Source organism: Cyanistes caeruleus, chromosome 2 (genome assembly GCF_971803275.1).
Source record: "Cyanistes caeruleus chromosome 2, bCyaCae1.hap1.1, whole genome shotgun sequence".
Classification (NCBI taxonomy): Eukaryota; Metazoa; Chordata; class Aves; order Passeriformes; family Paridae; genus Cyanistes; species Cyanistes caeruleus.
In genome coordinates, this window is record NC_141702.1 from 40,215,669 (window position 1) to 40,343,891 (window position 128,223).

General features: G+C 42.7%; 1 protein-coding gene and 2 long non-coding RNA genes across 3 annotated transcripts; 2 read left to right on the plus strand and 1 right to left on the minus strand.

Moving 5' to 3' along the window:
* Positions 1–24,518: 24,518 nt before the first annotated feature.
* On the plus strand, positions 24,519–72,930 carry LOC111926063 (uncharacterized). Its single transcript, XR_015283048.1, has 3 exons — positions 24,519–24,724; positions 33,085–33,185; positions 70,461–72,930. It is a non-coding gene; the product is annotated as an uncharacterized LOC111926063 (long non-coding RNA).
* Positions 65,703–67,448, minus strand: LOC147654742 (uncharacterized). Its single transcript, XR_015283047.1, has 2 exons — positions 67,286–67,448; positions 65,703–66,753 (listed from the first exon to the last, which is right to left on the minus strand). It is a non-coding gene; the product is annotated as an uncharacterized LOC147654742 (long non-coding RNA).
* A 50,177-nt stretch (positions 72,931–123,107) lies between the features above and the next one.
* POU3F2 (POU class 3 homeobox 2) lies at positions 123,108–127,877 on the plus strand. Its single transcript, XM_086876607.1, has one exon. The coding sequence runs from the start codon at positions 123,206–123,208 to the stop codon at positions 124,511–124,513; it is 1,308 nt and encodes a 435-aa protein (XP_086732733.1). The 5' UTR covers positions 123,108–123,205; the 3' UTR covers positions 124,514–127,877.
* The last annotated feature ends 346 nt before the right edge of the window (positions 127,878–128,223 follow it).

Below are 128,223 nucleotides of genomic sequence, written 5' to 3' on the forward strand. Positions count from 1 at the left end.
TCAGGATGCTAGAAGAAAAAAAAGCCAAGCCACCTTCCTGAACACCATGATATGAAGGAGCAGAATATGTGGTGGCCTTTCTTTGACTATAGGTAGGGTACAGGTTTACATTCACGTCAGATTATACAGAGACACCTGCTCAGGTCCAGTAGCTTCATGCATGTACACGTTCCTATTGGCTCCCTCAGCCCTCCCATCTTTTCCTTCAGGGTGATTTCTTTGGGAAAGCCACAAACCTACCCAGTAGAGAAGGTTGAGGGAAAATCCTGGGTGTGCAAAGGATACTTCACTTATTGATTTTCTACCAGCAAAGGGCAGGACAAGACTGTATTTGATCCCTATTTAACTTGACCAATCCTGTTGCAGAGGAATATTCTGGGTTAGTGAACAGGTAACATCACAAGAAAGTATTCCAAGACTTCATGCTTTAATAGTTGTCTTTTGTTAAAACAATTAGAAAGGGGCTTCATTTTAAAGAAAAATAGAGTCACTTTCTAACTGGCTAAACAAAAAGGGAAAGACTAAGTTCTACCAGTCATGGGCAATTATGCTTTATATCTCACTTTGTGGCTTTCTCTGAAAGCTACACCTAAGTTATGACTAAGCAAAGGGATACCATTTTGATAGATCTCAATCAGGAAATACCAGAACAAATTGGGATGGATTCTTCCATTGTGTCAGTATCTTGTTCTTTCTCAAACAAGGAATATGATGCCTCCCATTTCACCAATTACTAGTTTCAGTGTCAGCCTTATCAAAGCAATGATAAGCTCAATACAAATGTCCTCCTAATGTTTTTTCCTGACAAAAGTTGTACCTGACCTGTGCTTTTATAGACAGTGTAGAAGAATAGATCATATTTTTCTCTTGGCTCTACCTGGTTTTTAACTAGCTGCTTAATTTAATGTCACTGAGACCCCTCATCCAAGGAGCACGCAAGACTAATACTGAGCATTTCACTATGCTTCTGTTTTTTTTAGCTTGTGTCAGGATCAGAATTCACTTGTGTTTAACTTACTCAGTTCTTTATGTCAGCAAAGCTGATCCTAGATTGAACATTAAACTTTCTGAAGATATGGTTGTCCACTTAAGGACAGAACAAAAATATTTTGCCTGACTGTGTCTGGCAAAGCTCAACTGGCCTTTTTATGCCCTCCAGTAGCAAGGTTGGATTCTTACAAATGTGCAGCCACTGTCAGAGCTGTATAATTGAAGGACTGACAGCTCTCAAGACTTCATTATTATTTTTTATTAGGGAATCTGTTGGCACTGACAGTTTTTTCTCATACTTTTCAAATACGCTGGATACTGGCAGCTGAGGATTCTGCATGACAGCTTGCATTGAAGTATCAGGGTATTTTTCATGTTGGTACAGAGAGAGAAAAACTGTCAACACGAACAAAAAACAGAGCTCAGAGATGGTTTTATATATCTAAGTTTATTTAAAACTTAGTGCTATTTTGATTTTTCATTCGCAAATTTTAATTATATGTGAGCAAAGGTTATTGTTACAAATGTAAGCACGAAGAAGAATTTAATGCCTCTAAACAAATACATAGTAAGAGCACAGTCAGCAAGGGAAGAAGTTTCCTGATTCAGAGCTAGTTTCTTTTATTTAGGTCACTACTAGAATGCCTTCATCCAAGCTGATTTTTTCTAATGGTTCAGTACTGATGCCAGGTCATGAATGGCCTTCTATATCCCTTCTTCATGAACAAGGAAGCGGAGCCTATACGGATAAGTTTTAATGTTGATCTAAAGCAAAGTCTTTAAGAATATATAGAGAAACTGCTAAGGTTGTTTAAAGAGTGCATTTTAAATGCAGGAAAGATTTTCCTTGACTTTGCTGTCATGAAGGATTGCGTTGAACATGACTAGCAACAAAACACTTGGCATACCGAGAGCAGGACTTTCAGATCCCAAACACCCAGCAAGGAGCAAATTGTGTTGAACACAGAAGCAGGAGATGTGGTTCCTTGGCAGACCTCATGAGCAGTGATGCCAAACTCTGAGCTGAATTAGCAATGGGGTGTCAGTAAGTGTGAATAGCCCTAGATAGGGTTAGAGGTCTTCTTTTTTGAATGAGCACCGAGAGAAAATAAGCAGTGTCTCTACAGTACTGCAGAGCTTTTATAAAATTGACTCTTCAGAGACACAGGTTGATTAATTAAACTCACTAAAGTGGATGCGATTAAAAAACACACTGTCAAAGCAAGACAAGAAAGATGATGAAGAAAAAAGATTTTTATGTAAGAAATCATTATTTGCATGAAATCATTTTGAGTTCATACAAAGGGTTTATTGAATGTACATCGGCCAAACTTATTGATGATTATGGATTTTCTGGATATGCCTCAAAAACAGCATTTTCACCCCTACATAATTGCTTTTTTTTTTTTTTCCCAACCAGTTTTATAATTTTATTAGCTCTATGGCTCCAACAGTATAAGCTATTTATTGAGAAATTCTATAGTCACATCAATAAAAAAGTATTATAAATAAAGCAAAAATCATCTGATAGTTCAATTTGTATTTAAATTTGCTGGAGTTTTGGAGTTCTGTTTCTTTCTCATTACTAAGATTATAAAATACAAAGAGATCTTAAGAAGTTTAACTGGTGCATTAGTCTGTTAATGGTATTGGGGCATCAGTCGACCCAAATAATATTTGTTTGCCGAGATGATGACTGCTCACTGCACGTCATAACTGTCCCCTTGGTCTCCATGATGAAAACCACAGAACTGGGTTCCAGGGAAATTTCCAGGTAAATATGGCCTTGCTTTCAGACCCACTGGAATCTCTCACCCTTCATGTCTATTAACTATGAAAATAACTCTCTGCACAATAATTGCCTGTGTTCATTTCCAGTTCTTGGAACAAGTCCATGGACAGAAGGTGGCAGTGGGTTTGTATTTAAAAATCATTACAGCCTTTCAGAATTTTAGCTATCTTTTTGATGAGATGCTTGTTCTATTGAATGGGGCAACGAATTGGCAGAGAGGAAATCTGCTCATCCCATCTATTCTGCTCTGTTCTGCAACAAGTTGTGAATCACCTCACATCCCTGTTCCCATCTATTCTCCACTCTTCATCAGTTTTGTATGTGTTTGCTTTAAGATGTTGAGAGAAGTAAATATTTTTCTGCTTGCTTGTAGGCTGCGTGGAGCAGTTATCTTTTTCAGTTTTTCTAAGTGCTAATGAAACTGAAAATGGATTTATTTTTAAAGCTTGTAAAAATAATTGAGAAGGTAATTTAAAACTTTCCTTTGTTCTTAGGTATTAAAATATTCTTGTAAATTCACATCCAGTGATATAAAGACTCCACTGTGAACATGTTACCTGAGCTCCAGTCCTGAAAACTGGATTCACTGTGAAACCAACAGGAGTGGCCAAGGAAAGACAAGCTAAGCATACATGTATGTATATGGGATAAGGTCTTTTGTTAAAGACTGTTGAACTGGTGTTGCTGCACTTGTTCTCTGTTTCATAGAAGGATTTCCCATTTCCAGAAGCAATAACAAGAAAAAGGGCATTTTTAATGAAGCAAGAACACTTTATAATTCCACAAGCCTTTCCAAGTTCTTCTAAAACTTTATACAAAATTTTGCTGTACCTCATTTTGATATTTTTGACAGAAAAATGAGACAGTTTTTGAAAAAAAATAACAGGAGACAACTAAATTGTATACTTTAATATTGTAGAAGCCAATTCTTCTACAGAACCTTAAAATATATGCTGTACATGTACTTTAAGAAGTGCTCAGCTGTATGGCCAACACTCAGTGTGCAGATAATTGTTCTTCGGTGTACAGGGTCCCTCAGAGCATGAGTTATGACCTACATATTCATTTTCAGCTCTGACACTCAGGAACTTCCTCTCGGGAGAGAGGTACCAGCATAATGGGATCCTGCATCTTGTCACATGCAAGCCCCTGCAGTCGCCAGAGTGATGGGGTGGGTGGAATTTGAGGAGAGCATGATGGAGAATGAGCTTGCAAGGGGAAGAGCCAAGCCAATGCATGCATAGAGAAGGTGCATTAAGGGAGAGCAAACTCACAGGAGCCATGCAGGATGGCATTGGCTGCAGTTTACAGACCATAGAAGGGGACATTGATTGAACCTATTTGGCACATTAAAGTTAGAGATTAGCTTCTCATATGAATATGAACTGAATGGCATATTCCCTTTTGCAAGTTCACTCTGGTTTTATTCACAATTCCCTTACATGTATGTAGAGACGCATAGACAAGATAAAGGTAAAGATTATAACAAGAAAAGTGATAAAGATTGATTATGAAGCGACTGTATGTATATATGATGGCTTTGTAATGTATTTATACATATATATGCATAAAACAAAGTGATTGAAAATTATAGCATTCCTGTATTATGTGCAGATTAAAATGCATCCTTTTGCCAACAGGTCTCTCCAGAATAGTTGTGCAAACAGCGTATATCTCTCTGTCATGCAACTGTGGGTAATTAACATATGCAAAACACCACAGTCCTGCTAGAAGCTACCCAGCCCTCCCCTGAAATTTAGGCTCTATTTATTTACAACAAAATAAAGTGGACCCTTCTGGAAAGAAACATGGCTTTGTGGCTGCACCAATGCTGTCGCACAGATGCTTTAAATCTTTTATATCTCCCAGACCTCCAGGGGCTGGTGTTGGATGGTATTGAGCCAGGGCCAATAAATAATTTATGCTAAGTAGCAATTTAGTTGTTTGGCTTGGGGTAAAGAAATCCAAGAAATTCATAAATAAAGTTCCCATTTTTGCTGTGTTCCAAAAGTTAATTTATGTTACTCTGCAATTAACTAACATAAAGGTGAAAAAATATGACAGGCCTTAGGTAGAAAATAAAGCTCATAAATCTGCCGTATCTTAACTAGTGGTGCTTTAGTGATAGTTGATGCTTGCACTTGGTTGCCTGTTCATCTCATTCACCTGACCCAGAAAAATGTAGTAATTAATTTCTAATATTTTCCCCTTGAAATAAACAAGCAAACACAACATTTTTTGCTTTGCTCTTTGAACTAGAAAGTAGGTACTGGATTTTGGCAGGTGCTTTGGCAAAACAGACAGAAGTGGAAATGTATAATATGTGGATAAAGTCTGGTTAGCAGGTAGTTCCTGCATTCAGTTGACTATATTTAAAACCAGATACACATATTCATTAATGTTCTTTATGTATACACAAATGTATATACAGTGTATAGGATTTAAAGTAATACCTGAATTCTTCCCCTTAATATAAAGCAGATTTTTCCTGACAAAGACATGACTTTTTTTTCAGCATCATTCATCATTATCCTGTTTACACTGTGTGTACTGTTGAAAAGGATATTTTTTCATATATGTAAGTGTGTGATGGTTATATTCATTGCTTTTGTCGAGAAGAATAAAATTATATAAATATATGCTGTATCTAATGTAAAAAAAAAGGAAGTTGGGTAGATTGGAGGAATGAAGGGCAAAAGATTGGATTCAGGTTGATCCAGGATGAGAAGACTATGCATGTGTTTTCTGCTTGGATGTTAGCTGCAAGCTCTTAACCAGAATATTTAGTGAAATTTTACAGGTTTTATTCTGTGTTTGGAACTTTTGAACTGTCCCTCTTTCTAGTGAGGGGGGGGTTAAGAGTGAAATAGAGCATCCCATTGATTTCACAGGTTTTGTTACTCACAAGAGGAATTCTGATCATGGGCACAAGGAGCTTATTTCAGGGAGGTTGTCTGTTACCTATTTCCACAGAAATAGATTTATCCATAAATAGAGAAAAAAATTGAAACATTATTATGCAAGAGAGAAGGACCAAGTCCTCTGCTTCTCTGCAGCACTGTGCAACTACTGGTTTCTGTGAAACTACAGTGATTCTAAGCGGTAAAATGTCTCATATTTTCAATTTTAAGACTCATCTTTGCCGTTATCAGTAGTCTGAATAACTGCATTCAATATCCTTCCTTTCAGGATGCAAAGAAAAGGAGGCTCCTTCCTCCCCTCAGCTTCACTCCTGCAGAGTACAGTGTTGCAAACATCCCTCACCATAATCAATGTCTAACTTCAAGGGCCCTGTAAGCTTCAAACCTGTTCAGAGGTCAAGTGGCATAGAGGAGTTCAGCCACAGATACTCAGTTACTTTCCTGTTGTAAAACAAATATCTCTGACCATTTTCCAAAAGAAAAATGGTTTTGAAAGAGATTGTATTTGCTGTGATAATGGGTCTAGAATATGCTTCACTATTCACAAATATCTGGTTTTTTTTTTTCTGGAAGTTTCTGCATGGTGAAGATGAATTTATTACCTGAGATAAAAAGAAAATTAGAAAAAGAAAATTAGATGATTGATTTCTCTTTTAATTGCAATCCAGAGTATCTTGCTTTCTGACTCTCACTTTTAATCATGTTCCAGGCAGTGCTCTCTGTGTCAATGGCAGAGAGGATCTCTGGGGTGTTGCCGCATGAATGAGCATGACCTCTTCTTCCTCTTTGGCTGGCTATGGACCACAGGTCCTGGGCCCAGGATGAACAATCCTAAATTCTTCTTGAGTCTACTTTTTAGAAACAAATTTCAAATTTGCCAGATAAGAGTTTGGAAAAGACCATGTAATTTATTTAATGAAAGACAAGGTGTGAATCTACTCATTAAAATTCATAATGAGATGCATGTGGCATCTTAACACTTCTTACTATTCTGCAGATAGACTTTGTTAAAGGCCATTTTGCTCTTTCTAGCAGGACTACATGGCACAGATAAAGGGTTTTGAATTACAGAAATGAGAATACGTTTTCAAGTCTATTACCTCCAATTTCCAGTCATTAAATGATTCAGTGGTAGAGTTTCTGTTTTAACTTTAGTGACCTCTAGCAGGGACATCAAGCTAAAGTGACTCATGAAGAAGACTTGTAAGTTCCACATTTTCACATACATTTAGAAACAAATAGAGGGATGGCTAAAAAGCAGTTCAGCCTGTTCCTCTCAGCCTCAGATCAGATTTCAACCAAAATAATGTTTCCCCTAAATATGTAGTGGGAATATATAAGTAGCATCATTCCTTTCTTTTCTGAACAGGTGTCCTGGGTACAGAGAGAAGGGGTGGAGCTATCAGGTCTGTTTAGTCAAATACCATTTTACATCATGGCCAGGGCATGGTTTCACCAGGGCAAATGCTGTGGCCAGAACCAGAAGGGAGCTCATTTTGTCTGGCTCACTCAGGCCAAGGGACTGACGGACCCCAGCACCTCCCTCATTTATTGTCCCTCCCCTGCTGGCAGGGAGAAGTGGGGTGGCTTTTTTGGAGTTTAGTTCCCCATTAGTTGTCAAAAGCAACACAGCAGGCCTCCCTACACCTGGGAGATGTTCATTGCATTGGAGACTCAGCAAAGGAGCCAAGGGGAAGCACAGAGCTTTCTAATTTCTGGAGTGAACTATCTCTTTTACTCCATCAAGGTTAAAGGATTTGAGTGAAGCAAGGCACATTTTCCCTTCACAAATCCATTTCTCACTTCTGCCTCTGGATCTACCAGAGACTGATTCTCTACATTGTCCTCCTTTCACCACTGCTCTACATTTTCTCTTTTAAAAAAGTCAGAAGGAAGTTCAGAGGCAGTTTCAGCCCTGAACAAAAGAGCAAAATGCTTTCACACTTCCACCCCTCCTTACCACAGTGGCAGTGGGGTAAAGGAGGTCTCCTGCCAGCAGGTTATGATAGGGGTCTCCTCCATCAGCTTGGGCAGATAGGACAGGAGTGTCACATGTCTCTTCCCCTGCTCTCCTATTATTCTCTGAAAAAGTCTGTTTTCTGAGTGATTCTTAACAGAGCCTAAGTGCTTGCTTACTTGTACTTTTAACATTTGCACTAATGATGGAGGGTAAAATAATATACAACCAGAAATGTGAAGCAAAAAGGAAGGTATTTCTCCAGACACAGAAAGCTCAGCAGCATTAGTTGATCAGGAGCATGCGTAACTAAAGCTGTATATGCACGGAATTACATACAGATACATAATTGCAAGAGCTTGATCTTGTAGAACCTGCATTTTGTATTTTAAATGCATGCCATGTGGGATATGTTTGCTTACAGTCTTAGAGATAAACTACATCTCTAGCACATCTTTCTTAATTTAAGCATTATCTGAGTAAATTAGAGGATTTATTCCATAGAGTGTGCTATTGGGTAGCTCATGCATAAATTGGTTCAAAGTTACATATATGCTATGTGTACCTCCAGCTGATTTTAGTGAGGCTGCCTTGTAGGAAACATGCCACCCATGGTCAACCTACATGTATAGTCCCACGTTAGGTTTACACAGCAGAAAACAATTTCTTTATGCAAAACACAAGTTACTGTGCTGACTTCTCAGAGTGGTATGATGTAATTCACATAGCAGATTCATGCATCAAGTATCCTCATGAACGTGGGTAAGTGAGCAACTGTGTGGAGCTGCATTGCCAGCTGGAGTTAAAGCACAACACTGCCATGACATGAAATTTTTAAAAATTATTAGTCTCTGTGTTGATTCTCAGGTCTTATGTTTCACATCTGCATACAGTAGGTAATAACAATGTATTTGTAATTTTGCTGTACTGAGCAACAAGAAAGCTAATGCAGCCAGTTCAGGACAGGGAGAGGTTTGCACAACATGCCCTAACCAGCTACCCAGTTACTGAAGGGGGAAGTGTACACATAAATACCAGCTGGTACTAGTAAAGGAAAATTAATTAGTAATATTAAAGAGTGTTCATCATAGTAAATGTTTAGAAGTGTTTATGGTGCTTTCATAGCATCTGCTCAGGACTCCATTAGTAAATATTTTTTTAAAGAGGCTCTTTCTCCACTTTTCAACCTTCTTATGTGATATTACTAAAATAATCCCTTCTCAATGTGTACTCAACTTCTGCTTTCAGCTTTTAAATAAATACTACATATCTGCATACTCTCTTTGGTTACAGCTCACCCCTGATCTGCTGTAGAGCTCTGGGGCAGATCAGGACTGTGCATCTGCAATTTAAGCAGGGCATTTTCTTGTATGGAGACAACACATTTCTTGTGTTATGTTGAACAGTGGTGTTTCAGGAGCAGGACATGTGTTTTTGAAGGATAATACAGGTGCACATCACTCATAGTTAGTCTTGCTGCTTTCACAGTGATGCCAGTGCCAGTGTTACAGATTAGAAGAAGGGTAAAAAAGAAAATAAGCCTCAACTGCATGGACAGAATGAATTAAGAAGATTCTTCCTTATAAGTTCACATAAATGTGTTCAATTCTTATCATGTTGTTAGGAAAACAGAAATACTTTCTTCCATGTAAGCTTCTGCATCCTCTGGACCCTTCTTAACCCACCTGAAACTAGTGGGAAAAAATCCATTGAATTAAGGAAAAATTACATTTGTAATTTCATACATGGGAAATAAAAGCCCTGTGTTACCATATTTTATTGATGAAACCTGGCATTTCAGACAGTTTTGCTTGAAAACACAACAGTAACACCCCTGGTATTTCTAGTGAAAAACACAGTCTCAGATACAGATTTTTGCTCTGTATTAACCATAGACCTGCATTTCTTATGTTTGCATATTCTAAAGGAAATAATTTTTAAAGAACTTAAAGTACGTTAGCTAGTAAATTCTAGTAGTTTTGGTTTTTCTCTTCTGGGAAAACAAAGGAAAGGCCATGCAATATATTCAGTGATACAGAATATGACAGGTGTGCAGGTAAATATTAATAAAATACATAGTGTAAATTAGGCATCCCTCACAACTACAATTTTCCATAAATTCATTGATACTAAAGTTGTATGAGATCCCCAAGTCAACTCATCCACTTGATTCATTATGTAAAATCATACATATTGAAGTTATAATCTTTATCTGTATCACTTCCTTTTCCATTTTTTCTAAATTACTTAAAATCTAAAAAGAGATGAACAGAAGTTATGAAACCATATGGAAAATATTTACAAAACAAGAATTTTCTCTAGCCCAACTTTGAACATCTGAGTTGGTCTTATACTCTGGGACAGTTAGTTTATTATAGTGAAAAAGTGATGACAGGTCTCTTTAGGCAATCATGCACACAATTCTTAAGTGGGTGTCTAATACCAGTGAGAGGACCCACCTTCTCGAAGTCCTTTTCCATCTTCATTGATCAGAAAGAGAGCTTAGATAACTATGCTAGATCAGGTACCAACTCTCAGATGCCAAAATGTAGGTAATGACTATCCCATTGAGTGATTTTATTTTCTGTTCAGGCCTTTTGGAAGTGGCAAATTAAAAATAAGAACAATTGTCATAGTCCTTTCTTAATTTTTCAGCTGTTTCTTCCCATGTGTGTTTCAGAATCACCCAGAAATATCTTCAACAGTTTTCTCTTTGCTTTCCATCTGTGTAAGGCTGTATAAGTCTCACACTGTTGTTTCACTTTTCATCTCTGTAATTTTAATTTAAGCCATCTCTCAAGACCATGGAGCCTTCTCTCTGCACTGTGTGCTGGAGACTCTTGCTAGATCTGTTTCAGCATGGGAATATGGTTGGCTTTTTTGTGACTGTATGTTGCCAAGGCACTTTAATTTGCAAAAGAGAAGCCTAAACATTTCTGCTCATACAGTGAGTTGGTTACTTAAGGAAGGACAGTGGGATTAAGAGATCCCAAAACAGCACTGTTCACCCAAGCTGTTTAGCTGTCTAAACATTAGACTGTGTCAGTGGTCAGAGGAAAAAGAACAAAATCTCCAGGCGGTGGTTTATGCCTCACAAAGGTTGCCATCAGAGCAGTCCATGAACCTCACTCAGCAAATCAGACTCTCTCTTTTGGTGCCTAACTCAAAACAAATTCTTGATTTTTAAAGGGCTGTAGCCAAGCAAGATTCATTCCAGTGCCCAATGCAGCTTGAGTTTCCAGGGTATGGAGAGAAATGAAGTGAATCTCACTGCTCCTAAACACTAAATACCAAACTAAATGAATCCCAGCTTTACTACTGAGACCTATTTATCTGCTATATTTGATGTTTTATTAGCACCTAATATAAGTGTGGTTCTGACTGAAAGAAGGGTTTTAATTCTGTTAAAACAGAATCCACCCTGAGATTTTTCCTATAAATTTATGGCCTACAATCTTTTTTTAAAAAAAAAATTAAGGAGCCCCTATAACTTCTAATAGAGCTATAATACCAAGATAGCAAAATACAAATGAATTTCCAATATTTTTCTTACTTCAGCTGCAGACACACACAACAGCTCATGACACAACCAGTATTTTAAGTACTTCATGAAGACCTTCAGTATAAAATTCTATCTATTGATAGAGAAAAGCCCAGCATTATTATTGTTATTGTTGATGCTATAATTATCTTTACTCTTAGGTTAGCATCAGTCCCAAAAATTAATTTCTTTTCCCTCAGTTCATGCTGTACATGCTCAACACGTTGTTGATATTTGACACAACTTTTTGTAAATGGAAAGAGCCATGCCTTTCAACACACTTACCCCATCAAAATTTCCTGACAGCAGACAGCAAAATAATTCCTAATTTCCAAAGATTTCCAAATTCATGCTAATTCTGAGTCTTTCAGCAGTCAGATGTATTTCCTATCATTTCCCCACCTTTCTCATAGAAAATTGTCTCTTTTTAAATATATTTTTTAGTTATGGCACATTCCAAAATTTGGGCCTTTCATCTGTCTGGCTTTTCCCTCCCATTTATCATCATTTTCTGCTATGTATCTGTCCAGTTATCTTTGTCTTTCCTTTAATTTCTGTTTCTTGGTCCCCAGATAGAGAATGAAATATTAGGTTTGTCAAGCGTATATCATTGTTTAAATGCCTGGAGATGATGGGTTAAACAGCACAATCAATGAAACAAACCTCCAGTGCATTGCAGCTACTGCAAATGATGTTCCCTCTGGCTGTTTAAGACCTACCAAGTCAATAACCTATTAATATCATACTCTGCTAGGGTCAGCGCCAAACAAGTCACACGTCTTTTCAAGGCATTCAGCTTATGAGGGATTAAATGAAAGGCTGTTGGTCCTTTGGTGGCCTTGAAAAAATTGTGATTTTTTTAATCTTCTTGCAAGATTAAACCTTGTTGACTGAAATAAATTAAAAATTTAAAATGGATCAGATAGTAGTTACTGTAGCTACATAAAATCATAGAGCAACATCAACTGCACCACCGGTAATTCACGTGGAACCATCACTCCTCTCTAGAATCTGATAATATGTTGCTGATATAGACTGCAAAATAAGTCAGCCAACATGGCTTTGCTCTCTGTATATACAGTGAAAAAAATGTTTAGTCTTATCCACAAAAATAGCAAAGACTACTGGTTTTATTTCCAAAATAGTACCACAGAGTACAATAGGTTATTTTGCCACTTAAGGTACCATCTAATATGAACACCATTTACAGACAGTTAATTTTCATAAACTGAGGGCTGAATTCTACTTAAGGTGCAGTTTTTAGGTCACATAAGGTCTCTACATCCATCTGGAGAAAACTTTCTACTATATCAAGCTCTAATTCATTGCATGGATCTGCAGACTTCACCATGATTAGTACAAGTAATTAATACATAGTATGGCAATGTGAGAAGGTGTTGTAAAACCTTCTGAGAAAGCAACATTTAGTCTGAACTTTTTGATCACAAGCTGGGACGTTTCCAGCTCTGAAACAAATGTGGCTCAAGAGAATGATTTTTGAAAAATCCAAAACATATGTCAGAGCCCTTTTAATTAAGAAGGACTTTCACACTGAAATGATCTGTTGGATTATGTTGTGCTCAAAGTTGTACCCGTTTATTTGCAATAGGATGTCTACTTCCAAGCTTGTTGTGTCCCATTCTGAACTAGACCTTTAAATTTTTCAAACTTCCACATTGTGAGCCTATCCAAATATGAACAAGAGACTTGAGACAAACATCACAATGCCATTGGGAAGACACTGCCAGGAGGCATCCAAAGAGCTCCCAATGCCCATCCACAAACCAGTAACAAACCACTCAATTCAATGGTTAACAGGAAAATAAATCACCTCCTCATGTGCTCTGGATAAGGTTGCAAAACCAAGAGGCCTGAGTCACTGCACGTGTCCTGTCCATCCCCTGTGGTCTCAGAGAATATTCCCACTGCAACCACACATGCAACCAACATTTAATTGGGACCTGGGAGAGTACTGTATTACTGGATGCAGGTGTAAGTGAAGTATCCCATTCCCATCCTGATCCTGGACAAAAATTGTTTTCAAAACACAAGAACTTGAAGGCCTCTCACTTGGTAAAGTTGCTTTTCATTTAGGAGGCTAGAGGAGAAACTAATGAGAAGGAAGGGAGAAAGAAAGCTGAAAAACAGATAATTCACCACTCAGATCAGGGATGAGCCTGATCATGTGCCCTCAAGAAGAATGAAGGTGAAAGTATCAAAAGGTTGGGGCTCAGTCCTGGAAGGTGGTGACTCATTCAATCCAGTACAGCAAAGCATTATTTTCACAGAATGTTTAATGCCAAAGAATAATTCCACTGACTTTGGGAATGTATGCTGAATGAATGTCAAACCAGTGGTTAAGGTCTCCTTGTAAACATCTTTCGAGGCATAGTTTCTAATTTAAAATAAATAAACAAGAAACCTGATCAACATGAAGAAATGAACAGCACATTCAGTCTTCTTCTCACAGAAGAATTTACACAGGGTTCAAAATACATTGGCCCAAATTAAGCAGAAAAGAAAGAGAAAGTACCTATCTCATCCCTGATTATAAAAAAAAAAGAACTTCAGGGGCTCGCAGTAAAGCCTTCTGGCAGAAAGAAACTTCAAAATCTATCCTTTTTTTTCCCTTAACTGAGAATCCCCCTTTGAAGTACACTGCAAAGGATTCTGCCTGTCCCCAGAAGCCCTGTGCAGTGCCGCTAGCCATCAGCTCCCACCACTTCTGAATTAACATCCCACAGACACTCCGAAGGAGCAGCACACCTACATTTCCTAGCAGATAACTTATTTAGTATACGAGCTCCTGTTACCCACCAGGCCAAAAGAAAAAGCACCATACCCCTTCGGTATTATCCCTGATCCCCAAGAGGAGAGATCAGCTCTTCCATGAAACATCAAATAACACATTGCAGGCACAGTGGATTTGTGTGTGTGTGTGACTAGGTTGTGTAATTTCCACAATGCTCTGTGGTAGAGTTTGGGGCCATGTTACTTCACTGCTGGGGAAGGTTTGCTCTCTGCATCCCTATAAAGCTTAGCATTTATGGAAGTGTTACAATTGGCCAGATTTCTTCCCTTGTCATCAGCTAGACTGGAAGGGTGATCCATGTCTTCACACTTCCCTTTCTGGTTATTAGCTGGACAAGGGCAGCAGCACCCAGTGCTCATGGGGACTTGTGCTCCACTCGAGAGCCAGATGGCTCCCCACATCCACTACAACCCTGATCAAGACCAGCCACAAACATGAGATGTGAAAATTAATAAAGAAAATGGTTAATCTAGCCAAATTTTGTTTTCTGTAACAACCGCCAAAGTAGATTTTAGGAAACAAAGAGAAATACTCAATTGTTTTTACCCTGGATAATGATTAAATACACTTCCCAGATACAAAGTGTCATCTTAAACCTAGAAAATTAGTGATTTTTTTCCTGGTCTGACACTGAAAATAAAAGTTACTATCAGTATAGTTAATTTATACTGACTAATACCAGAATGTATGCATGAACAATAAACCCTTTCTTTGAATTCTCTCTCCTTTCTGGCCTCAGTATCATCTTGAAGTAGAGTCAGTGGAAGTTTACTCCACCAGCACAAGGGGACATGGAAATCCTCTTGCTAATGCTTCTGCCTGCTGCACCAATTAAAGGAGCAGAAAATGTATCCTGGAATTCTTTACTGAACAGTCAAGAAGGTGAACTGAATGATGGCCAGGTCTGTATGACTGAAACTCTGAGTGCTCCTTTTACCCATGCAGGTATTTTCCAGGTTGTCAGAAGGTCCAAATTAGATACCCTATTAGATGATCCCCAGGGTTCAGAACCTTCACTTACCCATACCATCACACCGAGATATGTTAGATGGGAATCTGCACCTAAAATATTTTTACCTCTGTGTCACAGCTGCCTTTACTCCAAGGACTATGAGTGCAGGGACTGGCAATTGACAAAGGTCCTATTGTGAATAAAGGTAGAACTTCAGCAACAAGAAATTCCCAAGTGCTATATCTGTCTTTTAAGCACAAAAGGTTCTGTTACTTCCCACTGCAAGTCAGTGCTAAGTCCCTCATGCCTTTCTCTTACTCCTGTCTCCCAAAGAGCTGGCACCAAAGAGTTCCATTCCCACAGGCTTTTGCAGGGATTTAAGAGTACAAAACCATCCCTTCAATTCTCACTCCATGTTTTCCAAATAATGTCATGTCCTGTTGCTGGGATGGAAGCCAGGTACCTGCAAACAGCTGAGATCTATTGCTATGTCCCTTTTATATGTTATTTGCCAATTCTATTAACTGCAATCCCAATCAGGCAGAACTAAACCTGCCCTGAGCATGCTGGTGTTTTCAGTAAGATGAGGCCAGTGAAGGATATGTTTCTATGTCCTGTTCTTCTTCATTTTAGAGCTTTATTCAATCCATTGGAGCTTCTCCTCCAAGCCCCACTCTTCTTCTTCAGTACCTGCTGCCTTCCCTCATTTTGATGTTGTGATACCCTTTCCATGTTGGTTCATGGACCTTTTACTAAAGCGCTATAAGGAAACACGGATAGCATTCAGAGAAACAGTTAATCCCATCACTAAGAAAGTTCATCTTCTCATTGAAGTTTTTCACATATGAAATATATGTCTTTAGGAAAATAACCAGTATGTAGCAAGGAAGTATGGAAAAGAGAAACCCTTGAAATTAATAATATTTAAATAGTACACATCACTTTGATTTCCACCTCACTTCAGAGTTCTTTTCTTGCTCATTAGTCTTCTCTGAAACCCCCAGTATTGTCAAAATTTTGTAGAGTTTATGTATTTATTTATTTATTTGTTTGGTTTTAATCCATATGTCAGCCACAAAAATATCTTAAAATGAGAGTTTGGGGAAAGGTCCACAAAATGAACATAGACACAAATGTTGAGTTGATCAACAACTGGAGTTGAATACTCTGGAGTTTGATTGACTGAAGATATCTAGAAACATAATATAAATACACATCATCACATTCTGATCCAGAATGGCCAAGTATGAGTTCAACAGATAAGTTCAATTAGTTTTGAATTGTGTTCACCAAAACACACTTAAATGTTGCTGCTATGTTCTGTCTTTTCAGAAATGGCATTTTAAAAAAAATCACACATTTGCATTCCAGTAACTTGTATCTAAAGTTTTCCAGATGCTCCACAAAAGTTTTGTGAGCACAAACCAGGATTTCTAGAAGTGTTCAATCTTTGTCTCTTTGCTGTTAGTGCAAATTTTGCAATGTGTTCATTGCATACCCAGTTCAACAAAACAGTCAGTGGCAAAATCTGCCATTTAATAAAAGATGTAACATTGTTGGGTAAACAACCTCTCCTCTTTCTGTTCTGATCATAGTACATGGCAGGAAGCTAAGTGAAAGTTGGTCCTTACAAGGATGAAACAAACACAGAGAAGATTTTTCTGCTTGACAGTATTTACTTCTTTCTAGAAAGCAAAGTAGTGGCAGATTTCTTTGTAAGAAAAATCAAACTGTTTCGAACAAAATTAATATGTTTGGCCAATGTGTCCTCTCTCCCTCTCTCCCACCATCATCTCCCACAATGACACTGACATTTCTTCACAGTGAAAATGGGAGTTTTATTCTGAGCTCTCCTGAGGAGTTCTGCAGTTAAGGTTCTGCCTATTAGAGACAAAATCAGCTGGTGACGTTTTCACTAAAGGCTTGATTAAAACTCATCTGGGAAAATGCTTCTTGTTCTTCTTGTCCAGAGGCACGAGTCTTGGTTAGAGTCTTAGTTCAGATATTGCTCTTTCAAGGAAGGCCAGGTGATGGTCAGGGCTGGCCCTGGGAGTCTGACACCGAGAAAGGAGGTCTCAGGTGCCTTATCCTGTGTCAACTCAACGTGCAGCTCTGTCATTCAAGTAACACAGGCGTGTCCCTATTTATTTCTCTTGAAAATAGTGAAAAATAGAACTTACTCCCAAGTAAATCTCAGGAATAAAAATTATTTAAGTATTTGTCTAAAACTGGTCTGCTCACTTCTGTATTTGCCTACAAAGAAGAAAAGCTGGAAATAGCTACTTCTGATCAAATATCTCATCAGAGGAATTGTAGCTGGGGGAGACATGGGATTTCAAAAGAAGAAAGGTTCTCAGAGAACAAAAATGGGTCACCTATCACAAGGGCTTAGGCACCCGATGTGCCAAATGGATTCGCTAGTTCCTGCTCTGGACTTCTCATCTTCTCAGGAATGAACAAGAAGGATCCATACTTGTCTGTGTCAATATGACTTTGGCCTCTAGTTCACAGTGGAGTCATGGTGGTACATGCATTGTTTAGGATGTTTTTTGTCATTGTACATGTTACATATAATGTTTTATTGAAAAGTAAAACAGAGCAAAGAAAATGAAACAGGAGTTAGCCTGAATGTCTTTTTTGACAGCTATCACTAATGCATTACTTTAAAAACACATATTTTTATTATGTACAAGTTATGGTAGTATCACTGGGGATAAGCCACAAACTCAGCACTGGCTACAAAGTTCGGTACATCCAGTGTTGTCTGGGATGTTGGGAGTATTTCCTTCCTGTGCTTTATACTCAGCATAATTTGATTATGATGTCCTGCATATATTAAAAAGGAAGCTGTTATTGAGGGTAATGGGCATAATGACACCACTTTATATTGTAATGCAGAATGCATTGCTTCAAGTGCTTGCAACACTTTAGTCAGTTCCTTTAAAATTGAAAACAGACACAGAGCCATTCTGAATGCAACCTGCTATCTTTAGCCACCAATCTTGTGGCTGACATCTCTACAAACAGCTCAGCCTTCACCAAAGTTGAGGAAATTTCTAAGAGCATTCTTCTTTAGTGCCTCAAGTTTTAAAAGTAATGTACAAATGGTGATTTCTTTCATAAATCGCATTAAAGAAAAAGATTGGTTTTCCTAGGGAGAGAAGCATAGTCATTTTTCACAAATGGAAAGTGTCTGGTCCAAACAGAACACTGCATTTAATACATCACTATTTTATTCATGTCATTTGTAAACAGAAAGACATCCTTGCCAATGTCAGTATTTTTTCTCCTCTTTTGCCCTTTAAAAAACGCTTATAAATTAAGCTTCCTTCTGCATCTGTGAGCTCAAACACAAGGGCAGAAGCCTTCTAATGCAATACAAGGTGCACAATTTCCCCACCCAAACCTCACCAGGAACAAGTTGTACAGACAGAGTCCCAGGAGGTTTCCTCTGAATCCTATCCTTCCAGAGGCACAGAGCTTGCCCAGTGAAAGTACAGTTGGGAACTCTTCCAGTCTTCAAATTTGCATTTTCCTCTCCTCCCTCAATAAGAGACTGTCCATGGGGGAGAGAAATCTCCCCTCAGAGGTTGAGAGCCTTGAGTTCCCCCAGCTCAGAGCCAGGGGCAGAATCTCAGCCATGACCAAATGCTGGTGCCTAAAAAGCAGCACTGTGACAAATGTGTGCAACATGTACTGGATGGGCCACTAAAGTAGCCAAATGTTGGGAACATTTTGAACAAAGTCACTTGTCCGCTTGCCAGCTCCTCAGTTTCTAGAGACTCATGTCAGACCCAGGAGAGAAACTAATACAAAGTAATGAAGAGGACAACCTCAGTAAGAAAACTTCAAGAACAGTGTTGTCAGGATCTGTTTTTTGTTTATTGTCACTTGATACCTTAAAAGTGCTCTGGGAAAAAAAAAATGAATAATTTGCAGTAAGGTTAAGTAGTGATTCCAAGTTGGTGCAGTCCTAAATTAACGATAGAGGCAGGTCAGGTGAAAAAAGCAATCTAAAAGCTTGATCAAATAGTCTCCTTTGAACATCAAAAGTTATTGATATTCGAAACATGATGTAATTCATCTCAGAACACCAAAAAAAAAATTAATTAATTTCAGACTCAATTTCAGACTCACAAGATGCAAATCCCTTGGCCCAGGCTTCACTGACCCTAAAAACCTACTTAATGCCCATATTATGTACCACTGCAAATCTCCCAGTCCAGTGCTTTGGCTGTGAGGGGTAGTAAATTTAAAAGCAGAGGAATATCAAACAGAGAAGTGAATTGTGTCTAAACAGCACCACTGAGAACATTAGTGGAATATTGTCCCCATCTTTCAGCCACTTCAAAACATACAAAGGAAAAATGTGGAAATAATCCAGAAAACTATTACTATTCATTAAGAATTATGGAATATTCCACTCTGTGGTAAGAAATTAGATAATTCAGTGTGTTCATTTTCTTCAAGAAAAGGGTAAGAGCAGATTTATACTATATAAAGCTACCTGTTGGAAAGAAGGAAGTTTCCTGACAGCAGTTGGTTCTCTAATGCAGAAGAGGCCTGACAATCATAACCTGAAAAGTACATCTTCACAAATGATAATTAGAAATTAAGGCCATTTATTTAACAGTTCTATTAATTAACTAACTGAATAATTATAAAGGATGTGGTAGCCTTTTGAACACCATGAAGTATTTATGTGTTCACTGCAGAAATTGTTAATTAATATCTCCAGAAAGCCCCACACAGCTCAAAGGTTAGACAATCAGTCCACTTCCATAAATAGATAAACCTCTTGACTCTTCTTGTTGCCAAAATAATCTTTTTTCTTTGTGCCCCTGTGCATACCTAGGCATATTAATCCAGGCTCTAAGAGATACAACATAAATGCATTGTTGTTGGGGTGGCTGGGTTTGTTTTTTTTTACTATTTCGAAGCCATCTTACTCTGAAGACCCTTTAAAAATACAATATTCTTTTTCTTAATATTTTAGGAGAAATTGAAGACAAGGATTTGTTCAGGGCTGTGCTGTTCTGAAAGGAAAATGAATATATGGGATAGAAAACAATCAGCTTCTAGAAGATGAATAGTTGTTTACCTGGTAAGGTGGAGAGGAAGCGGTATCTCCCTAGGCATACAAATCCCCCTGCTCCTGCTCACAGTAGATGTACAGGGAAGGTAATTGCACAGAGAGGAAAAAATGAGGGGGGCTCTGTCACTCATTCACTTGAAAAGCACCAGAGAAAACTTTGTCAGAGCACTGATGACGAAGGTTTCCTAAATTACAGCATTTGAGAAGGCGGGTGCAGATGATGCAGCCCTGTGGTCCATTTAGGCACCTGAACATATAAATAATCTTCGAAGGTGTTAAAAGTTAGCTGTGCAGTAACTGAGAGCTTGTCCTCTCACCCCTCTGCCCTGCTCCCCTCTCCTCCCATTACTAGGAACATGCAAGACAAACTGTTCTAGAAAGGCTATCTTTTAATCAGGATCTGAAATCTCCATATACGGTGTGTTTGCTGGATTTGAGTTTGGGCTGTGTTTTCTCTTCCCTCCATATAATACTCCAGGGATATCAGGTACCCACTCTTCAATGGGTTGGTTGGTACTTGATGTCACTGGTCTCAGAGCTATTCACTGTGAATAATGTTTGGTCCTTTTTTATTTTAATTGCTGGAATGGCTGTGGATATAAGTTGCTCAACACAAAAGGGTGACAAATAATGATGAAAGACACTAGAGTGCTCTCATGTGTAGCTTGGACCAGAAGGAGAAAAGAGATTATTGCAGCTGAACTGGTCACATGGAATTTGCTGGACCTGCCTGCTCCAACCCCCTCCAGCCTCTCTCCGGGAATAGTGCTCTTACAAGCTAAGAAAGACACAGTTGGCACACAAAAAAAAAAAAAAGAAAAAAAAAAAAAAAGAAAAAAAATGATCCCATTAACAATGACCTTTAGAAATTTCAAGGACATAACGCTGCCTTTGTGAAGTGTAAACAGATGCATTGTCAAATAGTTAAAGAACAGAATTGGTCCTGGATCTGTCATTTACCTCCTCACAAACTCAAACTCCAAACTGTAAAGAGTCAGGAGGAAACAGCAGCAGCATGATTATACAGTTAAAGAGACAAATACTTATGTTGGTCTTCTCAGAGACTGATATTTCTATTATATTTTTAATTAACATTTTAATCCTTTAAAATCATTTTAATCCTCGGGAAGCATGTTACAGAGAGAAATCGTTGCTATGAAAAGTGTCAAACAGATAATAGCTAAAATTAATGGTTTTGTGATATATCAAGTTTTCAAATTGTTCTTTTATTAAAAGAGCCTGACATTTTTCATTACAGCAAGCAGGGCTTTCTGAATAAAAAGTAAGCATGTACCCCAGATTACAGAACATTTAACTATTTGCATGATAAAGTCTTCGTCCTGGTTTTCCATCTGTTGAAAGAGTTGCCGGTAGACTAGATAAATACCTTTTGTGGTGGCAGAGAGAAGCCCAAACCAAGGTATCCCAGACTCCTCCTCATGCTCTTTCTTGTTTTAGCTAGGGTTCTTCATAGCCCCCAAAGCCCTTTGCAAGACCAGGGTTCACTGGGGCTTCACCGTGTGCTGGGCTCAGCTGATTGTCATTGCACACCCATGCCAGGGGCTGCTCTCCCTCCTGCTTGGCTCAGAGTGCCATTGGTGGCACAGTGTTTTCTCATTTGAGCGGCTCAAGGCAACCTCTGAAAGGCTGTAATTCATAATAGGATCAATAACTGTGTGCATAATTACAAAAACACTTCAGTAAGTGGATATGAGCTGCTGCAGACCTCATCTTTAGACCTTTGCAAACACACAGTTCCTTGTCTCACAGTCAAGCTCTTCCTTTCTGACATCTCTGAATGTAGCACACACAAAAGTCAGAACACATAAACTGTAAATCCTCTGCTTACTGGGAGCCATAAATAGCTACAGGTAGAGATTATGACCCATAGGAAATGGGATCATTGTCTGAAAAATAAAATATTAAAGCAATTCCACTAAGAACTAGCCTTTTCTTAAAATCACCTTGGTATTTGATCTTAAATATGTCTTCTTGTCAAACAACGTGCTGGTTCAGCAGTGAGCAGAGTCTTCTTTCTGTGGAAGTTTTGCAATGTTTTACTTGGATGTGGTTACTCCAGTGGTTTTCTTCTTTTTATTTTTTTTCTTCTTTAAATGGAAAGCAAAATATTACCTGTGGTAGTAAAAGAATGGTGAAATGAGAGAATGAGTGATCCTGTTAAAAACTGTGGATTGCCATCACATGTGCTCTTAGGTACATGCTGGATAATACAGGGCTGTTTGCAGAGGCCTGCTTTTCGTGCTGGGGAGGCTCTTGTAATAAGCAGTGTAATGAAGCCACAGGTATAATGCACTGCTGCCTGAGGTCACCAATTAAGACAATGTATGAAACCTGAATGAAATGTTTCCCCAGCCCTCCCTACCTCTGTTTGGGTGCACAAAGCTCAATTAGGCACTCAAGAGTTTGGAGATCTCTTTTAGCAGAAACTTGCATAAATACCTTAATGCATCAGGCTGATATTTCCAAAGATTTGGTTTATTAACCCTCTCTGGCACTAACTTGTTCAGAGCCCTGAATACCTCAGTTCCTCCTCTCTCCTTCCCAAAAGAAGGATAAATGGCATTTCAGTCCGGGGGGACACCTCTGCTAGCTGTCACATACAGTCAATGTGAGGCAGGCATGCTCTCTGGCTTGCTTGCCTGCTCCCCTTCACACCCAGGAGATCCAGGCTCTAAAGGGACTGCAGTACAGAAGGGTGAGGGCAGCAAGCTGGACACAAGAATTGCCCTCTTGGTGGGCACACAAGCACAAAATTGGAAGGACAAACAGCCACACTTACATCTGGTACCCGTCTGTCAGCATTTCAAATGAAAGTCAATCATAACCACACCATACCCCTGAGATGTCAGCACTAGATCTTTCTTGGGGAGTTGCAGCATGTCCAAAACCTCCTGTCAAATTTAGCCCATTTTAGCCCTAACAGGGACCCACATGTTACATTTGTCCTTAAATCTTTGTTGCCCAAGCTGTGTCAGCTCCCTAATAGTTTTCTGATGATGTCAAAATTGCTAGGTTTGACCTCAAGATCCATGTCTAGTTTGGGGTGCCATCAGCAGAGATGTCCTCACCGCCAGTGATGCCATGGGAGCCTGGAGAGTGGAAGCACCACCAAGACTGAGCTAAACTGGGGACATGGGGGGATGGAGGCAGCAGGTCTCTTTCCCTGTAGGCTCCTGGAGTCTGGATTTTGGTACCCTCTACCCTTTCAAGGTCAATGCAGTGACCTTGAGGGCAGGCTACAACGTCTGTTTATTTTCCCAGGCTCTCTCTTGCAGTGGGAGTGGGGCAGAAGGGTGAGAATGGCAGGGAGAAGGTAGCATCCTTTGTAGGGGAGAGCAAGGGGGGGCTTGCCTGTGGCTGTACAGAGCTTGCCCCAGTGTACAAATTAATTAAGACACTTCCTGTATTAAAGAATAAACCCACACACATTGAAATCAAACCACAAAACTAATAGCATGGTAAATCCAATATTGCTAAGAGTGAAATTCTTTTTTACCTAGACAGAAATTATTCCAAAATCAAAATGAGGAAATAGTGACATGTTGGCTAGGAAAAAAAAAACAAAAACAAACAAAAAAAAAACCAAAAATAAACAAAAAACAAAACCCAAATCCATTTATTTTCTCACAAAAAGTCCATGTAAGCTGTAAATCCTGACCTGCATTAATCAAATTTCACTTTTAGAAAACAGTGGTGCAAATGCCCCTTAATCCATGAAGTCAGACTTAACTTGGGGGGTGATGGGAGGAGATTTCTTGGTTCCCAGAAAATATCTTTCTTGCATCCACTGCAGAGCCTTAGCCTTTATTCCATCGTACAGTGAAAGAAATGCAAGGGGGCTTGAATACTGGGGGGGGGGGGGGAGAGAAAAGAGAAAAAAAGGCAAAGCAAAAAAAAAAGGAAGGGAAAAAAAAAAAAAAAAAAAAAAAAAAAAGCCGCCTTCTTTGTGTCCTTATCTCTCCCGATGCGTGTTACATGTTGCAGCAAAGAGCAGGGGCGCTGAAGCCGAGCCCAGAAATCCGAGTGGATTTGACGACGCCCCCGGTAAACAGCGTGGCACAAAAGTCCATTGTGCTATGAGATAACTGCGGGGCTGAATGGGGGAGGCTGTCACGGGGGGGATTGTTGGGCCAGTCACCATCGGATCACAGTCGAGGCCTGAATTCCTTTATGGTTCATCAGGGCCTGTTGGTACCACAGAAAGTGTCATGATCCTTTTTTTCACTGGGGCCAGATGGTGTCCTTTTCTGAGGCCTTCCTAATGCCCGGTTTTCCACATGTAAAACTCCTGGGAAAATGACCTAACTCACAGCTGCTTAGTGAGGCTTGAGCAGGTCTTTAGAAAGACTTCTGTCAGGAACAAGGCGGCCGTACCACTCCGGGGGAGCAGGGGGAGGCCACCAACACAAACCTACCCCTCGCCGTCTATATTTAAGCGGAAATAAAATGCCGCCTGGCCAGCGCCGGCCTGCGCGGGCCGGGCCGGGCCGGGGCCGGCGGGAGAGGCACCGTCTCTGGGCAGAGAAGTGCCAGGAGGGGCCATGGGGCCGGCAGCCGCAGCAGCCGCTTTCCCTTCCCCGGCGAGCAGATGGCCTGAATAAAAACATAGAATGTGGTCCAGAAGGGTCGGGAGAGGACAAAAAGTGAGAGGTTCCCCAGGCCGCGGGCAGCCGCCCGGAGAGAGGGGAGGGAGGGAGCCGCCGCTGAAAGGGGTGAGGGAGAGAGGGGACTTTTGATGTCGGGAGGGCCGTGCTTGCCCGCTGCCTCTCCTCTCCCTGAATGATTCCCCGAGGAGCGGCGGGACCGCAGGTGCGGCGCTTAGAAAGCCCAAAGCCCTTTCTATCGATAAAATAATGCCTGGCCAGAGGAGCTCTCCCAAGGCTGCGAGGGATGCGAAGCTGAACAGCTTCCGTGGCGGTGCTTATTTTCCCCAATCAAGGCGTTAGCAGTAATTATCCTGATAACTTTTATCCACGGTGATTGACCTTTTAGCCTTCACTGTACATCGCTGTATCGGGATGTTTTCACTTGCCTGGCTTTGCCAGGGAATTTTTTTGGTTTGGGTTGATGAAAGCATCCATATCCATCCTTTGCACATTTTTTTTTTGGAAGCACTATGTTTCCAGCCGTACATCTGTCAGTGTATCTGCAGATATTTCAGCAACTGCTATACCTATCCTACAACTTTTCCAATGGTATTCTATTTTCAGAAGCCTGCACAGAAATAAGCACAGCTCAGTAAACATACCAACACTTGGTTTTATTTTACTTGTTCTGTGACCCAGAACATGCTTTAATCCCAGTGTTAAATACATTCCCTCTCATATATTTTAAAGTGAATATGGAAAGCTCCAATAGGATTTCTTTCCTGAACATGGCCATCTAAGAAATTAAATAGAGCTGTCTTAAAAGTAGCTATAATTGTTATGGAGAAATTGTGAGATTTTCATAAAAATCTTGTTTTTTTCAATTAAAAACTGAAAGCCAGAACAGAACAACTAGGCTAAAAGTCTTTCAGGGCTGATATGTTAAAAATCAATTTTGGTTTCAAATATTTAATTTATGAAAAAAAAATACAAAAATATGCTTACTCTTACATTTTCCATTTTCAGGCTTGCACAGAACACTTGTGTTCTGTGTTTTTCTTTTTGGCTAAGATCTTTTTTTTTTTTTAACTTTTTTTTTGTTCCAACAGAATCCCAATCCTCATTTTTTTTATTTTGCAGTCAGATCTGAGTGGAAAAAAAATGTACCATTGATCTCAAGTAGGTATTGTTCAAAGGTTTTTTTTCTGTGCTTGTTAAGAATACAAGTTAGCTTTGTTACAGAACATACATCCAGGGCATTAAAAGATGATACAAAAGAAAACAAGTAATTTTTCAATCTCACCTTCTCAGCTAAAAAAATAAAAGATGGAAGAAGTGTATGTAAAGATTCTCCTAGTTGCTCAGAACAGAGTAGTTTTTCAGTGCTTTTTGAGAGTGAAACTTAAATAAAACCAGTCCAAAAGTGTTTGGCCATTCCAAACTGCTCTGTTCTGGAGCATCTGCCTTTGACCCAAAAACTACTGACATCCATGAATTTCGTTTCTCTTTGGTAACTTGCAGATTATTGATTTTATCGTTTGCTTGACATTTCACAGTGCATTGCCTCACTTACAGAAATGTTCAGCATTTACACTCTGATGTGAACTGTCATAAAGTGAGGTAACATTCCATAAAATCCTAAGGGGAAAAACACTTTGATGAGATGCAGTCCAACTTGGAAGGACTGTATTTTTTCTCAAGCTGTTCTAGGCTCACTCACCCTGAAAAAGCACATTTCAGAAGGGACAAGATAATTTTAAATAAGAACTGCTGTTTAAAAGGAAAAACAAAAAGGATGAAATCTTTTATAGTAACAAGAGCAGGAATCACTATTGGTGTGTAACATAAAAGAAGTGAAATGCACATGTACTTGCTATGCTCCGCTTTCAGCAGAGCAACAAAGTTCAAGAGAAACAGCTTGTGCTTTACATTTTTGATCTGCTCATTCCCCTTCTTGCTCTAAAATGTATCGCTGGGCCTGAATACCCCCAAGAAATCAGGCAGAGGCATCCGGCACGTACTTAGGATCTGTGTCTTGCAACAGAAGGAGCCCGAGAAAGAGAGCCAGCCCTTCTCCTGCTGGGTCAGTCACATGCAGTCAGGCTTTTGCATAGAGCTAGCCTTCTGTCTCCTTCCTTTCAGGGGCAGAGTAACATTTTGTAGTGACACAAAGAAATTCTTCCCTCTCTTGGTCATAAAGACCCACACTAGAGCACTAGATCCTCTTTATCAACTGCTCTTTTCTTATAGGATACAATATATTTTATTTACATATTAATTGATCAGTTTGTCTGAAAAACTTGGAAAGCCCAGTGGTTCACAAAAACATAAACCACTCTACTTGTAGTCATTTCTGAAACTTGAAGAAAATTGCAGTACCTCTGCTTTGCCCAACTCTCCATAATCTATATCCTCGCCATTATACATATTACTATTGTGCAGGGCTCATAGTTGGGATGTAATTAGTTAAATTTTATGGGTGACAAAGCAGAGAACCAAACTGCAATGAAATTATTACCACAGATGAAACAAAAGTATTTGGCCACTTTCTTCTTCTTTTTGGGGAAAAAACGATGCCTGTAAAACGCCTGGCTTTTTTCATTGCCTTTGAAAGTGGCTGTGCAGTTTGTGAGACACATTGCAGTAAGCATTCAAAATCTTTTGTCCTGTGTCTTGGACACATACCTACAAGTGTGCATACGACACAAAAAATGTATTTCCTCCCAGACTCTGCTGTCATTTCTTGTACTTTCCATATGCTGCTATTAGCACGATGCAGCTCACCAACAACTGCGTGGCTTGTAAAGCAGGAGAAACCACGACAAAGATAAATGACAGGAAGATTTTCTGCCTTCATGAGTTTTCATCCTAGTCCAATCAGAACCTTGCAATTTCTCTTGGTCTGGTAATTGAGAAACACCAAATGAGATTACTAAGACAAACAAAATTTTAAGACAAACAAAAGCACCACTTCACCTACGGCATGCTTGGGCTCCTTATATAGTGTAACTTCTCCCTAGAAGATTATGTGGAAGGCAAATGGGCTCAAAAAACAACTACACAAAGCCAGAAAATAAAAGTCCAGTGGATAACCACATCTGTGTCAGGAAACTCCTAAATTATAGATGGCTGAAAGCAGACTGCCATGGGAAGGGTCACTCTGTGCTGTTCTCCTCATAGTCTTTCCCTAAGCAGTTATTACTAGACACTGTTAGGGACAGGAGCAAAAGGACCTTTGGTCTCATTCAGTACAGCTGTTCTCTTGTTCCTCTGTTCTTATTTTATTCCAGCAACAAAGTCTATTTTTATTCTTCTCCCTAGAACTGTGGCCAGCACACTGGAAAGGATTTTACTAGGAATCCAGACTGCTGTGAGTGTTCATGGTACACACAGGGACACTATTTTTCTTTCATCTGCACAGGGTAGCTGTGTCAAAGGCATTCTCTGTCTTCTCCAGCTCAGGGTGCTGAAATGCTTTGCAATCAAGACACAGTATACTCACAGGCCTCAGTGATTGTTTAGTATGGCTGAAAACAACATTAATGTCATAACATGGGTAGTTTGACACCTGTGTAAAAGTAAGGATGGCTCCTCTCCAGAATATGTCTGTCACCAGATATTATCTATACTGAGAGCTTTAAAAAAGGCACTTATTTAATTCACAGGAATGATACTAAAATAACCCCGCTGTGTAGGATTCCTTTCCTTTCTGCTGACATGGGTATCACCAGAGGAAAACATGAATCTATAATGTAACAGTTAAAATCTGTCATAGATGTGTGGATCTGTGTGGAAAATACAAAACAACTAACCTTCACACACTGAGTCCCAACTCAACCCAAGCAAAGGACCAGCCTTAAATTCTATTTTGGCCTTGTTTCCCATCTAATGTTTATTAGTTATAGGTCATGGTGCTGACCTCTTCACATGTCAGATGCTCAGGAAGCCTATCAGTCAGTAGTACGCTGCTAGTGTGTCCTAGAGATAGATTGGTCCAGAAGGACTCTCTGAATTTGCTGTTGTCCAGGACTGCACAGGAGGGATTTAGCCTCCATGCTGTGGTCCATTTGTGATCAGGCTGCACCAGAATTCTTGCCTGGCACAGTCAGTGCCATGTCTTGTGCCTGGGCAGAGAAATGGGACAGGGCAGGGAGGTGGCACGGCAAGGGCTGGAAGCAGAAATGGCTGAATCAGATGAGTTGCACGCTAAGCTGATCTCCGTTCAGACCGAGGCGATAGGTGGGCAGCACTTTCCCCACATAGCCCCAGGTGTGACCTGATGCTGAGGCCAGAGCAGCCCTTGCAGCCCCTGACAAAGGGAGGCATGAGTCACATTTCCTTAGTGTCTGCACGAGTGATGCCGTGTACCCATGCCACAGGTCCCTCGCTGCCATCGGCAGGCCTGTTTAGCATAAATGGATCGTGGCAGCACTGCAGCCTTCAGTCTAATGCCAGATGAAATTTATAAGAAGTGTAATGCAAACTTGGAGAACCAATGAAGAGTGGTCCTTAGTCTCTGAACAAAGTAATGCACTTGCCAAACACACTTGCCCTTCAAATCACAGACTTGTTCAAAATGTTCTGGAAATTGTCCTGAACCAAAACCTCAGCATAGATTACCTCCAGGAGCCTGACAGAAAAAACATGGGTTTGATCTCTCTGGTAACTTGACAGGCTGCCATGTCCAAACAACCACATTTAAAAAAGCCTGGATTTCCGTGCGAACACTGCCCTTCTGCTGGATAAATCCAACCCTCTCTACTGGGTAAATTCACGTATGCTAACATAAATTAGCAGCAATGACTATTCGAATAGTCAGATCAGCAAACTGCACTGATGATCAACCAGTACCAGCAGCAAATCAAGCCTATAAATGCCTTTGACTGTGACTCTCAGTCTATTAGAAGTTATGCACCCTAGTAAAAACTCCTGGCATGGTATTCTGCAGCAAATAAATACCCATTTTTTGTTGCTAACCTGTCTTCTTGGTGACTCACCCAGGCAGAGAACTCCCATCTGGGTTTATAAGAATAAGCAGTTTGATATGGAATTTCATAACATACTTCTTACATGTTGCTCACATCCTTCTGTTGAGCTAAATTGATCTTTTTTCTTCTCATTTCCTGGGTAGATTGCATTTGGTCTATGAGTAAACACAGTGTAGCTGCCCCCTTTTCCCAGGCTTTCTAATGAGAATGTGCTGTCTGATCAGGTGCATGCACTCTGCTGTCATTTGCAGCCTGACCTGAAGGTCAGAGGTGATTTGAGCAGGCTCAGGGATGCATACAAATCACATCCTCTTGTCTGTCTGTTTTGTTGACTGGTTCTCCTCAGGGTCATGGCTATCTTAAGTAGCAGCCTGAAGGATAAAGTGCGCCCTGTCTGAGCTGTAAAACTTTGACTTTGGACCAATTGCATCTGACATACAGCAGCATGAGGGTTGGTTTAGCCTTTGGATTCAGAACAAATCACTGGCTATCAATAGCTGATAGTGACATGCAGTTTACTGAATGTCCCCTTTTCTCTGGCAGCTGTATATTCTTTGGAAGAAATGGATGTGTTTTTAAGTTTCTAAGGTCATGTTTTAAATATGATGTTGCACACACTCCATTAGAAAGTAAGTGTAGCAAATAAATAAATAGCTAGAAAATGTTAACGCTGCTTTATGAGTTTGCTCTTGGGCTCCCAGGTGGTGCATAGTATGGGAGGTGGAGGAATAGACACAAAATAGCATAAGAATTACCTACTCTGAAACAAAATTATTAACAAAAGAATTAGCTCACTTACTGAAAACTTTTCAGGAATGATATTGAGGAACAGCCATGCAGGATAAAGCACTGTACTGTCCTCAAGACTGGTGTTCTGCAGGGTGCTTCTTTGCCATCACGGCTGCACCAGCATGGCAGTCGATGCACAGGGTTAGGGGCACAGGAGCAGCATGCTCTACCCATATCCTCCCACTGTGCACAGGACCACCAGGCCCAGCCTCACAGTCCTCATACTGCTCCTGCCACCATGGTAGGGCTTGCCAGTGCAGCAAGAACCTGCTCATGCTAAACGCAAAAAAGGAGAAGTTTTTAAGGCCACCAAGCAGGCATCAAAGAGTTACGGCTCTCAGCTGGCATCAGTCGAGGCCAGATTCAAAGCAGTGACCTGGAAGCAAGTGGCTCTGTATCACCCCCATGGGTTGCCCAGCCCCCTAACACTTCACTTATTAAAAGGCGACTCTAGGACTATGTCAGTGCCCTTGTGCCTCTGCAGCATCATACTAAAAACCCACTCTGTCTCATACGTGTGTAAATCAATTTTATACAAAGGAGCCACTCTTTTATTGGTCAAAATGCTTTGGTAGTATCTATTTATTATTCTATTAAGAGTCACATTACTTTGTCAACAATTATATCTGTTTCATTTTCTCAGCTCTGCTGTCACAGCACTGCTTAAAAATTTTTGCCAAGTTTGTGCTGGAGAATTATACTGAAGGAAACTTTTTCTCATCATATTGTAACTTGGTAGAAAAAGAAAAAGGGATTGTTGTTGTTGTGGTTGTTATTATTATTTCATATATATATATATATATATATATATATATATATATATATATTATTTTTAAAATCAGCCATAACACCAGAAAAGCTGAGGTGCCGCTCTCAGTAAGTACCATGTTACAATTCTCGGTTTATCCACGTATAGAGGCTATCTAGGACTTATAAACTTTTCATAGAGTGCATGTGTAGGTCTCCAATGGTTGTAAAGGAACAGCCTGGGCCAAGAATTTTCTGCAGAAGTGTTCTTTTTTCACTGAACAACCTGATTATTTCATAACTTCTTTTTTTTCTTTCCCACAGAAATTCTTCCCTATCATAATAAAAAAAATTAACAGTCGCATTAAAAAATGAAACATTTTCAGTTTTTATTTGTGTTTTGGGTGGAAAGGATGAACGGCAACTGTTTGCAGAAGATAATCTCATTTTTCAGATTAGTTAAGAACAAACTGTATCTAGTATAGCCTTAAACTACCATTAAGTAAAAAGATATTGATAATACAAAAAACTGGTGAATTCATTTTTTGACAGGTCTCATCATATCTGAAGACTAGTCCCAAGATCTTTCAGGTCTTAGTGAAATAAACAAAGGGTTCAACATATGGTAGAATTGCAGCCTTAATGATATCATATCTGTGAATTGTGAAGTGATGCTACAAGATGAAGAATTGATAGCAGCATAATAGGATATGTTCCTTTCCCAGCAGAATCCAGCAGAGGATTGTAATAGTTCACCAGGGGAAGTAGGGTTAAAAACCTCTGACCCCTGATATCACATAAACATTGCCAAAAAAAATAAAACCCTTGATTGACAGTGAGATGCCTGACTAGCTCAAGTCTGCTCTGAAATCTTTGCTGATAATTACTGGGTTGAATGGTATGAGAAATGGGCAAGAAGGGTATCAGCCACATGAGTGTACATACTCAGAGACCTGAGCATCTCTAATAAGAATTGATGTAGTGTGTCATTTGTAATTTAATCAGCAGCATTACATCTTGATAGCAAAAGGACTATCATGAACGTTTTTGCAGTAAAGTAAGATTAACAGACACACACCCCAGATCTCTGCTGCCTTAAAGTAATGTTCCAGTTGTGACAGTTGCTGATAAATAGAAGAAAATGTGAGTTTATGCTGACATGTGACCCTGATCTGGTCCCACAGTGTGTAGGCATTTTGCTGCACTTGGCACTAGGTGCCAAGCACTGACCTGAGACTTTTTGTGAACACAGGCAGAGCAGTGCAACCCTAATCCAAATTTTTGCCTCATTCTTTTCCAGTGGCTGTTGTATCCCAAAGCCCAGGTCTAGGCCCAGATCTGAGCTTCTCACATCCAGGTCCATTCCAAACATTCCTCACAATTTGTTTGTAAGTTTGGGAGCCGTCTGCTTTACCTTCATGTCCAGGCTTCCCTGCAGGAATTCAGTACCCCAGCATGCACCAACTACATCCTGCCTGACGTGCAAGAAAGCTCCATGGATATTTGGAAGAGATTTACCCTAAAGCTGATGCCAGGGAGTTAGTCATCTCAGCTGAAGCTCCTCATTTTAGACTTTCACTGTAATGGTGGAAAATAGGCCCCTCTAGAGGCAATTTGAGCAGTGTAGCTAAAAAACTTAAGGTGAATGGTTCACTGAAAAGATTTTTTTTTTCTCTGCCCTCACTGAAGAAAAAGCAGTGTTTAGGATACCTATATTTCAGACTTCTGAAGTGAGGTGAGTTAAATCCTTACTCTGCTTACTCTCTCCAGAAAATCCAGTCTGCAGGCTCTCCCAATGTCTGTATCAATGCCTTTTTAATCAAAACTTTAAGATTTCTCATCAACTGTGTCGGAGTAATTTTTATTTTTTTTTTTCTTCTCTGTTTTTAACAGTGCTGAGTTGTGAGAGCTGAAAGAATTAGCAGTAAATTTACTCATGGGAAAAAGCACATTATGACAATGAAGCAAAGGTCTCTAGTGTCTGCAGTCCCACAGTGAGTATGCATGTTCAGATGTGCATATTAATTGTCATTTATATCAGTGGCAAGAGGCAAGGAATAAATGGTGCATGGGCATCTGTTTTCAAATGCTTACCCGAGGTGCTGACTCACGTCCATAGGTCACCTGAAAGTAAAATTAGTCCCTTAGGATACAGGCCAAATGTTCTGGGAAAATATCCCATCTCAACAGTCTGTGAGTCTTTGAAGCAACTGTTAGTGACTGACTTTTTTCCCCAATTTTCCTTCACAAATGTAAAATAACCTCCTGCTAATAGTGTTTTCAGAGCCTTCTGTCTAGTTATACCACAATTCCATTATGTTTTAGCCTCTTTCCTCTCATCTACCAAAACAAGAAAGGTAATTCATATTGCAGTTTTGTCTTCTAGATCCACTGGTATCAATCTCATGGCACAACCAGATTTTTTTTAAGATGTGTTATTGCATTTTTTAATTCTAAATTTCACTCTGTGTTGCTCAGTAGTGATTAAACAAACAAGTTAATGAAGCCAAAACAGCCAAAACAAGATAAAAAAAATTTAGAATTATAACTTACCCAAATAACAAAGATCTGAATCTCTGACAATTGTGTTAAATTGTGATATTAAAGAGCTTAAAGGAAAGCTAATTTTTTCCATTTACTGTAGGCTGTTTTCATGAAGAGATTCTTCTGCACTTACAGGTTTTTTGGCAATATCTATATATAATTCTCAAAGTGATAAATGTTGGTTGTTTTTACACTTCTCTCAGTTAAAACCTCTGCTCTAATCAATGAGATCTTTGATTTCCTCAAACAGGTTTAAAAAATGTCACTTAATATCAGTTTCCATCACAGTGTATTTCAGGACTGGTGGTTTAACAATTGCTCTCCAGGAAAATTACTTATTTCTTGTTTTATTTGTGTGAGGAGCTCTACAGTGTGACAGGTCCATGAGAAAGTGAACCCAGCCGAGGAGCAGGTGGTCTGCTGCTCCTATGTTATTGCCATTACGTTGCCTTTGTTAAATTACTCCATAAACCCAAGTTTCCTCATTGCCATTTGTTAAATTTGCCTACCTCCACTCTGTGAGCACAGATAATCAGTCAAACCCTAATTGGGGTATATTTAGATCAAAGTATGCAGCCAGCGTTTGCTCCCAGTACCTGGGTTGCAAATGATAGTCACATGAGTGGCTTGCTCTATTGGACATGCTTTTTGTTTAACCATGATCATTGCTGGCAGGCAGCTTTTTGTGCAAGTGAAAAGCTCTTTAGAATTCCTCTAATTCTGACAAAGAAACTGTCTTTGGGAGGAGAAATTGAGTATTGCCTTCTTGCATCTGAATAGTCTTTCAGCTCTATATTCACAGCAATATACTTCATGTCCCCAGACAAGAAGCAGAAGGTTTGGGTCCATGTTATTTGTTCCTTATCTAGCTTCTAGAAAGCCTTGGAAGCTTGTATTTTTACCAGTTAAGGAGACACATGTAAGGTCTGTTAGTATAGGCATGGATTTCTCTTGAGAAATGTTGCAAAAACACTTTGCTACAAAAATCACAGAGGTTGTCTTTTTTTTTTTTTATTTAAGAAGTAATAAATCAAAGCAAGGTTTGTGTAGGGATGAGTGATACATCATCTTTGCAGTGCTCCTCTGAGAAAGGTAAAAAATGCTTATGGAAAGATTTCTACTTTTTTACCTTATTTCTGATCTGATTGCTGGTTTAATCAGTTGTTTTCAGATGGATTAAATTAGCTTTATTTATTACCTTTCACATCTTTCATTTCCTTTGGTGGCACCATTTTATGTTGTCTTTTACTTATCAATATCATGGTAGCACCTAAAGGCCCCATCTGAAGTTAGAGTCCTGAAGTTCTGAGAACTACAGAGAATAAAAGGTGGCTCATTCCCTGAAGAGCCTGCAGTTTAATCAAGACAGCAAGATACACACCACACTAAATTTGGGATACACTATTGAGAGCAAAACACCTACAATTAGCTTTGAGCACAATTAGCTCTTTAGGGTTCAGTTGAGCAAAGGCATACACAGGCACCAGATTTTAGGGCATGTTGAGCAGCCCCATTTAGTTCACAGTGACAAGGACATATGCAAAGCTGATGATAAATCTTCCAGGGCAGGAGGTTAGGTTGTGTGACCAGGCCATTGGCCGGTTGAGAGGGAAAGCTGTCGTTAGGGACAGAAAGTTGACTTGCTCTTTGGATTTCCCTACATTTGAATGCTGAGTTAACAAAGCACAGATTTAGTATGTTTAAAGAGTCAATGCGGAGAAAATACTGTAAAGTAGCTCTGTTTTCCACAAAATTCCTTGCAGACCTTATTCTAAAGGAACTTTGCAAAGAGTAAAGGCCACTTTTGAAGCAATATAAAGGCCACTTTTGTCAGTGAAATAACTTGCTGGACTTTTTCCCCACAGATTTGTATAGAGCACTGGTTCACATCAGGGTCTGAAAAAAAATTAGTTTTGATTGTATATACATACATACAAAAGGGTAAACAGTCTGGATAAAGCCCTTTGTACTGGATTAGTGTCTTAGCTCTTTAACCCAAGCTGCAGGTTTGGGATGTCTTTGTTCAGTTAGGTTTTCGGGGCTGACCAAACCGGGTGTGTTTGAGTTTCATTCCTCACCCTTTTGAGGTCTGCAGGACTGATTCCTTGCATTCAGTGCCAGCAGTACTGTAAGTGCCCGATGCTTTATTCTCTAAGCTATTCATCCTTTCAACCTTTGGCTTTTTTTCCCTTAATCCATCTACCTTACTAAGTTTTCAAGTCAAGTAAAATGTTAAATGTGCTTCAAGCAAGAGCAACACAGAAATAACAGAGAGCATGCCAAGAATTTCTGGCCATCTCATTTATTTGTTCTCTCTGTATGTGTGTGTGTGTGTGTGTGTGTGTGTGTATAAATATATGTGTACACGTGTGAATGTGCATGGGGTTATATGATTACACCACAAAAGATGAATCTACCATGAGGCAGAAGTCATGTAAAGCATGTATTCCAAAGGATATTATACAGAGAAAGGCAAAATAAACACGTTTGAGCAACTTCTCACTAATATCAGAAACAAGAAATTGCTCTTCATCACGAATATTTTTGTGGAGAATTCAAATGCTTAATACTGCTTGTCTGAAGCCTTGATGACTTTTTTTTGGCTGCAGGGGACAAGAGGCTTACACACATGCCACCACTTCAAAGATTTGCCTTCTATTAATTTTTTTACTTAAGCTTCAGAGTGTTAAATTGTTCAATTTAAGCCATGAATATATTTTATAAGATCATCCTAGCCCACCATTTTTCCCAAAATAGAGAAGTTCAGGATATTTGGCAGTTTCACCTCCTCACCAACTCTCTGCAAAATATATATGAATAATTTCTTTGAACCTCAGCAGCTTGTGATACAGAAAAACACAAGTTCAAACCTTAGTCTTTCCTTAACGATGGAAATAGACTGTTCTAAAAATAAGTGCTGAATTTGATGATTTAGATTTAAAAAAAAAAAGGGAACATCATAAATAGAAATGTGTTGTAACTTTTCCAATTGGAAATTAAAAATAATGGGCTATTTTCCATTTCCTTGTGGGGCTTTCATGAGCTGAATCAATATAATGAAATGTTCTAGTCAGCAAAATAAATCAAGAGCCTTTTACTGTTTTTATCACAAGAGATCCCCAGTGAGGTAAGGGAGGAGAACAGAAGAGAACACATGACATTATGCAACTATCCTACATCAGAGTATGAGTCCGGCTGCTGCTCCTGAGCTAAATGCCTGCTTTGCTTAGCCTAAGCTGGGGAAAAGATGGAAATGTGAGGTTGCCAAGAACAGGTTACACTGTCTCTAATCTGTCTCAATTGTAAAGAAAAAAATAGGGACCCAGTGATTTCCTGTGCTCCCACAATGACTTGGAGACCTTCTGTCCATGCATTTCTGGGGATGAGAGCCTGCATGACACTACTGCTCCAAAGTCAACTGAAAAGATTCCCACCTTTCTTCTGTGAGAGCTGTACCAATTTGAAATGCGGGATTGAGCCTGATGGCATGCTTCAGATAGGACCCACAGTGGAGTACCTGGAGCAGAGTCCTCCCCACACAGTGGCTCTGCCGTGGAGGTTTCCCACTACTCACCACGGTCTGGGACTCAAGAGCTGCCTGTCTGCAAATATTACTTAGAGCCCTGGGAACACATCACCAGAAAACCAGTCTGGCCATTGGGTTTACATCATGTTTTGTTCTGCAGGAAATGTTTGTATTTGTTTCAGAGAGAAGCCCTGCTGTTTCAGATAAAGTGCCTTTGCCATCTGCTAAAAGAATGGCAAAACAGCACACAGCTGTTAAAGAACAGAGATAGAAACTCAGTGTAGAGCCATGTTCTTGCTAGCTCCATGGTAAAAATTCCTATTTCATAAGATGTTCCATTATGGGCTTTTTGTGACATTTTAATCTCTCTAAAAGTCAAAGGAATTCTTGTGTCAAAAAATACAGCTTCCATAGATGTCCAATTTATCCCAACATCCCTCTGCTCACTGCAGCCAGCACCACCCCAGGGCAGGATCAGACACCCTGGAGGAAAGATCACTGGGGTGACAGCCACAAGCAGGTCACTGCAAACATATGGACACCCATGCTCTGAACCAAACTATTAAGGAGGAAAATCTTTGAAGGCTGCTGACCTATTTCTTTCTACGAACAATTTTGTTTGGTTCTTTTAGCCTTGTCCAACTGGCAGGGACTGTGGGACAATAGAGCTTAAGACCTAGGCTGACTGGCAGTAGATGGGACTCCCTGGAAAGTTGCCACTCCTGATTGTTCCTTCAGAGCAGACCATTTCAGAAGTAGTGTAAGGAAGATATGTACATCAATCAAGAAAGTGCTATTACTCTTGCTAATAACAGGAGATGATATATAGAAGGCTATCAATGAACTTAGACTTTTGGATTCCCTAAGGCTAGTGCTACCCAAGTAAATTAAACAACTTGAATGAAAATCCTCTGGCACTGAAACTTCACTGTCTGAACCATTAAAAAGCTGGAAGGGTCCTTGGCACAGTTTTGACCAGTCCTACTAGCGCTCTCCCAATTCCTGGACATGCTACAGGAGTTAGGTCAGTCCAGAGACCATTCCCATTAGGCAGTCTGTGCATGTATGGAATTCAAGCTGTTCCAGGCCAGTTGGCCAGAAAACAGTCCTGGGCGTGTTTGATTCACCCATATGGATGCATCCAAAGTGTACTGAGGTTATTAATACAAATACTCTGTGTGCTCGGCACCAGGTTTTGGAATCTGTGAGCACATTAGACCATATCCTCATCATGCTGCAAGGCTCGTTGTGGAAGGCTCACCAATACTAAGGTGTTTCAGAAGTCCGGAAATCATTTAAGATCTTAGGGAACTTCCTAGCATGAAGTCTGACCAAAAAGCCACCTTACTGAGTAGCCTGTGCCCAACAGTGGCCAGAGGGGGATATCTAGGGAGCAGTATAGAAACAGTATAAAAGCCCTCTTATACTTTCCCAAATATCAGCAATTTGCAGTTTAGGTATTTGATAGCTTAGGATCCTAAGCTATCAAATAATGGGAAATACTAAGAAATACTGTGAAATCTGTTGCAGTGATAAAATGACCTTTTTGCTCATATTTATGAGCATAAAAAGTACTGATATTCATCTAACTATCCTGGAAGAGCCAGGTTGAGATCTGCTCCTCGGGCTTTCCTGGGAGCTCTTTCTGCATATTCTGAGCACTTTGGGAGTGACAGTGCAACATGCACTGGGAAGATAGACAGGTAGATGGAGGAGGGATGTTTAGCCTGCAGGCTACTAAAAAATATGTGCTCCCCCTGATAGTTACTGTGTGCTGTTTTGCTCACTAGTTGAAAGGATGAAGGGAAAGCTGGTCACCTCCTACTCCTTTTCCCACTTAACAGTTTGTTCAGCTGAATGTTGTACACAGAAATTAAGAAGGCGTCTAGGAAAGGGTGAGGAACATATTTCGCTCTCAGTTTGGAATAGATAGGCACGTTAACCGCATGAATAAGGTACTGGTCACCCTGTGCTGTGATGAGGAGCCCTTCTAGTGCATCACAGGGGTCCTGCAAGACATATGACATCTACTTTAGTCCATATTTGGTTTTTATGGCAGTAAGCCTGGACATTTTAATTAATTCCTCCAGAAACATAGCATGAATAGAAATCCAATATCAATTAATGTTAACTATTGACAGCAGGGAGAAATAATAATCACTGTATGTCAATACAGTAAGTTATAATCTTTTAAAAACCTAAAAATTAAATGTTGCACAGATAAGTTCATGCCTTCAAGACCACATGAAGCAATGCAGATGGGAAGCTAATGGATATTCTCTTCTCAGAGGACATCAAAAGGGGACATTTGGAGCATTCCAGGACTCCCCTTGTCCTTGCTGCCTTGCAGGAATAGAGGGAGATGTGTACCCCAAAATAAGGCAGTTTGACAGGCTGGAAACTGTGCTACACCAAAGGCTGAGGGAGGCTTTTGCCCTCCCCAAAAGCCACCAGGGTGGTCTGTTTGCCTCTCAGTCATCCTTATGAGCTCCCTCTAACCCTTCTCTGTCCTTTTCTCTCCTATTTACCATGCTTCAGAAAACATCATTGTATTCCTCCATCATTTCACCCTTCCCTTGGGATGTGTGTGAGCGCTGTCTGAACACGTCCTCTCTTCTCTGGGTTCATTTTCCCTCTGATGCAAATCAGAGACAGTGAAAGCCCCAGTCCCTGATCACTTCTCTGTGTCAGCAGCTGCTCTAAAATCCAAGCAGCTTGCCCCTAAATTTTAACCTGGCTATGCAAATAGTGATAAAATTGTGTTTTTTCATACATTTAGGAATATTTTTGCTCAGGTTTCTCTGGGCTTGGCCATGGCAAACATAGCAAAAGATACCCCGTTTTGATAGACCTTCTGGGCTGTCATAAGAGGGAAACACATATAGAAAGGAAACAGAGCAGCTGTGGCAATTTTCAAGTATGGGGAAAAAATGCCAGGTGTGATAGGGTTGTTAGGGACTTGGCTTGACTAGCTAAAGAGAAGCAGCAGATACAGGCCAGTAATTGTATGTGTGTTTCTGCAAGCTGACCTTCCTTTGAAGGATGCTACAGTGCAGCACCTCCCCCTAAGGAGTAAAGAGTGCTGCCGAGAGAGGATGTGAGAAACTAAGAAAATGTGCTTTCTTGCTGCTGCTTGCCTGGTGCCTCCTCTTTGCTACAGGAGCAGGAGTCATCTGCATGCCAGATTACAGCACACTCTCTAATTTATGTTTTCACTTTTTAACATGCAGCATTCAATAACCTGCATCCTACAGCAGCCCAAAGGGATAGAAACCTCTGTTCTGTAAGACTTGGCCCATTTAGCTCATTGCCGCAAGTCTGAGGGCGCTGATGAAATTGAGAGTCAGGAAAATGGTTCTAAACTTTTTATCTGACACTACAATTGAAGTGGCTGAACTTCTAACCATCTGCCTTGTAACACATATGGTATTCCTAGCTGCCCACCACTGCTTTTGCTAGTGCCACTGAGCAAAGGTGAGAGAATAATAGTTACTATGACAAGAATAAAGAGTAGGAAATGACAAGTTGCATATGCATTTGCACTGCATATTGCAGTGTGATTTGTCTTTTTATCTGAACATCTCTTTTTACTGTAAGGTCTAGCACAGAATTAAGCAAATGGATTATATCTCTGCTTCTACTTTTATTTCTGCCCTTTCTGGAAAAAAAAAAAAAAAAAACAACAAACTTTTATTCTCTATTTACCCAAAGCTATTGCTTTTACTACTGCACTTACATTCCCTGTGACAACCAGCCCAACCTTTGATTTGGGGACCTTCTGGATCTCCCAGTCTCTGACAGATTCTGGTTTTATCAGACTGATAAAACCAGTCTCCTGCCTGCATTGCACCCCACTGGGGGTACACGGAGGTGAATTGTGAAACCCTTGGCTACAGCAACTACCTCACAGACACAGATATCCTGAGGTCTAGAAGTCTTGTCAGATTCTGGAAGATGTTTATAATCCATTCCAAAAGCACACCCTCACTTTCATAGATTAGTGTAGCAGTTTTTGTTGTGATTGATGGGGAAGAAGACTTATCCTATTGCCCCTGCTACTTTTTTATTATTTTATTTTTATTATTTAGTAGTTTATTGCTACTGCTGAGAAGAAGGATGGTTCAGGGGTTCTGAAGCAGCACTTGCTCTTAACCATCCAGTTGGCTCTGTCCAGGATAAGTCTGTGGCAGGGTGACACAGTGGAAGGGACCCTGGGAGCTGGCCAATAAGTTGGAAAAGCAAGCGGATGTGCAGACAGTGAAGGAGATGTGGATACAGATGGGGATATGGATATGGATGAGGCTGGGGATGCAGGCACACCTGTGGCATTGAGGACAGGTCCTTCTCTGTGGATTTCATAATGTGCAGTAGAACATCAAATGATTTACAACCGTGACAAACTTGCTTATGGGCACACAGCATTTTAGAAAGAAATAACCCAAAAGAAGTGCTGATTGCAGAACTGTTTTGAAGTACTATTCTCAAAACTGGCCTTTTGATTTTCTGCCTGGGTTTTCTTATCTGTAAATAAGCTTAATATTTAATTCAGGCATCCTATTTGGTTTAATTGGTTGATAGTTTTAGCTTAGAAAGTTAAATCTTATGTGCATTTTACTTAGTTTTGCTTACCATTAATTTAGCTGCTACTTTAATGAGTGGCCCTAAGCTTTTCCTGTGAGCAACATCTGAAGCCAGAGCTCTGCCAGTCTTTAAGCAATGAGAGACATTCTTCTGACTGTCCTTGTCAGAGCAGGGGGAAATCTCACAGCAATTCTCCATGATGGTCTCTTGGTGTGGGCCATGGACCAGAGCAGCACAGGGTGTTGCTTCATTCACCAGCTGGGATTAGCCGCTCTCCAGGCTCAGGGAAGAAGTCCCACGTAAAATGGCACTAATGAAAGAGGTAAAGCAGAGAAAGTTTCTTCATCCTCTTCTTTCCTTGGCATCAGTTAGCATAGGGACTTCAGCATAATATTATTATAACATTTTTTTTACAGTAGGAATTAGAATTGAAATTTGTTATGTATGAGGATAACTAAAATTCAATCATTTCACACTCTTCAGTCCATGCCTGAGGACGTTTTGGGGTAAATAGATTGCTTAGAAACAGCCAGTGACTACAGCTAAAATTACATTTTACCAACTGAGCTGAATGACTTTTTAATTACAACACTGATGTCCACACACTGTCACCACCGTCTAATACTAAGATGGTATTGATTTGATTTTTAACTTTGATGTACCAGGGGAGAAAATGCAGAGTAGGATTTTTTTCTGAAATCCTTTTTCCAAAGTAGTCAAGAGCCCCAGCTCTAAAATGATGGGTTGCTTTTTGTCTGTCTCCTTTTTTGTTTGCTTGTACCTTGAATATTGTATCTGTCCACCTTGAATTTGTTTAGTTGTATACAAACATTTTGAAATTAAAATTTATAATTTCATGGTACTGGTAAGCCTCAGTAACAAATTTTTGTTACACATTAAAATGTTACATGAAACAACTGAAAAAGCTACCAAGCAGACATATCAGCCACAAAAATCTACAAGACCACAACCTTCTGTGATAATGCAATCTTAGTGCATTAATTTCCTCAAATAGAAATTACAAATGCTTTGGGACCAAAATGTCAAGGATCTTCTATTTTATGAGAAAGTACTTATTTTTAAAGATATATTCTGTATCTTTACTGTAACAGAGACTGATCACGAAGTTCTCCTTAGAGCAAGGGAGTCTTTTCCCTTTGTGAATGCAGACCTTTCCTTCTCTGTATAAGGAAAAATTTGAAAAACTTGCCCAGGATAAACCTTTAGTTTGCAAAAGGATTGCTATCTTGTCCATGAGCTGTTCCACGAGGAAGCCAGAGCCACAAGGCATCACTTCCTGGGCTGCTGTGCTCTGTGGAGAAGAGAAAACTAGCTCCTGCCCTGCAGACTACTCCACCCCCATCTTGCTTAGGTTCAGATGAAGAGCTAAAAGAGGCTATTTCACATCTGTATGTGAACATCTAGTAATACTGGCCAATACATAGGTTGGTGATTCAGAACTGGGAAGAGTGGAGTTGTCCCCAAATCCATTTAATCTGAAGGCTCTCTAACTACCAACTGCTGTGGGTTTGGAGGTACATTTGCACAAGCACTGTGGAAAAGGGAATCCATTTACCATGCAGGTGGGACACCAGTCTATACAGGTATTCCTTGTTGTCGTGGTTTAACCCCAGCCTATTGGTAGAGCTGGGAATACAGCTGACATCATTAATATCTGAGCTAATAAAAAGGAAATGAAAGTATATTAACTGCACCCACTGCATAGCCATAAAGGCAAAGGTCTGTCTGAGATTAACAAACAGCTTTTCAGTGGAGACAGGGCTATAACTCACTTCAGGGGCTCTGATCTTTGATGAGTTTATGAATGAAAACAAAGCTCAAGTGAATGAATTACGGACGTGATTCACTCCGTTGTCTCATACACTTTTATGACCTTTTAGTGTTTTAGTTGCCAGGAGGATGGGATGCTGGTATGGCCTCCAGGAGCCCTTTTCTTGAGCCCTGGCTTAGTTAAGGACTTGAAGTGTGTCCTTGGGAAAATCTCTTTAATATACCTCACATCTCTGCTCCCCATCTGTAGAACAGGAATGATCATTTTGTGTCATTTGTGTGAAGGTCACATGAATGTCAAATTCACTAATGAAAAGTTCTAAGTTGTAGCCTACTGTGCTATATTTCCCCTATCATCAGTAGAAATACTCTTATCTACTCCAGCTAATATGTATCTATGTATATATACAATTTCCAACCAAAAGTATTCTGTCAAATAATCAAGCAAAGAGCAAATAGAGCCAAAAGAATAGGGAGAAATGAGGGGGAGAAGCAGCTGTGGTGACCAACTCTAATGCTCCCACCCTAATTACCTCATGAAGTCTTGGCATGGTCAAGAAAACAAAAGGGAAGAAATAATTTGGACTTCTATGATGTTTTTCAGGGTTCAGAATTCCAGCCTTTTTACCACAACCCACAAAGTCAGAGAATTACATGAGAAAAGTGGTGGTTTTCATGGAACTGTGTGACTGCTGGATCTGGACCTTTCCAGATCAAAACAGTTGCTGCAACATGTGCAACAACAGCATGAGGTGTTTGCCATAATGCTAAAGAAAAAATATTGCATGAACAGAGTATGCCTTGGGTTGTTTTGCTTTTTGCTGGGGCTGAATTTAAGAATAAGGGTGTGGTCAACCCATTCCCTGGAAGATTTCTTATCCTGCTGATCTTTCAAGTAGAATTTTGCCCCAGGCTGACTGATCTTGTAAACCCAGCTCTGCCCTGAGAGAGTTGATTTTGTAATGGGTATTATCTAGAATTTTACCCTGTAGAAATTACAGTAAATTCCATTACCCCTGTTAGGACCATTACCAGTACTTTGTACGTATTATTTCAAAATGTTTATGCATATCACTTATGATACATTAAAACAACCTCTTAGCAACATATTTTGAGTACTCTACCATCTTTTGGAGTGTGGACAAAATGAAGGGAAGGCATGGACTTTATGCAAATACACAGCTTCTGAAGGGTTAATGAACAATGAGGAATTTGTGTATAGCTCATTAATTGTTATATTGCATCCCTTTATCTAAATTGTTAGTGGTCTGCTTAGTCAATTGAAACATATTACTTTGATATTAAAGCTGCAATCAAAATCTTTATTCTTGTGCATGTTCTACTTGAGAATACTAATCCTTCAGAATAGGGCAATTGGAATTATCTTGAAAAGTATTACAATTCAATAAACCATATGCTCAAAAATAGAAACATCAGGTTCAGCCAAATATCCTAGGAACTGATGCAGTTATTTTGACTTTCCCATATAAACAGACCAATTTTAAATACTGTATGGAAAAGCCCAATAGGGCTTGGGTTTAAATTCTGGCCTCGTGTTCAAGGAAAATGAGGATGATAATTCTATGCCAGCACATCACACAAAATTAGCTTTGCTGTGGTAGTACAACAGAGCCCTGCACAGGGAGGGTGGTTATTGTGGATTGTGATATGGTACATGAAAGTTTTTATATTTGTTACATCAGCCCTGAGTGTTCCAACTAGTTATGTGTGGTGTATTTGCTCTAGATTTTCTCTCTACATCAAGGAGTGAGAGAAGAACTTTAAAACCTCTCCCGATATCAGAGAGGCTTAGTTATCTTGACAAAATTCTGTTTTCACCTCAATGGAGATAGCAGCGTGGACACATTCCCAAATTAGGCATCTACATTACTCCCTAGAAGGATGGGCACAAAGAAGGATGAGCATGGCCCTTAGTGCCCAGGTAGCCCAGGGATGCTGCAGAGCCACATTGCATTAGGCCTGTGTCAGGCCAGCCCAAGGTTACAAGCAGTTTGAGTGGAAGACAAAAGCAATAAATGGAGCAGACTGAAAAGAAGGGAAATAAGGGGTAACACTGATCAGTAGAATTGGTGTTTAGTCACCTATGTTTTCAATCATCACCAGGAGCAGAGTTTTAAAAGAGAACAGCAGTGGAATAGTCTTAAAGAGGTTTGTGGGAAAGAGGATGCACAGGCACCTCTGCAGCCTTCATTTAAATAAGCCTGAGTGGCTTCATTCACCATGCTGGAGTTGCTTAGGAGTTGCAGAATTGTATTAAGACATGTGGGTTGGGCAGCAGAGTGATAAAGATTTTGTCTTGGACACAGGGAAGTATTGAGAAGCTCAGTGTAACTGTGCCCATGCACTCAAGTGTGCACACCAGCAGTGAAGGCACAGAGTACCTTCAGCTGTCTAGAGTGTTGAGGTGCACCACTTAGAGCATTTCCATTATGTTTTAGGTTTTCTGAAAGAGCCAGCAATACACAGAGCTCTCTTCATTTATTTACCCTGCTAATTTAGAAGGTGCTGTGATCAGCATGTGTCTATGTAGAAGTATGTCTCTGTGTGTGTGTGCATGCACATTCAGGTGTTCAAAATGCCATATTACTGGGAGCAATAATTCTATAAATAGGGAAAATTACAGACCAGTGCAGTAGAAGAATGAATACCCATATTAATATTCTGGTTGTTTCCAAGACAAAAGAAGGATAAGAGCAGGAAGTGAAATAGGATTGTTCAGTCAGAAATGTCTTTCTATTATCCAAGCTGTTCACAGAAACCTGTGTTTCCATTCATCTGCTTTTGCATCTCAGATTGCTAGTGTCGTGACAGCATTTATTAAGAAATATTATGTAGTGGGTGAAAAAACATTTCACATATTTTGCTGTTAAAGATAATTTGTTCAGTGGACATCAATTAAAAATCCAGTTTTCCGAAATGCACTTTTTAGTGTTAAATTTGATGATATCAACTCAAATAAATCAAACTTGACTGCAACCTAAGGAAAACAAATGCTTGATCATTGTTTTAAAACACATGGTAAATAGAAAGCTCAATAATGAGGGGATGGTGCCAAGAATGCCAGAATATCATCTTCTTACTATGATTCAACTTAAGGTCGGTGACATTGATGTAACTTTGACGTCAAGAGAGGAAATATTTCATAGTAAACAGAGCAAGAATGAATCCCCTTGGAACAGTAAAGGTATAAATTGCTTTAGTTTTCATTTCTGTTCTGCTAAATTTGTATTTCATGTGTGGGATTGTAATTGATGACTGCTTACTTGTCTGGATGAAGAAGGTTGAAAAAAATGCATTCTGATTGTCAAGGTTGTTTGTGTTAGTGGCTAAAATAGCAGTCATCATGCTGAAATCTTTGTAAACAACATGCAAGCAATTCTTTTCTTCTTAAGGAAAACAGAAAAGGAGAAAAGAAGCTTCCAAGCCTAAATGTCCTTGTATCATCTGGCTGACATCTGGGAGTATAATGTACAAATTTTCCTGGAAATATGATTTGTATCAGCTAAACAAACTCCAGTGTACCAGTTAAAGCATTAGATCTTCAGTTAAAGCTTTGAGGGATTTGAGGAGATTTTAACACCAGGTATCCTAATTCCCTTTCTTCCGAGGTTCACAGATAAAAATAAAGAGGTTTCTTCCATAGTATTTGTCAGTAAATACTGTAAAATCTATAATTATTATTTTCATATGCCAATTTCTCAAGTCTTCCAAAGACTCCCAGTTGCCTCTCATTATCTGATAGTCCCACATTTAAATTTCCCCTGATCCCTTACAGACAAGATTATGTTCCAGTTAACAGTGTAATTCATTAACATTCTCTGTGTTGTAGAGGAAGCGAAGCAAAACAAAGCCCTCTCCAGTTAACATTATTTTCACATCTTTTCAGGAAGAGGTGGAGTTGTTTCTTTATTTTTCTTTGCTGAGCTTTTATCTTGGTCATTGTTCTCTCATGAGAATTCCAGTGAATTGGAAAAAGAACATACAGTTTTCTTTCCCTACATAGCATATGAGCATGGTCCACCTTCAACAGTATTTGGAACACGTTTTGGTTTTGGTATTATAACAGAGTGAGTGACTGAGACTGAGGATGCTTGGATTTTATCCTGCCCTTGCCTTGGAACTGCCTTGAGGAAGTGACTTTTGTTTGAAGGGGGAAAGCCATCAAGTCTATCTAAGACATGGCAATTGTCAGAGCCTGATGAGTTAATGAAAGGGAAAAGACAACACTGAAACCAGTGGCAAAGGACTCAGATCAGTGACCCAGAGACTCGTTCCAGTTCTGTCTTATTCTGTTTATTAAGTCTGATTAGGGTTAAACCAGAAATGGAGTTTATGTTATCTTATTCAAGAGCAATGAAAGCAGCTTAGATTTGTTTATGGGAGAGTGGAATCCATGGAGAACCCATATTTAATTTCAGAAATGAATTTTTTTTTTCATTTCATTTAAGGAAGTAATGTCAAGTTATTCCTCTTGGGTCAGTTTTCAGAGCCCATAATAAAATATTTGTAGTACTTTAAGGGAGAATTCTATCTAATTGGGAAACATCTGGAAGAGAAAGGAATCTGAGAAGGATCAGTAGCACACCTCTTTTTACTCTGAACTGGATGAATTTTGCAGTTTTCTATATTCACCCTTTACTTTTCCTGCAATGTGTGATGTATAGAGAGTCCTTCATACAGATGTTTTTCTCAGCTGGCAACACTGTTCATTCTAAGATGGGATAAGTCTGTAAGTTTGCAAGTCTGACTTCTCTCTTATAGACATCCTGATCCTTTGGGGATTTTTGGGTAAATCCACCATATCCCATAGATCCCTTCCCTTCTGTGGATCTCTAGTGTATTTAATTTTTTCTTCAAATGGATGTATTGTCCCTGATCCAAGAAAGCATGTATAAGAGACTAACAGTATGTTTTAAAGCAAGGATGAACAACAGGTTTACAGAAAATACGTATTTGAGACTTTTGACCAACTGTGTTTGTTCACTGGTTAGTATTAATACAACTCAGACTGCAACTGCTCCACTGCAAGAATACATGTTTATGTTTTGTTTGTGCGTAAGCTGTAATTGTTATGGAGCCTATTCCCCGGAAGAAACATGCAAATAAATCATTATGTGTTTTTCTGTGCTCCATTATACACTTCATTCAGTTCACTGCCTTCACAAGACCCAAGAGTACTAGGATGTGATAAAACAGTGGCAAAGGCTGTTCCATTGTTGATTTCCACAGTGCCATCCTCTCTGGTACTCAGGCAATCAAATAACCTTATGCTTACAGGGCATATACCTCAAAAATTGCAAATAAAAGATGCAGAGTAGGTCTTTGATCCATCCCATGTCTTGTCCTTTGCACATCATAAAAGGACTCCACCTGCTGTAATTAGAAAAGGTCCAAACTTACTTAACTGTAGCCTTTGCAAAACTGTTGCATGTCAACAATTACTTTTGGGCAACCAATAGGTCTGACTCAATTTATTTGCATTTGCTGGGGTTTGTATTACCATCCTTTTTTTTTTAAAGGGAAAAAAATGTGTATCCCCCTACACATGCACACTGTCTTCTAGTGGTATTGTAAAATACACTCTTCTGGACTCTGGGTTGCTGTAATGTTGTTTCAGCTGATAAGTGTTAACAAGAAGCCAATACAATGGGGTATGAAGGAAGCATGAGAGCTCCATCAGAGCAGATCTTTACAGAGAACAACAAACACTGTAAGATGATATGTGTGATCTTTTCCACCAGGAGTAGAGAGGCAATAGATTGAATGCACCAAAGGCTTTTTGAAACTCCTCTGCTGTTATCCAAGCTTTACCTCTTTGTCTACTTGTATAGTCAAACGAAACTCCATTTTCACTCCTTTCTCTTCTTTTTTCTTTCCTTTTGTACACTTTACTTGCCATTCTAATTAGCTTTCTATTACTACTTTAAGGGGCAAATAGTGATGCCTGTTCTATAGACGCTGAGAGCTTTTCTGCAAGCAGCTGTGCATGGGTTTGCTTACACTGTTAGGCAGGAAGGGCTGGAGTGAGGATGGCTGCTTGCCTGGGCTGCGGGAGAGTGAGCATGAGCCCCTTTCCAGACTATGTCTGCATCACTAGGCCTTCTGGAGGCAAGAACACTGCCTTTGCTCATCCACAGAAGGGTAAGAATGATGTTCTCTGAAGAAGGGTAGTTAGGGAATAAATATGTAGATGATCATAAGATATTAAAGAGAATTAAACCTTCATGTGTTCCTGTAAAGTTTCTATGCCCTTACACTCAGCACAAGTAGTGTTCCCATTATTTCCCAATTCCATGTACTATGCACAGTCTAGGACTGTTCAGAGCAGCTGAAACCAGGCGCTAAAAGGGCACCAGGTCCCCCACAGTCTCCCCCACAGAGGTCCTCCTACCTGTATAAGGACTAGGAGCTAGTGGTTAGAGATTAAACAGGAGACTTCAGTGACCCTGCTGGTGGTATTTGCTTCCTCTTCCTCATCTGACACTGATCCCTTTCACAGTGTACTTAGAAGTCTGAGAAGTGTTAAATGGGAATTAAGTAGTTTTTATTCGGTGAAATGCTGAAGGGAAATGTGGATTCTTGGTACTGGTTTCTTGATGTACATGAAAGGAAGCCTTGTGCCAGAGAGCTCTGTTCCTTATATAACCTTTTCGATGTGGACACTCACACCATGCTGTTCATCTGCAGGCTTCAAAGCCTCCAGGAGGGTCTATCTCACAGGAAGTGTTCATGAGGTACAAGGAGAGGAACAGTCTGCCTAGGATCACCCCATTTCCAATCTAAAGCCATACAAATCTAATCCATGTGGTGTGCAAAGGTTGTGATTGTTCATCAATGAGGGCCCTCCTGAGATATCTGGGCTTTCTGTGAGATGCTGAGGAACAGCTCTGCATCTGGGGAGACCCTGCAAACCTCCCCTTGCCTCCTGCTCAAGGCAGAGACAAGTCTGGCAGCTCTCTGCTGCCAATTGCAGATTTGTGTGCATTTAGAGCTGGTCTATTTGTTCAGCTTTAACATTATGCCCATGAAAATGCTGGCCAATAAAGCATAAATGCCTTTGTCTCACTAACATTGGCACTTCTTGTTTCCTAAAGGACTCCTGAGACCACTGAAATAATGCAATTAGCAGAAATATGGTGTGGTACAGCAGGGACAAAAGAGAATAAGACAGGTTCATTTTGCAGAGGAATATGTAAGTGTAGTTTAATCCTACAGCCCATTAGGGTGACCATATCCACACCATGGGCAGGTGCAGGGGTCTTGAGAGTTTGAGCAGAGGAGAATTTTGATCCCCCAGTCAAGTAATTGAGATTTCTTGCTCAAAATACGAAACCAGAAAAATACAGTATATGAAAATACAGTTACCAGAGTAAATAGAAGCTGCTTTTGCCAATAGTTAAATATTGTTTCACAGCTATTGGCCAAGCCATTCAAAACACGTTAAAAAAAAAAAAAAAACGAAGAAATTTTAAAAACACACACACACCAAAAAAAAAAAAAAAAATAGCAAACAGACAGATTGTCTTCATGTTTCAGGAGAAAGCAAAACAGTCTGGAGGTGGCAGTGGCCTACACAGAGGAATGTTGTCCTGAGTCTCAACAAGTTCCATCTGGTCTCACAGACTCAGACTTAATTTTGTTTCATTTGGGGCATTTAAAACTATATTTGATTTCCTAATTGCCAGCATACTCCTTCTGGGCTGTTCAGTAGAAGTGAGATGTCCTTGTTAGAAGACATCTTCTTCTTCCCTTTCTGGTGCTAGCATGCAGAACAGGCACCTTTTCTCATTCCTTCTTCATGTTCCCAACTTAAAATGCTAATGGTGCAATACAGTGCTAGGACCAAATGATCTGCCTTTGCTGCTTCTCCAGTCCCTAATGATGGAGCACATGGCAAGCACAGCCATGCTTAAACATTCCTTCCTAGGTCTCTCATAGATAACTGTAAACATGAAGATACCAATTCACAAAAGGCTTTCCACAGTTACCAGCACATAGCTCTGATTTGAGTGGTATATATCATGCACATTTGCCCTAAGGAGTTCAGCTTCTTCTTTTGGACATTTTGGCAATGACATTCAGACTGTTTTAAGAGGAGCAATGGAACTGCTACCCTGTTGTGAATACCTATATTGCCACTCTAGAGTTTTTAATGCCCCTTGGAGGCTTGTACACAATGACTTCTCTCCAGGGGTTTTTGCTGAGCCCCTGCAAGCCTGCTTGTCTGCCCCTTCTTCTGCCTCCACACACAGCTGCTGGAACAAGGGGACTTATTCTGACTACAGCAGGCTTATACCCATCTACTATGCTCCAGGTGTTACTCTTTACTGATACTATGAGGAACAGTCACTATTTCACCTGATTTTAGCTTTTTCAAGATTTGGCTCCTGCCCTCTTTCTACAAAAAGTGGAGGAAGACAGGCACCTCTGGGGGTTCAGTCCATCTTCAGAGGTGAATCACACTGTACCTGATTCACTCCTGGTGGAAGCAGAGGGTTACAAATTGAGCAGCCTGCTCCTTTGCATTCAGAAGGGGTGACTGGTGGAAGGAAGTTGCCCCAGGTGTTAGGCTCAGTCAGCAGAGTCTCAGCAGAGAAGCACTCAGCATGGAGGAGTGCCCACCTTCCCACCTACTTCCCATTCACCAAAGCACATTGCTTCCCAGCCCACAGGGTACGTCTGTGCCTGAATGACAAAACTGTCTTCTTCAAGCCTGTGTGGGCAAGAGGTATATGCATCAGTAAACAAAATGTTTAGAAACACTTTGAAATCAGTCTATTTTTATTCTTTCCCTTCTCCCTCTCATTCTGTCCTGCCCCCTTTCTCATTTTGGTTCATTTCACCAAATAAATATTAAATGTTTTACTTTCACATGCTCTGATAGTTTTCTTCAACTCTCAGATTCTTTTCTTCATTGGAGAATATTTTAATATATTATAAAGCGTATTTTTTTAAAAAGAAGGAGTTTTCACCAAACAAATCATCAGTCAAAAGAAAATAAAATTCTTGTCTAACATTATAACCCTAATGCCAGGGGAGCTGGAGCAGTTTTGCAGGTCCTTCATCACCCCATCATGTCTCCTGCAGTAAGATGGGCCAGAGAACAGATCACTTCTGTGGCCATTCCATTTGTCAGCTCCACTCAGAGCCAGAGGCAGTCCATACCACCCCAAGGTGCTCTGTAGCCTGCAGCCCTATGGCACAGCCCTGAGGGGGACTCACAGGACCAAACATAGGTAGACAGTCCCCTATGGAGAGGAGGCAGTCCACAGAAGCTCCACAACAGTCAGGGAGGCATTCCTAACTGTTGGACTCATTGCAGCATTTTCTGCAGCATAGTACAAATTGAGAGAGGAGTGGGATGCAGAGAGATGAACTTTCACTTCCTTGGAACCTACAGATGTGAAATTTCTTTGATGCTTTTTCTCCAACCATCCAAACTCTCTCAACTGGTAAGAATTTCAAAATTAAGGAACATTTCCTACTTCTCCACAGAGGGTAAAAAAAAACCAAAAACCCAATTACTTTGATTCAAAAGATGCTTATAGGAAGAGGACAAAGACCATAGGCCTTTTCCAGTGCTGCTGCCCCGCAATAATGACCTTAGTCCCAAGCCTGGAAGGAGAGTTAGATGCAAGGAATTTGTCTGCACTTCTGGATCACTTTAAATCCAATTGGATGTCATTTGCCAAGGCTGATTGCACCAAAGGGGGCATGTGAGTTTGACAATGCTCTTTTGTCCCCAGGCTTTAAGATTCAGTCCTCTAATTAATACATCCTTTTAACCTCAATGTATGGGCCCACCTTTACAAATAGCTTGGCAAGTGTGTAAGCCAAAGAAGATGCTGACCTTATCAGCTAGGATGTGAGCTTGCAATGTGTCAGCTGTATTGAAAATATTTCCATGCAGAAACCTCCTAGTCCTAGATAATATGCAGGATTTCCATGTGAGAAATCCAGTGTCCATTGGGGAAGAAACACTTAGCTGGGACAGCATGTCCGTAGTCTCTGGGAAAAAAAGACATGCTGCAGTTTTGCACTCTAGCTTCCAAGAGCTTGCCCCTGTGCCTCTGTCTTTCCTAAGTCAGTTGCCCTCATATGCCCTGCTTCTGTGACTTCCACTCTATTTTGGTCCAAGGTTTTTGTCATGACTTCACTTTGTAATTAGAAGTGCTGCAAAGTACAGCTCAGAGAGTGATAAAGGATGGGGAGGATGAAACAGCAAGAAGCTGCAGAAGGATGCTGACTTTCACTCCCTGCTCTCCTGGAGATGCAGCTGCTGGCACCACAAGGCTTCCTGTAGCTGCTGAGGTCCCCATACAGCAGGGGACTGAGTAGGGCAGAACTTTTTGGTACTTCAGGCAGCCAGCTTTGGGCAATTGTCCTTTCCCCACATGCAGACTGTGGGTAGCTCCCCCACCCCAAGCTCTGGATGAGCATTGATCAGCACATGTGGGGCTGCTAACAGCCATCAGCAGAGCTGATCTGCTCTGTGAGCACAAGGCCAGTGTCTCCTTTGCCTGAACAGTGGGGCTCAGGCTGGCCACAGACCAGTGAGCTCATAGGAGAGAAAAGCCACTTGCAGGGTTGGACCCTTGTCCCACTGCAAAGACAGGAGCAGGAACAAGGAGCTAAATGATGTCTTTCCAGCACACACTGGAGGGAAGAGCTGTGGGTGGGGAAAGATAGCGCTGGTCAAAAGTCTTTACACAGGCCCACGGTGCAGGAAGGGAATGCAGGTAGGGAAGGATAAGGATGTCCTGTTCCTGGACCAGCAGGCACGCTTCTGGCTAGGGAGAGCAGTGTTACAGAGTTATGACATATGGGATAAATGCTTCTGATCTGCTTATGTTTTCTCTGGAGAGTCGTGTCTCAAGTGCTGAAGACCTAATGCTTTCACTTATTTGTCCTGCCCATGCCAGCCATACTTTTTGTTCATCAGGAAATGCTGTTATTAACAATTAAGGGGATCTCATAGACCAGTTGAAAAAAAGAATTGTCCAGGATTAACCCTTTTTTATATTTAGATTAAGAAGAACCTGAGATTAAATAAAAAAACCAACAATTATAACATTTCAAAGTGATGGAAAATGCTCTGAGAAGAAAATTCTTTCTACCTCCTTCTGACACATGCAGTTTGTCAGCTAGGCTGGCAGTCTGGGCAGGCAGAGAGGGTAACTTTCTGAAAATGGAGCCTGTGGTTTGATTGAGGAGAGACTGTGCACAATTAAGAATCCTTAGCATTTTCTGCCGCGAACATTATTCAGCCCTTATGTGGATAAAAAGGGGCATTTCCCAAGGCCAATATTGGATTTTTGCAAAAGCTGCATTCCTGCTAAAACCACACTTACTCTGAAGCCTATGTGATCTCACTTTTTTTCAACTTGGCTATAAGGAATTCAATGCATTCCACAAGGTGTAACATCTGTCACACATCCACATAAGCATTGTTTATTTTTAGGAAACATGAGCTATGCTTACAGTTACTCGCTCTCACTTTGCATCCCCCAAATGAGAATCTGCAAAGAGAATCACAGCACTTAATTTCCAGTGGTTCGTAGAGGCATAATATACAAAGTGGGCTTCTGTAGCACACTGATAATCCTACATAATTACACATATATGCAGAACTAGTGTCAACAAACTGAAATCAAAGTCTGCTTTGAAAGAAAAAAAATCCGTGTTATTACACAGAATAAATCACATAGAGGAGATGTGCAGCTGTATTCAGATGCTTTCTAGAAGATGGAGAAGAAAGAGTTGATTGAGCAAGGCTTCAGTTTTGATCCAGAGCTGCTGCTGACTGCCTCTTCACCTCCAGCAACTTTGCTGGCTAGGTTTCTCCAACTGTGAAAGGCAGAGGGGATAATGTTTATGTAGAGGTGTGCTGTGAGAGCTATTGGCTGCATCTGTGTGAATGCTAATTTATTACTGGTGAAGTATAGCCCAGATGAAAGTGTTACAGCATGCAGCCTTCAAAGTGGATCTGCTGGTTGGCACTGCAGATTTTTATCTTAGAGGGCTGCACAACCTAGGCACAGTCTGGAGGTGATGACCACAGGGATAAATTCATAATTTGGGCAAGTACAACCGGGGAAGAAACACGCAGGGAATGTGGGTCTGGAAAACAATCATAGTGTGTTTTGCTCTGAATTTTTAGCTTTCTTTTTACACTGTACTTTATCTGATTTTCTAGTAAGTGATAGTCTATTGATCCAAATTCACCTCTGATTAAGTCCAACACCCTGAGAGACATTCACCCACTCATACACCCAGCAGCTCACAGCAAAGGAGCTTCTGAAAAGAGTATGCATTCTGTACTGTACATGTGAATAGAAAGATAAAAAGTGCAATGTAAAGTATTGTTGTTTATAACTGGGAGAATTTGGCCTTTAACTAGATGCCATGTTGTGTTGACATCTGTCTTCCAATGTGATAATTTTTTTGTCCCTTTTGAACAAAATATGATGAATATGATGGGGTGCGTCAAGTCTTTCCACCTTAATTCGAGGAAGCAGCCTACATACAGCACTTCAGTTTTGTGAACGTCCAGATGGCATATTTCTGGGGGAAGGGGTGAGTAAAAGCACACGTGTGTGTATGTGTGTGTGTGTGTGACTGTGTGTGTTTGGACACCTACACGCATTTGGCTATGAAGCCACTGATCAGTATGTTCACAGCATAGAGGTAAAAAGGGATGTGCTTATTCTGTAACCCATAAAAGCATCTCATCATAACTGCATCTTCTGTGAGCCCTTTCCTCCTCCTTCAGGCAGATTATAGCACTTGCCACAACTCCAGACCAGGGGTGAGTCAAATATGGGGTTTGCCAGTAGCTCACATCTCTCCAGTATCCATCTGACACATATCCTTCCCTCTTTGCTCCTCTTTCTTTTACACTTCAGGCAAGAGAAGGACTCAGTCTTCAATAAACTAAAAGCAAATGCCCCCTTCCTCATTTCCAGTACTTGCTTACCTTGAACAGTAAATAACCAAAGTTCAGACCATTGCCTACAAGTCACTGTGAAGAGCTGATTGGTGAATAAACCCATATTGCACCATAAATAAATAAACCCATATTACTCTAGGTAGGCCCTATAAATCCCACCCGCATCTCTTTCCCTTGCATGGGCATATAATCCACCCACCTCTTTAGCCTGGGGTGCTCGATTTATCAGTACAGCTTCACTTTACTGAGGCTGAAATGCCAGGTCAAACAAGAGGAGCAGATGCTTCTCCTCGTTGCATCCTGCAGGGTGAAAATATTCATGCTCTCAAAAGTGTGGGAAGATTCTTTTCCGAACGAGCAGAAAAACTAAAGTTGTACCTCCAGAGTGCTTAGGGGACACGCAGGCCTGGAAGTAGCAGCACACAAGAGGAGAACCCCACAGAAAAGTGACAAGATTAAAGGATCTTCTCTCCCCCGCCCCCTTCTCCCATCCCTCCCCCAAACGGGTAGCAAAATCAAAGTTAAAAATGTATCTATGGAAGGGACTGATGAAAGATTAATAATTAATTTTAGAGCAGCGATACAGCATTTTTTGAAATGTAAATTTGATGCGCAAAAGTGGCATATTATGATAAGCAGGAGCAACAAGGGAGAGTGAGTACAGGAGGGCCTGTTGCTCAGAGACAGGCTAGTGAGGAGCACTTACAGCCGCCTTTATTTTTTCTCTTCCCCTCCCTCTCTCTCTTTATGCAAACTTATTATCTGAACTTAGGAGGTTTTGAAGAAGTTTAAGGGCTGCATATCTGAGGCACAGTCTTCAGAGCACATCTCAGCTGTGGTTTTGCCTTGAAATCTAAATCTCTAGTTGTGCATTGCCATCCAGTGTCTTCCCATACTTCACTTCTCCTGACCGCTCCCGTCACTGTGGTGCTAACTGTTCCATTTCATTACTGAGACTTTCCCTTCTGCTTCTAATATTTGAATTTAATTTTCTGCCCCTTCGCCTCCCCGCCCCATGCCCGCTTCCCTCACAGCTCCCCTCCTCCTTAGCTCAGGCTCTTTTGAACCTTCTCCTTTTGTGCTTTTCCCCGTGCATGGTGCAGGCTCTTTTACTCTCCCTTTTCTTTCCCCGGCCCTGTTTACATGAGGGCTTTGAGAGCAGCTTCACCGTGCGCTCTCATGAGAGTTGTGCAAATTGCACCAGTGCTTTCGTTGGAAGAGACACTCATCTCTGGAGCCCCATGCTGTGCAAGAGTGCATCAAGACCAAGTAAGCCCCTTGATGCTGCCTCACGCTGTGATCCTCCTTTGCACAGTGTCATGTGTCAGGACGGTTTTCCCACAATGCATTCTTTAGTTCGGTGGCAGGGGAAAAAAAAAAAAAAATAAAAAAAATAAAAAGAACAAATAATCTGCTGCCGTCACAGGCAAACACATTACCTGCAGGGCAGGGAGAGGAGCCAGTCTTCTTTCTCTGAATCAAATTCACTCCTTAAAGTTGCTTCTGGATGTGTTTTTATTAATTATTGCCCAGGAGGTCCAGACTCTGACCCTTCCAACTTTTTGCTCATTGCATGTTGCTTGTTTTTGCAAACAGCAGAATTTTGAAAGCGCTTGAGGAACAAAACGCATTTTTGGTACTTCCATTCCCTTACTTGGATTCAAACGATGGTTTTATTAGCGCATATCGACAGATACGCTTCACAAGTACAATTAATGCCATATAAATCATTCATATCCCTGCCCTGTCATTTACGAGAATACAGCATAAACTCCATATCCTTATCTGAAGCCGATAACGCAGAGCTCCGAGGCGCGACTGCAAAGAGCCCTGAGCGCGGCCGGCTCTCCCAAGCACGTGTTTGTACAGGGCTTTCACCGCCCAGCCACACGTCACCTGCTGCAGCGGCTGGGCAGGCTCTGCAGCCCGCTGGAGAGCAGGAATCAAGCCCTGCATCGCTCTGTGGCTTGCTGGCAAGGTTCCGACACTGCCACGAGATTTGATGTTTCTCCTGCAGGGAGCCCACACAGCTCCGCCGCTGAGCCTGGGGTGTCGGCAGCGGGGCACCCACGTACACCTCCAAGCAGAGGCGCTCCATCTCCACCAGCCACCGCCGCAGCCCGCAGCGAGACAGGGCTGCAGGCAAAAGTTACAGCAAAGCGATTTGAAATGCCCCAGCTGTGCCGGATGCAGAGGGACAGGCTGCGGCGCCACACTCGCCTGGGGCCATGTGGGAACAGTGTCCCACGCCCAGCACCCAGCGCCCAGCCCCAGGAGGGCAGGCTGGGCTTCCCTCGCCCTCTCAGCATCGTGCATTGCCGATGTTTGCCCTGTCCGGGGAAGGCTGTGCATTCCTCAGTGCAGCTGCCCTTCCGTTCCTCCTCTGCCTCCCCGCCCTTCAGCTCTCGCCGCGATGGGCAGTTCTGCCAGCCCCGAGGTACGAGGTCAGCTGGCAGAACGATGGGGTCTGTGTGTGCCTGACATCGGCCCCGGGGGAGATGAGGAGGGAAGGGAAACTGGTTTTTGGGAAGGAGGAGGAGTACTCCAACAGTGCAGCTGGAGCAAGAGGCAGGCTAAGGTAAGAAATATTACAAAAGAGTATTTTCTGGCTTTGCCCCAGAAAAGCATCCCTATTCAAGAGGAGCACTTAAGCATTTGCTTATGTTTTAAGCACGTGCTCAAATCCTGTTGACCTAAACAGAAACGAAGCATATGTGTTTAAATGAGCATATGTTTAAGTGCATTCTTCAGACAGGAGGGATGGAGGCAATTAAGCACATATCTATATGCAAGCTAACTATCTGTCATTTACGTTTAGTCATTGTGATGCATTTTGGACAGTGAACAATTCTGGCAAGGAATTTTTTTTCTAATCATTTCACAACATTTGATAGCTTTAGTGAAAAGACAACATTCTCTGTTCCTTTGAAATAAGGTTTTCTCCCTAGAAATACCACAATAAATAAATAGACCAAACCATAGATTTTATAATTGCAACTTTTCTTGAGGAGGTAAGAAATAGCACTGGAATGTAAGCTGCTGTCTGTGTCCACTCTGGGTCATTTCACCAGAGAGAGACATCTTGCATAACCATGAAAGGAGACAGAACTGTCATTTAAGTCTTGAAACTCAGAACAAACTTTTCCCATCCATTGTTCCCTTGTATATGTGTAAATGTTACCTTTAGTGGGCATGATTTGATTTAGGCCTTCCCCACACTGCAGCTGGTTTAATGGAATGCCATAATAGTGTCACACGGTTATTCTTGAAAAACAGCTACTAAATGTTGATGTTACTTATTGTAGCAATATTTATGTGAGAATGCTGCAAATACTTGGGAAAAGGTTTTAAAGGTTGAAAGGCGAGTATAACCATAAATTATGAGAAATGCTGCAGTTGGGAAGTGACATAAAGTTCAATGGCCTCAGCTGTCGACACTGTGTGTTCATTGTTTTGGACACTCATGTGACTGCATCTCAGCCAGCCGAGGGCCGGTTCTCTCCCTTACTGGATGGGATTTCAATGCAGGATTGTGGAGGTTTTTAAAGTGATTCTCTAGTGTCTGGTGTGTAACTTTCTCCTCTCTGACACAAGAATCACCCTAAACCAGTAGTCTGAGTGACTGAAACAGATGATGGGCTTCACATTAATGCTGGCTTACAAGACTAATTCATGTTTTAGTTCCTCATAACAGTGAACAGAGAAACAGAAGATAAAAAATGCAGTGCTGACTAGCAAGGTAAATTTGTTTGTTTGGGGGTTATTTCTAGGATGGTTTTGGGAGCCTTCTGCCCAGCCAAGTGTAGAGAAACCCAGAGCCAATGCCAGCCCAAAGGGTCACAGTGCCACTGACACATGGGGTTTCCCTACCAGGCAGAGAACATCTGGGGCATCTCTTGCCCCAGGACTAGGAGGAAAGGCATAAGGGATGGAGCTGGGACAAGGAGCCTGGGGGAAGATCTGCAGAGCTGGGCTGGCTGCTGCTGTCCCCTGCCGTGGCCATCTCTATTTGATCTCAGTCTCAGCAGCATCCTGCTGGCTTCTCTCGGGCTGTGACACAGGCAAAGCAAGCAGCAAAGCCAGGATAACCTTTCTGCTCACAACAGCCTACGGCATCTTTTGCCTGTATCTAGACTAGCACAAGGGAAGCCTGGAATAGATAACGTCCTGAATTGCAAGATTGCGCCAAACTGTCCTCAGACATACTGTGCCATCCTCCTACTGACACTCTCCTTAGGCAGTGGAGAGCTTTATGGTTTAGGTAGATTAGATTGGTCCCTTTATAAAGTTCATTTTGAAATGGAAGTGTCAAGTGTTGTGGCATACAATGAAGCCTCGAACCTCCCCTCAAAACTTTTAAGCATGCTGTGGAGGGTGGAGGGAGGAGATAGTTGTACCCAAACCAGAGGGTTTGCATCTGGGCAAGGAAGAGTATACATGCAAAACTGTGGGCAAATCTCAGAGAGTGTCATTATCATATTATGTTATCAGAGTCCAGTCAATAAAGTCCTTAACAATCACACCTGTAGTTCTCCATACACACACCCCATGCTACTTTCTGCCTTGTGTCCCCTCCACCCTGCTCCTACCTGTGCCAGTCCCTGGGCAGCTCAGCCAGATTCAAGGTACTGTGATGTGAGTGCCACTGGTGCTGCAATTATGGCATGACCTACAGAAGCATCCACATCTTTGAGACACTCCACTTTTCCTTCAGTTTTACTGCTTTGCCTAAGTTAGGCTTACAATTCTCCGTGCCCATTTGGTATCAGCAGGATGTTAATGAAACCTCTGGGCAGTTTCCTTATGCCAGGACCACATTGGTGCTGTCCCAAGAGTTATCAAGTCACCAATAAGCTATCCAATTGACAAAACCTCAGAAGCTGTCTCTGAGCACACAAAATCCTTTTTGTCCTGCTCCCTGTGGGTGCAGAATCTCCTTCTGTTCAGTAGCAGAGGTGGAAAAAACAGGAACTTCTGGTGACAACTCTGGCAGCTAGGGTTGATTCCACCACTGTAGAAGCCTTGCCAGCCTGGCAACTTTTGCAGGAACAAATGCACTTTGGAGATGCTCAGGGCTTAGAGCCTCTTGTCCTTTTATAGCACTGAATATGTTATGCAAGCACATGTGGCTACAGGTGCATGCATTTGCACAGTGTTTGTGAAACGTCACTTACTCTGCATTTATAAAAAGTCTGTAATGCATGTTAAATTATTTTTTCCCTGATTTGAATATGTGGTTAATAAATGGGACAGCCTTTAGCAATGTTCTGTTCTACCAAGACAAGAGTAACAGGGACATTGAACAGATATGCATTTAGCAAAGCTGGAAAATGTCATTAGCACATAAAACCTAAAATCATCATATGCCCATAAAAACTATGGTAAGCCAACAAGTAAAATCTCAGTAAGTCTATAATCACATAAACCCTGTAATAAATTGCTGTTGTGTAGTAAAAGCTGATTAAAAATTGATTAAATCAGTTCAAACTATGTAGGTCTCACCTTAATGCATCACATGGTGTTTACACTGACTTGCAAGGAGCCCTTTGCTTCCTTCCCTCTCCATACATACCCACAGTGGTGGGAGCAGACAAGTTCTGCTTACCTGTACCAGACCTGCAAATCAATAACTTACAGTGTGCAGAGACAATGCCAAGTAAAAATATTCTGCCTAAACCTAGAAAACATTCAGGATATATCATCTAAAGCATAAATATGTCACTGGCCAGGTTAGATGGTTGCCAGCAGCGCTGTCTTGCTTTCAATGCCTTCTCCTCCTCAAAGACTGCTAGTACATGTGGTCCAAAGTTCTTCCTGACAGCAGAGAGGCAGCTAAAATACAGCTAATTGTGAATTAACTGATCCCAAATATAGATCCCAAATATGAAAGCAAGTGCCAATACCTTGCTGCATCCATTTCTTCAGACAGCTGTTGTGGGAAGAGGTTCAGGGCAAGCTCTGCACACCAGGCAATGCCACGAAGGCCTCTTGCTTCACTTGCAAATCCTGGGACTCCTATTCTGGTTTTGTGGGATGATATGAATTAACCTCACCCCATTATTTTCTCTGACTTCACCAAGAAGCAGCAGCCACAGAATTTCATCATGTCAGTCCACGTCTGCCGTAAATCAATCAGCTATGTCCAGCTGCTTTCTGTGTCTCAGGAAATGCTTCCCACATGAAAATTGCTGTATGCTCTACTGTGGAAATGCTGCTTCACTGTGTCAACAGCTTGCCCTTCACAAAGAAACAGCTCACACAAAGTTTCCATGGTCTGTCCTGTCACAAGCATAGGCAGCAGCAAGAGGAGAAGTTCAAGAAGTTCAGCATATATACAGATTTGTGACGGGGACACTCAGAGCAGCCTTGCCTGGTCCCTCCACACCAAATGCCCTCAGTGATGAGTGACCTCAGCTGTACTATCCATCTGGGGGATGGATATATTGTGTAACCCAATGTTCCAGTTGGAAATATGCTGTAGAGCAGCAGCCAATTTGTGCTGGTGGCCCCATGAAATGGCCACGTAGCCAGGTGACCAGTAATAATCTACTTGTTTTCATTTCTGAGAGCTTTGTTCACAGGTAATCCCAAAAAGGAAAAAAAAAAAAAATCACCAAATACACAGTTTATTGCAAGTCTTTCAATCTGTCCATCCTGCAAAGAAGGTGAAATTCTAACAGTGAAGGGAACATGAAACCCGTTCCTGAAAGTAATGCAGAGTATCAGAGTTTTGGAGGAAGAAATGTCTTTTTAAAAGATTATTAACTGGTAATGTCTCTGTAATGATAAAAGGGGATTTTCAGATAGTCAGTTCAGCATTTCTAAATCAAAATAAAATTTTCAGATCAACTTTCAAATGGAAGTCCCAAAAAAATCTCTGAGAAAAAAAAGTAATTGAAAACACCTAGTCAATGGTGTGATATTTTTCTGTGAAGGGTTCAGTACGTCTTGTCTAGGAGAAGGAGAGACAAGAGAAGAAGGCAGGGAAACAAAAAACATTTTAAGAATTACTCTACTCCTCACTAAGAAACTTTATAACTTTTAATCTTTAACATGGCTTTAAAAAGACTATGTTATCAATTAATTTCTGAGTTTTAAGCCATGTAGAAAATTATCAAAGATATTGATTCTAAAAGAAAATGCTTGCAACTCAGTTGCATAGGGGTGAGATGGAAAAATCCAAATATCAACCTAAGTCAAAGAAGGATCAAGAAGATTGAAGCTGTGGGACTTTATCTTCAACATTACAATCTATTAGACAGACAATTAAATGAAAGTCTGAAAGTGGAGGTTTGGGATGGTTTTGAAGGCTTCCAAAGAAATACCATTAGTAGCTGGCAAACCATAAAGCCATTAAAAATAACCTTGAAGTTGATACAAGTTTCATAGAAGGTCTATCCTAAAATAAGTATTAAATGTGCTACAGAACTGGCCAGGAAAATCATCTATTGCTTATCATTTTCTTCACTGGACATCTATAGTATAACAGCATGTGCTGCCTCAGTGAAAGTTAAAGAATGGTGTCCATAAGGCAAACAGTTATCTCTAAACCCATTTCTTCCAAACCTTTACAGAGACAAAATCCTTTTGATTTTATTGAATGTGGATTTCTGTCTAATCTCCTGCCAGCCTCTCCTTAGCACTACCAGTGGCTGCAGAATTGACCCCAGGCTTGAGCTGAGATCTCCCTTTGGAGTGAGCCACTACTCCTGGAAATGGGATTTGATGGCATTTTTGATGCCTGTTTGAATGAAGTGGATATCAATGCAATCCATCAGACCATTCTCAAGCCATGTGGGTTCCAAAGATTTCTAGTGCAAATCATAATTTAACTTCTTACCCCGTAAATGAATATTATTTCTTGTTCATGATCATCACACACTTCATAGTCAGTTTGAGGCTCAGACAAAGGTGTTTGGGATCTTGCCTTTAAAAATTAGTGCTTAGGCTCTGCTTCAGCAAGGCATCTGAATGCCTTGCTTTATTCTTAGCTTTATTTTCAGACCATTCTTCAGAAGCATCTCTACATCTTCACAGCTATAGTGTAATTAAGAAACATGCTGGGGATAAGATTCAGACTGCCAGTTTCACTTATGAAAAACCACAAGCTTGTTATTTGGAGACTAAAGTTAGGAATATTGAAGGAAAGGCTCCTTCTACCAAGACTCCATATGCAGTCCATGATGAGAAGCAAGCATCTCCAGGAAGGAATTCATGCCACATGTCCTAGGTAGCCATCTGAGATGAAATAGTCAGGAGTCTCAAAATCATGCTGTCTTGTTTTCAGTGATACAGCAATGTACAGACCTAAAGAATGTAAATCTTTATGATCCCTCTCTCCTCTTCTGGTCTCTTTTCTCCTCAGTTTGTACATTGGTTTGAAGAGACATACTACTACAACCAGATCCTTTTGGTCTTCTCTCTGCCCCAACATCTTTCAGACCACCTGATAGATGCCATCCTGGCTGGTGGGCAGGACATGCTTGGTCAGTCTTTCACCTGTGTTTCCCCAGCATCTTCTGAGAATTCCTTTCTTCTATAACCTCTATATCCTTTAATTGTGTGAACTTCTGATCAGCTTCATCAGACACACATCTCTAATATATTTTTCTCCCCTTCTGGACGAGATAGGAAAAATGGGTTTTCTCTAGGACAAATCCACCTTCTTGCCCTAATGATCTCTATTTGAATTTCCCATCAGCAGAAGTTTCTATCATTAACCTGTCTCAGGTGGAGGACACTCTCCCAGCCCTTCCTCAGTTTCTTTCCCAGTAAGGAAGTAAAAAGACCAGATAATTCATCTGAGTTCCATATTCATAGTAGATTTATAGAGAGAATTCCTGGTATCAAAGTGTTAAGCTCTCCACAGGCAAAATACCCAGCCAAGAGCACCCAGCAGTGCACAGCCCTCTGAGACTTCATAGCATCAGTTAAACTTAGGCTCTGTTCCTTTTTTATTCATTTCTAAGACATGTATTTATGCTTTTTGTTGTCAGTTACTGAGATTGCCATATTTTTAAGAGTTCATAGTTACATTAAGACCCCTGTTACATAAATCAGGTAGACATACTGAGGCAGTGGTGAAAGGATGACAGAAAATTGGGAAGAAAAATAAAAAATGTTTAATGAAAAGTAATTAGTACTGGGCTGTGTCATGTGATTTTCTAAAAAGTACCAGATGTAACAACCAAAGCAGAACATAGCATGTAAGACAGAAAGATTTTTTCACCTTGAACTACTAACAAGACCAATCACACAAACTTCTCCCTTGGAGGCACAAGCTGAATTTAGCCTGCAGGTACTTGCATGAGATGTGCCTGAACTTAGTGGGCTCTAGTGCAGATGGATTTGGGTTTATTCATGTAATGTAACGTAAAATAATGGCTCTCAGGCTCCTTAAATACCATTCTCTGTCTGTCTGGGGTACCATACTTGCAAAGAGGACACTATGGGAACAAACCAAACTTACACAATCTTCAGTGAGCTGAAGATACATTTATTTGTGTGGCCCTACCTCTCCAGCCTCCTTCCTGTGCTTTTGTACAGCAAGACCTAGCAAGATAAAACATTCCCCTGCCTAGCCTCTCACTTTGCACTGAAACAAGCAGCAGTCCCCATGGGACCAGGTTATCCCAGCCTGTCATTGCCATGCTCTGAACCACGGCGATGCCTTTTTCTTGTGTGATGGCTCTCTGCCAAAGGAGCAGAACTGCCTGCTGTGCTGGATCCTGGCACTACAACAGCCACATGTGCAAAGCAAAATGCATCCTCTTCTCTTCCTGTCTTCATATCCCATCACTGGTGTGCGCAGACAGATAGTCCTCCAAACTAATTACAATTACATTGCAATTAGTAACAGTCAGGGCTTCACAACAGCAGGCAGTTTCCAGGTAGTACTCCTGCATAAGGGATGTCAGTCTTCCCACATCTGTGGCTGAAATGCTAAGGAGAAACAAGGCAGTAGCTCTTGCTCAAAACCAAATCCTCTCAGCTGCAATTACCTTACTCTTTGCCTAAAAATAAAAGCAACACATTCAGAGTCTTAGCCCATTTGCTGTTGCTTGAGCTTCATTATGCTGTTGCCATCAATGATGCTTGGCTTTTCTTCCCAGATGTAGGTGAAGCTGGTCCATGCTGAAGTCAGTTATCTCTTTAAGAAAAAATTCAATATAAAATCTCTGCCTTTGGCTTTTCTCAGCACCTGCCCTTTCACTCACAAAGCTTGTTTATGGTGCAAACGATTTACAGAAGTCTGACAGCAGTTCAACAAGGTGAAAAGCAAAAGGCAGAAGAACTCCACATTTTTGTCATGTCATAAACATGATAGAACAACAAAAACAATTCCATTTTCTGCTTTCTCCTTTCAGTAGTGATAAAGTCAGATCTCTAAGGAGGTATTACTTTGAAACTAACACTTAAATATGTGCCTTTGAGGCTTTTTTCCTATTGTTTTCCCTTTAAAATGAAGTTTAAAAATACATTGGGGATTCTGTAGTATCTATAATTCTGTCTCTAGGTCTCTGCTTCTCTGAGATTTGCTTCTTTGTGTCATTTATTCCAAAAGTATCTCTGACATAAACAGGTGCAACTGTCTCATCTTCCATGAAGTTGCACCCATACAACCAGACATGCCAAAGCAGACATTCTGGGAATGTATTCCCTGCAGTTACTTCCTTCCTTACCTGCAGGTCAGTGTCAGGGTCTCTTTTCCTCTGCTCCCCACAGTGATCCTGTTTGCTGGAGCAAGGAGCAGAACAGAAAGTGAGCCATGGCACCATCCTCCAGCACTTGGGTCCCTCAGATCACACATGGTTGCATGTTGACCAGTAGTGTCACATGCCTGACATGAGGATCTCCCACATGGAGGTAAAAAGGCATCTCAGCAGCCCCAAATCAGCTTTCTGAAAGTCTGGTAACACCTGCTTCTTCAGTGAACCAGCTGAAGGTAGTGATATCAAGCTGAGCCAATACATTGAAATTACTGCAGCAGGAGAAACTACCACCCAGTTATTACCCAGATTATTATTTTTACCCTTTTTCTTTCTTTTTTTCCCGAGAAACATTAGTGCCAATTTTATCCAGAATATGTTATGGAAAGAGAAGAGGGGAGTAGAAGAGGGAGAAGATTTGTTTCCAGCTGACATGCAGAAGCATATGCATGATTGTCTTTTGGAATATTTTGACTCAAAATGGACTCTTGTAAACATGTGGCTAAGGGACACGAATGCATCTCCAGATAAGACATGGATATGCCTCTAAGAAGATATTGGTCTATGACCTATATTAAAATTTAAATTGTAAGTGTTTACAACAGCACTGAAAACTCTTGAGGAAGTCACAAATGCTGGCATACAGTTGCTTCCACCATTGGCTCCAAAGACCAAATCTGTAACTCCGCTCATACTCAGCCCTCTAATTTGTTTCAAAACATTGTCTATCAGTGGATACACATGCAACCAGCAAAGCATGACTGGCATGGCTGGCAGTTGGCCAGCATGCCACACTGCTAATCATCCTCAATTGAAAAAAAAAAAAATGAAATTAAAACCAGGGTCTGCTTTTTCATCGCTTGTGCACCACACTAGGATTTACTGACAAAGAAGACAGAATGCACAGACAGAGAGAAACAAATTTCCAGCTATGTCGACTGTGCTAAGACCTCTTCTTCCCCCAAAAATTTTAAAGGATATTTTAAATGATGTGAAGAAGATAATGTTTTTAAGTTGAATTAAATTTACAGAGACATACCTTCTGTTGGGTTGGCCAATGATTCTAAATAGTTCTAAGTCAAGATTAATGTTTACAATCTCTTGGGCCCAGTGTCATTTTGGGCTTTTGATCATAAGCCAGAATAGGACAAGTTCGCACAGCAACTTAGTCTAAGGATGGTCTCTTGACTTCAGTGAGTTTGGTACACTTCAGTGGACTAACAATGTTAGAAAGTGCCCTAGAAAATGTCTGTTGCAACACAAATCTCTGAAGTTATTTGAATTAAAAGGAAACAATGATACAAATGTGAAAGGGCAGAATAATTTTTCAAATTAATTCTGCTTCCTCTCTCTGCTATAAGTTTCCTGAGGTAATTGGGAAAAACCTTTAATCAGCATTTAGAGTTCCTCCCTCCAAAATGAACAAAGTAATACTTGCCATCTTCAGAGATGGGTTCTAAGAGAGGTGAGTGTGGAAAGTTCACAAAATATGCTGAAAGCCCCAGGTGACAGGGTTAGAAAAGTAATATTAGCGGCAGTCACCTTATTTATTCTACTCTAAGAATGATAAGGACCACAATTTCAAAGGGGTCTCAATTCATCTTTCTGTTTGAACAGACCGTGCTAAACATTAAATCTCAGTCGTGTGCCTTTCCTCAATTGGATTCTTTGCCCTCAATGGAAGGAAAAGTCCCGCAAATGTATTTGCATTTCGTAAGAGCAACCCTCAACTTCTGTCTGCAGCACGCAGAAGCCGGCGCAGAGGTGCGGAGGGGAAGCGCGGGCGGAGAGCGCTGCTCCGTGCTCCTGCTGCGCCCCGAGAAGAGAAAAGGCTGGCTTTTCTCCCTTTTCCCTCTGCCGAAGGAATCCCGGGGGCAGGCTGGGAAAGGAATCCTGATCACTGCTGGAAAGGAGAGGGGGAGGAAGCTCATTCATTCACCACCCTCGGGGCCGGGCTCCTACTCGCCTATTCCTTAACCCATTGAGCAGCGTGCTTTTCCTCTGTCTGCTGATCCAGAGGGATTCTTTTCTCCATGGTCCTTGTGTCATCTGGATGTGACATTGAAAACCACATCTGGGATGATCACCAGCTTTATGCATCCCACCTCCTGAGCTCCACTATCCTTTGTGTCCCTGCAATGCCCTCCAGGTTTGTCCTGTACAGCCTGGAAATACCCATTATATATCACAAGGATAATACCCTGTGTAAGATGCCCATCATATGATGCTCAACACATTTAGCATGACTCTCAGTGTAATTCTAGGATCAACCCAGCTGACCCCACAGGGATATCTAGCAACAATCCTGGCTTAGAGCTCTGCAAAGTCAATGGGAATTTTTGAATCTAGCTTTCTTAAGAAAAAAAGGCTTGAATGGTCATGAAGGTTTTGCACAAATTGTGTTCTTGTGGGTGTAAAAGACAGAGGTACCATTGCCCCTCTACCCCGCCTTCCTCCTGAGTTCATGAGCACTTTCAGCTTAACGCAACAGAAGTGCACGATGTTCAAAGAGGTTCATCTTCCTAAATGTTTCATGAAGAGGAGCAAGTGGCAGAAAAGACAAACCTTTCCAGTGCCCCCTCTGAGAAGGCAGCTACAGGCTGCTTGTGCCCACCAAGAGATGCCACAGAAGGTGTTGAGAGGGAAAAGCACCCCAGCCCCCACATACACTCTGTTCATTCCTTAAGCTCTACTAGACACCATAGGATCCAGTCAGAAGACACAGTGCAATAGGAAATCAATTTTTGTAAATCTCAGTGCCTACAGAGCAACTTATTAGCTTTGCTTGCAGCAAGCACCTTTTCTGAAACCATTTTCTGAAAGAAAAAAAAATGTAACACTTTTTTTGAGGATGATTGTATCTTGCTACATCTGTTTTGATATAAACTGGAGCAGTGGTACCACTCTTTTCTAATTCTGTTTATGTAGTTGCAACATTAATTGATGTTTATTGGCAAGACTTATCATATCTTGTACATATCTTGTACTCTACTCTGAATCAAAACTCCAATGAATCATTTTTCTTTAAATAAAATGCAATCACAGGTTAGCAGAATTGATTTGTGGATAAGATTGCTAGACTGGGGGAAAAGGTGTAGAGGTATTTCCCTGTGAATCAATTTTTCTGGGATTTCTTTTTTTTTTTTAGAAAATTGCAGCTGAACAAAAGCTAAGTCCAGTGAAAGTTCTGCAGCAGCTGTAAACTGGATGGATAGACAAAAGCAGGAAGTCATTACTGAGCTACCAAAGGAGTTGTTTAAGTTAGCAACTTACAGAAGCCTGCAGGACCAAGGGATGTGAGGGACGTGTGCAGAAGAGCAGAATCATGACCTCTCCAGATGTTTTCATGCTAACAACACACTTCCCCTCCTCTGGGCTTTTAAAGGTTGTAACACAGAAAGATGCTGGTGAAGGGAATGTCTTGGTTAATTGATATCTGTGCATTATCCTGTTGCACTGGTAGCTGTTAGTTTCAGTTTCACAGGATTCTCTGATTCAGAATCAGTATGGAATCAGCATTCAGTAACTCTTGAACCACTTGCTCCAATCTCAGATCTTATCTGTGCTGACATTTTGCCATGGTCAATATCAGCAGTGAACTTGGCCCACTGTGTTTGCTATGAAACCTGTCCCTTGTGGTTTGAGACATACATATTCCTACTAATACCATAAAAACCTCTGTATGAGTCTTGATATTTTATGGATTTGCTGGCATCAAGGTCACAACTAGGATCTTCAGTGTCCAGTGCACTTTGAGATCTACAGCTGAAAACAGTGTGCAAGGTGCGAGTAAGGATAATATGCTGTGCTGTCTACCAACAATCAGATTTATTAATCAAATTCAGCTTCAACAGAAATCATGAATTGTTTGGAATTCAACTGAATTCAGTGGAATAACTGGAATGGATGCCATTGCAACAGACATGAAATCTGGTCCTATATCTTTCTGCATTCTACCGTGTTTAAACTTTAATTCAAAACTAATAGTGGTATAACTCATGATTTTGGTGAAGAGATTTTGAACTCCTCCATTCTACTGACAAATTGTTAAACTGGATTTATGCTTGAAATGGATCATTCGGTTAATGGTGAATTTGTCAAGAAAAGAACTGATTAATGAGCCATCTGGATCAGAAGGGATTTTGATATACTTTCCTTCGACAGTCTTAGTGGGAGAAGCTCAGGTGGATGTGAAAATGCATCTTTTGTTTTCTTTCATACCTGCTTTGTTGATAAGACTGGCTGTAAGGTACAATCTCCTTACATGAGTAAGGACATACAGAATGAGTTTTTTTCTGTATTTTGATTTTCTGCTTCACCTAATCTTGCAAAATTAACTGTGGACAGCAAAACAGCCAGAAAGGCCCACCTGGCTTGGGTGACCACAGGAGGCAGAGCACATTGTTGAGGCAGCACATATCACCCCAACAGTGGCTCCGGCCCATAGGACAAGCAGCTGGGAAGGCAAGTCAGTAACCTCAGTGACTCAATATTTCATCTTCATAGGATACTTGTATTTCTGTGTCCCTGGAGCTGAATAAGGGAAAAAATAAATCAAAAGCAAATGTCAATTTTGTTTTATAAAATATAATTAGAGACAATGCACTCAAATGTTTGACAGTGTTAGAAAGCAAAAGCCTAGGTAGCCTTCCAGTCCCACTAAGTTATTTCAAGTTCATCAAGATCTCTTTTTGTTACACAACAAAACTCCTTTTTGAATCTTCTGCAGAAATTTTTGCTGCCATTTCCTGTTGCCTTTTAACTATTTGCATATCCCATCTCTCTTCTCTGACTAACTTTTAGCTGAGTATTTCAACTTATGTTGGTCATATTCACCCTACAGTCTGGTGCTACAACCATCTAGGCACACATAATTGGAGGTGTTGTAATGGAGTTTCTCCATTTACATTCTCCAAGCTAATGGGAATAAATTAAATTCATGCAAAAGTTTTACATGATCTGGATTCAAAACATCCCCAAGTGCAATCAATGCCTCTGTAAGTGTTTGATCCTTTTATTTCAACCTGGGTAATCCTACATCTTGTTTGTGATTCTGTTTTATCTGTTTTGAATTGTGTTGCTATTATTCAGTTATCATAAGTAAATTGCCATTGTCTCCTAATCATCTTGAATTATCACCTTCTCTTTAACCTCCCCTGCTTAAGAGCTCAGAAAAGGACTGGGTGGTGTGTTGAAGGGAAAGATGGTCCTGTCTGACCATCATGAAAAAATTTCCCTGAAGTCCAGTTTGATTTCCATAATACTGAGGCTGGATTGGTTTGAATTTTTTATTATTTATTACAGTCTTCACAGTGTGGCAATGTGAGACTGACCTATTGCTTTTTAATTATTTTGGTTGCTTTTGATACTATTAACCATGACATTTTGCTGATCCAGCTACATTATTCTTTTAGTTTTGGAGCTGAGATCATTCAATATCACAGTCCATCTCTGTCAACAAAAAGTCAGCCTCTTCTTAAAAGATCACTTTGTCTGATGGTGTCTGTTGGAAAAGATGATTAAATCCTCACCTCCAACTTGTAGGTGTGAATTTGGGTTAGATTTTTGTCTCTTCTGGCACTGTGTAGATTTCTGGCTCCAATAAAACAGTAATATCCTAGGGTTGTTTTAATCTTGCTTCAACATGAAAAGGAACACGTAATAATTTCAATAAAGGGATGTCAGCAAGACAAGCTTTTATTAGCAGTCCCATGCCTATTACAAAAGCTCATTATCCTTCCTCTATTTAGTGACTGGAGGAGGGAGAGTTTCAAAACGAGGCAGATTCCCCAGTTACTCCTGGAAATCCCTGAGAGATCAGTGCCCACTACTCCCTGTTGTCTGCCATTATCTGCATGGGTTTCGCTCCTGTTTTGCCTGGTTCTAAGATTGTTATTAGCTCAATCTATGAATACAGTTTGTAAAAGGGTAAAATTCAATATGCTTTACAACTTTATCAACCAAGTGTAAAAAAGGCAGGAGCTGGAAGAAACTGGGCTGTGCCAGTGGGGTAGAAGAAGCTGTGAAAACACACATCTATTTCCATAGCCAGCCACTGAAGATGAAAACCAGAAGATGAAACTTCCCTCTGGGACTGTGTGGGTGAGTCTGGGTTCATGAGGCATCTCCTCATCTCTGGCTCACTCAGAATCAGCACCTGGTCACAGAACCTGGACCAGGTTTCAGTCAGCCATTGTTCTGTGTTCATTTACAATCATGGAATCATTTAATTTTGAGAAGAACAAACACCAAAAATTAAATCTAAAACTTGTCCTTTCAGATTGTATGGCTTTACAGCCTAATAAAAGAAGAAGGAAAATGTTGGAAGGAGGAAAAGGAGAAAAACCTTATGGGTCAATATAAGCACAGAAAACACATATGTCCACAAAGCCTTTGGGGTGTGACTTATCTAACCAAAAAGTAATCCTTCTCTTCAAGCAATAGTAGATAAGAGGAATCATGCCCTAAAAGTTCATTTATTTTCCTCCAGGAGAAGCAGACAATAAGTACCATCTCAGAGGAAAATGTATTCCTTTGCAGACACTGAAGGGAGAGACGACAGGAAGGTGCTGCTGCCAGCTCTGAATGCAGGCTTTGAAGAAGCAATATGTGGGGCATAGAACAGTTATTGGGGGAAAGAAACATTCCCTGACTGTCTTTTTTTTTGTTGTTGGGCAGAACCCCTTTTGCCAGTGCAATGCTCCCATTCCCACAGTACTGTGTGGTTCCTACCATGCACTGGGTACCCCCACTCTGCACTGCCCTGCTCCACAGGGCTGTGAACTGGCAGAGTGAACCCAAGTTCAGAATTTGCCTGTTTTCTGCAAACTTTTGGTTAACATCTTTTATAATATTTTTTTCAGCAATGTTCAAAATGTTGAGTTCTTAATTTGGTCATAACTTTCTGATTTATTCTTTTTTGAAGGATTTTTTCCTAAAAGGAAAAACATTAAACATTCATTTTAAAGCTGAAAAATTTTTCAGAAACGCCTCAGCTTCTTCCTTCCCCTGCAGACGGTGCCTGAGACCTGGCTGAGCCATGTGCCTGCATTATGTAAAGGAAGTGACAGGACATAAAAAAATTCCCACAGACATAAAACACTGCTGAGCTGTTTTATGCATTGACAATATTAATGATTGTGGCACGTCTAAATCCTAATTCTTTTAAGAAAATCAGTGTCTCAAACAGATTTTCTTGGAGCTTCTGACAGTGGGGAAGTAGATTTTGAACTTGCCCTTTCCTAAATGTATTTCCATGTCCTGTACCACTACATTTCATCACTGCCAGCTCCATGTGCCCGCTGTTCTGCCAGAGAAAGCACATTAAATGAACCCTCAAACTTAACAACTATGGAAGGAAACCAAGACACAAATTACGTCTGACATGGTTAGAGCACTGATATCAGTATTTAACAGTGGATAATTAGTGAAGTTATGGATAAATCATTATGAAGTGTGTTTTGAGACATTTCCCATTTGTATATGGTGATCACTTATAAAACATCAGCATCAGTGATTGCTGGAGTCTTTACTTATAACACCATCTCCACACTACAAAATACCATTTTTGTTTCATCTGAACTAAAATCTGATGAGCAGTCAAGTGTAGAATTATACTTCCATTATATCCCACTTATCCAAAAAGCACAAAATACCAAATTTTGTCTCATAAACAATGCATGTTCCTAATCTAACTGTATGATAACTTCAGCTGCTACAAATGAAAAGCTATCCCAAGTTTCATCACCACTTAGTGAACTCCAAACTTGCACTGGTTTTGTTCCCGGTCTCTGCACAGAATCCCCTGGACCTGTGTACATGGACAGATTATGGTACACAGTCCAAAGCATTTATTTTGTCCTCTATCCTTCTGTCTAATATAAGAATATATCGAATGCACAAATATTTGACAAAGATGTTGATTCCTTTTTCCTTGGCTTTGTCAGTTTATAGTAAAAGAACATGTTCCAAGGCAGGGAATTGCCTATGGAAATTATAGCTTGTAGATCATAATACTGATAACCGAGTGACCTATACTTCTCATATATTCATACACCAAGAAGAATAGGAAGGAAGAGTGGAAAACAAGAGGGAACAGTGTTAATGACAACACCAAAGCAGTAAAGCACAAAAGGGAGGAAGCATCAAGAAACTGCTCTGTGCTGTGCTATCATTACCAGGTATAAAACAGTTTGTCAACGTGAGGCTCACAAAGAAATTGGTAGCACTTGACCCACATAGTTCTTTCCACAAATCTGTATGAGCTTACCTGGCCTTTTTTGAAACCAGTTTTAAAGGAGAGGGATTTATAAGTCTTCTTGTATCTAATTCATGAAGGTTAGGGCAACACATAAATTCTCAGTTTGTTAGAGATGAGTCCTTTTTATTATCAAGATTACCAAAGTATGAAAATATTTGATTGAATGCTTAAGTCACACTATAATCTTGCCAGATCAGTATAAACACTATTCTTCTGCTGGACTGTTCTCTTCTAAAGAAGCTTTCTGCAGTAGTTCTTTTTTGATTGTGAATACACACACACAGAGATTCCCTCAGAAACAACTAAATCTGAATCTATTTGCAACATCCAAATTTTAGCTTTTACTATTTATACAGAAGAAGAAAGAAAAAACTATTGAAGTTCCTTGCAGGTCTTCTGGTTTACCAGAATAGAAGAAGAATAGAAGAATCATAGAAGATGCAAACTATTCCGGATCTGATTGAAATACAAAGGTTTTATTAAAATCTATGGGGGGAAAAAAAAAAACCACAGTCCCAATCAAGCCCATGGGAATTTTTCCATTGGCTATGCTGTGCCAAGACTTCAAATGGCTATTTAACCTGGCGAAGAAATGAGTAGAGACGATTGCAGGATTTCCTCTCGTTTGAACGTTCTCATTAGATGAGGCCTCAGTGACCCCTGGGTTGATGGGTTGTTTCAATGTTTAATTGCTTTGACCTTCAGGGAGTTTCTTTTCATGTCCAACATAACCTTAGGTTTTTTTAGTTTAATGTGACAAATTACTTCATAAAAACAGTCCTGGATATTTTCATTAATTCTGGACAAATTGTGTTACACATAAAAGATGTCTTTTTCACAGATTCTGTAACCATGCCAAACAGTATTGTAATTGTTCCTTTTTAGCTACTTTGGTGTATGTCTGTGCATATTTAGAGTAATTGGTGTGATTTAGGAGAGTATATAAATGATGATGTAATTCTAAGGGTAAGATCACAAAAAAACCCACAATTTTGACACCCTACTCCCTAAACTAAGCTTTCCCAAGGGTCAATTTTTTTGAAAATTATTCACTTCTTTTTCTTCTGAGAAGGGAGCACAGTCCTTTCTGCGTTGCCGCTGCAGCACTGACAGAACCACAGAAGCTGCCATGGTGGTGATGCAGAAAAGGTGTTGGTTCTTTCCAAATGAGCCCTGTCCAGCTGGAAGCTGCATCTTCCACATCTCTGAGACCCTGTGGAGTGGTCCAGCTGCTCTAGAGCTCTGGAAGTGCCAACACTGGCTGCTTTCCACACAAGTCAGGTGTCAACTTCCCTAGGGCCAGAGCATGTCAATGAAAGCATTTCTGAGTCAAAGCACACAAGCCTGTGAATAGTTTTCCTGATTTCCCCCTCTAAACAAAGAGCATGGTGTTGCGTGTGAAAATGCTGGGTACTGCGCAGTGCTCCTCCATTGCCTGGCGCTCCTGAGGAGGGAGAAGGCCCTGTTCCCTCACGGTAAATCCAGTATGGTCAAATTTCCACCTGCTGCAGACTGGCCTCTTGGTTGACACAAAGTGCGCTTATGCCAGCCCGTCCACATGGAAATGAGACGCTTAGCTGCGTGCCTCACACATGCGGATCCCCATCTGCAAATGTCACCTGTGAAAGACAGGGGCCACTCCAGAAAGTACAAAGCTCGGGATTGTTTAGGCAGAATGGAAAATGACACCCCGGCATTTACAATGGGATTTTTATTATCGATGTCACAGATATGATACTTGCTACTGACATGCTTGAATTAGAAGAGACAAAGTAAACTGTTAGAAAGAAGAGGCCATTGAACTAAATACAAGTGTAACCTGCATGCTTATATTGCAGCATTCGATTTCCTCTTAAGTCTCGGGAAGAGGGGGTAGGCAGCAAAGGGGAGACCTGTGTTTCAGCTGAAATCTCTTGTGTCTACACATGAGAGTAGGGCCTCTCCAAAAAGCAGACAAAGAGCCAGGAGCAGGCAGTTGTGAGAGGTTTCGTTACAGGAGGTGGAGTTTGCAATTCCCGCCAACCTCCATCCTGGTGCAGATGTCTGCAAAGCTGCAAGTAAGGAAAAAGTCAAAAATACTGCAGTTGGAAACATTCCTAAGGACTGAGCAGCTTATGATATGTCATGGTCAAAAGCTATATTTGTCATGTTCTCAGCATACCACTGTTGACACAGGTTTGGGATCTCTGGATTTATAAGCCGAGCAAGTGGTCATCCCATGTCTCAGAGCCTGAAACTGGCTGTAAGAACCAAGAGGCCTTTTTCCCTTGCAGAGTTTTGGATGGGGGCTGGATTGTCACTCTAAGCTTTATAGAAACTGCTTATAATAGCAATAAAGTAAGGGGTGAGTAGGTTTCATCTCTACTCATTCTTTTCTCTTTTAAGGAAATAAAAGTATTTTTAAAACATTTCTAGCATTGAAGTATTGATTGCAGAAGACCCTGTGTTAAATGCCTCATTCCCCAAGAAGTTCTGCCCCTGAGGGCTTTTAGGATCATAGCTCAAAGGATCGAATCTGTGACAGACAGACACAAATGGATTATGAGACATCTTAAAAGGCCAAAAATCTGGTCCCTCCCTCTGCAAAGCTGTGTGCAACTGGAAGAGTGTAGCTGAACTATCCATACTAAAACAGTGTCTTCATCCCACTCAAAGAGCCTCTCTAAACACTGTTCTGTCAGGAATAAGAAAGAACAGCAAAATAAGCCACTGTGTGATTCAAATATTCCTAAGCAGTCACTGAAACACCCTCCTCTTGGCCACAAGACCGCATTCTTCAACTCTGTTTGCTCCGCTATGAAACACATGAGGTCATTTTTAGCACAAGCCTTATGAATAGAGACTGGAATTTTCTACAAGGTCTTCTTTTCTTATCCCCCATTTCTCCCCCCTTTAAAAACAACTCCCAGTCTGCCAGTACAAGAGGGTTCACTGTCTGGGAATTCCCTGCCCATGATACCTATAGCCTTAGAGGGGACCTGGTGGCCCCTGTTGGGTCTGCAGAAGCATTTGCCAGTTTACCTGGAAGCAACCTGATCTCCTCCTCCTGCCACCCTGCCTGGTATCATCTAGCAACAGCAAGAGGCTAAGAAACATCAGGAATAACAGATTCAATTTTCCTCCAAAGCCGAAGTTTTATGTTAAGGAGGAGAAGTGAATGATACATTGCAGGTATTTATAGCAATTAGATGCTGCCTGTAAGAACATGAGCTTGTCAGGAGGAGCAGTGACTGAAAGGCATGCAGACAGCTCCTTGATGAAGTGGTGTTCACTCGATGAAATCTGTGCTCTCAGCATTTTTAAACAAAAAGCAGCTCCTTTTAGGTGAGACCTTTAGCACTCGGTACAGAAGGGGAATAAAGGACTCTGGCACAGGCATCTCCCAATGCTTTGTATTTGAAACTTAGAGCTACCATTTTCTATTGTTTTCAGCCTCGATTTAGGAGTTTCGTTACTTCTCTAAGTAAAAGAAGAATCTGTCCCTTAACAACTACCTCTGCTATTTTGCCTTTTGCAGAATTATGCAGTGTATGCCAGATGCAGCACAAATGGTCAGCCCATACATGTGAATTACTGACCAGCAGTGCCTCATCATGCTGGGTAGAGACTTTTGTGTCCAACCACTTCTCACTTCAGCAAGGAAGAAGGGTGAGACTTTCAGGTCCCCAGGGACACTCTGCCACACGTGGGGTACATCCCAGCCAATATAAAACCACAAAACCTATTCCCTGGAATTGATGTCGCTTCCACTAAAATGTCATGAATGAAAAAATACTTTAGATTGCAATTTCTTTGTTTTGACTATACATTTTTTAATAAATAGATCAATTCTTAATTATTCAAATCATGTACACTTACTGAAATTTAGGTTCAGGGTCAGAAGCCTTAGGCCCAATCCTGAAATCCTTTCTGACATGGGTGGCAGCAGAAGGCTGGGGCTACTTCTCAGAATGCAAACAGCACTTGCTCTTCTGTGTTTCACTCTCCCAGCAGCTCCCTGAAATGAAGTCCTGCTGGAGCAAGAAGGAAGCCTCAGCTAGAGAGCATGCCCCAGCTGGGATACATTTTGCAAGTTTTGCATACCATTATGAGGACTTAAATTGAGCCCTCCTGAAGTAGCACAGAACAGGGAACTCCAGTGAAGGAAAAAAAAAAACACATTTAGATTCACCCAGATTTATATCCTTTGATCAAAAGCTGCCCCTTGTGCTTATGAGAATCTCATGTAAATATCTGCAAAGTTACTCCTTTATCTGCTTTCACATTTCTTTCCAGAGAAACCTTTGCAATGTTATCTGCAGCAGCTGAGGTTTCTTGGGCTGCTGAAATCGTGGCTCATAGTGCTGAATATTAGAATCTCATTATCTTTTTTCTTGTTAGGGATGTATCTGCCCCCTGTTTCAGGGACTGTGACCATATTTTATCCCTTCCTTTTGCGATACCTATAAAGATGGGGTTCTGCTGCATAACTGGTCTCCAATCTGCCATGATAATAGAAAGAATTCTTTTATTGCCACTATGTTTTACTTAGCTACATCTTTCACAGAACACTGCCAAGGTTGCTCCAAAGTTTAAATCTCACCGAAGCAGACTTATACAAACATATGTCTGAATAGAAACGTTGCCATTGATTTTTTTAATTGCAAATGAAAACAGTCGTATTTGATGAAATAACCATTCCCTTGAACTTTCCACCCTAAGCCTGAAAACCTAAAAGTGAAAGTGACTCAAACACAGGCAAACCTGACTTCATTGATTTCTATTGTCCACGGTGAGAAAACACAACCAGTAAACAAAGCAGAAACAGTGACAAGTAAATTGGATTTTTTAAAATTCCTTCACTTTTAATAATGTTAAGGTGGGATTTGTAGCACCGGTAAAGGCATTTGTTTCTTTTCAACATAGGAGCTGTAAGGTGACAGTGTCCCTTTAAAAGCCTTCCCATTGTTATTTATTTGCTTCAGGGACCACGGCGGTGAAGTTCACGCTGGAAATGCTTACAGGTCTTGAAGAAGTTTAATTTGCCACAAGTTTCACACCCTTCCTCAGAGAGAGGTTTTGCTTTCAGGTCATCCCAAAGTCTCTTTCCCTACACATTTCTGTCTCTGTGGGAGATGGGACCCCAACACATCCCTACAGGGTGCTTGTGCACACCCTGACTCTCTCTCCAAGGCAGGAAAAAGAAGATTCAGGCAGGTCAGGTGGAGCTGGGCAGGGTTTCACATACAAAGATGAAGGTCCAGAGGCTTTGGTGTCACAGCATTCACAGGACAGAGCAGCTGGTAGGGAAATACTTCCCCTTCCCACAAGCCAAGGAAAACGCTGATGAGTGTTGATGGTAATTGGACCCTCATTTTTCTCAAACCCAGCTTCTTTGGAAATCTGTTGGGCTTTGTCCAAGAGGAACTAAAGCCAAAGTGAAGCAAGGATGTCAGGATGTGGGGATGCATGCTGTGGGGAGCCACATTAATGGCTTCAGCTGATCAAAACTGCCACTGTGGGATGTGAATTCCTGTACCAAACTGAAAGTTGGAATCCTAAGAAAATTGTTTATTTTGCATGTATCACATTAAATGATATTTCTGTAAAAATGTGTGGCTTTTCAATGCCAGAATTATTCATGTCATAAAGGCCTGAATAAAGCAACAGCAAAAGTCTCTAAATGGAGGAAAGCAACTGCCTTTGCTTCCACTCATCAGCATGTCTGGATAAAAATCACCTTTCCTGTTTTGTGTTTGTCTTCCATATTTTCAAGTGTAGAAATTCAAGAAAAAAAATTGCTGTGTAGCAGCTGGCCCATTTAAGAAGGTGATACATATTATTCAAGTGATTACACAAATGGCTAAAAGTGTTGCATTATTCCCTATTTTCATTTGTGCAGCATAGCTTTGGCATGGTGATGAACTATGTCAACCAGGAACCTTGGCTGCCTTCTAATGGAGAAAGCCCCTCAAAGATCTTTGATGTGACAATGAAACTGGGAAATATTACTGACTCACAGCCTTTAAGCAATCAAGAAGTGATCAAAGCAGTGACTCAAGAATTCAAGGGAAAAATTACGTGCTCAGGGAAATGAGGAAAGCTTATTACCTACTGATATTCAATAGAACAGGCAAGTGAAAGTCTAATTTTGTGAAATATGCTTTTAATTGGTATTCACTGACTTATTGTATATTACTTATGTAAAAAGCAGCTTTTAATTCCAAAAAAAATTAATGGCTCAAAATTCCAGTCATGATAGTGTGGGGTGGAAACACTTAGTCTCATTTCAACTCTGTCCGACTCTGACATAAAATGCAGGGCAGGGGTCTTCAGGGTTCACCTCTGTAACCTCAGCCTGAGAGTCATCAGCCTTGCACAGATTTCTCCTCTGTGAGGGAGCAAAGGGTTGGTGAGGGCATCTGAGCATCATTCTGTGAAGTGCCTACACCTGCAAATTAGGCAGGGGAAAATCACAAAATGTCCAGCTTTGCAGGTGGCAGCACACTCTCCACCTGGTGCCTGGGGACAGCCTGGGATATGAAGGGAAGACAGCTGAAAGCACACTGGGTTTGGGGAGAATAAAGTGCAGCTCCCTTAAGCTGCCCTGTGGCATGTGTCCCAGCCCATTGCACTCTACTGGCTTTGGCCTGGGGTTTGGTATGAGACTCTTGCTTTCTGGGGAGTTTCTGGTCCCTGCAGTGTGGCCACGAGGGGAAGATGGGGTGTGAAACAAAAGGCAAAGTGCTGTCCTCCAACATAGAAACACACCAGCGGAGGATCCTGTCAACTGTCCAAAGTCAATAAGATTTGGACATCCAAACACTCCAGGCAGGCTCCTACAACATGCTAGTGTGTAGTAATTTACCTATGCTCTATTTTGTTCTAATCAGGTGAAATAACCATATTTCTCAGTTTTGTACTATGGCTGTGCTGCCAGTGAAGCTGGGATGGCCATGGGTGCTGGCCCCTGCCCAGGAGTTCAGGTGTACAGAGTCTGTCACCCAGCCTGGAGACAGATGGCAAGGGGACATGTTTTGGAGCTGTGGCCATTGAGTGCTGGAGAGACAAGGAGAAGTTTCCTTCACAGGGAGATTAGAGGTGGGACAGGGGAAATTCCTTTCACCTGATTAGCATATTTTTGCTCTTGCTGAGAACACACATTTATTTTCCCATGAGCCATTCACTCACATTAACTACAAATAATTTTCATTCACCTCAACGGAAAGACTATCAACTTACTGGTGTTCTGACTGCCCATTAATTGGTTGTCAGGCATCTCTATATGTAAAACTCTTTGATCATGTCAATGATCAGGTAAATATTGAAGTTTGTTGTCTATTTGGACTTCAGCAAGGCCTTTGACACTATCTCCCACAGCACACTCCTGGAAAAGCTGTCAGCCCTCAGCTTGGACAGGACCACTCTGTGCTGGGTTCAGAACTGGCTGGATGGCCAGGCCCAGAGTGGTGACTGGTGCTGCATCCAGCTGGGGGCCAGTGACCAGTGGTGTTCATCAGGGGTCTGTGCTGGGACCAGCTCTGTTCAATATTTTTATTGATGACATGGATGAGGGCATTGAGTTAATTTGCAGATGACACTAATCTGGGAGCATGTGCTGATCTGTTGGAAGGTAGGAGGGCTCTGCAGAGAGACCTGGAACAGTTGGATGGATGGGCAGAGTCCAATGGGATGAAGTTTAATAGGTCCAAGTGCCGAGTCCTGCACTTTGGCCACAGCAACCCCCTGCAATGTTACAGGCTGGGGATGGTGTGGCTGGACAGTGACCGGGCAGAAAGGGACTGGGGGTATTGGTGACAGCAGCTGAACATGAGCCAGCCCTGTGCCCTGGTGGCCAAGAAGGCCAATGGCCCCTGGCCTGTGTCAGGAATGGTGTGGCCAGCAGGAGCAGGGAGGTCATTCTCCCCCTGTACTGGGCACTGGTGAGGCCACACCTGGAGTGCTGTGTCCAGTTCTGGCACCTCAGTTTGGGAAGGATATTGAGATGCTTGAGTGTGTCCAGGGGAGGCAACGAGGCTGGAGAGGGGCTTGGAACACAAACCCTGTGGGGAATGGCTGAGGGAGCTGGGGTTGTTTAGCTTGGAGAAAAGGAGACTCAGAGGTGACCTTATCACTCTACAATTCCCTGAAAGGTGGCTGTAGTCAGGTGGGGGTTGGTCTCTTTCTCCAGGCAGCAACTGACAGAATGAGAGGACACAGGGTTAAGCTGTGCCAAGGGAAATATAGGCTGGATATTAGGAAAAAGCTTTTTACAGAAAGGCTGATAAAGTACTGGAATGGTTTGCTGAGGGTGGTGGTGGAGTCACCATCTCTGGATGTGTTTAAAAAGATTAATGTGGCACTCGGTGCCATGGTTTAGTTGAGGTGTGGGGGCATGGATTGGACTGGATGATCTTGGAGGTCTCTTCCAACCTAGTGATTCTGTGATTCTGTGTCTTGATGTTACATTCTAGTCCCCCTAGTCTCTACTTTTTAAAAGATCTCAAATGCAGCAAAATGAGAATTGTACATTTTTAGAGAACGCTGAGAGGATGATCCACGCTGACAGGCATTCACTCGCTATCTGCCACAGGTAGCCCAGCATTCAGTGCTTCAGGGCATTGAAAGAATTTGATCTAATCTTATATTATAAGAAGCACCCAACATTGTACGTTCTCTTTTCCAACACAGACACTTATGTACAGCCTAAGGGCCCAATCCTGCTCCTCTTGAAACCAGCTGGAGTTTTTGCCTTTGCTTCAGCAGCAGAAGAGAAAGGAGCAACTTTTGTAAGGGCGTTAATGATGGCTGGCCCTTCAGTCTTTCCATCCTAATCACTGTTTAATAGGAGAAGGCAGACACATGAGTGCTGGAAACACTACCTGTGTAATTAGAGCAACCTGCCTTCCAGCTTTTTTTCTGTCAGGTAACTTCTCTTCCATTTTTCTTCCTGGCTAAAATATGAAATTCATACATTGACTGGTAACCTGGATTAAGGAAAGGAGAGGCCCTTTCAGCAGGGACAGAGTTGTATGAACATCAAAAGATTAGGGTTCTTCTGTGATAAAAACAAACTCATTAACTACATTAGAAGGACATGTACACAGCATGCAAATACTCTCAATAACTAAACACTTCTTGTAAGCAGCTGATGAATTGTGCTTATTGAAACAAAGCCTGAATACAGAAGCCAATGACTAAGACTTAAGAATGCTTTTCATTTTCTTTCCCATCTTGTTAGCCAGTAAAATGCATTTATTGTATCCTATCATGGCCATTCATTGTAGCACATCAGACTTTAAACCAAGAAGATATGTTACAGATACTGTGCATAGCTGCATAACTGGGAAACATGAGGACTTAGCTGAATGCAGGTTTTCTCTGCCTGATTTTTGCTAATAGAAACATTGGAGCACTCATATGACAAACCCAGGGACTGATCACACAATGTTCCTGCTTTCCTTTCTCTGTGATCCTTTCTCTTATAAATAACACAAGTCCATAGAAACTCTTTTATCTGCTTACAGGAAGCACTCATCTTTTTCCATCGCCTGGAACTACAGGACTGGGGTAAAAAATATGCAATTAAAAGAAAATATTGACCAAATTTAAAGACTGCACCAAGTTCTTTTAATAGCTTCAAACACAGAAATAGAAACACGGATAAGTTTGAAAAAAACATCGAAAAAGGTCTGTTTTCATATCACATTATCCATTCCTGGCTGGCTGTAAGCAGCAGAGCCTGATCCAGCTAGGTCTTATTCATGTAGGTAATCCCTTTGACCCTAGTCATAAATACATTATTCTAGTTCAAGATAATCTCCAAGTATCAATCTGAACTGATGTCTGTGCTCTTGAACACAAATGTACACTTTCCATTTCTTCCATCTCAGAGCTGTAATGTTAAGAAGGCTCTCTTAACATTATTGTTTTGCTTAAAAAAAAAAAAAAAATACCAGCGTATCCCACCAGAACTGACTTTTATAAAGAAAAAATACAGGTGGCTCAATTTGGAAAGAAACTTTGGATTTGTTGTAGTTCTCTTTCTGTGTGCTTTTTTTTTTTTCCCAAAGGCAGACATTCATACACATATAATTCCCTCTTCTTGTCACTGGTCTTCTGGGTCAGTGAACATTCCTTTGCTGTAGTGTTTTTCAGATGAAACTCCAAGAGAAACACTGTCCTCAATGATGGGTCGGATACAGAAGAGGAGGATGGGCAAATATTCTAAGATTGGCCTGGATTCTTGCCAGGAGCAGAAGAAAAGAGCCTTTGTGTTTGGACATCTGAAGGCCAGGCATAAACATGTTAGCCGATACTTAACACCCAAAGCCAGAGCCAAAACCGTTAGACACCCTGAATAATCCCCGCTAGGCCTCCTTTGGGTTTCAACTGCCCACTACAATGGGGCAGCCTCCTCCAATTACCAAATGTGTTTCTTCTAAAAACATCCTTACAGGAACTCCCAAAATAGCAGCGATTAAAAGCAAACAGCCTGTAATTCATTGACATATGCAAACCTTTTAATGTTTTGCAGGAGACAAGTTGCAACTTTTTGTACCTACAAGACTATTTATGCATTTTTAATAATTACCCTTGTATATTATGTGATACAATTCCTTTAGGCATTTAGTTAAGAGAAGCAACAGAATTCACATTCAAAAGAAACTGTTAGTTTTGCTGCAAGAAGCGCAGCTAATTTATGTAGTGAATTTTTTATACATTTTTCCCCTGATTTCTCTTCCCTGCTGTCCTCTTTCCCCTTTCTTCTTCACTACATTAAGAAATTCTGATGTGCCTGCAGCAACATCCACTGGTGGGGAGTGTCTGCAGTGATGCCAGCAGTGGAAGCCAGCAGTGTGTGCTGCTTCAGCAGTACGTGCTCCCCTCTAAGCCCCCTTGGGAATCGCCTCACCCTGGGGTCCCCTCTAATCACACACCTTCTGCGAGCTGGCGGGCTCCCCTGTCACCTGACAGACAGCCATCCCCATCCCATCTGCTCTGCACAGAAAACAGCACGAGGAAACCTTTCCTGCAGATCAAGAATAAAGATGCTTTCGCAACCAGTGTGGTCCTGCAAGCTCTGACTTCTATTCGAGCTCGGATGCGCGTGTTGCCCTCACGCCTCAGCTCTAGGCTGAGATGGGCTGATCAAAGTGCCAAGCAGGGAAATTCAGGCACGGGGCTGGGCATGGCACACCTGCAGCTCCCACCACCAGCACGGGCACACACATTCGGGAAAGAAGTGTCTGGACTAACAGCACAACTTGTCGAAGCAATCTGGCTTGTAGCAACAGGCAGCGCTTGACCCGCCTCAGGGGTAAAATGTAAAGAGTTAGTTTCTTCCTCACCAGACGGCAAAGAACCAGACCCCCAGCTGTATTCCTGAACTGATTTCATCCATTTATACCTGCCAAAAACCTGCTCCTCCCTCTCTTCTTATAACAACAACCAAAGAAAACCAGGTCAAATACTTTTGTGTTACTCTGGTTTGACAATATATTTGAGGAGGGTTTTTCAAGTCAGCCATTGCAGATACTAGACTTAAAGGAAACGCAAATAAAACCTATTTCTTAGCACGTGCAGGTCACAGTTATTGCACAACAACATTTCTCTTGGCTTCAGAAAGGCAGTTTGTCAAATCAAGAGCTTCATCTTCCTATTTTAAATTAGCAGTAGATAATTAGGAACTGCCCACAATTAAATATTGATGTTAAAAATAAATAAATCCCGGCACTTCCCTATTTAGACAGCAAGAAGACTTTGCATCAAAAAATACAGGACACATGAGAACGTGAACAGTAAAGAGCTCATAACAAAGGAAGATAAACTCCTCATTGTGTGCTTACAGCATTCATTTCTTTCTCTGTAACTGAGAACCTATACAAACAAATGGGATAAAAAGACAACATATACCTCGATATCAGCTGTAATCTGCCAATTCTTCAGGCAAACCTACTGGAACACAAAGGAAAGGGGCAAGGTTTACACAAGGTGCACACTGAGTCAGCTCTTGTCTCAACAAAACTGCTCCTCAGCTCCTGTAGCTGCAGCGGGACAAGTCCAGGTAGGACTAAAAAAGACACTTGCCTGGCTCTAGCAGTATTTCAGCCCAGCTCTTCCCTCATTCTCAGAGTTCACTTGAGACTGTGACTCACTGTAGGTGAATCCTTTTGTGGCCACACTAGCAGCAATTTCGAGCCCCGCATCATCAAAATTCCTGGGCATCCTGCTGCGGGGGAGATGTGGATCTTTGGATGCTGAGCACAAAGTAAGTTTTGTGTCTGAAGAAAAAAACAATTGAGCAAGAAGCATCTAAGCCTGTCCCCAGTGCACAAGGCAGAACTTGGGCCATCATCCAGTCTGGAGTGGACTCCCCGAGCCTGTGCCACAGAGGATGCTTCTGTTTACCTCTATGTACCCACTTGCAGCCATAGCAGGGGCAGGGCAGCCAGGAGGCTGGAAATCCTCAGCAAATGTGCACGAGCTCCAAAACCCTCCTTTAACAAGTAGTCCAGGTAGGGAAAGACAATCAGCCACAGAGAATCACCTTCGTATGGCCTAATGTTCTTTGTGGGAGTCCTCTCCTGGACTGAGGTACCTCATCTGCCGCTTTCTACCTCCAAAAATTACCAAGTATTCCTCAGCCATGCCTAGACCAATCTCACAGGAGAGAAGGGGGAAACCCTGGTTCCATGGTAGCTGAACACATAGAGCTATTGGACTGGAAAAGAACTGTTTTTCCTGACCTCATCTCCATCCCTTGGGAAAGCTCCCTTCCTGTGACTTTACAGACCAGGGGTGGAGGAATGGAAATGCAACACATTGCAACACATTTCAGCACATCACAGCAACTGTGTTTGTAGCAAAGTTTGGTGGAGTTTTATTTTGAGAAGGTACAAGACTTCAGGCTAAGAAAGGCTTACCAAAATAACGGCAGCAATTCATATAAAAGTAACAATTTAGAGCAAAAGTGCAAGATCATACCTGTTTCTGGCTCTGACACTTCAGTCAGCACTCACTAACAGAAGAGATTGTGATAGAATTACTGAACTAACACTGCCTTCATTCATTTTATGGGCCCAAATTATTGTCTCAAATCCTTCTAAAGCACTCAGATGCTCAGGGTACTTTGCAGTGCTGTCATCCCACTCCAGGTGGATTTTCTACCACCAGGGAGAGGCCAGACAGGCTTGTCTCACTCAGTGATGCTGGCATCAGCCTGGTGAGCTTGATGAGTTTGCTTTGGTTAATGGACCAGGCTTGCTTATGGCACCATCCCACCCACCCAAGTGTCACATTCCTCCAGGAGCCCTTAGAAATCAGTCACACAGCAGCTAAATGGAATAGTGGACATTCATTTGGGATGGCAGCTTTCCTGCACAATTCAAGAGCTATAAGGAGGTAATTATTCACGGGTTTTTCTCTGTGACAAAACTATTTAGAAGGGATTGCAATCTGATGAACACAACTGAGGGAGGAGTGCCCTCCTTTAATTCCCCAGCAAAATGGAGTCACCACCCAGCATTGTTCTAAGCCTCCTTATTTCTCATTAACCTTAGCATTTCCTTTCTTGCCCCTCAAAAAGCACAATTATGGAGACTGACAGTATCTCTTCTGCCCTAATGCCTCACTACAGTATATACCTTTTATTTTGACCCTCTCTCTTGAGCCAGATTTAAGCCTCTGGTATGCTTCGTGCAGACACCTCTGTGAGAAAAGCAGGACCATTTAGGAGACAGGCAGGAGAGTTATCAAATAAACTTTCCATTTTATTTACAGTTCAGGAGCCTTGCAGAATGACACACACTTATGGTTTGGGATCACTAGCAATTATTGTAAAGGTGAAAGCAGATACTGCAAATTTAACAAGCCTTTTGTATGAACTAATTGCATTAGAATACATTAGTAAGGGTGCACATTGTAGGTTTTATGTTTCATTGGAAAGGTCATCCTAGATTCTGGTTGAATAGTGAAAGAGAGGAAACCATATTAGCAGTTTATCCAGCAAGTGTCTCTAGGATGAATTTCCTTCAGGTCATTTGCATTATTTGATTGTAGCTGAATAGTTCTCCCTCTGCTAAGCAAGTAGGGGAAGACCTACAGTGACAATAGGGGAAGTTCAAAGTCTTTGAGGCTTATTAGAAGGCTCATTTTCTGCACACATTTTCGTGCACTCATTTCCCAGAACTAGGCTAGCAGCTGTATAATCAGGACAGCAACTTTACATGCCTTCTGTAAAATATGAACCCCCCGGGAAAGCTGCTGTTAGTTTTCAGGAGGCAAGGGGGCTCCTGCTCCTTCAGGGGTGCAACACCCTGCTGTGCCACATCACAAAGCCCCCCTTGTCAATCCTCCTGCAAATGATTTGTGCCAGTTCCAGCCACCTTGGGTGTCTCTAAGCACCCTAAACGCTCTAAAACACTGTGTTGGAGATAGTCACTAGACCAACTCTGCCAGCCCCCAGGGCTCTAGTGGCTTTGCAAGCCTAGGGGTGGTGGCAGCCCTGAGGAGGCTGCAGAGGGCAGAGGGGTGGCAGCAACAGAGCGAATGTTTGGGGAAGAGAGAGGGAGAGAACAGCCCACAGGATCCTGAAGGAGGTTGTGGGGTGGAGAAGCTGAGCCAAGTAAGGCATGAACTTTTGTTTCAAAGAGAAAACTCCTCTTCCCAGCAGGCAGAACTTCTGGGAAATCATCTTCCAGTGCTGCCTCATCACATGGCTGCAGGAAGGGGACTAAGCGACACACAGAGAAGGGCAGAGACTGTGTCCATCCAGACATTGTTGATCTGACAGTATGAAACGTTCTCCATGAACACCCATCAGGATTTCCAGAGGAGTAGCTACTGTCCACTTGTTTTACTGAGCTGTGTATTTCAACCAACCCTCCAGAAAACCTTACTGTGTAAAAATCAGGATGTGGCATTCCACTAGGTTAAACAGTGACTGCAAGGTTAGAAGGGAAGCTAAACTGATGCCAAAAATTGCTCCAGTCCTCCCCAAACCCCTCTCTATTGCATAAGTGGCACAGAAAACACAGCACCCTCTGGGAGGCTGTAGTGGCATTTACGCTGTCACCAGCCACCTTTGCTCTGAAAGGAGGTGGCTTCTACCCATCTGCCACCCCCAGAAGATATAAAAGAGAGGAGCATATGGTTCTGAGAAAATGAAAGGTCCTGGTATCTCAGCTTGGTAAAGCTATTGACTTACTGTCTGACCTCTGGCAAGACGCGTGCCCTCCATCTGCCTGGCTCAGGCTGGTGAGACAAGCAGAAGAAACTCTAGTGCAGAGGTGCTGAGCTTGAGTTAGCTTGTCAGAGCCACAGCAGCTGGTCACCCTTTTGATGTTGACAAGCTACATTAAGACCCATTTCAGCCAGCTCATAGATGCTGGGTCTTCTCACCCCACAAATTCAAACCGGCCGTAAGACTCCCAACAACTTCCCAAGCCCAGGAGCACGAGTGCAAAAATATGCATAGTATGACTGCTGCAAGGGTGAGCTAGGATCCCCTGGGCACTGTTGCTCCTCTTCCCTCAGCTCCATAGCCCATTCTCCAGCTTCTGCAGCCCCACAGGCTCTCCACATCTGCTGGGACTGCACACTCACTCCTCGCCTATAGCTCCTTTATACAAATGCTATCACTCAACCACGGCCAAGGGAGCAAATCAATCCACTCTGCATTGAACGTCACCTCTGGCAAGGTTAAAACTTCAGTTCAGCAAAGCCCTTGTGCATTTGGCCATGGGGACTCGTCCTGTGCTGCAGCACATTGTGTAGGAAAGCTCTGAGTGTGCAGGGGATGACTAAGCCCCATCAGAAACCAGAGGCACCTCAGCCTTCCAGAAAGGAGACAGCAAAATCTTAACATGGGCATAGTAAATATTGTCCATCCTTCATTAAAGCTGCGTAGCAGCCCAAACAGTAATTTTTACACACTCCACATTAAAAACATAATACTTCCAATTTTAGCCTCCCATAATTTGCATATTGAATTCCAGGGAGGATATTTGATGGAGTGTGTGCCACAGCTCCTGTATGTATGTACTATATCCAAAGGACATGACAATCTAGCACAGCATCAGGTAAGTCCAATAATAGCCATATTTTAAGGCCCATTTTAAATATTTAAAGATACAATCTGAAATAAAAATGGACTGTGAAACATCCATGTTAATAATATTATCATCAACCATTATTAAAGTCAAAGGCTTGGATTTACATCACTCTACAGTCCCTTTAATAGTATTATCCTAACAAATGCATCCAGGACCTCTATTTTCTTCTTCTTGGCCCACTATCATTCCTGTTCATAGGGAACCAAAAACTGCAAGTTCTAGAGGAGGGGTGAGAGCCTCAATATCCCATCAGGTCTCATCAGCACAAATACCCTGAAGATGCTTCTGGACCCTTCTTGGTGCCACTGAAACAGGCCTGACAAACCCCATTACTCAGGCACCCAGCGTTTTTTTCTCTCCCATCCTACACTAATACAAACACAATTTCACTGTCCTCCAGGTTTCCTGATGCATTAATAGCCATTAAACTTACATCTGGAACTTGAAAAATATTTTTAAGCACCCTCCTCCAACATGACTGGTGCCTGCCACCTCTGTCACTCTCTTCCTTGTTTATTTCACCCCTCTTAGATCCTGGTGTTTCTCTCCAGTTCAGTAGGAATGGGAAGGTACAGTGCTCCTGACTGCTATGAATATGATGGGGGTGAGGAAGAAAGGATTCATACTGGTAGTATATGGGCTAAGTATTCATTATATCAATGTCTTTACACAGCAACAAAGTAAACATAAAATTTTTAACAATGTGTTTTGAAAGGTCATGAAAATACACTGAAATACATCAGATCAATAATAAGAACTTCAAACTACTCTCAGAAAACACTAAATAGCTACATATAAGAATGATAAGCATTGGAAAGAGCTTCATATAAAATCATTTCTCACTTCAGTACCCTCTCATGGTCTGATGGAAAGATTTTTCTGCTCTGGAAGAAAATTATTTGTTTGTAATATCAGACTGATAGTATTGGTTATATTGATTCGTGTTAGACTATAGACTGGTGGAGTTTTCAAAGCTTTAGCATTACACAGCTTACGAAAACCCCTCACAGGAGATTTGGCCTGGGCAAGCTTCAGAGCAGGGTCCCCCAAGTGCTGTATATTTTGCTGATTATGTTTAATCAAGTCATGTAATATTTACTATAGATTAAATTGTCTTGAGTTGTTGAAATAATTTTATTAATACATCAGAATCTTGGGCATGTTCCCTTGAACCATCCTACAGTTCCATTTCTTCTACTATTCTCATATTCTTTGTGTGAATAAATACAATATTCTTGGTTAACACAAGCACCTGGAACATGCTTGCACAGGACATTTCCAAAGACAGCACATAATCATTGTCTTCCTTATATAAAGGAAAAATGCTGTGTGGGTTTTCTGTTTGCCAAACCTCCCTGACTTTTCCAAAACTTCCTGCAGTATCATTACAATAAATTTGTTTCTTGGGAAGATCAATTAGCCCTCATGCTCCAATAATGCATGAACCCCAAGGACTGGATAGATTGTGCAGGGGTTCTGCAAATGTGATTTTTTTTTTTCCCTCAAAATTCTTAAAAAAGGTTATCTCATGTGTATCTGCTTCTCTGAAGTGTTTACAGTCTTGGTTTGTAGTAAAACCCAATAATATTAAAATTCCTGAAAATAAAAAAACAATTCCTCAAAGTCTAGAAGATTAACAAAATAGAAACACTATTTAAGGTGATGGCTCATGTAAGGCAATCACTAAACTCTCAGACTGTAAAATAGGATTACACACCTTCTCTTCTTTTTTTTTTCTTTTTTTTTTTTTTTTTATATTTTCTCTTGGACACTGCAGTATCAACTGCTGTAGTCCTAAATTTATCCAAACACTGCAATTATCAGATGTATTCAGTTGCAAAAGCTTTTGTCACTTTTGTGGTTGTCTGGCGGTGTACGGTTCAATCATAAAAGGGCAAATGACAGGCGGGTGTAGGAAATGAATTTTCTTCTTCTTCCTGACATACCAGGGGAAGGCCCCCTGCTGTAATATGGAAAATCTTTTATGCAAAAGAGCACAGCAACTTACACTTGCGCGCAATCACTATGCAGACTTCTGTTGGGGTATTTTTTCACAATTTAGCAAATGAAAGGGAAGGAAAGGTGGCCTTAAAATCAAGCTTAAAAGTTCAAATTTGATTTTAGCGTTAGGGTATCTTTATTTGTTTAGGGATCTATTAAATAAAATGCAGTAAAGCTCCTTCTAAGTATGAACATTCCTTCTTTGAGCCATGTTGCTTTTCTGGTGATCCTGAAGCCACAGCAGCAGGGTTTTTCACACACAGCTGAAGCAAGGTGAGAGGCAGAGAGGGATGCTGAGTCCAGCAGAAAGCAGTCAGGGCCACCCCATGTAGTCTATCTGGAGAAAAAAAAGAAGGCTGTATATTTAGTATTTACACCAGTATTTCTGAGCATAATGCAAACAAGAACCTGGGAAAACACAGAAAAATATCCTTCCTGCAGGTTTTAAGTGAAAATACCTTTGGAATAAATAATCTTTACTCCTTTGCACAGAAGGGGCTTTAACACCTTATGGCAATAAACAAAACTCTTAAAGAGGGGACAAATTTAGCATCTGTCATTTTAAAGTCCTGGTGTGAGGTGGTATTATGGCAAATAAGCATCACTCAGGCTATCCACAGTGTTTCCAAATGAAAACAGGTACGGCATAAAGGCTTATTATTTGCCAAAAATACACTTTGGCTTACGATCGCTGCTGAGCTATATGAGCCACAGGAGCCAACTCTGTAGCAAGAAAAAAGCCTGCTCCTTACCCAGAGGCTGGCAGTGGACACCACAGCAAACTTTCTGGGGTTTCTCAAGTCAGTGACTCTTCAGCTGAAGGGAAACCAGCCAAACCTCAGGGCATGGCAGTGCTCCTGGGCCAGCCTTGCAGCCTGTGCTTGCTCAAGGAGCTCCACAGGCTCCTGTCCTGGTCAGGGACTGTGCCAAGAGAGGGAATACAGCTCACAGAGGGAAGTGGAGGCTTTACACCCCAAACTACACTTCCCATCAGGCATTGACACAGCATTTCCAGATCAAATGTGGGGTCACTTTCAGCTTAATTTGTTTCAGTCTTAAGAAAAAATAATGTGGTTTTGGTTTCTTTTTTGGTTGTTTTTTGTTTGGTTGGTTGGGTTTTTGTTTGTGTTTTGTTTTGTTTTTGTTTTTGTTTTTGTTTTTTTCCCAAGACATGTATTTACTTGGCAGTTTTTTCCAGGAAAAGCTTATGCTTTTCTTCTAATAATCTTTTTTTTAGTTAAGAACTCACATTTCTAATGAAAAACAGTCTCAGTGAACAATCCCTTTTGAATTACTTACAGAAAACTGAACAAATACCAACAGCAAGATACATTAGGAAGGAATATTTAGTTCCTTAGTAAAAAAACATAGCCCTTCAATAACCAATGCCTAAAAAACAGCAGAACTGGTCCCAGTGAGTGTAAATCAGCTACTGATTTCAATGAACTTGTGTCAGTCTACCCCAGGTGAAGTTCTGGCCCACTGAGCTCAGAGAAACAAAATGTCACCTTTACTTTCTAAACACTCTTTCTCAAATCATATTCCCCTTGTAATAATGTGCAGCAAGTGTTTAGCTCAACATGCCTCTTATAGTTTCTGTTTGGGAGATGATTTTTCTTTTTAATTTCTCTGTCAGGCACACTTATTGAAGCGCACACGCTTTAGACAGGTGCAATCTGCAAAAAAGGTTTGAAAGACAGTGATTTATTTATGAAATTCCTGGTTGAGAGGGTGAGGTAAGCCACACAAAAATTTTAATACTTCTCACTAATGTAAGGCATATGTGTTATATATGTAAAACATAGGGAAGAAAAACATTTAGAATATTTGGGCACAAATCCTTTACAGGGTAGAACTGCAGTGGGACAAAAGGGGCAGCAGGAGGAGAAGAAGCCATAAGGACAAGTTCTGCTCTGCCTTTAATTTCACTTTGTTACCTCAGGGCCAGCAACATTTATTATATGGGCTTTACACATACATCAAGTTTTTGTTCTTGTGTGTTTTTGTGGAGTTGACACAGCAATCAAACCTGAAGCTTCATGGTGGGAGCTTAAATTTACTAAAAGCACTAAAAGTCCCTGCACTAAAGTGTTTTACTTCTAGCTAAACGCTTCTCCACGCCAAAGTCCTTTGCTCCAGCTGGGAGATGTTTTAACTTGCAGATGCCTTCCAACAAAATGGGCACACTGGAGTCCAAAATGTGCACTGGGGACACATTTTTTTGGCTGTGCAAATTTGACAGCTGCCAGTGCCAATGTCCTGGGGTAAATGCGCTCTTCCTCCACGAGGTTGCTCTTCCCAGCACTGTGGAAGGGGGGAGGACTGGCAGACGCACCCCAGCCACTCTGCAGCATCTTAAGAGGGGTTTTCTCCAGTCTGTCTCCTGACACTGAGTGCCCCTGTGACCCTGTGAGCTGGCTGAAGAGGAGGTGCATCCTATCCTCTGAAGAGCAGGTGACTGGGAGGAGGCAGCGGGAGCACGTTCCCTTCCCATGCCAAGCCATGAACCACCAGACATTATCCATACTCACCGGAAAAAAGCAATTGAAGGAGACACATGTGGAGAGGAAAAGCACCTGTTTCATGCAGGTTGCAGCTAAAAGGTGCAACTAAGCAGCCTGAATTATGGCAGGGAGAGTGATGTAGGAAAGAGCAGCAGGACCTGGGGTTAGAGAGACTCCTCTGGAGGCTAGAGTTAGCCAGGGATATAGCCAAACATCTTTTAAAAGCACATCCAAAATAAAGAGATTTTTGAAGTGTTCAATGGTCCTAGCTGTAAGCAGATGGCAATTATTGCAGGCTTTTTCAGCTGTAATGGCATTGAGAATTGTGGAGGTGAGGTGGCAGCGGCTGAACTAGCTGGCTCAGAAAGGACAGCCCCTGCACAGAGGCAGGACAATCAGACTGCTGACGCTGGCAATCAGGAGCTGCTAAAGGCACAACAGTGACCAAGAAGATATTGGAGCTGCCCTATATCTTACTGAGGACAGGAAAGTTGCATTCAATAAGGTGGAGGGTGGGGCTTTGGTGGAGAGATTCAAGGTGTGGGGTGAAAGGGGGAAACGCTATGTGAAGGACCAGTCAGAACGATGATCCTAACAGGAATAAGTGGGATACATAGCCAAAGGCAAAGGCCACCCCCACCACACAAGGGGGAAAATCTGTGCTCATTACAAGATCCTGTTCTGCTCCACCATCTTGTCCATATTCCTGGCATATAGTATGGAAAACCACATCAAACCCTGTGGGGGTATAACACCGAACCAACATCACACAGGACACCAGTGCCAGGAAAATGCAGAGCTGGCAGTGGAGAAATGGAGCCAAAAAAGATCCAAGCAACTGTCTAACAGTGGACAAGCCCATGAGCCACCCAACCATGCTCCAGTGGTGAGGAGCAAAGTTCTTTCTGCCCTCCAAAGGGAAGAGCAGTGATTTAGGAGGCTGCCAGTAGCTCCCCATGAGTGAAAAAGGTTAGAAAAGGAGTCCTCACCTGCAGTGTAAGAGCTATTGCTGTCAGGATCAGAGCTGAGGAAATTAAAGTCTCAGACTAGAAAAATCATATTTATCATGTCTTCTCTTTCTCCCTGAGGGGTGGGAGAGTTAGATGGAGGGGAAGGGAGGAGATGCTGAGTGTTGAGAGTTGCTGTGTGGATGTACAAAGGAAAAGATGACATTAATCAAGGTGGGAGATGAGAAGAGTTTTTGCAGTGCCCACAGAGTAAAACTGGAAAGGAAGATATGGCAAGCATTAGAGAGGACCCCAAGGGGATGGGGCTGCGGGTGGAAAGGAGATGAGAGAAGAGGCATGGAGAGATACCAGATGTAAAAGATAACAACCCAGTCGAATTTTGCCAAGAATAAAGGCTTCTGAGCCATCACTTTGAATTCACATGTCCACCCTCTACTAGTAAAACCATTAGGCAGACAAGAATTAAGAGGAGAGAAATCAGTCGCCTGCAAACAGCTTGCTGAAGACATGACATTCCTGAAGAAAAATGTACACAAGCCTAAGCAGCTTACAAGAGCGAGCTAGCTCACCCGGCTCACCCCCCACGAACACTATTAAATCCATGAGAATCAGAACAAGGAAATTGTCAGGGAAAGGCTGCGATTAGCCAGAGCCTTGACTAGAAAAATAGTTTATGAATTGTCATAAAAATTTAAAGCTCAACCTCGCATTAGCTGCTGCAGTGTCTCTGCTCCCACCTACAGTACAGTTCGTCTCCCTCTATCTTCATCACTGACTGTGCCAGTACAAGGGGGAAATCTTCTGAATGTTTCCCCAAAATTAAATGCTGAAACAGCATATCATTATTTTTGATATTCAAATCTATTATTAATAAGCTATAGACTACAAAAAGATTCTGAACATGAGTGATACATCTCATAATTCTGACCTATTAACAGAAGTACATGAGTCTCCCTGGACCGAAAAAATAGTTGTTAAAAAAGATGAATCGCTTACTCAAATCAAAATAACATGACAGTTTCATGAAAGATTTCAAAATAAAAGTTAATAAGTTAATGGATTCATTTTACTGCTCCTGAAATGCAAACAGACAATGCAGAACAGTCATCTTCTTATTAAATAATATGAATCAACGACTCCATCGTGTTTGTATTAAGCAACAGGCACTAACACTCTCTCCTATGGTGTATTAGGGCTAGCATGTCAGTAAGAGGGCAGAGCCAAAGCGCATTCTAAATCTTCTTTGCAGTCAGTGACCGGGTATTTAAGATTTTGTTATATACCTCAGTATTATCCTGAATGCAGGGGCAGAAACAGCACCCCAGATGATGCCAGCAAACCCTTCCCTATTTACAATTGCTCCTAATCCTCCTGGTTTGTGTGAGACTCACCTTATCAGCCACCCTTTTATCCGCCATGCGGCAGGGTGCTGGGAGCTCCCTGCGTCCCTTCTCCTAAACACCTTTCCCAGGAGAGAGAGCACTCCCCTCCAAGAACACACAACAGCTTCTGGTGGAGCCCAGGCAAGTGTCTTGAACCAGGCTGCTGGCTTTTCAATAGTGAAAATGGGGAGAGAGGAGTATCATGCCCAACGTGCACTAGAGGAAAATGTTTCTGATATTTTTTTTTAAAAAGTAGGGGTTTTTTCCTGTGTGAGTAGAATAAATATAAAATGGCATTTCCCTGATATAAAAATAGTTCTTCTGGCTTCTTACTAGTGCTGCAGCTCAGAAGTATTCCTGAGGAGCGAGAAGGTACTTGGAAAGAACATTGCCCTTAGGGAGTGGTGGAGGGACTGTCTCCAGCCCCATGGATGTCCTGTTCAGTTTTGGCTGCATTATGTGGGCTTGATAACCAAAGCCCTTATATGCACAGGGGTTACTTTAATAGGAATGAGGGGTAACAAAAAAATCTTCCATTTGAAAGTGGATTGCATTGTGCAGGCATAAGGGATTTCACTGCCTGCTCATAATAGATGGGAGGGTTTTAATGTAAGAAATCAGGTGGTGAAAGGACAGGAAACAAGTGACTTGTGGCTCCTGCCATTCAAACATGAAAGGGGCATGTGAAGAGGCATTAATTTCAGCCACACTGGGCTGAAGGATAAGGACTATTCACATTAGTAAGGCTTTGGAGGACTGGGCTTGTAAACCCCAGCTGCTTAAACAAAACTCTGAGGCACCTTTTTTCAAGAGTACCTAAATCTGGTTTTCTATAGGACCTTCCCCTCTTAAGTTACTTAGGATATATCTACCCCATCCATGTTGGGTAGCAGGGGGACCGTGCCTGGGCTGCTGGGGGAGGAGGGATGAGGGAGACTGCCAGTGAATGAGGCTGTGGGCTCAGCAGGACCTCCACAGGCTGGGCTTCATGTACCGGCACAGGGCGGGTACCGGGGTGTGTGCACTATCCCACATTTTTCATCCCCTCAGGCACTTTTAAAACTGCTACCTTAAGCCTGCAGTAGGATTTCAGCAGAGGTCTCTTAGGCTTTAAGCAGCTTCTAACTGTATTTATGTGCTTTATCCCTTGAGTAGGATAAACAGGTTAGCAATTAACTCTGGTTTTCTGACCTCTAGCTGGATAACCAGATCTCTAATTATATTTTCAGTGGCAGTGAATCTCCAGAGTTGTGTGACACTATCTGAAAGTTTCCACTCCCATGTAACATCTGCAGCTTTATGTGGAAATTGGCAGCCAAGAAATTATCGGCAAAACAGAAAGCAATCTTCTTTTTCCCCCTCCTCGGTACTTCTGCCTCCTCAGCACTTCCAATCCTTCCTCTCTGTTGTTTGGAAAATATTTACCCTGATAGGTGATTCCTGGTATGCCAGAAGGATCATATTGAAAACCAAAGAATCCTGAGAAGTATTTTATTCAAGTTTTTTTTAACAGGATCCTTGTAGTAGATGATATTCACAGGAGTCAAGAAATTAGAGGCAAGGATAAGCCCCATGCCTCGATAGGTTATTTTCTATTGTTTCTCAATAGAGCGCTATTTTGTGAAAGAGGGTGCTTTTTTAGGGCTACAAAAATATTTTTTTATGAAGAAGAAAAGGAAGAGAAAAAGAATAATATTTAATGTAGCTCAGTGTAGAAGCACAAGTGACCTTCGGAAGGGTGATACAGCTGGAGGGACAGCTCTGGAACTGGCAGAGCACACCTCAGGAACAGAGTATCTAGATGGCCTAATGCCAGGAGTTAACAGTGACAAAGCAGAGCAATTTGGAAAATCAGCTTGCTGTCATCCTGTATGCATGTAACTCTTGAAATAAAACAGTGATCTAATATAAAGGAAGTATATGGATTTACTCTGACAGCAATGCCAAGTGTTCATTCCAATCAAGTGCTGCACATATTCTCACTTTAAAAGGGGCAAAATAGACAGCAAATTAGCTATGTTCACATCTTCAGAATGAATGGTCTTTGCACTAATTTTTCCACGTGGATTCCTACTACCTGTACAGAAAATTCATGTCTGTGTCTGAGCCCACTTCTTACTTCACTGCCCATACAAATTATCCTTTCTGAAGACAGATGTGAAAGAACTGTTGAAGGTCTGCATCAAACCAGAAGAAAAATAAACTACTTCTTACTTACATAGAACATGATAATTTATTGTAATAAAAGCTGGTTTGGACTCACACCATAATCACTTCCACGCTTCAGGCTTCTGTGCTGCAAAGATTATTTTGGAGAGCTGTGCCAAATTCCCCTGTCATCAGGACAAATGGGCAGTCAGGCACTGGTAGATTCCTTCTCAAGAAGGTGGAATGTAAAGTAAGATGTGCACACCATCAGATAATACAAAAGTAAAAGCCAAGAGAAGAAAATATGGTTCACAAATCAGCTGGAAAGCTAATTATACAGGTCTAGAGGACCATGACAAAATCATTTTAGAAGCCTAATTTTGATTTTCAATGCAAAAGACAGAGGTGAGCCAATTAGTTCCTGCTTAGATCTTTCCCTTCTCAGTGGCTTCCCTGTTTCTCACAACTTGCCACCAGCTCTGTTCAGCAGGGGCCAGTGCATTACACACCCAGCACCAGCCAAGTCCCTATTTTGCCTGCTCTAGCCCTGCCACCTAGAAAGAAACTCATAACAAAGGTTACTCACACAGTGACTGTGGAGAAGAGATCCCTAGTGAGCCACTGCTGTTGGAAATCACATTTCCTGGTCATGTACAGAAAAGAAGCAGTGTGAATGTAGTATGGAAAGCAGGTGAGATACATTCAAAGGGATGCACAGCTGAGGCAGTATTCAGGAAAGAGAAAGAGAGGAAAGACCAACTGAAATTTTAATTAGTCTCATCTTTTAAAATAGTGGAGCAATTTTTTCATTGAAAATTTTCAGATAAGGACTTAAGGAACAGACTTAAGCATCCAAATGAACTTTGTGGAGGATATACCTAGAAATCACTGTACCTAGAACAAATTAGCAAGGTATAAGCAGACTGCATGAGGCCAGACTTAACAGAAAGACAAAAGCACCCATAAAGTTCATGTCTACTCCTGTGTTGAGCATCCAGCCCACAGAGTGCCTGCTCGGCTCACATGGCATGGATGGAGCCATATAGCTGCCCTTCTGCCTCACACATGGACAGGCACAGAGAAACAGACACATGAGAAGCAAGAATACAGGAGTGAAATTCTTGCAGATCACAGATTCAGGACACTCTGAGTGCTTTAAATAAAGGTCTAAAAGGAAAAAAAATACTATACTGTAAAATTTATTCCTCAGAGAACAAAAAGATGGGGATGATTCTGTTCTTTAGATGCCTGAAAGACTCCAAATAAATCAAGACCAAATAAATAGGCGGGCTATTCCAAGCTGAGCTTGAAGGGTAATGTGCAAAAAGAGTTGTTTCATGGCCGAGCCATCCCCATAGGTGTGTTCTCATCCTCTATAACCTGCTTCTAGGCTAAAAAAAGACCAGACATCCTTCCTGTTTCTAAAAGTTCTGCCCTGTTTTTGTTCTTGGAAGAGGTTATAAAGGCTTAATTCTGCAGCTACCTGGCCAACCACAAATAGTTTTTGGTGGTAAAGCAAAGACAGGGGATCCAGTGGTTGCGGTTGAACAGCCAGCAGTAACAGTGTACGTTCTCTGAGTGCACCCTTCTCCAAGAAGCTTTGCTGTTTCCCTGTTCCTGAAGTGGAAAATAATTGTCTCATGAGAGTGTTGGTTTTTTAACGGCAAGTGATATACATACACCAATATTCAGATAGTCTGAAAATTAATACTAATCTCTGTGGCAGTGTTACATATTTGGTTTTCACCTTTCCAGTTTGTGTGTTAGTCTTTGCAATGCCATCAACAAATCACCTGGAAAACTAAAAGTGATCCATACACACAGTTTAAAGTTAGTAATGAAAAGTGGCACTTGTCCATTGTCCAAAGATGCCATCTCACCTAATCAGAATTGAATGCATATAAAAACAATATTTCACACATTTATGGAGGGGATTAAAACCAGTCTTGACCAGTTACTGGTGCCTTTTAGTTTGGTTTAGTTTGGTCAGGAAATGATGACTTAATAAGAGCCCTCCTCACAAAAAGCATGCAAGTCTGAATTAGAAGTGTGAAACTGAATTTATGAAATAACCTTGGCAGTAAATAATCGCACACCTCAAACCAGGATTCATCACACACCTGTGTGGTAGGGAATGGAAGTCAGCTTCATCTCACTCAGAGTATCAATCACTCCCAGGATGCAAATTCCTTGAGATACAGAAAGATTACTTTACATAAACTGCAGAAAGTATTTGAATCCATGTAAGAAAAGCTTCAGCACAGCATTGTGCAGCCTATGAGTGTCCTTAGAAACACGCTTCTTTCACCATTTTACACATGAACACAAGTATGGTATGTAGACAGATGAACTAGCTTGTAGCTGCAGACATGCTACGCTTCATTCAAAGATCTATTCAAAGCTTTCAGTAATGAGTGTTGGCTCTTCATCAGAAGAAGCCTCACCTTCCATCAATTAGCAGCAAAAGGGTGGGTCTTCCACCCTGAATGTATTTTGAGAGCTCTGCTTCTTTCTGACAGCCTCTGGCATTTCTGAGTGGTGCCCAAAGGAGGCACAGCCAGCAGGACACACAGCATCATTCATGTGTGTCTACCATCCTGGCTGGGACTGCTGTTTTTATACTGTCTGCTCCAGTATAGGCACCCAAAGGAAACACCTGCACTTCCAAGCAGCCCAGAATCCAGTAGCAAAGCTTTTCTGAAAATCCAGGCCTTGAGTGAGATATGTACATCAAAGTCAAATTCTGTTAAAAGACCGGTCCCAAGACGTTGGCCAAACCCTTCTAAACCCCGGTCCTTGGTGGCCCTGCGAGGTGCAGGGACAGCACAGTCAGTCCAGACAGCCACTGCTCCCTGGGGTCTGTGTGGCAGGCACAAAGTGAGCCAGGCATTTTGCTGGGAAGGCAAACACCACAGCCAGAAGGAGACAGACTGTCTTGTTTTTAACTTCTACTACATAATACAATACTTATGTCCCATGCACTGCACACACAGTCTCCTAAACACTCTGTTATTTGGTAAAACTGTGTATCACGGTAAATCCCTGTATCAGGTCTATTGCGAGGGATTTCTGACACCAAGATACCTCAAGAAAAAAAGATGCATGTGAAATGCATGATAGAGAAAAAAATGAAGGTCACTTCTTCATTCTCATGTTTTTTTTTACTGTCATCAAAGTAGTATAAACACATAAACATAAAAACATAAATCTTATAGCTCATTTTGTATGCTTTTTATATATTAAAAAGAACTGTTTACCTGCAGTTTCTTATTTGATTCCTTTTGAAAAGGGACTAATATAAAAAGTTTTAAAATTAGGCATTCTACTGCCACTTCTTTTCTATTACACTATTTATTACCTCTTTGAGAGTGCAGAAGAGGGCTGCAAATGACACTTTATTCCATAAGTCTTTAGGTCAAACTCAGTTTCCTACCGTGCTGATCACATTTCCTTTTTTTTCAATTTTGGCAAGGGCTAGATATTACCCATCTTCATATTAGATTTTGCAATATAATCCTTTTTACCTAAGCCCACCTACACCTGTCAGTGTACAGCTTTCAATTTTTCTTCTAATTTTTCTTTCTTTTCTTTCTTTTTTTAATTTTTTTTTTTTTTTTTTTTTTTAAGATTCACACATGGAATTCCCATCCTAACTGATATGTAAAACATCAAGGCAAAAATAATAACCCTGTTTGCAGCAGTTTGGCAAAGCCTGAGAGGAAGCGTGGGGCCAGAGAGCTGGGCAGGCCCAGGTCCTGCAGTCACATCCAGAGTTAATTGAAGTCACTGCCAGCCTTGGTATAACAGAACTAGAAGTCTCTATTCAGAAAGAAAAAAAAAGAAAAAAAAACACTTTAAAGACGTGCTTAATTCAGGGCACATCAGATCACCAGCATCACCCATCTGCTGGAAATCAGGCTCACATCTAAACCAGGAGAGCAGATCAGATCTCGTTGCTATTACATTTCCATTCAGGGGGGCTGGGGAAGGTACGCGGAGGCTGCACCCCAGAGCACAACAGCAACATTCATAGCAGCCTTCATTCACTCCTCTGCAATAATTCTTCTCCCTATATCCTACAGAATAGTCGTTTAATATTTGTTTCTAGGTAATTAATTTTGGAAACGCTCTTCATTAAAATTGAACAGATCACCATGTGTTCTGCATGTACTGCAGGCACCCAGGTAACCTGGGGCTTATGCTGTGCAAAGCTGGAGACAGAGGAGCTATGGGTAGGATGGAGAGAGTGCAGATTTATAACATTGTTTTCAAAGTGTGAATGAACAGATAAACCTAATTTTCCTTGGTGCAGCAGTGGCTCATCTCTACCTAAAAATTAGTAGATGCAGAACAGTGTTGAATATTCAGTAAGCAACCAAGACTTCTGTCTTTGCTGTGCCCTCACTGGAAATTATTAAGTTTTTAAGTCCAGAAAAATACTAAACCTCTGTTCCCACGAGTTACGTTCACTCTGCCCAACTGAAATTGTCATTTTGCAGCTTGATTGAAAAGTGGTTGAGAAGGAGGAGACAAACCATCATCAGACCAGGGCCCTGGCTATGAGGCTCTGCAGCTTCTCCTTGCCTGTTCTCAAGGACAAGTTGGACCATCAGAAACTTCTCCATCCTATTCCAGCAGCCTCATACCTTGGAGGATCAGGAGGGTGAGCACCAGCCATCATGAGCAGTACTGTATTAATCAGTGTCCACGGCTCATCTACCATTTAGAAGTTTGGGATACCCGATGAGGATAATTCATTTCACAATGCTGTTCTCTATTCTCTGCAGCAAATTAAAAAGGTGATGCTTGCTTTCACCTCCAGCCAGAAGACTGAGCATATGAGCTTGTGTTCCAGAGAGTAACAGGTCAGATTTCCTATCCTGATGAGGGCTAGTAGTGTTCCACCCACATTATAAGGGAGGCTTTGGAATAAAAATAATACACACGTGATGTCTAGTTATTATCCATCATTGTCACATAGACTTAAAGCCTGAAACTAATTTGGTCATTTTATCAATTCCTCCGAAGAAGTCACTCTGCTTTGGATGTCCAGTCTTAGTCAGCTGAGACCACTTACGTAATCACACAAGCATATTTTAATTTATATTCACATGAGAAGAAACTTAATTCTGACATTCTGTAACTTTTGAAGGCTCAATTATTCAACCTTCATACCCCTCAAAGAGATGGAGTTCAGGAGGAGGAAAACTTTATGACTTGTTTTAAAATAAATGTATCACTGGGTAAGAGAATGTCTTAGGTTTCAGAGCAAGATGTAACCAAAACTGTGTATTCTGTTACCATCTGTTAAAACCAGGTGTGGCAGTGTTCATGTTAATGGACCATTGAGTCTCACTGCATGACTGATAAAATTACATCATCCCATTGGGAGATGCTCCACCCAGGGGGAGGAGCCAAGCATTCCTACCTGGATAGAATCTGAGACTTGGAACACCACAGTCAGCCTTTCTCCACTGGATTCCCAGAGGAAGACTGGACCCATCTACAGCACCACTGGACCTCCAGAGGAAAACTACAGCCAAAGGATCATTGCTTCAATAGAACCACAGCTGTCACTGCAGGAGGACTGCAGCCACCATTTAATCAGACTACTACCATCAGGGTGTCAGGTTGTATTCTGACTCTGTCAGTGGGTTGTTTTGTAGTACTGCATTTTTATTTTAATTTTCCTAGGGAAGAACTGTTATTCCTATTCCCATATCTTTGCCTGAGAGCCCCTTAATTTCAAAATTATAATAATTTGGGGTGGGGGGGGAGGGATAGTTTACATTTCCCCACTTCATGGGAGGCTCCTGCCTTCCTTAGCAGACACCTGTCTTTTCAAACCAAGACAGAGAATTAAGTCCTCCACTCACAGTTAAGTCTGTGACATCATTTGTTGCATGAAATAATGGCAGTCGCAGGCTGTTATCTTTAAAGTGTTGCGCACCAGATACGTATCAGAGCATGGGTGTATGGCAGTATCTGGCAAGACTACTGTATTCACTGCTACTTGCAAGTCAGAACACAAATGCAGAGAGATGGCACTCTTGGATCCTGCTGTGGATCTCTTAGAGAGCTACACACACTTTGGTCTCTTTCCTTAAATCTCCCTTTGGCGTCATATTCTGTCCTATTTCGGGCCCTCATCCTCTTAATTTCATCCTGATCAACCAACCTTCCTTCTCTTTTCCCTTGTGAACCCCCATTCTCCCATCATCTTTCCACACTTCTGGCAGTTCTCCCCGTCCCAGTACTCCTGCCTCCTCCCATAGAATGAAACACATAAAACCACTAGAGTGCAATCCTTACTGGCTATTCCCCTACCCAGAAACAAAGAAATATAAAGTCATCACAAACAGGGGTTGAAAAGAAGAACCCCCAACCAACCCACTCACCTGGGTTCTCTTTCTCCATCCAGAGCCTGGTCATGAGCAGGTGAGGCGAGACGCTGAAGACTGTTAAAGGTACCTAGAGCCTGCAAGGACTGTGTCTGGCCCAAGATAAACAACCAGCTGTAAATTCACTTTTTCAGAAACATCAGAGTTTGGTTATAAGCATATATTCTGCACTTCTATACCAAATATTGATGTGCTAGACTTTCAGGATGAAATAATAGTGGTAATTTTTTAGGATGTTTAAGTATATCAGTTTCCCTTAATTTTGTTCTTTGAAACCGTGGAACCATGAAACTGGCTGCTTCCAGGATGGTTTGCCTTGAGTCAGAGACTAGCCAAAAAAAGCTCTTTAATTTTTATAAGTTTGACATAGCTATAAACAATACTGCCAGTCCTGAGCATTAAGAAAGTACAAATCAGGCCCTGCACAAAAAGCCTCATAGATTAGCTGTAAAAATGAGTTGTTTGGTTTTGTTTTTTTAAATACCAGTAAAAGCAGACACGTGTCATTGAGGTGCTTTAGCTTTCTCATTGCATTTGCATGGCTCCCCTCACAAACTTTGCAACTTTGCAAACTCAAGAAGCTTTTCTTTTAAAATGAGAGACAGGCTGCTTATATTTTCACTTGTCTCCTGGATCTTGATCTGGATGAAAACATCAAGCACTGAAACACTCAAATCAAGACAGATGGCACAACTATATAAGCAAGAGGAAGCAGAATTTCATGATGAAAAGCATCAAGGAACATATCTATAGGTGATAGCACCAGTGTGTCTATCAAGCTCCTCATATCTCTTATGATAAAGTTCCAGCCAATGAATCTCAACTCTGTGGTTAGTTATGTACTCCTTTCCAGTGCTTTGGATAAGATTTCACTGCATGACAAAAAAAAAAAAATATTTAGGGGTAGCAGTACTCACTACAGTAAGAAGAGGGTTCAGCTTCTTGCCCTGATCTTCTCCTTTCCTTGCATCTTATCTATTTTCCTACCTAAAGCCATGTTAAAAAAGAGCTGTAACATTCCTAAACCAGCAGCAACTCTAACAAGCCCCAGTAAAGCCCCAGTAAAGTACAGGGGACCATGGCTGAGGCAGCAGCTTACATAAGCAATGCCTGAGAGGGGTCAGACCCTTTTGGGGCTAGGCTCCACAGAGGAGTGGGCATCAGTGGGTACACCTGTGTGCAGCCCCAAGCACTCCAGGAGCTCCCTGGCAGCCCAGGCTACAGTAGGGAGAAGAAACACACCCCTGTCTACTATGTTTACAAGAAAGGATGCTGAAGAGCTTGCTGAAAAAGCTGCTTCCAGAGATGCCACGTTTGGCTCCCCTGGGAAGCAAGGTGAAATTGGAAAATGGAAGAGGGACTCTGTGGAAGAGGGAAGAAACTATGTCTCCTGGTTATGCCCCTCTCCAGTCCCACCCTCCATCACTCTGGCTGTTGTGGACATTTCTGCCTCTGCTGACCCTTTTCCCAGAAAGTAAAAATGCATAGCACTGTATGTGCTGACTTGATACCCCAGAGATTTGTTGAGAGAAAGAACAGATATGAAAAAGGCAAGTAAGTGGATGCTTTTTCCTGTACTTCTATATTCCTGTAGCTTCCAGAAGAGTTTCCTCAGCATGTACCTAACACCTTTTTAAATGGCACACTGACTTTGGCCACTGCAATGCAGTGATGATGCTAACATCATCAACTTCCTGGGACATATTATGTCTAACTGATAGCATGGTCAGCAAGATATGGGACAATGGTCCAATAATAAACTGGGCTCCGTGGGCACAGAGATTGAGAAAAAAAAAAAAAAAAGATGTTAAAAGTGGAAGGCAAGAATCCCAAACCTTCTTATTTTTGAAAAGGGGAACATTTCAAAGTGAGTATCAGGCACCTGTTGTTATGTGCTAATGGGGAAATCTTTCCAGCAGATCCACAGGGCAGGTCTGAGATAAGCAGCTGGAGAACGATAAGTTATCTCTGTTGCGATTCAGGAAATACAGATGCTTCAGATGCTAATGGTGTGTCAGCGGGGAACCAGACACACAGAGTGGACTGGGGTTAAATAAGCCTAGGAAGGTGTTTATTCATGTATAACATTTGCAGGGAAGGTGACTCCCTACCTCTCTCCTGGCCGCCCAGAGGAGCTGCTTATAACCAGAAATATGCTCAGAGAAGTCAAGCAGAAAGGTCAGGCGGGGCGAGAGGTGAATCCCAGCCATGACAGCCCTCCTGTGAGCGCTGGCACTCCCCAGCTCCACACACATCCTGGAAGGATGGGGATCTGTCCCCCTGCACCTGCCAACCACGGCACAGCAGCATAACCCAGCCGGGCTCCAGTGCCACTGCCAGCGCTGAGGGACCGTACTGTGCTGCAGCTTGGAAAAATTAGAGGTCACTTGTGCATCCTTTGGCACTGGGCTGGATCGACTGTAGTGAAACCATTCCCAGCAGACATTTGTCCAATCTATTTTCAAAATCCTCCCACTGCCACTCTAGGCAATCTATTCTTGTGCTTTCCAACTGAAAGTTAGAAAGCTGTTCTTAATGTCTAATCTAAATCATAAGTCAAGTTTAGAAATGACAAGTATGGTTAAAAGTTTCAAGATTTTTCCTAATAATAAATGTGGTTTTCATTTTATTTCTCTGTTGGTTGCTGCACATTCAGGGTACTTTCAAATCACTTTTTGAAACATCCCTCTAGAATCATGATGTATAGAAACCATATTTATTATTTTTCACAAGAGCTGAGATTGTCATTTAATTACATAAATCCAAGAGTAGGAGATTTAAGGAGGAAAAAAAATTGCAATAAGGTCCTTAGAGAGATGCCAACACTTAACTTAGCTGTAAAAGGTTGGGGGGGGGGAGGGGGGTGTTTATCTGTATGCCTCACAGACCCATTGCCCAAAAATGTTCTGAAGTGACAGCAATGTGAAACAGAAGAAACATCTCACCCATAACTAATAGAGAAAAATATCTCAGGTGTGGGAGACATATATTCCTATGTATATATGTACATCAAAATCCCTTCTAACTATCCCAGTCATGTGAACACTGTCTTTCAGTTTGCAAGATCCCATTCAAACCAGCTAATAGCAAAAGAAGTAGTTTCCCCCTGCCTCACCGAAGATGAGCCCCTAGAAAACTGCCACTTTGCTCTGGTGCTTGAATTCAAAAACGCTACTCAAAAAAACCTGGACTCACTTTCTGAGTTAAGCTTTTTCAAAGTGCAGCCTAAGGTTGCTACCAACCCTGATTCAAGTGCAGAAACACGATAAAAACACAAATAAGAGCTCCTATCTTTTACACCAACAGCACCAGATATGAAGGAAAACTACAATGGCTCAACTTTCTAGATACACATGGCTGGGCACTGATTCATCCCTGGAGACAAACATGCTCAAAATTTACATCCTCAAAGCTTGTTATTTATCACTGGAAATGCCTAGCTTTTTAACTAGGGTGTCACATTAATTTTGCTTAACTTTAGCATCCGTGGCATAGTCAGCTGTATCTGAGTGAGTTACCCTAGGCACTGCTCTTCCTCCCAGAGCAGACACAGAAGCACAGCAGATGAGCTGTGCCTCCCCTTGGCTGCCAATGGCCCCTGCAGACGGCTGAAGTTAGGCAATATTATCATCACCCTCGCTGCCTGCATCCTTCTCTCCACAGCTACCCGGGGAAGAGAAGAGAGCAATTCCTGGTAAGAGACGAGCGACTGTCTCTGCTTACCATTTCCCATCAGCAGGCTCAGGCCAGCCAGCATGCCCTTTTCAAGGTGCCTGCTTATCAGGATTGTAATTGTGATAACCTGGGGAGCACTTCCAGGCTGAGAATTCCCTTGGAAAGCCAGGTATCTAAAAATTAGGCATTGCAACCCTGAGTTTCAGTCTCCCTCTAGGTATCTAGCCTGAAGTGCATTGCTAGTTTCTTTTCTGTACCTTCAGCAAACATAAGGGAGGGAAGAGAGCTTGTGGGTGTCCTAAGCTGTTTGACTTCTGCTTTTACCATATTACACTGGACCTATATGTAGGATATGCCTTTTCCTTTATGGATATAATACATTTTCTACAAATGACATTCAAATCAAGAAGCTGTGTCTATGGTCTTGTCTTTTGCAGACCTACCTAAGACAATAAACACAGTCCAATGAAAGGCCCAGGACTGTACACTCCTAGAAAAGAGGAACAACCATTCATTCTCATTTTGTCAACCATGCACTTAGAATGTGAAGGCATGTAATTTCCAAATGGCCCCAGCTTCCACCTTCAGCATGCCAACAGGACATACAGCACCAAGCTGAGTGATCTCAGCCATGTCTGGAAGAGCTAGCTCTGTTAAGCTACATACATACATAAGCTACATACATCTGAAGCCAGCCCCTTTCAATCTGTTCTCCACTCCCTAGACTTTTTTCTTCACCCTGCTGTGTATTAAAATCTACAAGATGAAAATTTTTGTCCTCCTTCCCAAAGTGCTGCATGACAATAGAAAATCTGGGCCCTGTTGATGCAATCTAGCAACATTATAATAAAAATTTTTTAACTGGAAGTGTCACACAACAATAATGAGGGGCAGCTCTCCCATTCCCATCTGTGATGACCGGGAGGTGTTCAGATAGGAGGCAAAGAAAAGAGTGGAGTCTTCATCTCCTACCCTTAAACTAAAGCAAGCAGATTTTTTAATGAATGCATTTATTTTTTGTACCAGCAGACATGAATATGTTACTGGACAAATATGTATGTATAGTATAAAAAAAATGACTGTAAGAAAAATGAAGAAAGGAAATAATGGGGGAGGAGTACAAGAAACCCTGCAAGAAATCTGTGAGCTGGTAGAAGCCACTACACCACCAAATTGCCTTTGAGAAGTCCAGCCTAACCATGTTTCACCATCCCAAAAGGTTTGAACCAGCAATGCCAAAACTCTGGAGCAAAAGGACTAAATCAGAGACCCTTTTGGCTGCATGAAGATCCTTTATTTTGAGCAGAGAGCAAGTTGTCGTGAAGCCATGGCAGGAAAAACACACTGACACGGGGTCCCCCAGGATTACTGGTGCCAAACACAGAAGCTACTGTCAGCTCACAAAATGCTTTTCTGACATGCCAAAGATAAAAATTCTGTATTGCCAACCACCCTTACCACACATCCCAAAACATGCCATATGGCCGAAAGTATGACAATGGATTTTGCCATTCCTTGGGTTTGGGTGTGAATTGACAATGAGTCTAACATATAAATTACATCATCTTTTAACTTTTTGTGATATATAACATCAGACAGCTTTGTCTGGGACAATCCATCATGAACTAGTCTTGTTGACATTCTGGATTCTCTCTTCTGACCTTGTCCTTTCAGCACAGGCATAATTGTGCTTATGATAATTTTATTCCCAGTTAGGCAGTGATTCTGCACACCTTTGAGTTACAGAATAACTAAGAAGCCAGTTCTCTGTACGACTGCTGAAACAAGGCACCTTGAACCAATTTATGCTGGAGCGCAGTCCGGTAGTGTGGCAGTAAATAAAAGTGGATAAATTCACCTCTCTCAGTGCACATAAGTAGGTTAACTCTTTAGTCCTGTTTATTGTTGACTATACCACAGGTGTGCTCTCAGCCAGGGGCTCCCCTCTGAGGAAACACCAACCATATGTTTGCGCAGCAGAAAGTGGAGGGGGGAGATGTACGACCAAGTCTTCACGGTATGAAGGGTCTAGCAGGGAAAGGGAAGAGATCCAGGCTCATTTCTGCCACCCAGCTCACATGCAGACAGACTCCCATTTCAGCCACGGAGCTCTCTAGGCTCACTTATAATCGCTAATTTTTATGTACTTGCATATCATCATGGGGGTTCAGGGATTTTTTATTTTTTTTTTGAATGTAACACTTTAGCAATCATCTAGGTGATGGGCAAATCTTTTTTGTTGAAGGATCGACTGTTCAGTGTCACTTTAGTAGGAATATACAATTATTATGGTACATGAATTATTTGAGCTGTTCCCTGTGAAGACTGATTGCCTTTCATGGGCTGTGTGTGGGAGCAGCAGAGAAATCCCTGCTGTTCCAACTGGTGTCGGCACCCCCAGACAGTCAAGCATAGCTGCAGAAGTGCAACTGTCACGTCACCTGTAGCAGTGCCTGAGTCATGGTCCCTGCCCACCCTGCACTCAAGTCAAGGGAGTGATTTAGCTTCTTTCTAACCACTGGATTTACATAAATGTGAGAAAATAAGTTGGATTGCAAATACTTAAACTTTGAGCTGTCACTCACCAGAGCAGAGAGGAAGGGGCATCCCACCACATCCACATCTGCATTTTCAGGGGAGAAAGAGTTATGTCAGCTGTAGCCTCCTCTCAATATGAAACTTGGAGAGCAGTTATAGAAACAGGCTACTGCACTCCCACTGTGATAATTTGGTAGCCAGAGCAGTGCCAGTGTGTTTTAGTTGAAGACCACTACCACCCAGTCACTTCTGCCCTCTTCAACATCTTTTTCAGCTCTGTCACCAAAGCTGACATGAGGATACGGAGGAACACACATCAGCTTGACCAGAGGCAGAAAGCAAGTTCATACAGAATCTGTTGTTTTAAAGCTGGAAAGAGTGGAAAACAGTGAGAGCTCTGCAGGCTGCTACTTTTTAAACTGCTTGACACAATATTCTTTCGTGTGGTTTCTGGATCTGCTTCCATTATATGTGTTTTTCGACTGTTTCTGGTGGAGGTTCTTTTACCTGGAGTGTGGATATGTTGCTGAAGATGCTGTTCAAGTTTGCAGACTGCTCGTGTGCTACAAGCTAACCTTTACTGCCCTCAGTGCCTCCGGTCCCCTGTCTATCCAACTTTATTTGCCATCAAATTTAAAATAAAAGGAATTTGTTATTTATCCAAAAGATTAACTCCCTGGGGAGTAATTACTTGTTTTTAGCATTAGTCTGACTGCATGGCCTAGGCTTCAGACCTGGAGAGGTGCTTCTGGAGATCAGGGCCGAATAACAAGACAATTTACTCTTATCTCCTCCACAGCCTCCTCACCTACTCCATTTCTCGAAGCTGTTACTTAACATAGCATTAAACATAAATGGTTATCAATCCAGTCCAGAAAGTGAGCAAGAGACGTTAATAGACAAGAAATGGATGTTTTTGACAAATGCTGAAGCTCATGGAGAAGTAGTAACACTGCAATAACAGAAACTGAGTTTCAATTGAGTTGAAAAAGCAATTATCTGCTACTATAGAATGAAGTGAGAACGGGGAAACATTTTATGATGTTATGATTCCTCTTCCTCATAGTTTTTGAGGTGGATAGGAGGTTGCTACGACTTTTTGCATTTAACCATGAGGCCACCAAAGGCCGCCTCAGCTCTGCTGTACATTTGCTCTCCCTAAACAGCCTCTGGGCAGTAACATTTGTCTTAGTCTGGCATTTCAGACTTTTCTCCGGGAGCTTTCCTGGAGGTTCAGCACAAAAGCAGACACAACGAAGAACCATCGAGGCACAACCAGAGTCCCACCGCCAGGCCGGGGACGCTGCGGAGAGGACAGAGCCGACAGAGCCTTCGCGGTTTTGGTTTTTTGGGGGGGGGGGGGGGTTGGGGTTTTTTCGGTTCTTTGGTTGTTTGGGTTTTTTTTTTTTTTTTCCAATTTATTTTTCCCCTGCAGAAGTCGAGGTTAAAACCCTGAAACCCGAAGCCCTGAAACCGAGCTGTTTGGCCCCGCCGGTGGCACGGCCCCGCCACACACGCCCGTGTCCGCTGCGTGGCCCGGCCGCCGGCGGGGTGGGGAGGGGACGGCGGCGGGGGCCAGCGCAAGCAGCAGCTGCCGCCTGGGGTGACCGTGACCCGTGGGTTACGCGAGGGTGAGCGCGGGGCTGGGGCGGTGAAGGAGCAGGGGAGAGGGGTTTTCTCACGGGCAGGAAAAGGCAGGATCCCGTGTGTCTGCGTGGGGGAGGGAGCGAGAACCGCTGAGGTTTAATTCTTGAGAGAAGCAATTAAACTGAAATTAGCTGCGCTCGCGAGGTGGGAAGAGAGCCCCGCCTCTCTGTCTTTACTCCTCGGGGCGGCCGGCGGGGCAGCCCCTGGGGCAGCGCGGGCGCCCGGGCGCTGCTCGGAGCATCCCCGGCGGCGGGCGCGGCGCTCCCGCATCTCCCCCGGCAGCCCCGGCGCTCCCCGCCCCGCCCGGCCCGGCCTCGCCTCGCCGCCACATCCGGGGCGGGGGGTGAGGGAAATTCAACTTAAAGAAGGGCTGACCCAGAGCTGCTCCCCGGCCCCGATCCAGCCCTCGGGCCGGGAGCTCTCTGTGAGGCCGCCGGGTGCCGGCGATCGAACAAGTCCGGTCTCCCCAGCCTGCATTTTAATCCTGAAATCTGGAAATGGAAATTGTTTGATGTATGAGGAGACGTTATCTAATTAGGGCGTAAGAAATTTAATCTTTCCAGCAGGCAGGTCATATAATTAATGTTAATTTAACGCTCAAATTCTCAGTCATTAATTTTTATTCTCTTAAATGTAGTTTGGCAGGGCCCCCTGATCCATGGCAATGGATTTTACTGAATGTAAGAGCACACTTGGTCTTTGGAGTGAATTACTGCAGCCCTTCCTATCCCAATAACAAGATCACATCATGTATGCATTATTAAGCCATGTAATTGAATGGTCCATAGTTTGCATATCAGACTATTAAAGTAATGTGTTTTGCTTTTCTTCCAACACGTAATGTTAAAGCCTTTGCGAATATTTGGTGATTCTGATAATTATCACCAAATTACTACAAATGTTCTCTTCATTAAAGTGATTTCGCTCAAGCATTTTTTAAAAAATGTCAATAATGCATTAAGTGGTGGCTTGTAAAGTGTTTTTTTAAATAAAACTTGTCAACTACAATTCGAAAATCAGAAAAGAAAGAAAGAAAGAAAGAAAGAAAGAAAGAAAGAAAGAAAGAAAGAAAGAAAGAAAGAAAGAAAGAAAGAAAGAAAGAAAGAAAGAAAGAAAGAAAGAAAGAAAGAAAGAAAGAAAGAAAGAAAGAAAGAAAGAAAGAAAGAAAGAAAGAAAGAAAGAAAGAAAGAAAGAAAGAAAGAAAGAAAGAAAGAAAGAAAGAAAGAAAGAAAGAAAGAAAGAAAATTAACAGTTGCATGGAAAAAAACAATTCTCTTCTAAGACTGAAAAAGACGACTTGCCTTTTCTCCCTATTTTAGATAAGTGACTATACACCTTAAAAGTTTCACTTCGTCGGGAGCAAAAGTGCATCCAATCTAAAGAACTGTCGATTGCAGATGATACAGAACAGATGGAGGAACAAAGTTGGAGCTTTTTCCTTTACAGGGAATAGATGGGTACATAGGCAGACAGACAGAGAGATTGATTTGAAAAGATACTGACCTCTCTCCTTCAGCTGCAATTTAACATGTCCTGGGAGGAAAAAAAAAAAAAGAAAAAAAAAAAAAAAAAAAAAAAAAGAAAAGAAAAAAACTCTCAAGTGAGACCTGCCTCCTCCCCTGTCGGCCTCCTGCCTCCCCCCGCCCAAAGTTCGCACTGTCATCTGAACAAACTGCTGCGCCGATCTCAGAAGGTGAATAATTCTCAATTAACTAAGTAACTAACTTTCTTTGTGCAATCTTGAGTCACTCACTTAACTAAATCTTAAGCCTTCGAGACCCTTCATTATTGCCTTCCCCCGCCACACTATTTTCAAAGTTCAATAGCAAGGCAACAAAAAACACTGCTGCAAAATAAGAGTCTCTTTTAAAATTAAAGAGCTGCTCATTTGCATCGGAAGAAGTTATTTTTTTCCCCTGCTTTGAATTATTTAGGCACAAAAAAAAAATAAAATAGAATAAAATGAAATAAAGGACACCCCACAAATTCCCCCGCAGTCCGTGTCAGGATCAGTGTCACGGATGCTCTGCGGGGTTGCAAAGCCACTGTGACCAAGTGGGTAGGCGCTGGATCAGGTGTGCTGCTGGGCTGTGCGACTCGGGGCATCCCGCCGCGCTGGGAGGCGGCTGCTCCGCGGGCAGCAGCGCTCGGAGCCCGCGGCTCCCGGGGAGGGTGCGCGGCGGCGGGGCAGGGCGGGGCGGCTGCCCCGCGGGACCGGGACCGGGACCGGGGCAGGGGCCGGGGCAGAGGCCGCGGAGGCTCCTCGCCCCACCGGGAGCTCGGGTCGGCCCGCGGCCCGCTCTTATTTTGGTTGGGAGTGGGGAGCGCTGCCGGCTGGAGCCGGGTGAGCGAAGGGAGGCGAACTGTGCTCCTCTGTTTGGTTTAGGGTCGGGTGTTTTTTTCTTTCCCTCTCCCTCCTCTCTCTCTCCCCTTCCCTCCTCACTATAGCAACCAACGCCAGCCTGACAAAAATGCACCCTCTGTGGACAATGGCCCAGCCTTCCTGCTCGCTTCGCTCCTCTTCTTCCTCGCCAAGCGAAAGAAAGTTTCCAGCCCCCCCGGCCCGTTCTCGCCTCTCCTCCCGAGGCAGGCTCCCGTGCAAACCCCGCTTAGCCCCGCCGGGACTGTGCCGACCCCCACGTGGGAGGCTGAGAGCGGGGGGACACAGAAATCGTCCCCCGGCCGGGGCCCCGATTCCCTACCCCGCCTTGAGAGCGGGCTGGCAGAACGCCCCTGGGCCACCGCCAGCCCCGTGTCCGTGTGCGGGGCCGCCCTGCGCGGCCAGGGCCGGAGAGATGCTGCCGCTGCCCCAGCGGGGCTCAGCTCCCGGCCCCCGGGCTCGCCCCTTTCCTGGCGAAAAGCACCATCCCCAGCCTGGAGCGCTCCGCACCGGGGGCACGGAGTGGGGCAGTGGCGACCGAGAGCCCTCTAAGAAGGCGCTTCTCAGAGTGAGGAGCGGGACTCGTGCCCAAAAGTGCCCTGAAAGCTGCAAGAGGGGAGGGAGGATCACGTCGCCCAGCGAAGCAGGGACAACCATTTATCTGAGCTCTTCCCGGGGATGTCTGCTTGTCTCCATCAGGCATGAGCATTGACAAAACAAACAAACAAAAAAAAAACAATCGTTAGATTTGTCAGAGAAAGCTGGGCACTTTTTCTTTCTGTTCTTTTCTTTTTTTTTTTTTTTTTTTTTTTTTTTTTTTTTTTTTTTTTTTAATCTAAAATCTGTTGCACAGCTCTCCGGACAGAGCAGGCTTTGGAAAGACCTTTGTGAGACTGCTTTCCCGAGCCAGAGGCTGAATCGCCTCCTCTCTCCTTCCAATTCACCTGCTTTTCACGCCAACAGAAACGCCCTTCCAGCCCCAGCACGGGGCGGTCATTTCCCAGCCAGGCTTTTGAACACTAAATTGCAAACTCCGTCGCACCAATCGCATCTGGGTCTGTCTCCGAGAATTCAATAAACAAGCTGTATTAACTCCAACCAAGAATTTATCTCATAGACTGATGGAATTCGTCTTTTCTTTTTTTTTTTTTTCTTTTGCTTCTTCTGCTTCTTTTTCCCCCAAGGCCTCATATTCACCACTCAAAATTTAGCAGCCTGCCTTTGATAAATTACTCAAAGTAATCCCTGCAACAGCTAAGTCTGACTGGTTGACGTTGCGTTAGAAGTCTTCATAGCGGTATCTGTCTATAAAATATTCACTTGCGGACTACAAAGGGTGGATCATTTTTAATGACAAGATTCAGAACTGGAGGATGAAGGGAAAAGATTAATATCCGTGAATTCAAATAATTTAATTTCAAATACTGAACTTAGAACATTATATCCCACTAGTTTAAACACTGATGCAGATAAAATAGCAGATTCTCAGATGAATGAAGCGGCCGGAAGAATAGAGTTGTGGGAAATGTTGGAAATTAACATTAATACAAACTTTAAAGGAACTTTTTCTTTTTTTAAAATTCTACACCTTTCTATGTTCTGTCTTCTGGGATAGTCAGTATTCTGGCAGGGCAAAAACGTACATGATATTACATGTACACATGTGTATATCCTATATACGCAGGGAGAGATTTTTTTTTTCTCTCTAGAGATAGGTGGAGAAATCTATTTAGATGGCATATTTTAATTTCAATGGGTAATGTGAGCTTGTGCAATCAAAGTTATCAATTTCTGTCCTTTTTGTTTAGATTTCTTAGTTAAATGTGTTTGTTATATCTACCCCGAGGAGAAGCAACTTGAAAGTGTAGCTTTTGAGTCATCTTATAAATACATCCCTGAGGCTGCGGTTCTTGCCGCTTTAAGCAGTTTTCATTAAAGCAGCCAGCTGCCTCTTTGTGTAGATTGGATTTTTTTAAAGCAATCACTTGTGAAGCCCCGGCCTCAGTTTTGTCTCTCCGCAGGCCCTTAAAGTTGAAGTTTCATTCATGTCTTGGGTCTCTCCGCCGAATCAGACTCCTCGGAGCAACACTGGAAAGAGCCACACGAAAGCACAGGCTTGAATACCTCATAGAGAAAGGTTAAAAAGGAAGCAGAGATCAAAACAATCCCATCTCACAAAAGGTGCATTAAATGCGCCCCAGCAATAAGCACAAATCTTCCAAGTTGGCTTGTAAAGAGAGCACCAGGAGTCTCACGTTTATTGCACCCAGCAATTCTCTGAGCGACTCTCCGCGTCTTTGCACTCCTGGCGCATTTCCTCCTAAAACAACATCTAATGGGTAGATAATAGAGACGCGGAAAGGAGGCGCGGGGATTTCTCCCCCTCCTCCTCCTTTCCTTTTAGCTGCGTGAGTCTATCTCAAGGTTTGGAGAGCGGAGCTTAAAAAAAAAAAAAAAAAAAAAAAAAGCTTTTCACCTCTAAACACAACAGGCATATGCAAATATACATTCCCCACCCTAGAGCCGCACGCATCCAAACGCACACAGGAGCGTGCGTTTGGGGAGCGCTCCCCCAGCCCCCCGAGCCGGGGAGGCTGACGAGCGGCGGCTGGAAGCCGAGGCTCGCTAGGAACGAGCCGTGCTCTTGTTTTGCTGCTGGAAATGTAGCTTTCTCTCCGGCACGCACGGAGTTGAAACACCAGGGAGCCCAACATCTCGCCAGCCGGAGCCCGGCGCGGCAGCTGGGGGCGGGTGGCGGGCAGGGGACCCCCAGATGGGGAGTTGGGGGGGCCGGCGGGGGGCGGCCGGAGGACTCCCGCAAGCCGCCCGCGTCCTTCTGGATGCACCTGATGTGTATGCAGCACCTCGCCTCCCAGCCAGGACTCGGCTCCAGTTAAGTGGCGCTCTATGTATTTTATAGCGAATATTCTCGAGTAGCTGCACTGCAATGAAGGAGATATCAAGGAGGCCTGTCAGTTCAAAGCTTTTGGGGTTGTTTGAAAATCTTCTTCACGTCAAAGTAAGCAGCCCTAGTATTTGAACAGCTGCTTTGAACAGTGAAAAGGGCTGAGCTGAATCAAAACACTGCAGTGTCTGCCCAAGACACCGCATCACCTTCAACCTGCTTTTATGCGAGCAGAGAAAAGGAAAGAAAGGCTGGTGAGACCTCTAATCCCGCGGGGTCAGCTCCGCCAGAAAGGGGCCACATGACTGTCTCTTTTACATCCCGAGCGGCCCGGACCCGAGCAGCGACCGGAGCCGGAGCCCGCGGCTGGCAGCGGCGAGGCGGCAAGACCGGCGGTCGGGCGCTCGCTCCCCGCTCCCCGGCGCTCCTCTCCACAGGGGGAGATGGGAGCGGAGGATGCTTAAGGAGCGGTATTAATGACAGGGCTAACAATGATGGGGAGGACGAGGAGGTGGAGTCTGCGGCGGCTCTGAATGCACCGGCCGCGCTCCTCGCTGCTCCCAGCTGCGCCTCCATAGGCGTGCGCTCTGCCGGGGAGGGGGCAGGAGGGACGGCGGGGGGCTCTGCTGGGGAGACGGGGTTTTGTCCGCCTCCTAAGGCCGCGATGCTACTTCGGTAACTGTGATTCCCGTTAGGCCGTGAGATCTGCCGCTGGGCCGGCGGGGGTGAGCGGCACGCAGGACGGTCACCGTAGTGGGCAGCACCTGCCAGGGCCGGGCGGGACAGAGAGGGCCGGGGAGGGGGGGAACAGCAAATGCACGGCTGGGGCAGGCCCGGAGGGGATTTTCCCCCCACAGAAAAGTGTTGGTCGAATCTCGCCGGCCCCGTGTCCCGTCTCCTGGTGGCGGCGAGCCGCGGAGAGCGCGGTGCCGTCGGCACTCCGCGGGGAGCAGCTGTCCGTGGGGCGTGCACACGCCGTGGGGCCGGGGCACAAGGGAGGTCCCTCGGACGACCACCGGGGTAGCTCCGTGCTCGGCGAGCACCGCACGCTGGAGGCGCCCGCGTGAAAACCTCGCTCTGAAAACGACGCGCGGCGCGGCCCCTCGTGTCTCGTCCACGCACGAACTTTTGGCAGCGGACCTGGAGGAAGGCTGGTGGGAAAGCCGCCCCCGGCAGAGTTTCGGCGGCCCCAGGAGCGGGAGGGCTGGCCCGGGCGCGGAGAACGGGGCTGCTCTCCCAGGACGGTCCCCGCGATGCCTTGGCAGAAGCCTGCTGCGGACTTGCCCTGTTGTTTTGTTTCAACTCACTGGTCTACACCTAATTGGGAGGAGAGAGACGAGAAAATGAGCATCAAATTATAAAATTCCTGGGTGCCCAGTTGTTTACACACGGGAAACAAAAGGCACAGCTTCACTTCAGAGACACTGACTTCCCTCTCCGCAGCCCTCTCGCAGAACAGGCAGTATTGTTCTTCCCTCCGCCTGCACCTCGAAGAAAGGGGGAAAAAACCCCAAACCTTGGGAAGAATCGCCACTCTTTCATGGACAAAGTTTGCGTCCCCCTCCTCCTCTCGTTCTCCTCCTCCTCCTCCCTCCCTCCCTCCCTCCCTTCCCCACCCCCCGGCAGAAGGAGCTCTTGATACGCCGCTAAACTAACGAAACGAGGTAACTCCTGCTGCGCCCCTTGTCTCAGGGCACTGGATATCCTGTTTATGCTGCTGCTGTGTATATGTTTATGTGCAGGAGCCCATCCCCCCCTCTCCTCCACACCCCCACGCAGAGGAATATTTCCAGGCAAGGAGCCTTTCCAGCGCTCACGTTAAATACGATGATTTATAAACAACTCGCAGAAGAAAGCTGTTTCTTGTTAGTAGTAATAAATTCCCCGGTCCGCCCTATTGTGTTATTTCGATGAAGATAGCGGGAGCCTGCGACGCGCACCTACCCCCGTGAGCGGTTTATTTTCGAGACAAAGCTATGGCTTTCAGCTCAAAAATGGGCAGCGAACTCTTTTCGCGTCGGCCAGCCTGGCGCTGCTTATTCCTAGGAAATACGAATCCAGTTCCAGGGTCTCCTTCCTTCCTGTCCGGCCCGCAACTTATTTTCTTTTCCCTATCTCCCTCTTTTTTCCCTAGTTTTTTATTTTTGGGGTTTTTTTTTTCCTTTTTCCACCACCCTCTCATGACCATCTTCCGCATCCATGCAGAGTCGCCAGCGCCGCTGAGGCGGTCCCGCAGGCATCCCGTCCCCACGGGACGGAACAAGCGGAACAAAACCGCCTCCGCAGTGCCGAGGTGCGAAGCCCCGAGACCCCGGGAGGAGCGGTGCGCTCCGGCGACCACCGGGAGCCGGGAGCGGGGCAGGGCGGGCGGACAGGCAGGGGGCCGCCCGCTCCCCGCCCCCGGGGGCGCGGCGCTGCCCGGCCGCTCCGGCGGGGCCGGCTGCGAGGCGGCGCTGAGAAAGTTGGGGGCGGGCAGGCGGGTACCCCCGGCCCGCAGCGCCCGCGCTCCGCGCAGAGACGCGCGTCGGGGCGCGAGCAACAGGAGCCGGCGGGCGGACCGGCGGCGGCGGCGGCGGCAGCATCCTCCCGCCGGCGGTGCAGGGCGGGCCGGGGCGGGGCCGGCGGCGGCTCGCCCCTGCCCTCCCCTACGCTCCCCCCGCCCCGCGGCCGCCGCTCCCCCGCGCCCCGTTCCCCCTCGGAGTTGGGTTCCAGCGGGGGCGGGCCCGGGGCGGGCCCGGGGCGGGGCGCGGCCGGCGGGGAGCGCCAATGGCGGGCGGCGGCGGCGGCGGTCGCCGGGAGCGCCGGCGTCCGTCAGGGCGCGGGCAGCCAATGGCGAGCGGCGGCGGGGCGGGGCGGCCGCGCGTGCCTTCGCAGTGGGCCCCGCCGCGCGGGCCGGGGGGGCGCGGGCGCCGCGCGGCGCCCGAGGCGAAAAAGTAGCTGTCAAATGCGCGGCGCCTTTAACCGGCGCGATCAGTGCGGCTCGGCGAGTCATGGCGACCGCAGCCTCCAACCACTACAGCCTGCTCGCCTCCGGCTCCCCCATGGTGCACGCCGAGCCGCCCGGCGGCATGCAGCCCGGCGGCGGCTACCGCGACGCCGGCGCCCTGGTGCAGGCGGACTACGCGCTGCAGAGCAACGGGCACCCGCTGAGCCACGCTCACCAGTGGATCGCGGCGCTGTCCCACGGCGGCCCCGGCGGTGGCGGCGGCGGCGGCGGCGGCGGGGGCGGCGGCGGCGGCGGCGGCGGCGAGGCGCCCTGGTCGGCGGGCGCGCTGGGCCAGCCCGACATCAAGCCGGCGGTGGTGCAGGCGGGCGGGCGCGGCGACGAGCTGCCGCCGCCGCCGCAGCACCCGCCGCCGGGGCGGGCGCCGCACCTGGTGCACCACGGCGGCGGCGGCGGAGGGCACCACGCGGCGGCGGCGGCGGCGGCGGCGGCGGCGGCGTGGCGGGCGGGCGGCGCGGCGCACCTGCCGCCCGGCATGGCCGCGGCCAACGGCGCGCAGGCGGGGCTGCTCTACTCGCAGCCGCCCGGCTTCACCGTCAACGGGATGCTGGGCGCCGGGCAGCCGGGGCTGCACCACCACGGCCTGCGCGACGCCCACGAGGAGCCGCCGCCGGGGCCGCCGCACCACGGCCCCGAGCACCCGCCGCCGCCCCACGGCCCCCACCCCGGGGCGGCCGGGCCGGCACCGTCCGCCGCCGCCGCCGCGCCCCCCGGGCCGCCGCCGCACCACGACCCGCACTCGGACGAGGACACGCCGACCTCGGACGACCTGGAGCAGTTCGCCAAGCAGTTCAAGCAGCGGCGCATCAAACTGGGATTTACCCAAGCGGACGTGGGGCTGGCTCTGGGCACCCTCTACGGCAACGTCTTCTCGCAGACCACCATCTGCCGCTTCGAGGCCCTGCAGCTCAGCTTCAAGAACATGTGCAAGCTGAAGCCTTTGTTGAACAAGTGGTTGGAGGAGGCGGACTCCTCCTCGGGCAGCCCCACCAGCATAGACAAGATCGCGGCGCAGGGCCGCAAGCGGAAAAAGCGCACCTCCATCGAGGTGAGCGTCAAGGGCGCGCTGGAGAGCCACTTCCTCAAGTGCCCCAAGCCCTCCGCCCAGGAGATCACCTCGCTCGCGGACAGCCTACAGCTGGAGAAGGAGGTGGTGAGAGTGTGGTTTTGTAACAGGAGACAGAAAGAGAAGCGCATGACTCCCCCGGGAGGGACGCTGCCGGGCGCCGAGGACGTGTACGGGGCCAGCAGGGACACGCCGCCGCACCACGGGGTGCAGACCCCCGTGCAGTGAACTCGCGGCGGGGGCGCCCGGCCCCTCCTCCTCCTCCCCTCCTCCTCCTCCTCCTCCTCCTCCTCTCCTTCCCCCAACTTTTGATTGTCCTCCTTTTTTTTTTTTCTTTTTTTTCTTTTTTTTTTTAAATTTTATTTTCTCCTATCTTTAAAAAAAGACAAAAAAATCAAAAAAAGAAGCAAACGCGAAAAAAAAAAAAAAAAGAACAGCAAAGAAAAAGCGAGCGAGCGAGAGGGCGAATCACAGCGGACAGACAGATAGACAGACAAAGCACCTGCACCACACTGTCCCTTAGACGGTAGGAGGTGTGATGCTGTATTTTGACCTTTCCAGGCGAGTGCCCGTGCACGGGAGTGCGGTGGGTACCGCGCACGGGCAGGCAGGCGGGCACCGGCAGGGCAGGGCAGGCACCGGCAGGGCAGCGGCAGGCACCGGCAGGGCAGGGCAGGCACCGGCAGGGCAGGCGCAGGGCGAAGCGGTTCGCACAAAACTCCCTCACTCGCTGGCCAAAATATACGGCGCTGCCCTGCCGGGGAGGGGGCGGAGGCGAAGGGGGGGCACAGCCACCTCGGGTCCCCTCCGCAGCCCCCTCCCGCCACACAAAGGCAGATTGCATTGTGGAATGTCGCTCGGTGTTGGCACATGCTGCTGTGTTTATTTTCTGTGGATCCCCTGTATGAATATATGTTAAAAAAAAAAAAAAAAAGAAAAAAAAAAGAAGGAAGAGAACTGAAAAGCTATCCCTTTTGATGTAGACAGTATTTAACCGTACCAATTTGCACTGCAAGAAAATCGAAGTTTACATAAACAAAATGTTTATTTTTTATTTTTTTCCCCCTTCCTTTCCGACCTTAATTTTGCAAATGACTTGCATTTTCCACAGTGAGCGTTAGTCAACCAGTGACCGGTCTACAATATGTTACTGTGTTTTAGCCTTTGCTTTATGTGTATATGTGAACTTTTGTTATAAACAAGTATTCTTAAATACGTGTAACGCTTGTTTTCTCCGTTTACCATAGCAAAAAGAATTGGTATATGTGTGTGTATGTATACATATGCATGCGTGCACAGACATACATACATACACATATATATAATCTCTCTATATACACATATATATGCACCTCCAGCTTCCACTCTCCAGAGATGTGACTCTCGTAATTGTTTAATATATGCCTTCAATGGCAAGAGTCAAGTTTGGAGAAGGGAGAATAATGCAAATTAACAAAGTAAACTTCATTTTCAGGCAGTGTGTCTGGGGGTCGAGGCGCAACCAAAGGGGGAGGAAAAAAAATATGTGCAGCCCTTCCAAACTGTGTCGGTGCGGGCAAGCAAGGCCTGGTGTGGGGAAGGCGGAGAGGGAACAACATGTTTCCAGAGTTTTCCCAGAGAAAGTGGCATTTCCTTGAGAGGGAAAGGGGATTATTTAGCTCCCCCACCACCGCCCCCTCAGCGCCCTTTCCTTCCCCTCCTCCCCCCGCGGCTCCCTTGCGTGCCTTTGGCATCCCCGGTCTCATCGCCCGGGCCAATATCAGCCTCCAAACTTTCTTTTATTGAGCAGTTTTACGTCAAGGCAGAGCCAGGGAGAGCCTGAGGAGCTGCTGGGCCCGAGGTGGGGGTCGGGTGCTTACACCTGCCTGTAAACGCATGCTGCCCCCTCCTCTTCACAGAGACCGTGTGCATTTCTTTTTTACTTTACTTTCAGTATTTATTTTATTTTCTATTTCTATCCAGCCCCTCTCCCTCCCCATCCTCCCCTTGTCCTTTGGTCAGATTGTGGTATAATTTATTGAAGGAAAGGACCACTTTTAACTTGGGCAGCCTTGTGTCTTTCACTGGGGAATGAAATGATGTGGGAAAAAAATGCCATTTTTCAATCCGTGTTCCCCCCCACCCCCTTCGCTAATAGTTTTAAAGTGCATTTCGTGACATTATCTTGATGAGAAATGGTTAACTTTCCAAAATAAAAAAAAGAGAAAAACCCATGGGGACAAAAAGGAAAAAAAAAAAAAAAAAGGAAAAAAAGAAAACAAAAAAGCTCTGAAGGGAAGCAGAGGAGCGGGACCTCGGAGCAGCGCATGTATGTGCGTGTGTCTGCGTGCGTGTTTGTGTACTTATGCACACACACACAGCTATGCATATACATTAGAGGAACTTTATGATAGTTATAAATTCATAAAGGGATCATTTAGTCAGCACAAATGGGTGCTATAGAGACAAAGCATTTTTATAATCTAAAAGTTTACTTAGTTGAGTGTTGGACAATTATGGAGAAAAAACAGTGAAGCATTCTCTCGCAGAACTCTCCTATAAATATTGCATTCAGTAGCTAAGGCTTTAGAATATGTTTCTCATTGTCTTTTAAAATGCCTGTGACACTGGGTTTTCTTTCCTTCTTTCTTTCTCCCTTTCTTTCTTTCTTCTTGGTAAGACAGATGATGATTTCTAAGAGGCACATGCATTAGCCTTTTTCCTGGTTTTCCAACAATTGTTAAAAAGATACGGGCACCAAGCTTTTCTCTTTTCTTTCTTTTTTTTTTTCTTTTTTTTTTTTTTTTTTTGGGTTTTTTGTTTGTTTGTTTGTTTATGTGTTGAGCTGCTTGTTATTTAAAGTGTTGAGGACTAGCGCCTAGTGAAGTGAATCAGATCAGGGCAGATCCAGTGGTAAAGGGAGGAAATGAACTTTCAGACACTTATTAATATGTGCGTAAGGTCAGACAACGGAGTCGAGAGGATGTTTGAGAAAGCCTCAAACTCCAAATAGGTTTACTAAAAAAAAAGTTACCACGCAAACCTTACCACTATGTATATATGTTTAATATTTGTCCTTTGAAATGCAGAAATAGTTTCAATGTTTTCTTTGTCTATTTTTCTTTTTTTTTTTTTTAAATGCTACCCAGGGAAATATTTTCATATCATTTTTAAGTGGCCTGCCTCAATGTATATTTATTTCTTTTAAAGCAAACAGGTTCTGGAAACTGTTTTTCTGTAGCTTTAAATGAGTAGGTGAACAAAATCTATATGGGATGTAATTTTTTTTTTTTTGTTCAGTCTCTTTAAAAATACTTTGTTTTGGTACATTTGGATGTGCTTGTGGGGAAAAATAAAAACGCAGAGATCCTTATATATTTATGTTAAAGTAATATTTTATTATCTACATAAAACAGAAATGCACAATACCTTCATAGTTTCTTCTAATTATTGAAATATCGTTATTTTATTTTTGAAGATAGCACAGATTTGCATAGTTCTTAAGATCTGGAGGGAGAAAGCCCCAGTACTTATACTGAGCTGAGTTCTGTGTAAAAGCACCGCCGTTCCTTTCTATTTCGTGGAATTTTTCGAATAAATTTGATGCGTATACCGAGAGGTTCCACGCTTATAACTTTCAGAGTCTTGAAGGAGAGCCTCGGGAGCTGTGTTCATTGTGTCTCTCCGCAGATGAACCACTGCCGTGTGTTTTGGAGCATTGATTTCTGTGCGGGTAGGGCTGTCCTGCCTTTGATGCTGGTGAGGAGATCTGCTCCTCAAGTTTGTTGCATGTTCTCTCGGAAGGCATGGGGGAGAAGAGATTCAAGTCTTCTCGGTCCCTTTTTATAATTTAACATCTGACTTCTTAAAAAAAAAAAAAAAAGAGAGAGAGAGTGAGAGAGAGAGAGAGAAAGAAAGAAAAAAAGCAAAACAAAAAGGCGGGGCTTAATGATGGGAGT

Bases quoted from the DNA above. Each gene is read 5' to 3' on its own strand.
- POU3F2 (XM_086876607.1), top strand. From the start codon at position 123,206: ATGGCGACCGCAGCCTCCAACCACTACAGCCTGCTCGCCTCCGGCTCC.